Source organism: Saccopteryx bilineata, chromosome 2 (assembly GCF_036850765.1).
Source record: "Saccopteryx bilineata isolate mSacBil1 chromosome 2, mSacBil1_pri_phased_curated, whole genome shotgun sequence".
NCBI lineage: Eukaryota > Metazoa > Chordata > Mammalia > Chiroptera > Emballonuridae > Saccopteryx > Saccopteryx bilineata.
The window spans coordinates 204,463,135-204,607,313 of NC_089491.1; the positions used below are offsets into that span (position 1 = coordinate 204,463,135).

The window sequence follows — 144,179 nt, forward strand, 5'->3', positions numbered from 1 at the left end:
TGTTTCTTTACCATCTGTCCAAATCCAATGAGAACCTGCATGTGAATGGCCACGATGGTAGCCCTGGCTACTGGCTTTACAATACCTTATCTTTATAACACTTTAGATTTTTCCTGAAGGTTTTTATATGTTTTTACTCTTTCATTTTTCCTTTTTACTCATTTCCTTTTTCCATTTTTCTGCCCACTTCTATTTCCTGCTAGTGATTTTTCTTTTGTTCAATTATGTCTTTTCCATGTTGTATCAGTTTTTAGGAAGTTTTTTTTTTAATTAAAAGCCAATTAGATTGTTATTCAGCTATCTTTTATACCTTAATAGTCACTTGGTATTTTTATAATTGAAGAAATAAATAAAATTCCTGCTTCTCAATCATACTTAGGTTATGATCCAATACTTTGACAATGTTTCTCCATCATGGTGATCAAGAATTGTTACTGTGGCTTATCTCTTTTTCCATGTTTATCTTAACACTAAAAACACAGAGAGATAAGAATGAGTAGTCCTCACAATACTCAGGTTACCTCTCATTCTTGGGCATGTGTAAGTAATTCCCAATCTCCCTTGCCTGAGGATAGGGTCATGTAGACTACGGCTATGAGAAGAAATGCATGTGTCACTTCCAAGTCTGAAACATCTAAGTGTGATTGTAAGTTCCTCTGGACCTAGCAACCTTGGAAGCCACTGGTTGAGAAGACAGGGTTTAAGAGAGAAGAACCACCAATAGCCCTGGTGTCCTGAATGACTACAGAAGAAGAGTTCTCTTTGTAACTTGTACATTTCACATAAACTAGAAATTAACCTGCATTATGCTAAGTCATTTAGGTTCTGCAGTTAATTTGTTACTACAGTATAACCTCATCTCTCCTCACTAACACAGAAATTAGGTATTTTTTAAAAAAAATATTTTATTTATTGATTTTAGAGAAAAGTGAGAGGATGAGAGATAGAGAGAGAAAGGCAGGAGAGAAGGAGGGGCAGAAAGCATCAACTCGCAGAAGCTTCTGGTATGTGCTTTAACTGGGCAAACCTGGGGTTTGAACCAGCAACCTCAGCATTCCAGGTCGATGCTCTATATACTGCACCACCGCAGGTCGACAGAAATTTGTTTTCTATATGAGAACTCTACTAAAATAAAAGACTTGATATGTACAAGAAAAATGATCGTGGAGGAAACAAAGAAGAAAATGCATTCCATGTAGTAGTAAAACATTGTATCCAATTGTTGCATGTCAGAACATGGAAGACAAAGCTTGTGTCCAGGTAACTGTTAGCTCCTGGGTAAGAGGAAGAACACAGAAGTGCAGCAGTGTATGTAATGGCTGTTGGCTGGGCTTTGCAAGTTATTACAAAAATAAAGATGGATTCTGGCAAGCATTAGCTGGATCAAAGGCAGAAATGAGAGAAAATAAAGCGGACCTAGTAATGTGGATTTCTACCAAAAAAAGCATGTTGTCTCTAGCCCCAAACTGCAAACAAAAGAATTGTACAGAGACATTAAGTTAACAAACATTCAACAAAACCTTCCAGGTGATTACAGTACTTGAGGCGGGGAAAGTTTTCAAAGGGAGGTTTCCCACCTCTTATTGAAAATAAGCTTCAGGTTGCCAACATCAAATTGAAGTAGAAAGGCACCGGCTTGCGAAAGCAAGGAGCTCCTGGAGACTTGAAAGCTAGGTATTTGAGAGTATGGGTGTGGTTACTAGCATGTGGAATTGACTGGAAATGAACAGAGAAGAAGCCTCTTAAGGTTTGAGAGAAATGTACTGCCAAGGAAACCACAAGCCTGAACTGAAGGGCCTTTGACTGAACCAGGCTGAAAATGGCCTTTGTACGCACAGCCCTGTGTGAACGAGGGACCCCAAGAGGCTGTGCAGTCTGAGGAGACTGATTTTCAGATACAGACAAAGAAGGGAATGGGAGAAAAGAACCTGATTAGGGTGGAGACTGAGGACTGAAGCCACACACAGGTACGGAGCCTTCACTGTGTGCGCTCAACAGGACTTGAGAATTTACCTGGGCTGCCAATTCTGTCACATGGGTTTCCTTTCTAAAAGTGAGTGTATTTCAATTTTCCTGGCCCCTTCACATCTTTATGTAGAGTGTGTGTGTGTGTGTGTGTGTGTGTGTGTGTGTGTGTGTTTAGGGGCATGCAATTTGGCTTTTAAATTCACTGGTCTCCAGACCAAGAGAAGCTGCATTTATATGGACTCAGTATAGATACTGGTAGACCCTGCTTGGGCTTGATCTTCACCTAGGCTCACTGGACCTGAGACTGGGCACTAGGTGGGCTTCAGGCTGTCTCCATGTGAGTTGCTGAGTATGTTTTAGGTGTAGGAAAAAGAAAAAGAACTGAATAGTTAGTGAATAGGTGATAAGGATTGCTAGTCTTCACCATGATTAATTCTTTTCCCTAAATCAATTTTTAACAAAGAGTTTCTATTTGGAAAACTCACTTGGGATTTTGTCCAGTAAATATTGGTGTAGACCACTTAAATGAGAAGATGAAAGCTGATCAGACTAAAGACTATTTAATATAGATTCAAGCCAGGAGAAAGCTTGAGTTTCTGTTTAGCAAATTTTGATTTTCTAAACCTGTATTTTATGCCCAAAACTATTATTCTCAAATAATGAAAAGTAAGTAATCTGATTCAAAACATGGCATTTTTAGTATTTTAAATAACCCCCCCAAAATTGATTAATGCTGTATGCATTTTCTTTTTAGTACAAGATATTGATTTTTGTCTATAATTATGGATAAGTAAAAAGTTACATGGAACATGATTTAATTAGGCTAATCTCATTTTTAAAGTTAATTTATTTTTACCTGAAGACACCAGAGTAACTTGTTAAATATTTTTTAAAGAATTCAAACAAACAACAATGTTTACATTAGGAAAATAAAGCGTTCATTTATTAAAAAGGTTCAAAGGCTTATCAAGGTGATCATTCGTAAGTTATATAAATGTCTTACCACTATGTTGTACATCTGAAACTAATATTATATGTCATCTGTAACTGAAAAACAAAAAACTATATTATAAAAAAGGTTCAAAGAATACAAATCTGCAATTAACATCAATATAAATTATGTGCAGGTCTAATGTATAATGATGAGTCAAGAATCTCTATCCACCATATGACTACACCAGAATATTTCTTTTTATGCTTACTTACTGACACAGACTTTAATGAAGAATGTAGTTTCATAGGAAAGGTAACAAAGAATGCTAAAGTTGGACAATATTCACTGAAGGAGAACTTGGGAAACTAAAACAGTTCTACAGGAACAAAGTAAAACAAATTCAACAGATAAAACTGAACTCTAATGTGTTTCTTAAGAAACATACACACATATCATTTTCCTTCATATGCATGGTCATTTCTATGCTGTATATAGATAACTATCAAATTTCCATATTTGCAAATTAAAATTTGCACATAAAATTGCCTGAATAATGAATATTCCCCAAGCTTTTTAGTATAATTTGCTAATGTTGACTCTTGTCGTCTTGTTTGAACTCAGCTCTTTTTTTGAAAGAAGTCTATTTTTCATCTCTTTCTCAAGAAGACTCAGATCTTATATACTACCTAGCCCACAATGTAAGACAGGTGGAAGTAAGTCACTCACTAGAAAATCCACTTAACATGAGTACTGTATTTTATGTCTTAGAACACTGGCAATGGGTCTGACTTTGAAGTCAATGAAGGACTATATGCTACTTAGAGAAAATAAATCTTTATTTTTTCTTCATTGAGCTACACCTCTCTGGTCTTCAAGCTCCATACAATAGTGAATACATTGATACTGCACTTGCAAGGTTGATGTTTCATTTCTAGGAAAAGAGTGTTTATGACAATTGGATAATTTGGTTCTCTTCTGATCAGAGAGGCTTTCTAAAGTGTACTTCAGTGGGAAAAAGAAAATGATCATTTATATTTAAGAGTAGGTTTGTATTGCTACTTTGCAATCTGAATTTACAAGTAGCTTTAAAAACCCAATATTTATGCTAATAATGATTATAGTAACAAATCTAAACAATACCATTTTTAATTCATGAATTACAGTCATTACAAATCATTTGTAGATATTTCCTAGTGAAGCAGAATGTTTCTTTCCTTTTTATGGCATCCCACAAACTATCAATGTAATAATTTTGCTATAAGGATAATTCTTTGTTGAGATGAAGTGAATGACATTCTTTGCTATAATAATAAATAAAGCTTAGTGAGCCACAGTCTTCATGTCACTGAAAACAAAACAAGATTATATTTGAATTTAGGACAAATAGTTCACTTTAAAGGTTTTACCTTAAATCTTGAAGTTAAAACAATAAGGACAACTAGTGAGCGTGTATATATATATATATATATATATATATATATATATATATATATATATATATATAATGTACTACACCTTCCTCTACCTCCTTTAACTTGGTTGGGGGTGAACACACAATATGGTATACAGGGATGTGTTGTAGAATTGAGCACTGAAACCTGTATAATTTTGTTAACTAGTGTCACCCCAGTAAAATTCAACTGAAAAAAAGGAAGCACTGCATGGAGCTAACTTGAGGAAAGTGGCAACCAGTTAAGAATTAAGGCAGTAGATTCCTATTGTAGTAAATTTTCAAATTATTGCGTTTAACCTTTTCTAGATTTATCACTACTGTTTACTTGAGCTGGTTTAGACAGATGTAATTTCTCTGCATCTTAAGTGCTTAATGAAAAATGTCTCTTTATTTTAAAGAGAGAGAAAACTGTGTATTTGAAATAGTTTCACTTTGATAGCTATTTTATCCATGTTCCAAACTCTAATAGAACATGTAAACTAATTAATCTGAATTTTGCAAGCATACATACAAATTGAAACTTTCTCTCTTTCCCTCTCAACCAAATCTTTCTGTTTAACCAAAATAAGCAAAAGCAGAATATTTATTTTTATTTGGGAACACGATCAAAATTAAAGCAAAAGAACCAAATGCCAGCTTTGCCTTGGACTATACACAATTTCTGGGAGAATTAATGAAAAAAAATCTGGTTTAATAGGTTAATTGAGAGGCTCAGAATATGTTCCTTATGAATATTGATGAATTTACAGAAATGAGAAATGCTAAAATTGAAGTTACTTCAAAATGTTTTCTTACCTCAGAACTCTATACTTGAACTTCCTTGGCTCCCCTGCAGTCTGTTCTTTCTGCCCTTTGATAGTGATGGGATCTAACTGCTTGTTCTGCTAGAACGTATTGTAAAATGTATTTTAGATTACTATAGTAACTAAAATTTTAATAGCTTAGATGCTCAAAACCAAGTGCAGGACTATGGCACATCTTTAAGAGAGTTTTCATAGAAATAACTAAAGAATTATTAAATAATAAGTGGGAAGAAACATTAGCGGCATTTCAATTAACTTAAGGAAGAGAAGTTTTTGTTGCCAAAGGTCATTGAAGGGCATGAAGAGATTTAAGGTAAACATTAAAGACAATTTTGTAATTATGAAATGTATTATGAGCAAAAAGTGTTCTTTCTCTTTTGTGGTAAGGATAGTAGTAGAGGCGGTGGTGTTAGGGCAATAACATCTATTGAGCACTTACTATGTATGAAGCATTATGCTGAGCACTTTACAGTAATTCTTGTTTAATCCAGTCCTTGCTGTAATTCTGTAGTATGTTTTATCCTCATGTTACAGATGAAGAAACTGAATCTTAGTGAAGTTCACTTTTCCCAGGTTCCACTGCTAGAAGGATATGGAGTTGAAACTAGAGCAGTCAAATCAGAAAATGTTACTTAAATTCTCTGGGTCTTAGATTTTTTCCTGCAGAATAAAAATAAGATGTATCTCTTATGATGTTGGTAGTAAAAAAATAAGCATGCACATCTAGAAGCACTAACATGTACTTAATGAATATTATTTATCCTTCTTAATCAACTATGAACATATGGCTAAAAGTCTGTCATTTCTAACACTGCACTTAAATTATAAGCATATCCTGTTACTGAACTATGAGCTCTGGAAAGAGTTGTCTGGAACCAAGTTAATAGTCCTTCAGTGTCCCCTTCTCTTGCCCTTAGTATATACACAACCCAGTACATAAGAAACATGCATTGGATGTTGTTGCCTCAGTGAAAAAAGAGTGGGAGACTGGGTATGGATGTACAGCCATCTAGTGTAGGTTGGAAAGCAGTTGGACATTTTTCAGATTTTTATATTTGCTTGCTATTTAATTCAGAAATTTCACTTCTAAAAATGTGTCTTAAGGAAATAATGAGGTTTGTGTATGAAAATGTATTTTCTTTTTTTTTAATAATTTTATTTTTTTAATGGGGCGACATCCATAAATCAGGATACATATATTCAAAGATCAACAAGTCCAGGTTATCTTGTCTTTCAATTATGTTACATACCCATCACCCAAGGTCAGATTGTCCTCTGTCACCTTCTATCTAGTTTTCTTTGTGCCCCTCCCCCTCCCCCTTTCCCTCTACCTTTCCGCCCTCCCCCCATAACCACCACACTCTTATCAATGTCTCTTAGTTTCACTTTTATGTCCCACCTACTTATGGAATAATGCAGTTCCTGCTTTTTTCTGATTTACTTATTTCGCTTCCTATAATGTTATCAAGATCGCACCATTTTGCTGTAAATGATTCAATGTCATCATTTCTTATGGCTGAGTAGTATTCCATAGTGTATATGTGCCACATCTTCTTTATCCAGTCATCTATTGATGGGCTTTTTTATTGTTTCCATGTCCTGGCCACTGTGAACAATGCTGCCATGAACATGGGGCTGCATGTGTCTTTACGTATCAATCTTTCTGAGTTTTGGGGGTATATATCCAGTAGAGGGACTGCTGGGTCATAAGGTAGTTCTGTTTTCAGTTTTTTGAGGAACCACCATACTTTCTTCCATAATGGTTGTACTACTTTACATTCCCACCAACAGTGTATGAGGGTTCCTTTTTCTCCACAGCCTCTCCAAAATTTGCTATTACCTGTCTTGATAAGAATGCTAATCTAACAGGTGTGAGGCGGTATCTCATTACAGTTTTGATTTGCATTTCTCTAATAACTAAAGAAGATGAGCATCTTTTCATATATCTGTTGGCCATTTGTATTTCTTCCTGGGAGAAGTGTTTGTTCATGTCCTCTTCCCATTTTTTTATTGGATTGTTTGTTTGTTTGTTGTTGAGTTTTATGAGTTCTTTGTATATTTTGGATATTAGGCCTTATCTGAGCTGTTGTTTGAAAATATCATTTCCCATTTAGTTGGCTGTCTGTTTATTTTGTTATCAGTTTCTCTTGCTGAGCAAAAACTTCTTACTCTAATGTAGTCCCATTCATTAATTTTTGTCTTCACTTCTCTTGCCATTGGAGTCACATTCATAAAATGCTCCTTAAAACCCAGGTCCATGAGTTTAGTACCTATGTCTTCTTCTATGTACTTTATTGTCTCAGATCTTATGTTTAGATTTTGATCCATTTTGAGTTAATTTTAGTACAGGGGACAAACTGTATTCCAGTTTCATTCTTTTGCATGTGGCTTTCCAGTTTTCCCAGCACCATTTATTGAAGAGGCTTTCTTTTCTCCATTGTATGTTCTTGGCCCCTTTATAAAAATTATTTGACTATATATATGTGGTTTTATTTCTGAACTTTCTATTCTTTTCCATTGGTCTGAGTGTCTACTTTTCTGCCAATACCATGCTGTTTTGATTGTCGTGGCCCTATAATAGAGTTTGAAGTCAGGTATTGTAATGCCCCCAGCTTCATTCTTTTTCTTTAGGATTGCTTTGACTATTCGGGGTTTTTTATAGTTCCATATAAATCTGGTGATTTTTTGCTCTATTTCTTTAAAAAATGTCATTGGAATTTTGATGGGAATTGCATTAAATTTGTATATTGCTTTGGGTAATATGGCCATCTTGATTATATTTATTCTTCCTAACCAAGAACAAGGAATATTCTTCCATCTCATATCTTTCTCGATTTCTCTTAACAATGGTTTATAGTTTTTATTATATAAGTCCTTTACATTCTTTGTTATGTTTATTCCTAAGTATTTTATTTTTTTTGTTGCAATCGTGAAGGGGATTATTCTTTTGAGTTCGTTCTCAGTTGTTTCATTGTTGGCATATAGAAAGGCTATTGACTTCTGTATGTTAATTTTGTATCCTGCGACCTTACTGTATTGGCTTATTTTTTCTAGTAGTCTTTTTGTGGATTCTTTGGGGTTTTTGATGTATAGGATCATATCATCTGCAAAAAGTGATACCTTTACTTCTTCTTTTTCGATATGGATGCATTTTATTTCTTTGTCTTGTCTGATTGCTCTGGCTAGAACCTCTAGTACCACATTAAATAAGAGTGGAGAGAGTGGACAACTCTGACTTGTTCCTGATTTAAGGAGAAAAGCCATCAGTTTACTGCCATTTAATATGATGTTAGCTGATGGTTTATCATATATGGCCTTTATCATGTTGAGATATTTTCCTTCTATATCCATTTTGTTGAGAGTCTTAAACATAAAATTGTGTTGTATTTTATTGAAAGCCTTTTCTGCGTCTATTGATAAGATTATGTGGTTTTTGTTCTTTGTTGTGTTGATATGGTGTATTACGTTAACCGTTTTATGTATGTTGAACCATCCTTGAGATTTTGGGATGAATCCCACTTGATCATGATGTATTATTTTTTTAATATGTTGTTGTATTTGATTTGCTAGTATTTTGTTTAGTATTTTAGCATCTGTATTCATTAGAAATATTGGTCTGTAGTTTTCTTTTTTTGTGCCATTCTTGCCTGGTTTTGGTATGACGGTTATGTTGGCCTCATAAAATGTGTTTGGAAGTATTGCTTCTTCAATTTTTTGGAAGACTTTCAGTAGCATAGGAACCAAGTCTTCTTTGAATGTTTGATAAAATTCGCTGTTATAGCCGTGAGGGCCTGGACTTTTATTTTTGGGGAGGTTTTTAATGGTTTTTTCTATTTCTTCTCTACTAATAGGTCTGTTTAGGCTTTCTGCTTCTTCTTGACTCAGTCTAGGAAGGTTGTATTGTTCTAGGAATTTACCCATTTCTTCTAGATTGTTGAATTTAGTAGCATAAAGTTTTTCATAGTATTCTACAATATTTCTTTGTATATCTATGGTGTCCGTGGTGATTTCTCCTCTTTCATTTTGGATTTTGTTTATATGAGTTCTTTCTCTTTTTTCCTTGGTAAGTCTTGCCAAAGGTTGGTCAATTTTGTTGATCTTTTCAAAGAACCAGCTCTTTGTTCTATTAATTTTTTCTATAGATTTACTGTTCTCTATTTCATTTATTTTTGCTCTGATTTTTATTATTTTCTTTCTTTGGTTGGTTTTGGGTTTTCTTTGTTCTTCTTTTTCTAGTTCCTTAAGGTGTGAAGTTAAGTGGTTCACTTGGGCTCTCTCTTGTTTGTTCATATATGCCTGAAGTGATATGAACTTCCCTCTTATCACTGCTTTTGCTGCATCCCATAGATTCTGATATGTCATATTGTCATTTTCATTAGTCTGTATATATCTTTTGATCTCTGCACTTATTTCTTCTTTGACCCATTCATTTTTTAAAAGTATGTTGTTTAGTTTCCACATTTTTGTGGGATTTTTTTTCCTCCTTTTTGCTGTTGAATTCTAGTTTCAAGGCTTTATGATCAGAAAATATGCTTGGTACAGCTTTGATTTTTCTGAATTTGCTGATGTTGTTTTTGTGGCCCAACATATGGTCAATTCTTGAGAATGATCCATGTACACTGGAGAAAAATGTATACTCAGTCACTTTGGGATGAAATGTCCTGTAGATGTCTATCATATCCAGGTGCTCTAGTGTTTTGTTTAAGGCCACTATATCTTTGTTGATTCTCTGTTTGGATGATCAATCTAGAGCCATCAGCGGTGTATTGAGGTCTCCAAGTATGATTGTATTTTTGTCAGTTTTTGTTTTAAGGTCAATAAGTAGCTGTCTTATATATTTTGGTGCTCCTTTCTTTGGTGCATATATATTAAGAATTGTTATGTCTTCTTGATTCAGCGTCCCCTTAGCCATTATGAAATGGCCATTTTTGTCTCTGAGTATTTTGCTGTCTTGTAGTCAACATTATCAGATATGAGTATTGCTACGCCTGCTTTTTTTGGGATGTTATTTGCTTGGAGTATTGTTTTCCAGTCTTTCACTTTGAATTTATTTTTATCCTTGTTACTTAGATGAGTTTCCTGTAGGCAGCATACCATTGGATTTTGTTTTTTAATCCATTCTGCTACTCTGTGTCTTTTTATTGGTGAGTTTAATCCATTTACATTTAGTGTAATTATTGACACTTGTGAGTTCCCTATTGCCATTTTATATCTTGCTTTCTGTTAGTTTTGTGTTTTGTTTGATCCTTCTCTTTCATTTTGCTACCTATTTTTTTATTTGGTTGTATTCCATACATCTTTCCTCTGTTGCTATCTTTTTATCTCATGTGCTTCTGTGATGGTTTTTTCAATGGTGGTTACCTTTAAGTAATGAAAAGGGTTCCTACCCTGTTTATTGTAACGCACTATTTTGTGAGTACTTTTGCACTCCATCGTCCTTTGCTACTGTTAATCTCTATCCTCTCCCCCCTTTCTTTTTGTTGTTGTCACAGTTTAAATTTGGTTTTATTGTGTTCTTCTTGGAGCTCTTACTTGTGGCTTTATTTTTTTTTTCTTTGTATCTGATTGGAGAACCCCCTTTAGTAATTCCTGGAGTGGGGGTTTTCTGACGATAAATTCCCTCATCTTTTCTGTATCTGTGAATGTTTTTATTTCTCCTTCATATTTGAAGGATAGCTTTGATGGGTATAGTATTCGTGGCTGAAAGTTCCTCCCTTTCAGGACTTTAAATATTGGGGTCCACTCTCTTCTAGCTTGTAGAGTTTCTGCTGAGAAATCTGATGATAACCTAATGGGCCTTCCTTTATATGTTGTATTCTTCTTTTCCCTGGCTGCTTGAGAATTTTTTCTTTGCCATTGGTTTGTGTCAATTCATTATTATGTGCCTTGGAGTAGGTTTGTTGAGGTTAAGAAAAGTCAGAGTTCTATTTGCTTCATGAATTTGAGGCTTTAGTTCTTTCCACAGGCTTGGGAAGTTCTCATCTTTTATTTGTTTGAGTATGTTCTCCATTCCATTTTCTCTCTCTTCTCCCTCTGATATACCTATTATTCTTATGTTATTCTTTCTGATGGAGTCAGATCATTCTTGTAGGGCTATCTCATTTTTTTAAATTTTTGAGTCTCTTTCTTCTTCTCTCTGTTGTGCCTCAAGTTGCTTGTCTTCTATTTCACTAATTCTCTCGTCTATCTGGCCTGTTCTATTAGCTAAGCTTGTTACCTCGTTTTTCAGCTCGTGAATTGAGTTTTTCATCTCTGTTTGATTTGTTTTTATAGTTTCAATTTCCTTGGACATATATTCTTTGTGTTCATTGAGTTGTTTTCTGAGCCCCCTAAATTGCCTTTTTGTGTTTTCTTGTATATCTCTGAGTATTTTTAGGATTTCTATCTTGAATTCTCTGTCATTTAGCTCCAAGGTTTTTAATATATTAATTTTTTTCCATAGATTTTTCCTCATCTAGCTGTGTTACCTCTCTTTCTTTTGTATCCATGATATTCGATTTTCTCTTCCTTAATGGCATCTGAGGGTGGTTTGTGATAGTATTAATGAGATTTAATAAAGAATAAAAAGTTAAAAAAATAAAAAATCGAAAAAAGTTATTTTTTTAAATTAGTAATGAAATAAAGAAAAATACAATAATATAAAAATTTAAAAATTTTTTTTTTTAAAAAGGAAATTATTCCCCCCCTCCTTTTTTTCTCTCCTCTCCTCTCCCCTCTTTCTTGAGAAAATTTTATGGTGAACTGTGAATTATAATGTATTTAATAGAACAAACAATGCCTGTAATGGAGGGCTTGAATTGGGGAAAAGTAATAAAGGGGCAACAAAAAAAAAAAATAATTAATTAATTTAAAAAAATAAAAAAGTGTGCTATGGACCCACAAAAAGCAAATAATAAAAAAATTTGCATCAAGAATAAAATGATTTGCATTTAGGTTTTGGTTGACTATGAGTTTGATGAGAGGAATAAGAGGGAAACAGGAAAATGGGGGGACAAATTAAAAAATTACTATTGTATTTAGGGGAACAAGAGCTTGATAAAATGGAGAGCCAGGGATGGGAGCACTGCTAGTGAGTTAAAAAGGTGAAGTAAAACCCCCCCAAAATTCCACAAACATAAGTTTGAGTCCCAGATAAGATAATTTGTTCGTTATTTAGGTTTGAATGAGAGGAGACATAAAGGAGAAAGGAAGAAACTAATATAGAGGGAGAAAAGAAAGAGAGAGAGAGAAAAAAAAGAGGGAACCACTAAAAGAAGAAAAAAGAAAAAAGAGGAGAGAGAGAGAGAGAGAGTTAAGGGTATTGGAGTGCAACCCTCATAGAGAGAAAGAAAGAGGAAAGAAAAGATAATGGGAAATGTAACACTTATGTGTAGTGTAGTTCATGGAGAGGAGAGAGCAAGACCAGTAGAGAGTTAAACGACCAAATTGAAGGAGGAAAAAAAAAATCAAGGATGAAGATAAGAGAAACAAACGAACAAATATAATAAAATGGGATAGGTTATAAAGTCTGTGGATTATTCTTGATTTTGAGAGGTTATCTTCTTGCTTTTTCTTTTCTCTCCCTCTTCCTGATCGGTGACTCTGTACCCCGGGTTCTACCCCTTTGGCATGCTCAGATAGAGGTTTGCAGTTGATAAGTCTTTATGGCAATGTCATGTATTGTGCTTTAATCACGTTGGCAGTCGAGGCTCATTAGCATTTATAGGCTCCGACAGTGAGAGAGTCCGTGTTCCTGGAGCCTCTCTCCTAGTCTTTCCTTCCTCAATTAGTAGCCTGATAATCCAGCTATGGGGTTGCTGCTGCCTCTGCCTGGATAGGAAGAGGCTCAAAGAGCTGGCCACTCCCCACTCTATTCCCACTCAGCACAGGGCTCTGGGTAAGGCTCAGTCAGTCAGAGCTGCTAGCATAATCAGGCGGGGTTTCCGCCCACTCAAAGACCTCTGGCTCTGCCACTCTGTCCGGTAACACGGGCGGGCACCCACTCCCGGGGCGTTTGGAGGAAACTCTCCTTCACTATCTGCGCGCGCAGACCAGGATGTCAGACCGAAAGTCTCGCCCTCTGAGTGAAACCCCCCGCCTGCACTGAAAAGTTTCAGTGTTGGAATTGGCTCTGGTTTCTTCCCCGTGTGCGGCTTTTTTAAGGCACTGGGGCGGCCTGAGATTCCACTTTAGGCCCACACAAAGGCCTCTGACTGACTCTGCCTCTCTGTGGGGATAACACGGGCAGGCACTGCCGAGGCACTCGGAGGAATCTCTCGCTCACTATCTGCATGCGCAGACCAGGATATCAGACCAGCAAGGATATCAGAGGGCCTCACCCTCTGCGTGAAACCCCCACCCATACGAAAAAGTTCCAGCGTTGGAATTAGTTCCTGCTCCCTCCCGGTGTGCAGTTCTCCCAGGGCGCTGGGGTGGCCCGGAGGCTTTCGGCCCACACAAAGGCCTCTGACTCTGCCTCTCTGTGGTACAACATGGGCGCACACCCCTGGGGCTTTGGAAGGAATCTCTCACCCACTATCTGCGCACGCCGACCAGGAGATCGGGTAAAATGGCTGCCCCGCTTGTCTTTTCTTTGTATGGGTTTGGTGCGAGTGTTAGCTGTATTGCCCGGGTTGTCACAGGAACAGCATTTCCTCGGCTTGGATCTCCATGCCACAGCCTGGTTCGGCTGTTTGTGCCGTGGCCTGGATCTATTCACCCCCTTTGCCTGCCTTAGTTTCTATATTCTCAGTTTCCAGTGAAAGCCGCCCTGTTTAGGTTAGTGAGGAAGGCAGAGCATTTCTTACTCCCTATTTCCTTCGGGGTTTGGTTATATATTTAGCTAATTTTTCGCTCGATCATAACTTTGGGTGTATTGCAAAACATCTGGAGGCTCCAAGGATAGGTTTTTCTGTTTCTGCTTGAAGATCTTGTTGAGTTTTGGGGGAGATTTATTGGTATTGCTTCCCACCCCGCCATTACTCTCTGAAGATGTATTTTCATCTGTCAATATCACAACATTGTCTTTAATAGGGAAAATAGGAAACACCATAATTGCCAAGTAAAATAACTAAAAATTGAAATTCTGAAACTGGAATATATTAGAATAGTGTATAGTCGTGGAAAGTAATGTAAAAATGCACTTATTAATGATGAAAGAGTTCCTTGATATATTTGTTAATAGGTATAAAAAGCTGACTACACAACTTTATGACCCTCGTTCTTTAACAGACCTACACATGCATGTGCACACACATATATGACGAAATTGTATACACCAAAAAATTAACAGTGCTTATAGTTGGTAATGATCACAGGTTATCATTTTCCCCCATACTTTTCTTTATTCCTGTAAATAATTTTTTGTGAAAAGCATATATTTTTTATATTTCAGAAAATGGATTATTTTAAGAAATAAATAGCATCATCCATAATTAGATTTTAATATAGGACCTCAGCAGCAAACAGTATTTTAGGTTTTTAAACTCTTGAACAAACCACTTTTTTAAGTCATTCAGTGTTATAGAATAATTAAAACTAGCATAGTTTAAGCCAGGGGTCCCCATACTTTTTATACAGGGGCAGTTCACTGTCCCTCAGACCACTGGAGGGCCAGACTATAAAAAAACTATGAATAAATCCTTATGCACACTGCACATATCTTATTTTAAAGTAAAAAAACAAAATGGGAACAAATACAATATTTAAAATAAAGAACAAGTAAATTTAAATCAACAAACTGACCAGTGTTTCAATGGGAACTATGCTCCTCTCACTGACCACCAATGAAAGAGGTACCCTTTCCGGAAGTGCAGCGGGGCCGGATAAATGGCCTCAGGGGGCCACATGTGACCCGCAAGCCATAGTTTGGGGACCCCTGGTTTAAGCTAATGGCCTCTTATTTTTTTCTTTTGTAAATAAACTTAGACTTACTATTTTCTCAGTCTGCTTCTTTTCCACTCTTTGCTTACATGAGGTCAGAGACACAGAACTTTGAATTACTGAGATAGGGTATTTGTTTGTATGGTTAAAACTTCTATGTCAGATAAAATGACAGAACTCCAAGGCACTTAATACTGATATGTTAAAGCTATGAGTACACATTGATATTAAATAGACAAATGTATTTCTATTTTAGAGACATATTATGGTTCTAATTAATGGTTCTAAGCAGGCTGGCTGTCACCCATTATAGGAATGAATTGTTGTTGTTTTTGTATTTTTCTTGAGAAGCAGGAGTGGGAGTGGGGGGGGTGCAAAGAGACAGACTCCTGTATGCACTTGACCAGGATCCACCCAACAAGCCCACTAGGGGGCGATGCTCTGCCCATCTGGGGCATTGTTCCATTGCAACTGGAGCCATTCTAGCACCTGAGGCAGAGTCCATGGAGCCATCCTCAGCGCCGGGGCCAACTTGCTCCAGTGGAGCCTTGGCTGTGGGAGGGGAAGAGAGAGAGAAAGGAAAGGAGAGGGGGAAGGGTGGAGAAGCAGGTGGTCCCTTCTCCTGTGTGCCCTGACCAGGAATCAAACCCAGGACTTCCACATGCCAGGCAGAAGCTCTACCACTGAACTAACTAGCCAGGTCCAGAATGAGTTGTTTTATAAAAAGTAAAATGAACTTTCATGTTTCATATGTGGGGAGAGTGAAATCTTGACAACTGTTTCTTTTCAAAGTGGACAGAATGAGAAACAGAAAGACAGAACCAAGAAGAAGGGCAGTAAATATGGAAAAGTATGAAGGTGATATCTGAGTAAATGTGATTCCGGAGATCAAAAGTGACAGCAGAATATGAAATTTTAGGAAAGCTGTCACTTAGGGTAGCTACAGAACAATTTTTAAGCATTCATTTGTATGCTTAACATGCATGTTAAGTGATCATGACTGTGTCTCCAGTAGCAAAGGTTTGTGCAGAATTGGGCACAATTGTCCTGTCCCTTGTCCTTACAGAAAATTTGTTTCCTGGCTTATTGTTGCTTCTTATGATTTTTGAAGTTGAGCATTCAATTCCAAAATGAAGTAAAGCAACAAGAACACAGAGTAACTGGGACTATGGGTTAGAAGATTTTTGCAACAGTTTTGTTTTTTGTCTACATGATTCTATTTTCTGGTCAAAGACTAATTTCAATTTTCATAAAATATGGGTTTTTTCCCCCAAGGAACTTTCTATATGAAGAATAAAAAGCTTAGATTTGGTCATTAGACCAGTAATATTCAATACTGGAGACCAACATGTTTCTTTTATTATGTGAAATAAATGGGGCTTAGCCTACAGTCGGGTCTGTGATTATTCAGCTCCTCCAAAAGTAGCTCCTGACTTTGATTTTGTAAAACACATTAATATTAATTCTGTTACTTTGAACATTTGCTTTTTGTATAACAGAATCCATATGCTTGGTTCAGGACAGCATATGTTGTTTATTATGCAGGTTTATCTGTTTCTGATGATACAGCAAATAAATCAAATCTAAATTAAGCCAACACTACTCCTCCCTTGTGTCATGATATTTGGGGATGAGGTTGTTAGCTCAGGGGTCATGAGGAATAAAATAATTTTGCTTTTTGAACATGAAACGATATATTTTGATTTTTTGTTGGATATTCTCATTGCTCACTGATCAGTAACTTTCAGTATTTCCAGTATAAGTTTTACTTTTTATGAAGTTATTTTGCTTACCTTTGAAACCTTTCTACTGTTGTATATGAGCTTACAAGCAATTTGGAATTTTAAAAAAATTAAATTGGCTTAGTGAGACTAAAGTGTTTTTGTTTATTTGTTTTTTTACTTGTTTGTTTTTAAAATCTGGAATAGCTGATACAACATCAATAAAATACATGTTTAAAAGCTTTTGTGAAACTTTTTTTCTTTTTGTTTTTAGTGGAATAAAATACTGGTTAAAAAACATTCAAATAAATGTTGGGGCATTTCTTCTGTGAAAATGGTTTATTAACTCCAGAACTGAAAAAATACGGGGAACCATCATTGTCAGTGTTTCTTAAATTGTCTTCATAACCAAACAACTAATTTTTATATAGAGCTCTTCTGAAGTAAAAATTTCTGTGACAATTTCTTACGTTTCCAGATTTTTTAATCAACATGGAAATACTTACTGAGTTCATAAATATAATATACTGTTCCTTGGAGATCATAGGACTGATTTCAAGACTCCCAAACTTTCATCTGAAAGACAGACATATTAGCAAAACAAACTTGTCAATCAGACCAAGTTATTTAAAGCTTAGTTCAAATAGTACCTTCTCTAAACAGCTTTCTTTTATTATTTTGTTGAGGTTCATTTGTTTGCCATTTCTTTTCTGAGCTGAAAATTCTCTTCCCTGTTTGATTATCTTTAAGTTTTGGTTACAAGAAACATATTCATTCACTTACCAGAAAGTAAAATGGAGATTCTTATAGCAATCTGCAAATGCAACAGACTGAGGAATAGACCAGGTATGTTGGCTCCTTCTTCAACTTGCACTGAGGCTCATTGGTTTCTCATGGTGTTTCTGTTACTCTGTAGACTGGCATGGCCTGGGTGACCAGATGCTCAACTTCTCTTCCTGCCTATTCTGATGGGTTTGTTGAGTCTAATTCCTAATATAAGACTGATCACTTTACTGTCTATGTCAATTCCACTCCAGGAGTTGCAGCAAGCTTATGGTATGATTTACCCCAGTGGTCCTGGAACTTTGATTCATTGCTGACATTTGGTTAAGCATCTCTAATTAGGAGAGCATGATCTTAATGAATATTTGGCTATTCTGTGAATGCCTAATATTGGGAGATGTATATTTTGTTTCTATTTATACATACTAAAATGTAGTGTCCAGAATATCTGATTTACTATAAACATTGCCAGAAAGCTGAAAAAGAAGTATAATAATTAGTCAAAATGGATTAACACTGGGGCTTAAATGATAGCTACTATTCTTAGAAATAGAAATAAAAATATTCCTGCCTGAGTAATTAACAAGATAATATCTTGGAAGCCTTTACATTATTAAAACATGGCAAATTAGTTCAATGAATTCTGTTAAGGCTTCACCATGTCTGACCTCTCTGTACTTGACAGACAGTGTTGCCTACTATTTTCTTCTTTCCCCTCTTTCTTTGCTTTCTAAAGGTAACTCTGACCTGTGTCTCTTTTTACCTATTTCTTTTCAGAACCCTCCATTGGATTCTCTTTTCTGCCCACCTTCCAAATACAGTCGTCCCTTGCCATTTCGCGGTTCACTTTTCGTGGTCTTACTGTATCACAGATTTTTAAATTGCATATATCTAATTTTGTATCACAGATTTTTTGCTATATTGTGGGATTTTGCACTATATAGGTTTTTTTTATATATTTATTATTTTAATTATTTTTGTGGTAGAATAAGCAAAATAATTGTGGGTAAGGTTAATAACAGTGTGGGAAAGGTTTATAAGAGTATGGGGGCCCTGGCAAGTTGGCTCAGTGGTAGAGCGTCGGCCTGGTGTGCAGGAGTCCCGGGTTTGATTCCTGGCCAGGGTACACAGGAGAGGTGCCCATTTGCTTCTCCACCCCTCCCCCTCTCCTTCCTCTCTGTCTCTCTCTCCCCCTCCCGCAGTGAGGCTCCATTGGAGCAAAGATGGCCCAGGCGCTGGGGATGGCTCTGTGGCCTCTGCCTCAGGTGCTAGAATGGCTCTGGATGCAACAGAGTGACGCCCCAGAGGGGCAAAGCATCACCCCCTGGTGGGCATGCCGGGTGGATCCCGGTCGGGCGCATGAGGGAGTCTGTCTGACTGTCTCCCCATTTCCAGCTTCGGAAAAAAAAAAGAGTATGGGAAGGGTTTATAAAGCCTTAAAATCTATATAAATAATAAAATAAATATAAGGTTGCTAATTCATGGATTTTCGCCTATCGCGGAGGGTTCTGGAACCTATCCCCTGTGATAGATAAGGGACCACTGTATTTGTGTCATTCAGGCTGTTGTTCTTGGACATGTCTTTGATTACACAGCCATTCTAACCAACATATCATATTTCCCCATGTATAAGAAGCACCCTTTTTTGAAACATTTAGGGTCTAAAAACTGGGTGCATCTTATACAGTTGTTGTCAAGTTATTTAAGAAGTGTGGCATTTCAAATGCCATAGATAGAACTGAGGATGAGGCAATATATGAAGACAGTGATTCATCATCAGACACAGTTGAGGACAAACTAATGGACAGGAGTTTTGACAGTGATAGGGAGTTGTATGAATTCTATGATGAATAAAACTTGAGTTCAATAACTTTATGTTATACATTTTTCAAATTTCAGGCCCCAAAATTAAGGTGCATTTTATACACGGGAGAGTCTTATACATGAGGAAATATAATATTACTTATGGAATCTTTGATCAGCTATAATCATGAAATCTGAGTTTCCATCACTAACTTTTGTACTAAGTTCTAATTTATAGAACATTTCCATCTGGCTATTTACAGCAATATACAATCCAGCTTTGACAGTTAGAACTCTTATCTCCATCCTTACTCCAGGGACCATCGTATTTGTCCATGTATAAGATGCTCCCATGTATAAGATTCACCTTAATTTTGAGACCAGAAGTTTGAAAAAAAATGTATTACATAAAGTTATTGAACTCAAGTTTTATTCATCGTAAAATTCATACAACTCCTCATCACTGTCACAACTCCCATCCATTAGCTTGTCCTCATCTGTGTCTGATCACAAATCACTGTCTTCAACAAAGAGCACAAAAACAAGCACAAAAAGATGGGAAATGCAAAGAAAAAGATCTACAATCACTGTATAAGATGCACTCAGGTTTTAGACCCCAAATTTTTAAAAAAAGGGGTGTGTCTTATACATGGGGAATACGGTACTTCTGAATTTTGTATTATGACAGTGAACATTCCAACCAGCCAGTGGTTTCTCAGTGCCTACAGAATCATAGCCATATTTATCTCATGTGGGGTCAAAGATTTCTGGCAGTCAGGTCCCTCTGCCCACCTTTGTTCTTGTCATTTTCTTTCACACATTTCTTCCTGCATCTATGCCTGATATAAACACATAAAATAAGAAGATATAATTTGTACAGAGAATTAAATGCAATACAATCTTTCACTATTTCAATGAAGATTGCAAATTAAAATTTTTACTTTAAAAATGTGTTATAGGCCCTGGCCGGTGGGCTCGGTGGTAGAGCATCGGCCTGGTGTGCAGAAGTCCTGGGTTCGATTCCCGGCCAGGGCACACAGGAGAAGCGCCCATCTGCTTCTCCACCCCTCCCCCTCTCCTTCCTCTCTGTCTCTCTCTTCCCCTCACGCAGCCGAAGCTCCATTAGAGCAAAGATGGCCTGGGCGCTGGGGATGGCTCCTTGGCCTCTGCCCCAGGTGCTAGAGTGGCTCTGGTCACAACAGAGCGATGCCCCGGAGGGGCAGAGCATCGCCCCCTGGTGGGCATGCCAGGTGGATCCCGGTCGGGCGGGCGCATGCGGGAGTCTGTCTGACTGTCTCTCCCTGTTTCTAGCTTCAGAAAAATACAAAAAAAAATGTATTATATATCACCTATGTTGAAATTTTGACTTGTGATATAAAACAGAAATATTTTCATCAATTATATTTTCTCTTATCTGCTCCTCCCCCTTCAAACATCTCAAATTTTGTTAATATGCTCTGAGATTTGAGCTCCGGTTCATTTAACTAAAATTACCTTATTCACATTAAATTTTATAATATAAAGTATGTGATTTTAATGTCATTGTCTATTATAATAATTTTTACATGATTATTCTAAAAAGTGAATTCAATACTTGGTTGCCTCTGCAAATTTATTTATTTATTTATTTATTTATTTATTTATTTATTTATTGTATAATGAGGTAGAAGTAAGATATAAGAATATGTCTTATCTAATGAGATTTACCTTGGACAACTAGACAGTACAGGGAACAGAGTGAAGGGGCAGGCACAGGGCAGGAAACATGATTGACTTCCAATCTTCTGTAATTCAGAGTTCTCCGACTAGGACATCTGAAAGATCCTCTGAGCCTGGAGAGTTATACTGTCCTTTTCATTAAAGAGAGGTTACTATCTTGCTATAAAATTGCAGATATCCTAGGAAATTTTTCCCACTGCAAGTCACCTGTGGGATAACCACTAATTTCTTTAGCTTTTGAAGATCAAATTACCTAAAGGTAAGTTTGAGTGGCATGCTGTAGACATAGTTGTAAGGAATCCATTTTCTTTTCAACTTTTTCCCAGGGACCCCACCACTTGTTACTACTGAATTGTTAAGTTTTTCTCAATATACATATCAAACAAGTTGATTTGATTTAATGTACAGAGACTTTTGCTTTAAATGCTAAACCAGCAATTCCATATAACAAGTGGTCATATTTTTTCAATCAACTTCTAAAATCATTAGATTTATATTTTGATTCATTCTTAGATTTCTTCAGGTAGTTTTTCCCCCATAGAAAAAAAGAAATGAAGATATATAGTTTCTAACTGTCTGTATGTTCCCATTTTTCTGTTGCTTTATTAAGTAAATGTCAACTGAGCTGAGAATAGAATTCTGGAATCAAACATTCTCTGTCAATTATTTCTATCTCTTACTCCATCTCTGGCATCTAATATTGTACATGAGGAAGTCTGGCACCAACTTAACTGTTGTCCTTAGTGAGTGTCTTCTGGTTTTGCCAAGTTTCCAGGGAAGAATATGGGTGAATGTAGATATCTGGTGAGTGATGCTGATGAGTAGAAGCTTGTAGAATCCTTAATTTTCCTTAAAATGTAATATTTTACCTGACTGTCTAGATTTTGTGTTTTGTCAATTATACCCACCACTCAATGAATGCTTTTAATCTGAAGGTTCATATTTTCTCTGTTGTCAAGACTTCATTTATTATATATTTGACTATTTTTTTAGTTCCATTTATGTTCTTTTTTTTCAAAAGCGTAAATATAGATTTCACCACCATTATATGTCTTGGATATTTATATCTTCTCACAGGGCATTTTTGCTTCTTCATTTTTGTTCCCCTCTTGTGAAGGATTTTTTTTCCTATGGATTAGGTTTCTGCAATAATGATTCTGCACTTTCATTCTTTTATGGCCATTTTCAGTTCTGATACAGTTTTCTTTCCTTCATTAAATTATTTTCTTAATTTTCTTTTTAAGTGAAGCTTAATTATAATATAGTTCTCAAATCTTATGTGTAGAGCTAGATGAATTTTCATAAATGTGCAAACCAGGAGAACCAACAAATATTGGTTAAAGGTAACCAATATTTCCATTTCCATCATGATTGATGAGTTTTGCCTATTTTGAACTTCACATCAAAGGGATCATACAGCCTGACCAGGCAGTGGCACAGTGGACAAAGCATCACCTGGGACGCTGAGGACCCAGGTTTAAAACCCTGAGGTCACCGACTTGAGTGTGGGTTCACCAACTTGAGCAAGGGGTCGCTGGCTTGAGTGTGGGGTCATAAACATGACCTCATGGTAACTGGCTTGAGCCCAAAGTTTACTGGCTTGAGCAAGGGGTCATTGGCTAGGTAGGAGACTCCCCAGTCAAAGCACATATGAGAAAGCAATCAATGAACAACTAATGTGCTGCAACTATGAGTTGATGCTTCTCATCTCTCTCCCTTCTTTTCGGTCTATCCCTCTCTCTCGCTTAAAAAAATAGAGATATTATACAATATGTACTCTTTTGTGTCAGGATTCTTTTGCTTAAAAGTATATATGTGAGATTTCTGAATTTAGAAATAGTTTGTTTATTCTCAATGAATTTCTAATAGGTTTACATTAATGGACGTATCTATTAGCAATGAACATTTGTGTTGTTTAAAGTTGAGAGAGCCATTAATAATAAAGCTATGCACATGTGATGTGTTGCTTCACATATGTATGCCTTTCTAGAGATGAAATTACTGGGTCATAGGTTATATGAATATATAGCTTTCATAGACAACAGGTTTTTCAAAGTGATTATATCATTTTATATCCCCATCAGCAATGTGTAAAATGTCTTTATCTCAAATATTTTACTGGTGTTCCTATTTTTTTTTGGTGTCTTTTTTGACCCAGTTTGTTTTATTTTAATTGCTACCTTATAATTGTTAAAATGAGAGAAATGAGAAAGGAGAAATAGATGATAAGAAATAAAGTATGTACATTATTTCATTTCCAATCTCTATAGGCAGGAAGGTATTTGGGGGTTATCACTTACCTAGTAGGAAACTCTTTCTAATTCTCTCTCTGCTAGTCTGTGATTATTTCTTGCATATATAATCCCTCCTGAAAATGCATTATTTCTGTAAATCATTTTAGAATATGTTTCCTATTCTGAGATGTTAGAGAAGAATTAACCAAACTGTTCCTGGCAAAGAGAATGAAGGGCACATACTCTTGGATACTGTCTTTTATTTTTTACACTTGCTCTCATGTTGAAATCTATAAATGGTATAGGCAAAATTATTGTTCTGCATTTAAAGTCAGTGTCTTTTATGAATACAATATTATCTAATTCTGTAGATTCATGAAATAATAAGTATAATGATACCATAGTATTTGTATCTTTTTATACGTAATTTCTATTTTTTTTTGTATTTTTCTGAAGTGAGTAGTGGGGAGGCAGAGAGATAGACTCCCACATGTGCCCAACTGGAATCCACCCAGCATACCCACTAGGGGGCAGTGCTCTACCCATCTGGAGTGTGCTCCATTGCAACTGGAGCCATTCCATCGCCTGAAGGTGGAGGACATGGAGCCATCCTCAGCGCCCGGCTAACCTTGCTTCACATATATTGGGTTGGGGAATAAGTTCGTAGCGTTTTTACCGAAGACTTTTACTTAAACAAAAAACAATAATTATATCTATAAGTTAATCAATTATATATTCGCCGTTGCTGTTTACAACCTCTTCCCACCTCTCGACCAATTTGTTGATGCCGTTCTGCCAAAAATTGCCTGGTCTGGTGTCAAAGAAGTTGTTGAGCCAGTTTTTAAGGACCTCTTTGTTATCGAAGGTAACACCCTTCATATGGTTTGACAGGGAGCGGAAAAGATGGTAATCAGTAGGTGCAAGGTCAGGAGAATACGGGGGATGCTTAAGGACCTCCCATTCGAGCTCTTGGAGTGCAGCTTTGATGACTTGTACAACATAGGGCCTGGCGTTGTCGTGAAGGAGTATGGTTTGACCATGTCGATCAGGTCTTTTCAGTCGAATAGCCTCATTCACGCAGTGTAGCTGGGCAATGTAGAGCTCCTTGTTGACCGTGGCATTCTTTTCAAGCATTTCCCAGTTCTTCATCAAATTCAGAAGGCCTTCCATTGCGGCACATGTCATCAACGTCAAAGTTGCCATTTTTGAACTTTGCAAACCATTTCCGTGCTGTAGACTCACCTATGACACCTTCTCCATACACGTTGCAAATGTTCCGGGCTGCTTCAGCAGCTTTTTTACCTCGATGAAAAGCAAAGAAGAGCAGGTGTTGAAAATATTGATTTTTGCTTCCTGGGTATTCCATTTCTAAGCCTCAAAACTAATTAAAAATTAAATAACTCAAAAATACAATTAACACAGTTTTGTAGAGCAGAAAGAGTTTTATCGAATGAATACTTACCCTTTGCCAAACAGCAAACAAATCATTGTAAAATAAAAGAAAATATAAAAATGCTACGAACTTATTCCCCAACCCAATATATGCCTTTCTAGAGATGAAATTACTGGGTCATAGGTTATATTTCATAGACAACAGGTTTTTCAAAGTGATTATATCATTTTATATCCCCATCAGCAATGTGTAAAATGTCTTCATCTCAAATATTTTACTAGTGTTTCTATTTTTTTGGTGTCTAAGCTGCGAGAGGGAAAGAGAGAGAGAAAGGCGAGGGGAGGGGTGGAGAAGCAGATGGGTGTCTCTCTTATGTGCTCTGGCTGGGAACCGAACCCAGGACTTCCACGTAATTTCTAATTCTATATGAACATTTAGGAATAACGGTTGACGAAATATCATTAAAATGAGCCAAACCTTTCTCTTATCTTTGTGCCTATTATTGTTTTTGCTGTAGCCTTTGCTTTTCATTCTGGATAACTTTTCAAAAAGTATCAATCAATCAACCTTTTTTGGAAAAATAATAGACTTTATATCTTCCTTAATTTATGGTGTCTTATTAATTACTTTTTTTCAGAAGGTGACATTATTTTTACATGGCATAGTTTAAGATTACTAAAGAGTTTTCCTTTTTAGAAGTTTCAGAGAGCTTTATATTAGGGTTGTGTTAATTTCCATAACACAGTTATTGAGTAAATAGTGGAAACAGCCCTTTACCAGGAAACAGTCACCATTACAAGCTTGTTTCTGAGCTACCATACCTCACCCACAGCCTAAAAGGGCTTAGCTCCAGTGACCTCATTGCCCTGTCCCATAGCAGTCTATTTGAGGATGAACACGATGCCAATATGACTCTTCCTTTTGCAGGAAAATTGGAATAAGATAGAGATGAAGTCCAGAAAGTGTAGGAGATAGGACTAGAATTATGTATATTTTTTTCTCAAGGTAGCCATGATGTGATTCTTTCATGAGTGGAGATGCTGGTTTGTAGAAAGAAAATGAAAACAAATGCAGACAAGGATCTGGAGGTGAGAAATTATATGGCCTCAGAGTTGCTGTCTAATAAATTACCCTATTTTTCTAAGTTTTTATATTTCCAGAAATTGCATTTCTATATTTTCTGTAATTGTTCTTGTATTCTCTGCAGTTGTATTCCCTGTATTTTTATAATAAATATTTTGAAAATTTAATTTAAATAGGAATTTTTTCTCTTTCCACACTAAATGGATTTCGACAAAGACAACCATAATCTAGAAATAAGAAATTATGTTTTCCAACAAACAAACAAACAATCCAATAAAAAAATGGGAAGAGGATATGAATAGACACTTCTCCCAGGAAGAAATACAAATGGCCAACAGATATATGAAAAGATGCTCATCTTCTTTAGCTATTAGAGAAATGCAAATCAAAACGGCAATGAGATACCACCTCACACCTGTTCGATTAGCTGTTATTAGCAAGTCAGGTAATAGCAAATGTTGGAGAGGCTGTGGAGAAAAAGGAACCCTCATACACTGTTGGTGGGAATGTAAAGTAGTACAACCATTATGGAAGAAAGTATGGTGGTTCCTCAAAAAACTGAAAATAGAACTACCTTATGACCCAGCAATCCCTCTACTGGGTATATATCCCCAAAACTCAGAAACATTGATACGTAAAGACACATGCAGCCCCATGTTTATTGCAGCATTGTTCACAGTGGCCAGGACATGGAAACAACCAAAAAGCCCATCAATAGATGACTGGATAAAGAAGATGTGGCACATATACACTATGGAATACTACTCAGCCATAAGAAATGATGACATCGGAACATTTACAGCAAAATGGTGGGATCTTGATAACATGATACGAAGCGAAATAAGTAAATCAGAAAAAAACAGGAACTGTATTATTCCATACGTAGGTGGGACATAATAGTGAAACTAAGAGACATTGATAAGAGTGTGGTGGTTACGGGGGGGAGGGGGGAATGGGAGAGGGATGGGGGGTGGGAGGGGCACAAAGAAAACAAGATAGAAGGTGACAGAGGACAATCTGACTTTGGGTGGTGGGTATGCAACATAATTGAACGACAAGATAACCTGGACTTGTTATCTTTGAATATATGTATCCTGATTTATTGATGTCACCCCATTAAAAAAAGAAAATTATAAAAAAAAAAAAATTAAAAAAAAAAAATTAAATGCCTTTATTGTTTAAAAAAAAAAAAAAAAAAAAAAAAAAAAAAAGAAATTATGTTTTCAGTCCCAGCTCTGTCATAAATTTGCTGGGATATTACTGTGGAGAATTAAGTTTTTCTTCCTTCTTCTCCCATAGTATTATTGATAACCCTGTTACATTACTTACTCCATAGACTGCAATTATATATTTGAATATCTGTCTCTCTCACAAGAGGAAATAATTTTGCTCTTCATGGTGACTTCAGCACCCACTATGTCACTGGCACATATGTGTTAAACATATTCTGGTTAGTCAATAAAAATTCTGGTTGGTCCATGAACTAATCACTATGTGGAGTGGGTGCATTCTTGTCTATTTAGAAATAGTATTTTCAGCATTTTGTATATTCTTTCCTTGTTTCTCTCGCACATGTTTACATATATTATCACTAGAGGTAGTTGAAATACATGCTTATGAGCAATGGGTATATGAAGTAGAGAAAAAAAATGCAAAAGCCTTCATGTACTTACACCCAGTGTCTATAATTATCAACATATGGCTCATCTGACCTTATTTACTCTTCTTAATCCTTCACTATGCTGGATTACTTAAAATAAGCAAATCTTAAACATATCAGTTTGTCTGTAAATATTGTAGTATGCAACGCTTAGATGTAAAAATTTGGTGCTTCCTTTTAAAAAGCCAAAGTGTTTTATAATAATTTACATATTAGGAAATAAAATTTTAATACTTTCTAGATTTAAGCTAGTATACTTAGCCATTTCCAAATAGAAAAACTAAAATTTGATCAATTTTAGAGAAATGACAATGGTTTGTAGCAAAAAAGCAATTATAATCAAAGTGTATCAAATATCTTTTTATTATCATTTTAGTCACTTTAAGTTTCTAGTCTCTTTTTTTGTTTTTCATATTTCGCTAAGATCAGTGATGATGTGCCACTTTTTTTCATTGCTATAAACTGCATTCTAGTGATATTTGACAATGCTCCGAAAGTTAAGTGGAACTTTAAACAATATAGCAAAACTAATCCCAACATCATAATACAATTTAATGTTTCATTGGGCATAGTCCTTAAGTATTACCCTAGAACAGGGGTCCCAAACTTTTTACACAGGAGGCCAGTTCACTGTCCTTCAGACCGTTGGAGGGCCGGACTATTAAAAAACAAACAAACCATGAACAAATCCCTATGCACACTGCACATATCTTATTTTAAAGTAAAAAAACAAAACGGGAACAAATACAACATTTAAAATAAAGAACAAATAAATTTAAATCAACAAACTGACCAGTATTTCAATGGGAACAATGGGCATGCTTTTGGCTGAGATGGTCAATGTGCTCCTCTCACTGACCACCAATGAAAGAGGTGCCCCTTCTGGAAGTGTGACAGGGGCCAAATAAATGGCCTCGGGGGGCCGTAGTTTGGGGACCCCTGCCCTAGAAAGTCTTTCTCTGGCTGTTTTTAATTATTTTTATTCCACATGTCATATTCAGTAGCAGGGAGGAGACTGTTGCTAATGGTTTTTTCTTGGAAATTAATCTGTCAACCTGGTGAAAATATAAGTGCAAACAGATGAACAGGAATCCTTCAATTTAACATCCTAAGCATATTAATTTACTAGCAAGCACATAATAAGATTAAGTAATCAAGAATTTCCATTAAGAATGAGGAAATGTGGCATGTAGAGTAGGGATTTAACAGCACATCAATGTGATGTATTCACAAAATGTTTTAAAAATTAATTTTGATATTAGGTAGTGGTGATGAATACTAATGCTGTGTCTTGGAGCTGGGGATGGACGTAGACAGGCAATGTCCAGGCTTTAATGTAACATTTTATGGTCTAGCATTCTCTATCGAGCCTGTGATTTTGACATTGAAATGGAAGATCTTTCCCTGTGAGATGGGTATAAAATAAGCTTTCTATTTCTCTAAGGGTAGTCACTGAAAAGATTTTCAGAAAGGGCTTTACGCCTTTGGAGGTAGATGAACATATCCAGGACCAAGAGTATTTTTTATTAATGAGAGTTAGAGGAAATCTTCCTCCATTGTGCAAGCACAGTTTTTAATTACCTGTACAAGATTGTAATAAAATCCAAGGTAAAGAGTATAGCAGTGCAGCAATCTTAGAATGTGTAACTTCAGGCCCTGGCCAGTTGGCTCAGTGGTAGAGCGTCGGCCTGGCGTGCAGGAGTCCCAGGTTTGATTCCCGGCCAAGCATAAGTGCCCAACTGCTTCTCCACCCCTCCCCCGTTCCTTCCTCTCTGTCTCTCTCTTCCCCTCCCGCAGCCAAGGCTCCATTGGAGCAAAGGTGGCCCTGGCACTGAGGATGGCTCTGTGGCCTCTGCCTCAGGTGCTAGAATGGCTCTGGTTGCAACAGAGTGACGCCCCAGATGGGCAGAGCATCGCCCCCTGGTGGGCATGCCGGGTGGATCCCGGTCAGGTGCATGCAGGAGTCTGTCTGACTGCCTCCCCGTTTCCAACTTCAGAAAAATACAAAAAAAAAAAAAAAAAAAAAAGAATGTGTAACTTCAGACAGGTTGGTTGCATCTCTGCCATTGGTTGTTAAAGAGCTGCTCTCTCTAGCATTGAATCTGCCCTATATCGTTTTTCACTTTGATTTGTCACCCAGTAATTTTTTCACTATCTTTTTAAATTCATCCCTCTTTTCTCTCTTATGCAACTTTTACATTGCAGCATTGGCTTAAAAGCTATCATAAATGACTTGTAATTTTTCTGTATTTTTATTTTTTATAATTTGAATAGCTTGTGGGTGTGAACTCAAAGTCAAGTTGAAACTTACAGCACTAGAGTTCAGCACAGGTTAGCTTAATTTAGCTGTGTGACATATGAATGGATCTCCAGTGCAAGTGAGGTCATATTTCTATCTTTCAATCTCAATCTGTAGCAGTAATCTCAATCGGTGGCTATTTTTTTCTACATCCCTCAAAAGTACATATTCTTTGGATTATTGGAGCTTCCACTGTAAAGGAATGGAAAATGAGATGGAAAATTTTTGCTGAAATGGTAAAGAAGCAGATCTTAAATGTTGAAGGAAAGATATCACTATAATTTACCATCCTTAGATATCAAAAGTGGATATTTATTTTAACAGATTAAAATATAAAGTGTCTTAATATATAATATGAATTAGGCAAATATTATTTTGTCCTCCTTTAGCTAAAACAGTAATTCTACTTCTGTAATCTAAGGAAAAAGAGATGAGGGGGAAAATTGAAGTGCAAAATAATTCATTGCAGTATTTTTATGATAGCCAAAATTGAAAACTACCCAAATGTTATATTACAAGTGAACAGCTAGAGAACAGTTAAATATATTCAATATGCTGTTAGTTACTTGTTTTAAGTGACAGCAAAAATTATGTAAGCCTCATGAAAAATGGTAAATATACATAAAAAATAAGACCTATGGAAAACAAAATAAATATTAAAAATTTTAACTCTTGTGTTTACAGTGTGTTGGTGATAAAATTACACATAGTCTCCTCCTTCCATTTTCTCTCATTTTTCATTTTTCTGTTACGCAAATGCAAACCTTGGAAAAGGTTAAACAACTTAATGTAAATTAGTGCCACGTTGTGAGCTTAATTTATGTGACCAAGAACAGCAGCCTACCATCAGAAGAGAAACATATTTATTGATATATGATAGAGCAAATATAATAAATGTTAACAAGAGAGTCTAAGTAGGGAGAATACACTTATTCATTGTAGAATTGTTTCAACTTTTTAATGATACAATGTTGGGGGTAAAACAACAAAACTATGCTCTGAGTGCTGAGAAATTAATGTACAGGCAAACTTTCAGAGCATTATTTCCTTGAAAGTTGAAGTCTGTCAGTATAAGCTGCATTGTTATTCATTTGTGTTTTTTCTCTTATAATCTATGTATGCAAATAGTAAAATATTAGGGGTTATGTAAGTTGCTGTGTAACATAATTGTTTTGTTTTTGTGATTTCAGTTCAGTAGGTTACTTAATAATAGTTTATTATATTTTTAAGTATTGTTTGTAATATTTGTCTTTAAAATTTTATTCACATGAGATTGAATATTTGAAGAATTTATTTTAAAAAGATTTTTCAATTAGCAATAATAGTGCTTCAAATAAACCACACTGGCTACAATACTGCCACTGTGCAACATTTGAAGAGTTTATTTATAGATAAGTAAAAGTATATCTTTCACAAACATTACTATAAATGTATGTATTCACATTTATTAAGTATGATACATATATATAGTATAATATTCACATGTGTTACATACAGATATATAATTAAATATTATTAAGAAGATGGTACCTACCTGTTCTGTCTTGAATGAGGCTAGAATGAGTAGAAATGGCATGAATATATAACATAAAGAACTACATCATACCTTTGCATCTAATTTAGGAATAATATATAATATATTCTAGTGAATTAATATAGACTTGTGTGTATGTGTGTGCATGTGTGTGTGTGAAAATTGAATACAGAAATATAAAAATTATAGTCAGATTTTATATATATATAACACAATCCAGAAATGATTGGCTTAAGAAATTCTATTTTAAAATGCATATGCACTAAGCACATTTAAATAAAAAAACATTTTTATGAGCTCATAAACTGTAAAATGATAGAGGTAGTATATATTCATTATTCTGGGTAAAGGGAAGATAAAAATATATATCATTGTTGATACACATTTTATTTTAAAAATTTTAAATTATGTTTTTTTTTAAAAAATTATGAATTTGCTGGTCCTTATCAGGCAGACAGAAGTAGTATGCAGAGACCCTTAAAAGAGTCTTTTTAAATTGGCATTGTTCTTTGGTCTATATTTGGTGCTAGCCTTTAGATAAATTCTTTGAAGCTATAAATTTATTCAGATTTTGTTTTACTTGGTACAGTAATAAGGAAAGAAACCAATGATATAAATTTATATTTCATTTTCCTAAATCTCTATCTATCTAGAGACTTCCTTTTGGCTTTTTGCTTATACGGACATTAACTATCATTATGATAAAATCCCTTATGAAAAATATTTTAAAACAGAGCCAATTATATAAATATTTTAAATGATGAAAATTTAATACTAATCTATCTTATGCAAAAACATTTATATTAGTTGGCATTACATTTATCTATGAGTAACAGAAAATTTAATCTCAAATAATCATAGCTTAAACAAGACAGTAATGATGTAGCCACTAGTACTATAGGTGAAAATCTTCCTCAGGCACTTCGTTGAGTATTTGGTTTTACATTCATCAGTCCAAGTATAGGCCAATAAAGTAGTGACCTACTGTAGAGGCTAGTGGGAAAGCAGTGGCCCCAGAGAGACAAAATATATTTGGTTTGACGGAAAAGAAAGACCGGAGAGTTGGCCTGCAGTTTGATCTGCTGACCCTTCCTGTTAGTGACTGGTGGTCTGCTCCTTCCACCACAGCTGCTGTTTAAGTGTACCTCCATTCCTATACCCAACCCATAACTGATAGATTCTGTCTGGTAATCTCACCTCAAATGTTGCTCACTCTCTTGATGGGGGTGTTGGATGTTAATTGTCATTCTTGAACCTGGATTATTTCCCAAATCAGATTTTACATATTTGGTGAGTATTAATTTTCCATTGAGAATTTAAGATGTCACCTGTGGTAGGCACAATAATGGACTACCAAATGTTTACATCTAAAATCCCAGAAGCTGGGAATATGTTATATTACACAGCAAAGAAGAAATTTGGATGAAATTAAGGTGGAATTGCAGATAGAATTAAGTATGCAAACAAGCACATGCTGAGGTTATTGTGGGTTATCTGGTTGGACCAATGTAATCACAAAAATGAAAGAAAGAGGTAGAGGTTTCAGAATCTAATAGAAATGTGATTAGAGAATAATGGTCAGAGAGATGCATCACTACTGGTTGAAGATGGAAGAAGAGGCCACCAGCCAGGGAATGTGAGTGGCCTCTAGAAGCTAGAAAAGGCAAAGAAACAGATTCTCCCCAAAAGCTTCCAGAAGAAACTCCTTGATTTTAGCTTATTGAGACTCATTTTGACCTTTTGAGCTTCAGAACTGTTAAATGATAAATCTGAGTTGTTTTAAGCCACTACATTTGTGGTCATTTGTTACACCAGCAAGAGGAAACTAATCACTACCCCTTTCCTTGCACACGTGTGCGCGCACGCACACACACAACACACACATACACATATTTAAGAAAAGACTTCAGAGAGTTGAAGCTAAAATACTGAACGAGACATTTAAAGGTACAAAGGTCCCATTGGTTGAGGCAGGGATCATAATATTTACACAATTTTTACTTCACTGTTTTTGACATCAAAAGCAAAATGAGAGACATCTTTGGTTTCACAGTTTTATGTTCTGATGACAGCATACACCTGAAGATGTAACATTTTTCTCTGAATTTAGTATTAGAGCATAGATTTATTGACTTGACACTGAGAAGCACTGAGGACCATTCTTTTAAACACAGTTTAAGAAAAACTACAAAAAGAATTTCTTCTTTGAGCCCTAAGAGAAAAAAATCTCTATTGGGACTCCTGAAGGCATCTCAGAGAGGCTTCAAGATGTGCATTTCACAAATGTTTATTTTGCAAGTCTCACTTAATATCAAAAACCTCCTGGAGAGAGGAACTGAAAGAAAAATTATTTGGTTTGATAAAAAACCAATGCTATGATTCCAAGAAGGGTAAAGCAGGTCCTTTGGAGAAGTCTTTTGGACATGATCAATGAGCATGAACACCTCCTGCTCTTGGAAAATCCCAGTGAGGAAGAAAAGTATGTGTTCCCTTCCCCCAATAAATAGCCAAAGTCAGAACATTTTTGATCCCTTCAGGCAATGTAGCCTAAATAACTGTTACCAGGAATGGGGATTTTCCCCACAACTGTGGCTTCTCTCTTATGTGCCAAGAATGGGAATCTAAAGTCCTAACAAATGAAACAAAACTAAAATTGTATCTGTAAAATGTATAAATTGTATTTATATATAATACTACCTTTGTTATCAACTTCAACCAGAGTCCTAAAAAAGAAATGTTTACTAACACAATGATGGCTTTCCATTAGACACTTTAGATGGGTGTTATATCAACAATTTCTTACTAAGATAAGCAGTTAAACAAAAAATAAATCATTAAAGAGTTAACATTACTCTAAAAATTCAGATGAAAATAATTTTTAGCCAAATTCTACTTTGTTGACTCAGGTGAGGATTATACATTTTCCCTAGTATTGGCAGGAGGTTGGCTCTTAATGCAAAAGCCAGACTTGCATCAGTTTACTGGCCTACATCTGCTATAGACAGATTCAAATAACACACCAGATAATTTCTTATTTTTATACTAAAGAGGAGTTTTAAACTTTCTTAGCATTTTTTTCATAGTTCTCCATCACTATACTACATTTATCTTCAAAGTTCTTTTTAATATAAATAAATTTTTATTAATTTTAATGGGGTGACATCAATAAATCAGGGTACATATATTCAAAGAAAACATGTCCAGGTTATATTGTCATTCAATTATGTTGCATACCCATCATCCAAAGTCAGATTGTCCTCCGTCACCTTCTATCTAGTTTTCTTTGTGCCCCTCCCCCTCCTCCTCTCCCTTCTCCTCCCCCACTTCATAACCACCACACTCTTGTCCATGTCTCTTAGTCTCATTTTTATGTCCCTCCAATGTATGGAATCATGCAGTTCTTGGTTTTTTCTGATTTACTTATTTCACTCAGTATAATGTTATCAAGATCCCACCATTTTGTTGTAAATGATCCGATGTCATCATTTCTTATGGCTGAGTAGTATTCCATAGTGTATATGTGCCACATCTTCTTTATCCAGTCTTCTATTTTTTTTTAAGCAAACTATTGGCCAATACAGCAAGAATCCATTAAAGAGTAGTAGTGTCCTTAACATGTTCACCAATTCCAAGTTGGGACCAACACCATTCCAAATCCCTGCAAATGCAACCCAACCCCAGTTCAGTCCATTAGGAGCTGTCACAAGGAGCAGGAAAAGTCCACATCCAGGAAAAGTCTGCATGGCACTGGAATTGTTGACACAATTCTATACTTTGCAGCTCATGTCCAAGTCCCAATGACCGCTGTTTCTAGCTGGTAATGATTCAGGTAAACTGGAAAAGCCATCTGCAGCATGTGTGGAGATGGAGCTTCTGTTCTCCTCTGCCTGGAGAGATGAGACCAGGTTGCTTTTCCCTGAAGTCTGCGGTCTGCGACTGTGGCATGGTAAAGAGAACCTTGGATACACTAAGCTGGGTGGCAGAGGTAAATTCATAATAGAAGTTGGCAAAAGGGGGAAAGAGAGCTCTAAATTAGGAGTAGGTCCCAGCCTGAAATATGAGTGGGGCATTGAGGTAGGAGGAATAAAGGAAACACTATATATTAAACAAAGCAGCAGAAAATAGTACTAGCAACACCCACAACAGAGATCTTCGAGGGAAGAATAAAAAACCTAACTATTCAGGCAAGACATAGTTAAGTGGCCCTTGTGCAAGTGAGATCAGTTTACCTGCTTCTTGGAAGAAATACCCTTGGCTCATCCACAATGTCATAGATGGGGCCGACGGCCCTGGGCACCTTCAGTCTTCAGTGGCAAACCCCAGCATTCTGGGCAAGGTTAGGTCATAGCTGGCTGGAGCAGGGCTGGAAGAGACTGAACCCTCCCTTAGAGGAGCTAGGGGGAAGCCTACCTTCTAGTGTCCCTTTTCCTCACAGCAAAGGCATGTAAGCTTGGAAGGCTTTAGCTCAGTGACCTTCCTATTCAATATTGAAGCAGGACCCAGATGGAATCCTGTGAGACCCCTTTGGGGCGTTGGAGCCCTTAAGGGCATATATCTTCAAAATTTTGAATCATATAAATAGAAATTGTATTCTACAAGCTATTTAAATTAGGATACTAATAATTAATTATTAAGGAAAGACATATATCAAGTATTTATTTTGGTCTAGACACCAAGGAAGAGATTTTAGCATGTTATTTTATTTAATCATCTCAACAACATTCTTAAAATAGTGTTGATTTTCTGTTTTATAGATAAATAAATTCATGGAATGGAGAAGCCAAGATTCCAACTTCTGCTTCCTTCCCATTATATTACTTTACTATTTATTTTATTTCCCCCTTAGAATTACTCTTTATTAATTAGGCTAGGGAGAACTACAAGCAGGGAAGTACTTCAATCTCTGTAACTCCATAGTGGAGGGAGATGCTAAAAACTTCAACACTTCTTAAATATTAACAGAAGTGTCTATGTGACCTTAACCATCTGGAAGAATGTGAAAAAAAAAAAGAAAAAGAAAACAAGTGAATAAGCTAAATGTTTCCAAATTTCTGTACATTTAGCATCATCTAGTTAAATTAAGTATAGTGGTACCTTGAGATACAAATTTAATTCGTCTGTAACTGAGCTCGTAAGTCAGTCAACTTGTATATCGAACTGCTGATACTGGACCCTTGTGCCAATGTGCCAGCTAGCTGCAGTTTCCCAAATCATTACTCGTATCTCAGAATTTCCCTCGGATCTTGAACAAAAATACAGACTGAGTCGCAGCTTGTAACTTAAAAAATTTGTATGTTGATCTGTTCATATTTCAAGCTGCCACTGAGTGTCATTTACCTTTTTAAAAAACATTTTACTTGGTTATATTTATTAATAAAAATGTAACAAAGGATAAAAAGAATCCCCTTCTTTTCCTTAACCCCTTTATCAAAAAGTAGCCACTTCTTTTTTTCTTAAGTGAGAAGAAGGGAGGCAAAAAGACAAACTCCTACATGTGCCCTGACAGGGATCCACCTGGAAAGCCCACTAGGGGGTGATGCTCTGCCCATCTGGTGCCCTTGCTCCTTTGCAACTGGAGCCACTTTAGCACCTCAGGGGAAGGCCATGGAGCCATATTCAGCACCTGGGGTCAACTTGCTCCAGTGGAGCCATGGCTACGGGAGGGGAGGAAGAGAGTGAGAGAGAGAGACAGAGAAAGAGAGAGAGATTTAAGTGAGAGGGGTATGGGTTACAAAGCAGACGGTGCTTCTTCTGTGTGCCCTGACTGTGAATTGAACCTGGGACTTCCACATGCTGGGCTGACGGTCTCCTACTGAGGCAACCGGCCAGGGCTAAAAAGCAGCCACTCTTAACACATTAGTGGGTGTCTTCCAAGATTTTTCAAAATTGTGTTCTAAATTTAGCATGCACCACACTAGTGGACTTACATGATTGTTCTATGATCTGTTTTTGATATTTTTCTTTACAGATAACCACCTAATTTCCTTTAGATATTTGAATGGTGCTCTTTGTTTGCCATGTGTCATTTAAACAGAGCTCAAGATGGTGTGCTCTTGTAAACATTGTGAAATAACCCTTAATGTACTCACGATCTTGATTTGTTTCACTGAGACATTAAGAAGAATAAGTAAAAAAGTGTATATAATTTATTTTGTGTTTCATGTGCATATTCACTTGTGAATTGCAGTGTTTAAGGATGGCGTTACATTAAATGTTTATTTTTGGCAAGTTTTTATTGGCTAGTATTAAGATTACATAAGTTAGAATTGTGTTTTGTTACACATAATAAATTTTGATTTTAAAATGTTAAGGTATTTTTTTCTCATCTTAAAAAAGTTACATATGGCCCAGCTATGGAACACCAGTGAGGACTATAAGCTTGGAAGTGGGTGAAAGGAATAACCTTTTTCTAAGCTCAAAAGGACCTAGCCCAGTTCTCAGGAAAAGATCAAAGCAGGATACTTTTGTGGGTTAAAATGAGGATATCTAATTTATAAGGACATAGAGGGCATGCAGAATCTGCCTCAATCTATACTAAGGCTGGGTTCAACCCAACTTTATTTCTTAAGAATAAAAAAATAAGTTAATGGCAGAAACTGTTTCTGGATTGACAGTTTTCTATTTATTTATCTTCTGACTCATACTGCTCAGATGAGCTTGTTGCCTCTCTCTATTTAGAGTTCATATACAATGCTGGGTCCACCCTTCACCTACTTTTGGAAGTTTCTTTAACTTCTCTTTGTATTGAGTTCCCTGACTGACATCTGATAGTTTTCTCTTTCTATCTCTTTCATTTAATGAAGCTTATCTTCCATTATTGTTTTTTATTTCTATAAGAATGTAGCATACAAGGTGAGGCAAAAGTACGTTTACAGTTGTGAATATGTGAAACAGTTTATTCCTGTATTATTCTTATTAATTATTGCATTATTTTTTATACAAACAACTGTAAACCTACCTCTGCCCTACCCTGTTCATGCAGTGGACTGCTGAAATCTTAAGTGTATATTGTGATAAGATTTTATACATGGACTCTATCACCCAGATTCAGACATAAAATATTTTCTAATCCCAGAAGGTTCTCTTGTGTCTCTTTGTAGATATCCTTTTCCCAAAGGGCAAATACCATTCTGACCTATATTACCATTGATGTGCTTTTTTAAAAGTTATTTTTATTTTTATTATTTATCTATTTCAGAGAGGAGAGACAGAGAGAGAGAGGGAGAGAAAGAAAGGAGGGGAGGAGCAGGAAGCATCAACTCTCTTATGTGTCATGACCAGGCAAGACCAGGGTTTCAAACCGGTGACCTCAGCATTCCAAGTCGAGGCTTAATCTAGTGTGCCACCACAGGTCAAGCAGTTGTGCTTTTACTTAAACTTCAAATGACTGGAACCATATTGTAGGGCTGGTGGTTGTGGCCATGCAGATTCGCATTGAATTCAAGCATGTAGTAAAGGAACTATGGAGCCAGAAAGTGTTGAGGAGTTCCAATTTATTTTATGTTCACAAGGAAAGGCGAACCAAAAGAAGAAAGAAAAAAACAATGGAAAACCTGCTTTTGCAATGGAAGGCAAGGGATCAGGAACAAATTGTACCTTGCCATGGGGGAGAGGGTGATCTGATTTCATTGCCCTGAGAGGAAGTACTTCTCTCCTTACAGCAGTGCTGTCAAGTGCTCATGCATTACTGCACAAAGGGTTTGGAGCCTGTAAATCAGCGAACAAGCCTAACACAGCTGTTTCCCCACACATACATTACATATATTTTTGTGACTGACTACTCTGACCAACATTTTATCTATGTTGTTGAGCATGGCAGTAGTTCTTTCTTTACATTGCTGTTGAGTGTAATAAAAAAAAATATTGATTCATTCAAAGAAAGACAAAAGCAGTGTTGAATAGTCAATTATATTGGAGAGCATCTCTTCTACACACAAATCATTTAGTAACCTAGATCAACTGAGCTTTTATCACCTGTAATACATAATGCTTAAGGTCACCCTGGAGGTAATCTATATTTCCAACAGCTCAAAAGACAAAGGAATATGGACTAAAACTATATGAAAGGTTGTATGGACCTTCCAGGCCCAGAGTAAATGCCAATCAGTTCCATTCATGTTCCATCACCATCACTTTGCATACTCAAGCAGTCATGGGAAATACAGACTCTGGCTTGGCTGCCACTAATCAGTGATAAATCTACACTATGGAAGAATACAATACTTTTTTATTGTATAGCTATTTATCAGTTCTACATTGCATTTTTATTTTATTTTGCTAAATCAGGTTGCATAAATAAGATGAGGAAGCTAGCATTTTGAGAACAAACCTGATTAGGAAAGAAAAGAGTCTGGGAAGAGACCCAGTATCTAGAATGTATACATGGATTTAGAGCTCCCCTCAGAGTAGGGAGACCTGATCCACAAGTTGTCAACTCTGCATTTAACTTCTTCAGTCTCTTGCTGTAGTGAGGAGAGAAATTTGACCACAAATATGGAATAGCAGAGGAGATGTAGATATTTAACTTATTTGTCAACATAATCTAACCATGCTTTTCATTCTACACCTCTGTATCCTTATATCCCAAAATATCAGAAGCTTTCGAGTCTTTAAACTTTCTTGGAACAGCTTTTGACTTTATCTACTAGGGACTTAGGATCCAGTTTTCTTAGGTCTAGTAGGTCAGTCACCAATTATTCACCTTTCAAAATTTTATTCTACTTTTCAAAAGGTAGATTTTTTTTTGTTTTCACCTTTTAAAATTTTGTTTTCTTTCTTTGTTTTCTCTGCTACCCTATCAAGTAAACAAAAGAATACTTTATCTGTAGTGTAGTAAGATTTTGAGATCAAATTTGCCATTTTAACTAAAGTCCATGGGTATAATATTTTGAAAATAACAAATGTACTTTTATCCCTGTAAATTTTATCTGCCATGTTTTCACAATAACTATTCAGCCATTTGACCAGAGTGAAAGAAAGATGTGTGGGTGCCACCTCATGAAGAAAGAGAATGTGAGGTAAAAGAAAATCTCTATTATATAATAATAAAAACTACTCATCCTTTTGACCTAGATGAGTGTGGGTAGAAGACAATGGAAGTAGAAGCAAGTGATAGGATGTATATATTTGCCCTTGCCCCCCTATTCTGGACTGAAGTCCAAGGGGAGATGTTCATTAAATATATCTCTAGATAAATTTGGTGATACCATTTAGGGTATGGGAAAGGAGACTCTTCCCACAGCCACAGAAATTAACTACACATGAATTGAGACAATATAATCTCTTTCAAATGCTCAGATTTATGTTCAGATTCATGTCAGAATAATATAGAAGTTAGCAATCCCTGAGTGAGGTCCCAAAAAAATGAAGGTCTGGAAGTAATTACCACTTAATATGACCACATAATTTACAGAGGATGTAGACATTTTCACATGACCTGGTGCGTATATGTAGTGAGGTGGAGAAGGTTGGTTTTCCAACAGAAGCCTGAATCTGGAGTGAAGTTACACAGTTATAAGGATATTATGAACAGAGAAAAAGTAATAAGACTTTGAAAGTCAATGCAATGCTCTAGCAAGCTCAGTAGGATTAGCTTTCCTACCTCAGTGAATGCTATGCAGGGTTCCAGAGACCAAATATACTAGAGACCATCAAGGACAAAGTTGCCCATTCCTCAAAATCATAAGACTCTAAGTCCATCTCATTGCTATCATTATGGAGGAGAAGGCGACTAAACTTAAAACATTCATTTATTCAAAAGATGACAATTATTGGTATCCTATTGCTACAAATTTAGTGGTATAAAACAACAGAATACATTATCTTGCAGTTCTTAAGGTTGAAAGTCTAAAATGGGTCTAAAATGGGTATCACCATGCTGAAATCAAGCTATGGGCAGAGCTATGTCCTTTCTGGAGATTCTAAGGGAAAACCCTTTTCCTTCTTCAGCTTGCAGGGATCCCCAAACTTTTTACACAGGGGTCCCCAAACTTTTTACACAGTTCAGTGTCCCTCAGACCGTTGGAGGGCCACCACATAGAGTGCTCCTCTCACTGACCACCAATGAAAGAGGTGCCCCTTCGGGAAGTGCTGCAGGGGCCGGATAATTGGCCTCAGGGGGCCGCATGTGGTCCATGGGCCATAGTTTGGGGATGCCTGTGAGGCTGCCTCTCTCCCTTACTCCCTCTCCCTCCACCTTAACAATTAGCAACATTGTGTCTTTCTGACCATTCTTCAGTAGTCACATCTCTCTCTAACTTCCTTCTGCTTCCCTCTCCCCATTTTTAGTACCCTTGTGACTACTTTGAATTTGTACAGATAATCTAGTATAATTACCTTATTTTAAGGTCAGCTGATTAGCACCCTTAACTCTATCAGCAAATGTAATTTCTCACAGGTTTGGAAAATTAGGACATGGACAATTTTCTTGAGGGCTGTTCCCTCTACCAGAGGTGGAATACTTCAAATGAGGCTATTGAAACTATAAAAGGGTGAATTAAATTAATTGATAAATTTAATTTTCTTCACTAACCCCTACTACCCAATATGATGTGGGCATATGAAAAAAATTAAATCACTTTGAAAGATTTTATTTATTTATTTTACAGAGAGAAAATGGGGTGGGGAGTGGGAGAAAGGGAGCGAGAAGGATCAACTCCTAGTTGCTTCTCTTTAGTTATTCATTGCTTGTATGAGCCTTGACTCAGCAGGCCCAGGGTTTCAAACTGCCAACCTCAGCATTCCAGGTCCACAATCTGTCCATTGCACCACCACAGGCCAGACCACCATTAAATCACTTTTAAATGGAGAAGCCATGTTTTCTTTGCACATCTCTTCTGTGCAAGTAATTTTATTTTTATTTCAATGCATGCAGATTATGTAATACAGTATAATAACATTTTAATTAATCATAGATTTAATAACCACTGCTTAATATAATTCTGGATTTATCTCATGGCTCAATTAGGTATATTTTTCTGATTCATCCTGGATGTTAACAATTTTTTTTTTGTAGTTTTCTGATGTTAGAATCAGGGTAGCAGATGGACAGACACCCACATGCACCCAAAGGGGATCCATCTGACATGCCCACTGGGGGTTTATGCTCTGCCCATCTGGAGCATTGCTCCATTCCAACAAGAGCCACTCTAGCTCCTGAGGTGGAGGCCGTGGAGCCATCCTCAGCACCTGGGCCAACTTTGCTCCAATGGAGCCTTGGCTGCGGGAAGGAAAGAGACAGAGAAGAAGGATAAGGGGAGGGGTGGAGAAGCAGATGGGCACTTCTCCTGTGTGCTCTGGCCGGAAATTGAACCCGGAACTTCCACACACTGGACCAATGCTCTACCGCTGAGCCAACCAGTCAAGACCAACAAAATTTTTTTTAATTATTACCCAAAGACAATGAGATAATTTTAGATGTTTGGGGGCAACTTCTCAAATGAAAGGTTTTCATTTTTCTTTCCCAGTTTTCTGCTGTTTCTTGTATATAAAAAAACAAATTACAGAGCATCGTGTTAACCATTGCAGAAACCTATGGCTTTTTTTTAATAATGGAATATTTTTCTTTAGGTGATCTGCTTAATTTTTTTTTTCTTTGTGTATTTAGGTGTCATGGTTTTCATGGTTTTTTCTTTTTCTTTTCTTTTTTTTGTTTTTTTGTTTTGTGACAGAGAAAGACAGAGAGAGGGACAGATAGGGACAGATAGACAGGAAGAAAGAGAGATGAGAAGCATCAATTCTTCATTGTGGCACCTTAGTTGTTCATTGATTGCTTTCTCATGTGTCTTGACTGGTGGGCTACAGCAGACCAAGTGACCCCTAGCTCAAGCCAGTGACCAGGAGCTCAAGCTGATGAGCCCATGCTCAAAACAGATGAGCCCGCACTCAAGCTGGCGACCTCAGGGTTTTGAACCTGGGTCCTCCATGTCCCAGTATGATGCTCTATCCACTGCACCACCACCTGGTCAGGCTCTTTTTTTCTTTACATGAAGTACATCTTTAATAAATAATTAAAATTAAAATAACTAGGAACTTTGCAACAGAAATAAGTTTTTGAAACTGAGAGGATGCACTGTGAACCTATTTGAGGTTAATACAATTGAGATCAATCATACTATCATCCCGAAATATACTGTTCTTTGGAAATAGATCAATGCATTGGATGATCCAGAAGTGTCATCTTTTTTTATCCTCTTAAGTGAGGGTGGAGAATAGTGATACAGACTCTCACATGTGCTTCAACCGGGATCCAGCTGACAACCCCAGGCTGGGGCTAATGATCTGACAATCTGTGACTGGTGCTCACAACTGAGTTATTTTTAGTGCCTGAGGTAGAGGCTCCAGGAAGCCAACCTCAGCGTTGGGGCTGACGTGCTCAAATCAATCTAGCCATGGCTGCAGGAGAGGAAGAGAGAGAGAGAAGGGAGAAGAAAAGGGGAGGAGAAGCAGATGATCATTTCTCCCGTGTGCCTTGACCGGGAATCGACCTCCAGACTTCCACAACCTGGGTCAATGCTCTACCACTGAGCCAATTAGCCAAGGCCCAAAATTTTGTATATTTTATATTCTGTAATGATGACCATTTTTAAAAAGTTTAAGAGTTGCTTATTTGGAATCTGAAACATACTCACTGACATTAAAAGCAGTGGGTTTGTGAGTTCAAAAGCAGCCAGATATTTAGAGCTATTCTGATGATTAACTTGTTTGTCACCTGTATGCTTGTCATTGTGTAAATGGAAACATAGATAGTGGTTTCTAAACTTTGGTTACACTAGGAATATTTTCCATACTTAAAATGGCTTAAGATGTTTTTTAAAGACTGAGTCACATTAGGAGACTGACAAGTTGCTTTCTAACTTATTATTTTTCATTTCTTTCCAAGTTGGCTCCACATATAGAATGCATTATTTACAAAGTTAATATGATTGGCTGTTCATTTACGTCTTTACAACCAATTTGTGTTGACTTGACTCTTTTTGTGAGATCATCACAATTATAAGTCTAAAGTTATGCTTTTGATCTTTATAAAGAAGTTTGCTGACTTCCATTCAGGGAACACAGGTGGCACTCGCATTCTCCATAGTTATCTTATATAGATGTGTGTGTTTGATAACTGACAGGAGGAGACTGTAAATTCCTTACCTCTAGTAAACCTCAACCAATTAAGTATACCTTGACAGCAAATCAGAAGTATATTTGTAATAAAGGATGGCAGCATCCTGGGTGGAAATACACTATTTACTAATTTTCTTTGGATGTCATGTCTAAAATTAATGGTTTCAATTTCTATGATTTAACTTTGACCTAAGCTCTCTAATAAAATGATTCTAAATAAGATTTTATTGCCAAATTATTTTGGCTTGAGTAGTATATTAAAATCTCACAATTGTATTTTGTATTTGAGATGTGAGAATCGTACAGCCTAACATATTACATATTACTAACATATTACAAAAATACAGTGTTTCTTTCAAATAGAGCTAATAACTTAAATTATGACAAATGTTATAATAAAAAAGTAGGAAACCTAACTTGCTTGATTTAATAAGTTGTAGTATTTAAGAATGGCCACTTTTATTTTAAGTGTTTGTTGTTTACAAATTCTTATTTTTTAAGTATATTCATCAAAATCTTTTGTAAAAAGGGATATTTCCACATATAGTCTTTGTGTTAGTGAGATCTAAATGTATGTGATATTATGAGAGCTCGTCCTCTGTTATGATTTTTACTTGGCAAATTGGACAACTAGCAATTAAGTATTATCTCTTTGAATATCTTAACCTTTTTATGTGTAAATGTCTAGGTTGAAAAGTCACACATTTTTACAAAATAAAAGGACAACATGATTGTGTATATATGTATGTGTATGTGTGTGAGAGAAAGAGAGAGAAATTCATTCTACCTATCTTAATTTAATTACCACTAACCTTTTCATAATTTTCTTGAAGATTTAGTAAAATTAACTTTTGCTAGGAAAACCATCAATAAGGTGAGACAAGTAGATTATTGGGGTTTTGGGCAATCACCTTCAGAAGAAACATCCTACATTATATATCAAGTAACTAATTTACATCTTAGATTTTAGGTGTTTGGATTTCAATGTGTCTAATAGTTCAGAAGTATAAATATAATATTTGTGTTTTTGATAATTAAGACTTATGATCTCTTACTGGTCTAGTTAGGTATTTGCCTCATCTATTCCTCTTACCAAAACTTCATTTTTGGAAAGTATAGATATTAGAGCTGTGCTATTTATTTTTTAAAATTTTTATAAAATTTAAAATCAATTTAAATATATTTTATCATATAATTTTGCAAATATTAAAAAGAGGACTGGAAAATATAAATTGATAAAAATAACATATTGGGATTCTTTCTCTCTCATGTGGCTGAAACGTTTGTTATATGTGTATATCTGTACAAATAAAGATAAGTTACTATTTCTCCTAATCTGCTTATTGTAATGATGTATCCCATTCCCAATTAAAGAATCATGAGCTAAATATCAAAATACATCATTAAATACAGGTAAACATTGGTGAAATTCCACCTTAGGAAATAATGCTTAAAGCTTAGCATTCTGATGGAACAAAAAATGTATAAATTATAAAACAAAGAGAAAATACAGAGTTCCTAAGCACATCCCATTTTGTTGATATTCTAGGAAGCTATAAAACAAAATGAAGTTTTATTTATTCAAAAGCTCAAGCCAAAAATCACCATTTCAAAAAGCTTAATTCTTTACAAGGTGCTGAATGGCTATGAATATCACAAATTGGTTTATTAACTAGGTTCATTATACTTACACATTTTTTGGTAGGTTATCTATCCATATCTTTTATTATGCAATGAGGTAACCCCCAAATGAAGTCACAAGCACCTTCTCTTCCTGGTCATCATACGCTGCCATTCTGCCCCTAGAAATTAATACACTTTGTATACTGGATCCTGCCTTTTCATCTCCTGCTGCAGAATCAGCGGTCAGAACAGCTATTCTGTTCATGAATATGTAAATATAAAATGCATAAAATAAAAATTAGCAGGTGGTTTTAATGCAGACCATACCCAACTCAGTTTAACTGATACATGGAAAGCAAAGATTTATTTTTCAAGCATTTTGAATAGTGTTGTAAGGACTCATAATGAGGTAGCATGGAATACATAAATGAGACATATGCAGATGTGCACGTTGGACTCAATAAATCAGCATCTGTGTATGGCTGTGGGAATGTGTGCTGACTTACTTACTACTTCCCTCTAATGCCTATGACAAGGGGAAATGCCTCAGGTCCTCAGTAACCTTTTATTTGCTTACTAGGTTGCACTCCCATATCTCCACCCAATAAAGACTAAAGCAACGTTTAAATTAGATGGAAACACATATATACACATCCATATACATCCAACACACACATATATACACACACGCTTTTTTCTTCTGAAGGAGAGAAATGATGATTATATTCATTGAGGTATTCCGGAGGAGTCATTTAGGTTTGGGAAGGAAATAATTGGGAGATTTTATTATTGAAATAAGCAAGCATGTTCATGCATATTTTTACAACATGCATGCCTGTGCACCACTGCAAACAGTGCTGTTGCAGTTTGTGTGCAGTAATTATGTTGATGTAATTACAGTGAAATAAAGGCAGCCTCACTGATAATTTCACAGTGCATATGAAAGACATACCTGCCTTCCAGTGTACAATAAATGAACTTGAACTGCTGTCAGGGGCTAGGAGGACAGTGTGGCCAATGCACCTATTGTGTCCCTGCTGCAGAAAGGAGCCCGCGGATTGGCCACTGGCTGCAGCACATAGCTCTGCCTGGTTATAAAGGACTTGTCTAAGGGAGAGCCTGTAGGTACTCCATTGTCTGGTAAAGTTCATATGACGGCATTCTTTTTTTTTTTTTTTTTTCAAGGGTGGTGGAGGGAAAGCGGGAAGGAGCGGGCATAAACTCAACTGTAAAAGCTACACAGATTTTTTTTTTCTTTCTCTCTCTGCCTTTCCATAGATCGTTTCTGTTTCATGCCCTGTCTCATTTCGCATAGCTAAAAAAGAATGCTAATTAAGATCCCTTGTCTTAACCAGAAAATAATGACTTGGATATAATTAGAAATCTAGTGAGAGTTTAAAATTCTGGTAAGGGGACCAACAACATCAGTTATGGTGCTTAGGAGGGAAATGAAGAATTATTTTCTGTAATCAAGGGCGAGGGGGGTCCCCCCTATCTTTTTTAACCAATGGTGTTTTGCTGCAGATGAGAGGATACTGTATTTCAAAAACTATTTCGGCTATCAAATTGAAAGGACACAAATCAGTAGCAATAGAAGCCTTCTTAATCCTCCTTAGGATGCAATTCAGATGAAAGAACTGCTTTTTTTTTTCTTTCTTTTTTTTTCTTTTTGTATGTGTGTGTTATAGATGGATCTGAGAATGCTGTCTGGGCTTGGTGCCAAGCGCTGATATTTCACAGCAGCGACCGCCTCACAGACGAGCTGTGGGAAGCAGGAGGGAGACTCTCTCTTAGGGTGCCACTACTATGGAGACACAGCTGAGCTGAACAAGATTTGCTTCAAACGACAAGAGAGACAGAAAGTATCTGGTTCAACCGCTGCCCACGCAGGCAGGCACCAGAAGAGCTAGCAGCCAATCCGGCCATGCTCGAAGCCAGCTCTGCAGCTCAGCCAATCAGTGACATCACTGGTGAGAAACTCATTTACATCATGCAGTAATGAACTTTGTTTAAGATAGTTCCCCTCTCTTTCCTGTGACCCCCCTCCCCATATTAGGTTTTCCATTAATTATTCTGCTGGCATAATTTAAATGACTATGCAAAAATGTGGCTACATGCTCTCTGATAGCTTTTACCCCTACCCTTTCTCCACCCCCATTGGTGTCTGTTGTCACTGAAAGTGATTCTGGGTATTTGTTTTGAACTTGCAAAATTATTTTCTCTTTCTTAGAAAAAATTAAACCTTAGATTATTTTATCTGACCCCACTCCCCCTTTAAGAATAGCGTGCTTTCTGCAAGTTGGGATTCAAAATTAATTTTACCAGGTAATAGAGAATGAGGGAGAGCATTGCTATGAAACTTGCAGTTTTTCTAAGCAATCTGTATTTTAGAGCTTTCTTTAATGTTTGCAGATTTTATGCTGCAGTGGCCATTTTACATACAGTGTGTTATCCAAGAACCTCTCGTGCATCTGTTACATGGAGGAAAGTTCACTTATTATATTTTTTCCTCACTGCTCTCAGCCAACGTGTCATTTTATTAATGACTAGAACTGAGGTCATTTCTGAACAAATCTCTCTCTTCCCATCTCAGCAAAATGCATCTGATTTGCATCCATTTACTAGAAAAAAATTGAATATAAAAACCAGCTTGAAAAGAAGTTAAGGGACCAGTTTATATATAATTTCAGAATATATCACAGCAGTTTATTTTTCAGAATGTGTAATATTTAACATCTGCCTTCGTATTTCTGTAGAAATGGCTGATCTCCATTCCCAGTGAAATACCTTTTAGCAAATGTAGTGGTTTGTTATATAACCAGAATAGACCTAATGAAATAATCCTATTTACAAATGAGTTCATTTATCAGCAGCAAAGCCTTGGAAACATGATTTTGTCCTGTCCATTTGCATTTAGTGTGTCAGAGAGAAACACAGTTGTTCTGTAGATAATGAAAAGAGTCTGGAACATGTGGCATGTGGAGATTTTCAGGCTGCTTTAGAGAATCCCAAATAGCGGAACCGGGTCACACTTAAATGAGATATCTCTTAAGCCATACCTTTATTGGCATTGAAGGGATACAGTTTTCTAGGAGAGAAGGTGAGATTTTATTGTCTTATTTTTTAGAGAGAGAATATGTTGAATATAATTATTCAAGGATGTGAAAACATAAAAACATTGACAAGGGTTTCATAACAGTGCACGATTCGTTTAAGAAGCTTAAAGAGTGTAATGATAGGCAGAGACATTTTTAAAAGCATATGCAGGATTTAGCCGCTAAACCAGGGCCCTTTTAATTCATGAGGCATTCCATCATCCCAACATCAGTATGCAGGGGGCGACTGTCCTGAATCAGTCATGAGCTCCCCTGCTGGAGATCCTGTAATTTGAATCATGTGTAATAATATATTATCCTACTGGGTGCCTTTTTTCAGTAGGAAAATGGTTTATACATTCTGCTATAAGAGAACTTTTGGCTCCTAGCCAACTCACAGCCATTACTCAGGCTGGCAATTTCAATGGTCTTCCTTAAGAAATAACATCTGCATGACCCCCTGAGCCAAAAATCTGCAACCTCCTCCACATTCTGAGTTATGATTTCTTGGAATTGAGAACACTTGACAAAACTAAAGTAGAAAAATGGAAGGCTTAGAGCAATGGATCCCAGTTTTATTGAGCATGCCCCATGACAGAGGTGCAAGCTCCCATTCCTTAGAAAGGATGAAGAATGGTGAGAAAGGGAGCTTCAAATAGACCTAGAGGTGTTTGTCTGGTTTTTAGACACAAGCTGAAATGTAAAAGGTTTTAGGAAGTCAATGGCTGCCTGTGTGTTTTTCTCCAGACATCCTCACAAGTTTCTGCAAAGGGTGTGGCAACATGGAGAAATAACAGAATGATGGCTGGCTACGCTTGTGAAAGCAGAACTTATCTTACCTTGGAGAGGAAGTAATGTGATAGAGCGGGAACTATCTGACCCAGGAATCTCAAGTGCAAGGAATGACTCTTATTCTTTCTCTTGTTTTGACTTTGATCAAATCCCATAATTTCTGTTTTTTCTTATCTGTGAAAATTATCAATAAATACACTGTCAGCCCAAGAGATAGGCTCCCTGTGTAGCTCCTCCTCGCTTAAACATCTGAAATGTTTTTTTCTTTTTCCTCAAGAATCAGGCTCTGTGTTTCCTCTTCCATGAAATTTTTTCAAATCATCGTAGCTAGAATCTCTCACTTGGTCATTCTCTCTGTTTATCCATGATTCCCTGTGTGGCAGTCACTGTTAATGTAGAGCCACCCACATGTGTGGATATCTTTGCACTAGACTGAAAGCCCCTTGGGGACAAAGACCAGGTTGAATTTACCCTCTACCTCCAGTTCTACGAATAATAGGTTATGCTTCTAATGTATAAATCAGTATTCTAATTGATGAATTATAAATACATTGTAGGAGAGTTTTACAAATTTCAGGAATTACTAATGCTGTTGTTAACTATTATCACTCCACGGGGTACCAGTTAATGTCAGTTTTACCTCATTATTCTTATGCCCTTCATTTCATTGGTCCTTCGTTATAAAGCTCTCAGAATAAGTGGTTGCTGCATCAATTTTCTGAGATAAACAGTTTTACTTATCCAATATGAAATTAAGCCAATTTAGCTTGGTGTTTTAAAACTTAAAAATAAATGAAATTGATGTAGATTAATTGTAAAACCACCAGGATGAGTAAATTATAGTATCAAGCTCTGTTGTTAATGATATGGAAGAATTAATTACTTGAGAGAGTTAAGCAATTAATGTTGAATCCTGAAATGTTCTGAAAAGCATAATAAATCAAGGAATATGGAGCCCCAAGTCTTATTCTTAGTGTTATAATTGAGATATGTATTTTCAATCTGTAAACTAGTACAGTGATCTTTTAAGAATATATATCTAAATGTTTTTGGTAGCGTCTGAAAACATAATGCCAAAATATGGTTGAGGTATGCTACTCATCTATTTATACTTTTTGACTACTGTACTACTACTAAGTATAGATTAATTTCTTTGCAAACGATGTTCTTGTTACTATATTTATGAGTTTATTTATAAAGTAACAAAAGAATAGATAAAAGCAATCTAAAGTTCGCATATTCTAGCCTTTTTTCTATTTAACACTTAAAACGTGCTCAGTATCAAGAGCAATATCAAAACATGTAGGAGCTTAATGCATATTTTTATGGCATTGATGACATGTCTTATCATTAGTATACACGGTCCTTGCCCTATAATTGATTGCTGACAGATGTAGAGGAACAGCAGGATGTAGCTTGATGCTTGTATTCATTGAGATAAGTTATACAATATGCCATGTACTCTTCAGGTATTCTTTCACTTAAATGAATTTAACTCATTTCATATCATTTAAATCAATCATTTGGTATTATTATCCTCTTTTTACAGATGAGAATATTGAGTTTCAGAAAGGATTTTCAAAATCACATGACTGAAAAGCAGCAAAACTGGGCTTCAAACCAAGATTCTGACTTGAGAGGCCATATTCTTTCTTAATAGCTGTGCCCAGACTGAAAAAGCAGTGCATGCAAATTTGCTGTTTTGCTGTTAAGAACACAATGTTTTCTCACACATTAGTTTATTTGGAGCATCTTTTTAGATAAGCACATATATTTTTACCTTCGTGTGCTTCAAATCAGTTTGAATGCTATTAACCTAGCTACAACATTGAGATTAATATTTGGCTTATATTTTTGTATTCATAAAACAATTCAGATCACTTAAAGTAATGCATACAAAATCCATTTCAAAACAGGAAAATGGTAGCTGAATGTAAGGTCATGATATTATTAAAATGCCTTTATATTTTTAAATTACTAAAAATGATTATTAGACTAGATGTTTTCATTTCCTCTTTCCTCTACATATATCAATGATTAAATATGTTACCTATTTTATGAGAAAATTAATGCTTACTGATTTGGCAATTGTCATTTAAGAGTCTCACTAGATCTTGAATGTAAAGACATTTAAGTTACCTTGGCTTTCTGAGTCCTGGTGACACATGTCCTGTCTACAACCCACTGCAATCTATGAGATGCTAAAAGACAAGGATCTTCTAGCTACTGAATGTACTAACACATCTGATGCCTATTGATAGATTTCTCAGCTTTTATCAGAACTAAGGGCCATTGTTGAGCAGATAAAATATATTATGCTCTGTTAAAGATGACGCTGCCCATGTGGAAACCCATCGCCCGGGTGATTGCTTAGGATGTACGTGATTATGTTAATATGTGTTGGGGGAGGGTTTTCACGCTAAAAGGTTTTAAAAGGAAAAGAGATCACGTTGTTCTGGGGAAGAGTGATTACATGCTAGGAGAATCCCATGCAGGAGGAGAGCAGAGTAAGGCCACATGGAGGAGAGGAGAAGCAGCCAAGATAGCGGAGTGCTAAAGGAGAAGCCAGTTTGTGTAGAATTTGTGCAGAGAGAAGGAGATGGGGAACAGAGGTGAATAAGGCTGGTGAGGTAGAAAGCTTTGATTCTAGGAAACTCAGACAAGTCAGTGGCTTTGGGAGCCCTGAATGGAAAGGGAAGTGTTTTCCCTCTGTGTGTGTTTCTTGCCCGCCAGATGCAAGCTAGGATTAAAGATGATAACCCACCAGTTCTTGGTTCTGTTGTTTCATTACCAACTGTTCGAATCCAATGCGAACCTGCATGGGCCAGGCGGCTGTGATGGTGGCCATGGCAACTGGCTTTACAGCCATAGTCAAATTTTTTAATTTAACAGAATCAGTTTATTTCTGTATACATCATTGTCCAGTTTCTTCCTCTGTTTTCTCATTATTTTTTTCTCAAGTATGTCATGCACTTAATAATATGCCAGAAACTGAGCAGACAATAAACCTAGCCTCTTTAACCCTAGTTCAACATTGTCATTGATGTTTGTTATGGATATACTACAGATCATTCTATAGTAGCATGTAAGGTGTTTAGTCTTATTGCAGACTTTATGATCTCATCTCCTTAAAAAACCTAGAAAAGCAATAGTTTTAAGCCCTCTGATTCCCGTCTGAGTTTACTCCACTTTCTTTGTGATTCTTCTATAGTCCAGACACCTAGAATTCATGAGAATACTCCTTGCAAGGGCTAATGAGTGCAGGAGGCAGCAGGACTATATCTGTGCTCTGAAGACACTAGTCCCATTGATGTGATCTAAAAGCCTCATTAGCAGTTTTTAGGGGCACATTGTGATTTTGTCTGTGCCCTACATTATACTCTTCTACACTCAGAACTTAATCAGCATTTTTATTTTTCTCTCAAGATTCCTTTACTTTCATGTTACTGACAATTTTTTTATTTACAAGTAAGAATGAAGGTCAACACTACAATATCTCCCATTGCTTTCTGAAACAGCTGAAAAAATCAAATCACTGGTAAAGTACTTAAGGTGTTTATTTTCAGAATGTTTATTTTTACACAATGAAAATCAGACCTAATAGCAAAGAAAACTATGTCAATTATTACTTAATAATCAGTTAACTGTCCAGGGCAATATAGAAGTGGTTAGGAACATGGAATCTCTGGCTAAATACCTGCTTCTGAATCTAGTCTCCATTACCTACTGGACATATAATCTTGGATACGTTCTGTGATTTCGCTGTACCTGTTTTCTCATCTGTATAATAGTACTGCATTATAACATTGTGAGGGTTCTTGCAATGATAGATAAATTCATCATCTCTGTTGTTAAAAATGCAGAATGTAATTGAGAAATGTGAATGAGTAAGTAGTTGGAGAGTGTAGTTGGAGTGTGTGTGTGTTTAAATAAAGATTAATATGTACAGATATTTCAGTGCTATAACAGATGTGTTCATGCTTGTGTAAGTACTTTTCTTTATTGATTTTACTCTTCCTCTTCTATAACTTTTTTTATATGTACTAGTTATCAAAGTATTGTTATAATTATCAATTTTATCTCATAAAATATTGGTTTTATTTTTAAACTTATATACTGTACAATCTTTTATAATGACTGTAATTTTATAATTATAAGCAATTAATAATATTTATTAATTGATTTCCATTTTTCCTTTCTACTGATTGGATGTGTCAGCAGAAACAATGTCCTGAGACATGCAAAGATGCATGAAACCATAGATTTTGCTTTTTTTCTGAACTGTGTAGTAGAGCTATATTTCAGAGCAGGATTTCTTAGAATGACCTAATCAGTGGCATTTAGTACAGAAACTTAACACACTCCAAGTGTTATTCTAATGCTCATGAATCAGATAATTGACACATATAGGTCTTTTCTATAGCACTATTATATTCAGAAAAAAAAAATTGATAGATTCTAGTCAGAAGACCTGGGTAAGAACTCTGTGTACCTTCTCTAAGCCTCACTTTTCTTATTATTAAATAGGGGTAGTTATAAAATCAATAAAAGCATTATGATTTCAATAAAATGCAGCCTCTGAGTCAACCTTTGGTATATATATTCTATAGAATAAAAAATAAGATTGCTTTTGTTTACATTTTGAATCAAGCTCCCCCATTAATTTGACTGGTTTGAGAGAATTTTGAATGCCAGTTAAAATGATCATATTGTTATTATTTCCTGGGAATGACTAAGACTAAAGATAATTGTATTTTAAAAAGAGGGGCAACAACCTCCTCCTCCCTCTTTGAACCCACCATATTTGAGTAGAGAAGAGAATCAGAAAGAGTTTTCAATGATTTAGGCAGTGGAAAGTTCAAAGTTAAAGACATGCATATTTTTTAAGTACAGCTATTATAAGGCATTTATTTAGGGTAAATAATAATATGTTATACACAGCATCACATTTTAACTGCTATGTGCCAATTTTATAATGCTTTATAATTTTATCTCAACTATTAAGTCTTATTATTTCCTTCAAGCTCTATGTTTTTATTTCCTGGAGCCCATAAATGAGAGTGGTGATTAATTGAACTTTGTCATGATATCGTGAGGTATAGTTATTGGTTAAACTCTGTATATAAGAAAACCAAAGAAGTTACATAGCCTGTTTGGGATATTTTATAGTAATTTTGTCTTTTCATAAATTTGTGCTCCTCCTTTTCTTTTTAAATAGCTTTGAGTTTAACATCCTATAAACATCACCAAAAATAGTCTTGAATGTCAATGTCGTGCATTAGAATGTATACAATATATACTATAGCTTTTCAGGTCTTAAAAGCTATTTCTTTTGTAATGTATTTAAACTTTACCATTACTTTATAGCTCTAATCTCAGAATTTTTAGAATTTTATTAAACTTAATTATTTTTTACCCTTGTTACTTTATCATTAATTTTTTAAACTTGACTAGTTGGGATTTTACCAATGTAGAAACATATCCTTTTATTAGATATAGACTATAGCATGTACTCTTAAAGCAACCATATGCTCTGTTTCCTCAAGGATACTTTTAGTTAATGCCCGATATACTGGGGTTATTATAAAGGATACTCACTTTCATTTTCTAAATGGGTCACTAAGAAAAATTAAAGTAGGCATCCTCAATAATTAGAAATTTTGTGGCCACTCTATAATATAAAGTCAATTTCTGACTTTTGTTGCTAAAATTATTTTTTCAAAAGATAGATACTCTGATCTATTGTCTTCAAAAAGTTTTTTTGAACTTTGCAGCTTATACAGTTTTGGTTTCAAAAGTATTGTTGTAAAAAAGCTAGTTAATTTTTTGACATGTGTTGGGCACTCAGTGAATAATTGCTGAATTAACCTCTCTCAATTGAACATCAGAATTTATTACTACTCTGGTCTTCTATGAAAGCAGGAAGGAGTCCAAGATATTAATTCTTTTGACAAATATTGGTTAAGCACTATGTATATACCAATCTGCTTTAAGCACTGAAAGACACAGCAGTAAAGAAAATAATCCCATGCTTTTGTTCCAGATGACCTTTTTAAGATAATAATATATATTTATTAAGTTATATTGATGAGATTTTGCTGTCTTATACAAATTGCTTTCACAAAAGGACGACTTCATTTAAAACATTACCTGTTCTTAGTAAGACTGCTCAATGATGCATGCTAACTTTATACCATTAATTTGTACTGGGTATATTATTTTTTCTCTCATTAACAGGTTACCCAACATCTTAAGCCCTCCTGGAATTGACAGTGGCCATTGCCCCTGATTTTTATGTTACATTTAATATAAAAGAATCACAAAAAATTAAATTCTTAGTAGTCTTGATATCTTCTGTGTTCTAGCGACAGCTTAATGTACATAAAAAACTTCTTTCTTAGTCTTTGAAAACTTATTTTTTCATATTTAAGGGACAGGTTATTGTACTTTTTTGTTTTGTTTTGTTTTTGTTTTTTTGTGACAGAGACAGAGAGAGGTACAGATAGAAACAGACAGACAGAAAGGGAGAGAGATGAGAGGCATTAATTCTTCATTGCGGCACCTTAGTTGTTCATTGAGGCACCTTAGTTGTTCATTGATTGCTTTCTCATATGTGCCTTGCCAGGGGTGGGGGACTCCAGCAGACTGAGTGACTCCTTGCTCAAGCTAGCAACCTTGGGACCTTGGGCTCAAGCTGGTAAACCTTGCTTAAACCAGATGATCCCGTGCTCAAGCTGGCGACCTCAGGGTTTTGAACCTGGGTCTTCTGCATCCTAGTCTGACACTCTACCCACTGTGCCACCAGCTGGTCAGGCCTGTTATTGTACCTTTTAAAATGCATTCTGTACCTTTTGAAATAATTTCTCTTTAACAAAGAAACTTCTCTGTTATTTGGTTCTTAATAAAACCAATGAATATTTGAAAATTTTATTGACTTATGTTATAGATATAAAAGAAATAATCATGAATGTATATACCAAAGCATAGTTATTCAAAATGAGAACAATAGTTTCATAAAATCAGAACCATTTACCATTTGAAATAGACTTAAGATTACTACTACTACTTTAATTTCCTTATTTTTCAAATGTGCACAGTAAGTATGGGAAAGAAATGGTATTTGACTTGCCCAGTTCACAAAATAGTTTGTGGCAGCCTCAGAAATAAAAGCAATATTTTTAAAATTTTTTTATATGATAAAAATATATTTGCCTGGGGACAGTTCTAAAAAGCTGAGCAAAAATGTTTGTGATACTTATCTTTGAAGGATGTTATTCGGGAGGGGGGAACTTAACTTTTTAAAATTTAGTTTGTTATAATTTCTAATTTTTTCTTTGATGATTTTATACTGCATATGAAATCTAAACATAATAAAGCTACTGTCACTTAATTTGCACATAAGTATAATAAAATGTATGTAATATCCAAAAAAAAAAAAAGCATTCTGATTTTATTTTATTTATTTTTAAAGGATATTACTACTGTCTTTTTAATTTTTTTTATTTATTCACTTTAGAGAGTGAGAAAGAGAGAGAGAAAGAGGAAGGGGGGAGCAGGAAGCATCAACTCCCATTAGTGCCTTGACCAGACAAGCCCAGGGTTTCCAGGTAGACCCTATCCACTGCACCACCACAGGTCAGGCACTAAAAAGCATTATGATTTTATTTATTTATTTATTTATTTATTTATTTATTTATTTATTTATTTTGTATTTTTCTGAAGTTGGAAATGGGGAGGCAGACAGACTCCTGCATGCGCCCGACTGGGATCCACCTGGCATGCCCATCAGGGGGAGATGCTCTGCCCATCTGGGGCTTTGCTCTGCCACAATCAGAGCCATTCTAGTGCCTGAGGCAGAGGCCACAGAGCCATCCTCAGCGCCTGGGCAAACTTTGCTCCAATTGAGCCTTGGCTGCGGGAGGGGAAGAGAGAGACAGAGAGGAAGGAGAGGAGGAGGGGTGGAGAAGCAGATGGGTGCTTCTCCTGTGTGCCTGGCCGGGAATCGAACCCGGGACTCCCACACGCCAGGCTGATGCTCTACCACTGAGCCAACCGGCCAGGGCCAAAAGCATTCTGATTTTAAATGTAATACTTTAACTTTAAAAAATATAAAGAAGATACAGAAAAAAATTAAAATGTCTAATTAACTTAATCTGTATGTTAACATAATTATAAAACTTTTCACATATATATGTAACTTTTAAATAATATTGAATTTAAACTCTATAAAAATTTTATATTTTGCTTTTGACACTAAAAGAAATAATATGTGATAATTTATGAGGGATCTACACATTTGGTTTAGAAGAAAGAAGAAGTAGTTTATAAAATATAGAAAAACCCTGGATTTTTAAATTAAAAATTTACTATTCTAATGAGATAAATATAGAATAAATGTGAAAGTAAATGTGAACACTTCAATTTCATTTAATAAAAATAATTATTTCATGGCTAATTTAAGTGTCCGTTCTATTGCTAGTTGTGACCCTAGCCATTTGTGTGATATTAGAAAATTAATGTCTATTGATATGTTCATTTATACAATAGACATAAAACAAAATAAGGTCTTTAAACATTTTTAAAATTTTAGTTTTAAAAGTGGAATGCTGTTCTCAAATAAAATCAGGTCAGAAGCCCAATATATAGGGCAGATAAAACTGTAACTGATCTGGTTGGATTAGAGGTGAGACCTCAGAGTTCACCCTCTCATCTCTCCTGCCCTTCAGATGATGCCCCTGGTACCTTGGTGACATCCTCAGAGCACAAAAAGACTGAAGTCACTGGAATAGATAATCACTTAGAATATCTATAATTTTAAATTAGACATTTCGTTTCTTCTTTTGTTTTTGTCAGCATCTAAAAATTTAATTTAAAGCCCCACTAGATGGCAGTAGATCAAATCTTTGTTCAAATAGTTTCAATAGACATTCTTCAGTCCAACAGTTAAGCGCATATTAGGATTTCTCAGAAAACTTTATGAAAATTTTTATTTTCTCATACTTTACAATTGAAAGTTATTTTTTAGCTTCTCAATTTATTCTCACTTGGTGTTCTGTTTTAAAGATATTATGGAATTATTGTTTAATTCAAAAATCTTTATGATGCTTAGTAAAATATCACTTGCTGTAGACATGGAAATTTTTTTAATTGAATAATATTTAAATAAATAAATTTATACAAGCATCTAAATGTATTAAAAATACATTTTTTTTTTATTTTCCACCTTTACTAGAAGACTAGAAGCCTAATCTTGAAAAGGTAATGGTGACTTGGTTACTCATCTTTCCTTTCCCTTATCAATTAAACCGCACCCTTCTTCCAAACCACTGAAATTCTAAAGATAATGCTAGTCTGCATTGTGTTGTATGTTAACCTTACAAGGAGATGGTTTCATATTATACTGGTGATGGGAGCACATAATAAGGATAGCTGGGCAGTGAGGTAGTTCAGGAAGCTGTGCCCACATTTCCAAGGTTAAGTGAACAAGAGCTTCATGGATTCAGCAGATTTTCCAGAACCAACAATTTCAGTTAACCTTTTGCCAACACCAAGGCCCCAGAAGTTGCCCCCTTGTCCGACTTGTTGGCATTGCTTATTTATACTCTCCAAGAGAGAAGAGCCAGTGGAGTCAACTTGTAATCTTCATGGGCAACTCTGATTGCTACTTTAAACTGCTTGGATCTTATTGAAGGCAGTTTATACATAGAAAGGTCAATGTAAAAGATCAAAGTTTTTCCTGTTTCCAGACGAAATTAATAATAGCTCCCCATTTTGCCCTCAGAATTTTCCCCTTAGGATGATAAATGACATGATTACCTGAATATAGTTATCCTTGCCTTAAGCATTAATTCTTGCTCTTCAGGCCAGGGTCATGAATTAACTAATTGAAAAAGAACTGCCTTAGGCTACTTTCTTAGGACTGCCAATTATGTAGTTCACAGCATAAAAGAAAAGAGAATTTAAAAGAGAAGAGTAACTTTAAATTCAGGTTTCTACCTCATTAGTTAAATTTTGTCTACTAGGTGCACTCTTTTTTTAATGCTTTTATATAATGAAAAATAGGATTTTTACTAATAAGAATATTGTAGAAGTATTTGTAAAGCCAGTGGCCATGGCCAGTGCCACTATCAAAGCAGCCCGGCACATGCAGGTTCGCATTGGATTCGGACAGTCGGTAAAGAAACAATGGAGCCAAAAACTGGTGGGCCATAGTCTTTAATCCTAGCTTGCACCCGGCGGGCAAGTAAAAACATATACTGGGCTCCAAAACCCACTCACATTCAGTGCTCACAAAGCCACTGACTTATCCGAGTTTCCTAGAATCAAAGGTTTCTAGCTCACCAGCCTTATTCTCTTCAGTTCCCCATCTCCTTCCTTATCCCAGATACAAACTCTGCACAAACTGGCATCTCACTCAGCACTCCTCCATCTTGGCTGCTTCTCCTGGCCACATGGCCTCTTTCTGCTCTCTGCTCTGCTCTCTCTGCTCTGCTCTCTCTGCTCTCTCATGCTAATCATCCCAGGAACCAAGAGTGAGCTCCCGTTCTGCCCATATTTTATACTGTAGCTTCACAACCTTTAATCCAATATAAAAAATAGGGAAGTCTCTAATACAGTCACTTCTGAGGCATGATGGGATTGTACCACCCCACATCAAAAAGGGTAGGAAAAGGCTTAATCCCAAAACCAAGCCCCAGGCTACAACGATCCTGCCTGCCCACAGAGACACACATTAATATCACCTGGGCAACGGCCTCCACATGGGCAGCGGCACCATCTTTAACAAAGTGAGCATAATACATTTTATCTGCCCAACAGTATTTAAGTGGGTTGCTTGTATTGTGTTATAAATACCAGAGAAAATACTAAAATTAGAGCTCCGAAGATGGTTAGTTCACAACCTCTTATGCATAAGTGCTGGACTGAATTTTAAATTATCATTCATAATAATAATTCACATCACCACTAAATGTATGGGAATTAGTTATAATTCCATCTATGTCATTACCCAAAATTCTCTTAAATAATTATATCTTTAGAGTTTAAAGTACTCTTTCCTCATATTAGTCCTCTATCATTTTAACTTAATACAATTAACATAGAGAACTATAGCTTGCAAAATCTTTAATTTTTTTTTTTTTGCCTTCAGAACAACAGATTTATAATAAACAAAACTTTTTTTTCTTTAATAATGCCAGGGCCTGACCTGTGGTGGTGCAGTGGATAAAACATTGACCTGGAACACTGAGATTGCCAGTTCAAAACCCTGGGCTTACCTGGTCAAGGCACATATGGGTGTTGATGCTTCCTGCTCTTACCACCTTCTCTCTCTCTCTCTCTCTCTCTCTCTCTCTTTTTCTCCCCCCCTCCACCTAAAGTGATTAACTAAAAAAAAATTTAAAAAGAGAGAGAGAATGGCAGGTAACAATTTTATTCAGAAATAAAAAGAGTGTTGCCTGACCAGGTGGTGGCGCAGTGGCGCAGTGGATAGCACGTTAAACTGGGATGCGGAGGACCCAGGTTCAAGACCCCGAGGTCACCAGCTTTAGCGCGGGCTCATCTGGTTTGAGCAGAGCTTACCAGCTTGAGCCCAAGGTCACTATCTCGAGCTAGGGGTCACTTGGTCTGCTGAAGCCCCCCCCCCCCCAATCAGGGCACATATGAGAAATCAATAGATGAACAACTAAGGAACCGCAGTGAAGAATTAATGTTTCTCATCTCTCTCCCTTCCTGTCTGTCTGTCCTTGTCTGTCCCTCTCTGTCTCTACCTCACAAAAAAAGAAATAAAAAAGGTTTTGCAAATCTATTTGTATATGAAAATGAAATTTTACAAATTTATCAATTTCAGAATGCAAAACAGTAATGAAAAGTCTAAATTGATTCAAGTTCACTACCTTAAAATAATGCTGTATTTTTTCCTTTTTATTTTTTTTACTAGCATAAACAACAGTGCTTAATTTAGCTGAAAGCAACATTAATCCATTATTTAAAGTAGAAAATCTATATTTGAAAGTTATATTCCATATACACTAAATTAGAAATCCCATGGCTGAGAGTATAATGAATAAATATTAAGTGACTGAAATGTTTCACCAGAATAGACTGAGAGGTACTGTTTTTCAAAATATAAAAGTTGTTTGTTTGTTTTTTTTCCGTGGAGGTTTGCGATGAGGTTTTTGCCTGTCTCCTTGTGGAATATCCAAAAGACAGATTAAATTATAACTTGAGGCATTTTATTTAGAATAATTTTATGAATTCTTGCTTCCCTTCTATCAGTGAAAGCTCCTAAAGACATTTGTGCTAAGCTTTTCTCTACAAATCACATATTTTACTTACAGCATTTTGGACCTCATCATGCTGAATTGAAGGGCAGCTCACCTTTTGACCTCACTGCAGTTACTGTATTACTTTGTGTAAATAAAGAATAGAAATAGCCACTTCTTTGGCTGAAAACTTCCTATGGCTTTCTGAATGATATACTTCTTTTTACCGAACCCCATTTCACTTTCCTCCTCTTGAGTACAAAGAAAGAGTAAATTTCTCAGCCCTTAAAAGCTATGTGGCATTATAAGACTAGTCTTGGTCAATGGATGTGATCTGAAGGCATCAGAGAGAGTCACTTCCTTGAAGAGACTTGAGGAGCCAGGGTGCTCATTGTGGTGCTTCCTGTCATAGTGGGGATGTAGACCATGTGTTGAGTTGGTGGAGCCCCAACGTGGAAACAGACTGGACTCCCAATGCTGACTGAAGAGGTGCTAAAAGTGATATAGAGTGAAGGGAAATATTCTGAGTACTAAGTAAAGAAGTACTTTTATGTCTTACATCACTGAAATTTCAGGCTTCATTTGCTATCAGACTATAACTTGGCTCTTTTTGACTAACCTAAGGAATATATAAAGTTTTATTTTTTAATTTAATTTTATTTTTCTGATGTATTAATCCTTGCTATGACTGAGATTCTTTCAAGCAAGTGTGGAATGAGACAGGTGATTACATCAAAGTACAAAAGATATATAATTAGGCTATCAAACAAATAGTATTTAGTTTGAACAAAATGTAGAAAAAATTATTCAGAATCTCTAGGATTATTTTAGCCACCAAATATAATCTGTAAGAAGAATTTATAAGAAGAGAAGGAAAACTCTGTGATATTTTAGTTTGTTGTTTAAAATGTCAATTTCTAATTTTATAATTCTCAGTTTTTCCTTGCAAAGTAATAGCATTGTAGAACTAGACAGATACTTAAGATTCTATGGCACATAAAATCTTTAAGCATGAATAAGTGATCACTTTACAGATATGGTAACTATATAACTATTTATATATCCTGTTCACTTGGGGCAGTCTCAGTTTTTGCCTGTTTTCTAGTAATTCACAATAGAATCCCTTTCATAATTTTGTTAAGCAGTGTCCCTCAATAAATTCAGAAACAAGGAAATATGTATTTAAAAATTGTGCTGAATTGGATGACACATTATATCGCATAATGGGAGGGAGAGATTGATCAGGATAGTTTGGAAAACATGTAACTGATACAACTGTGTTTCTTTCTCAGTTCTATGGAACATATCACTGCATATAAATGATATTAGGTGAAAATGTAGATGCCAGCCCACAAAAGAATTTTAAGTCCATAACTGAGAAAAAGCATAATGATTAGTAGATATAAAATAAAAATTTAAAGATTTTGTATATTGATTCAGACCCATACACTGGGGAACAAAATTTTTGTTGCATCCACAAAACACTTGTTCTTACCTAATTTGAGTGTGCTGATCACAAATCTGACATTAGTTTTTCACTGTAAGCTACAGGGTTTTTTTTTGGAATTCTAGATTTTAGGTTTTCATCTTATTGTAAAATTTTCAACATTTAGTTTAACAAAATGATGTAGAATGTCTTCCTGGGCATCATCTTTGTGAAAATATAATAATTTATATAATGCAGTAAATACACTAATACACTAAAAGATATGATTGCATCAGAATTTGTCAATTTCAAAATAGAACATATGAAACACTTATTTTAATCATAAAATTTGCGCAAAACTTATTTAAATTCTATTCAGGCAAAAATTTGCATTTGTAGCTCTTGTGTTTGTGTACTTGTTGAGGACAATCTCATTTGATGCTTCAGCAGTAGTCTGCTCATCACTAACAGCTCCAAGATTTTCAGTAAACTTATCAAGGTGACTGTTCTGGAAGTCAATCTTAACGCTCATGTTACATCCAATATCAAGAAAAGCCAACAGCATCCTGTGAACCAGAAGTTCATAATTTTCTGCTTTTTTGTTGCCAAGGAAGTTCTTTGTAACTGTCACAAAAGAGTGCCATGCTGTTTTCTCCTCCTTATTCATCTTCCTGGCAAATTCTTCATCACGTATGATGGTTCGAATTTGAGGTCCATTGAATACACCTGCTTTTATCTTTGTGAAAGACAAGGCAGGAAAAGCAGAAATAATATGTTGAAAGCATTCATTTTCCCTATTAAAGCCTGAACAAACTGCTTCATTAAGCAAAGTTTGATGTGCAGTGGGGGAAAAATGATCCTGTCTTGATTAACTACAGGTTCATTCAAAATATTTTGCATCCCTACTTTCAGAACTTCACGTTTTGGCCTCTCCTTCTGTGTCCAGTGTTTCTCCCGAGCTCAGCTGTCCCACAAACACAGAAAGCAAGGATACTTCAAGAAACCTCTCTGTTGTCCTAGCAGGACATTTACCATTTTAAGATCCACAGAAATGATCCAGTTATGCTCCTCAGACTTCAGAAAGTTGAGGACAATTTTTATGTCATTATAATCTTCTCACAGATGAGTTGAATAAACAATTAGAACTGATGCATAAACATTACTGTTGTGTAGGAGAACACATTTCAGACTCCATTTAGAGCTGTCAAGAAATAGTCGCCATTCTGTTCTACTGTAAGTGGTAATGCCTAGCAGGCTGAGAAGACTACTGATATCATGACAGTAAACAAAGTGTCTTCGGAAAAAAAGTCTACAAAATTTGTTCACACTTCCTGAAATGGGATACTTTAGCTGACTGGTGAAGTACATTCACCGCGGGCCTTCAGCAGACTAAGTAATAAGTTATAAGCCTGGAGGCTAATAACTCAGCTGCTTTCTTTGATAGGCCCAAATCTTTTACTAAGTTATTCAATTTGGGTTGGCTAAGCTGCTGAGGGGTTAATGACTGCTTGGCATCAGAAGAAGACCCTTCAGATTCTACAACCATTTCCTCATGCATCTTATCAAAATACACTTGATCACTGTGTTCACTTTCTTTGTCCTTAGAAGAAATAAAACCATTGAAAACTGGAACTAGGAGTATCTCAAAGTGTGGGATAGGTCGTATTGCTGAAGGAATATTAGGATATGTGATCATATGCCATTTTTTCTTACCGATGCCCTTTGTATGGATCAGACAGAAATAACAGTCACTGCTGTGGTCCTTAGGTTCACGCCAAACCATGGGAATACCAAAAGGCATTCCTTTGCATTTTCCTTTTGTCCAGTCATGAAGCATTTCCTCACAATTATGACACACAATATGAGGAGCCCAATTCTTGTCTTGACAGCCAAGGGGAACTTGAAAATGGGCAATATATGCATATGTTACAAATGATGAAATATTGTGCCTTTGACGTTGAAGTGTGTAACAGCCACATATATAACAGAAGGTGTCAGGACTATTCTTACATTTATGCCTACTTGAAGAAGCCATGATTCAATCTTAAAACAAAATAAGAAGGTGTTTTAATCAGATAATAATTTTTACATTTAAAAACAACTACGATTATGTAAAAGTGATATTTGTAAAACATCAATTGCTTTGTGGTTATGTTCAATCCAAGAATCGTTGTCCTTTAACTCCAATTTAAAAACCAATGCATGCCATTAACTGTAACAAAAAAAATTAAATTTGCATAAAAACTAGGGCATGCACCAAAAAATGGATTTTAGATTTGGAATCAGCGATGCAGAAATATATAGAAACAGTTCTAAAACCTCATGCAACAGAAAATGAGAAAAAAATTTGTTCCCCAGTGTAACATCATGTATATAAAACATTATATCAAATTAAAAAATGTGGTCTCATTTTTACTAACTAACTTGCCACGGAATTTTAGAACATAGCTATTTTTTCATTTGGATATAAACAGTGGGTTTTAAATGCAACTTTCTTAATGAGAAGTATTGTTTTATTTTTATTATAGAAATATTTAGAGATACCAAAAATAATTAATAGTATATATATTGAAACACCATGTACCTATTACCCCTAGTCCAAACAACCATCCACCAATGGCCAGTTCTACATATATCCCAAACTAGTTTTTCTTTCTATATTGTTTTGAAGTAAATCCAGATATATATCATTGTATCCTTATACATTTCAGTATTTATCTCCAAATGACAAGTACTTTTTAATAGATGTGGTATTATTTGGTTTTCATATAATAGTATATGTTTAACAAACACTTGTCAAAATAGGTTTAAGTAGAAGTTTAATGGGTAGGCCACCTTAGATGGATACTATTTCTCAGACTAACAGTTGTCTTCCCATTTTACCTTTATCAGAATAAATTACCTTTAAACATTCTAAAAGTAAATTCTAAATTTCCCTTTAGACAATTTAGAAGTATATGCACATACTCCAGTCCAGAGATCAAGGACCTGCAAAGATGTGTTCTGCAGCTGTCTCCCTTTGAAGTTCTGCTCTGACACTTCAGATAACAGTATAACCCAGGTGTCCAGGGAACTCAGTGGGCTGCTCTTCACAGAAGAATGAATATCTTCGGTTGACAGGTTAACTTCAAGAAATGTAATCCTAATGAATGGAACTTCTGTAGCAAATGCTAGAAGGACTAAAAAATGCATTTTATTGGCCTGTTTATTGAGACTAGGGAGTAGCAGCATGTTATAAATAAATCACATTTTCTTTGTGCTAAAATCATTCTTGTATAATATTTTAATATACTTAGCCAGATTTGCAGAATAGGAAAATTATTCCTTTTCTGTTTCAGACCTCAGCATATAATTAAATTGTATCTCTTATTTAAAAGGAGAAAGCAAAACCAAGTTTTTTGTCTTTATCAAGCATGTAATTGAAAAAAGAAAAAGTTAATTTATTAAGTATAGCACTTATTTGGTACAGATTATGTTTTCATGAAATTAGAGAAATTTGGCAGGTTGCATAGTTGTTTATATATTATACCAATTTCATTTAATTCATATATATGTTTTTGTTTTTTATGTAAATAATACAAAATGATTAAGGTAGAACAGTATTGTTTATTGGGAGCATTGGAAATAGGGTTATTTTAATTGTTTTATGAGCATTCTTTGTTTGCTTCTTGTTCAATAGCATGTAGGTGGCATTTAATTTACACATACAATTTAGATTCTGATATAGATGTAAACAGCATGTTAAATGAAATTGTTCTGTTTCTACCATTTAGTGGTCCTATAACCAAGGCCAAGCCTTGGTTTCCTAATTATGTAATGATTGTAGTAACATATAACCTATAAAGGATTAAATAGGATAATCTATATAGACATTTAAAAATCAGTTCTAATTTGGCCATATATACAATGAAATATTAAAATTTTAAGTGTTCTTTGGTTTCTTTGCCATAGGAGTCAAGTAACTCTAGGATATCATTTTCACTAATGTCCAATTGTAGTAGACTATCAGTCCTAAATCGTTCCATTCATAGTACAAGTTCTATGTAAGTTGGATGTTTGTAACTTGGGGATTTACTATATAACACAAATGTCCCTCGAAGTTCTTGGCTTTAAATCATTCAGTGATCATGCAGTTAATTACTTGTAAGAAATATGTGTTAAATAAAATGTTTTTATGCAGGAATACACATAAAACAAGGATATGTATTGGTTGGTTGACAAAAACTAGACCAGAGGCTTGCAGGAACATAATCTTCTATTTCTGCTAGAAGCAAAGGTTTTTTGTTCACTGATTGAGTGGTTAGCATGACTTTTTATTAAGTAAATACCACAAATAATGAGAAACTAGTGTTTCTATGTATGTTATGGACCGAATTGTGTACCCTCAAAATTCCTATGTTGATACTCTAGTCGACACTACCTCAAAATGTGACTGCAGAGATAAGAAAAAATTAAGTGAAAAATTTAAAAAATGTTTGTATTCTCTAGTAATTCATCTCAGCTTGGACTTTGTGAGACATGGTTGAAATTGGAGTGCATTTTGAAGGCAGAGCTGAGATGAATTGCTAGAGAATCAAATATGGCTTGTGAGAAAGACAGAAAATATTTCCCTATTTTGTTTTTTATTAGTCACACATTGTATCATTTTTTAAGAAAGAAAAAACACAAAACCTTATGATGTGAGGGGGGAAAAAAAGAGCATCCTAGTTACATTACTGAAACTTTTCCAGGGCAATCAGTAAAAGCATGATATTGAGAAGAAAATATTATTATAGTGCTATTTAGGATAATACAAAAAGGGAAATACAAGGTCCAATGTTTTAAAATTTTGAATAGGAAAACTTAATTTTGAAGATTTTAAGTAGTTAAAAGGAAGGGTGATTTCTTATTTCTTTATTAATAGTGTTTTCCATGGTTCCTTATTAAGAAGAAATTAAACTTACCTGCCCAAACTATAATTAAATTCAGGGATAAGTGAGTAAAGAATGGGTTATAAGATGTGCTGGTATGTTTACTGTATCCATGACTAAAGTTACCTTAAAGCAAATTGGTTATTGGCTATGTTTGTTTTTGTTTTTTTTTTCTTTTTTTTTTCTGAAGCTGGAAACGGGGAGAGACAGTCAGACTCCCACATGCGCCCGACCGGGATCTACCCGGCACGCCCACCAGGGGCAACGCTCTTCCCACCAGGGGGCGATGCTCTGCCCCTCCGGGGCATGCTCTGCCGCGACCAGAGCCACTCCAGCGCCTGGGGCAGAGGCCAAGGAGCCATCCCCAGCGCCCGGGCCATCTTTGCTCCAATGGAGCCTTGGCTGCGGGAGGGGAAGAGAGAGACAGAGAGGAAGGAGGGGGAGGGGATGGAGAAGCAAATGGGCGCTTCTCCTATGTGCCCTGGCCGGGAATCGAACCCGGGTCCCCCGCACGCCAGGCCGACGCTCTGGCTATGTTTGTTTTAAGTAACAAAACTTTTCAAAGTAAATATGCCAAGACTTTCTTTGCGTTATGGATTAAAGTTTATTGTTGTTCTAAGGTTTTAAAAAAATCAATAGTAGTTACATCACTTAGAAAATGGATTTAAAAAATATCCTTATCCATTTTAGTTTTTCTATTAAAGTATTTAATTTTATTATTTGTACTTGCATTTTTAATTAATCTTAATTTTTATTAGATAGTATGTTGGGATAAAATTCAAGAGAAAGACTGTCATCTATTCATTCAATTCACACTTTTTGTTCTTTAATACAATCTACATATTTTATTTTAACAAGGGACCAAATGAAGTCTTAACTTTGCTTTTGTTCTCATCATCAATTATCATTGTGACATTTTTTATAACAAGAGGATTATGTGGCTACAATATAAAATACTTTTTATAATAATTGACAATTTCTAATTCTAAAGCTGTACTCTGTTATGTTTATATATGTTTTTATTTGTTTTATCATATATAGCTTATTTTATAGTTGGGGGAAATATTATTCAAATTAACTAAGTCCCTGACCCCAGTTACCTTGGCTAATTAAGTGGAAAAAACATTTTTCCTAACAGATTGTTCTTTCTCCATTAACTTGAACATGAATTATCAATTGCCCATTAGAGCTCAGTTGTCAAAATTAAAGTTAAGAAATTCTGATGAAAGCAAAAAAGAAGCCAGAGAGTTTACTTTAATTCCAGTCCACTTCTGAACTAGTACCAGGAATGGGTAAAAGAAAAGAAACTAGGTATTCTTTTTAAAAGAAATGAGGATATTCTTCATATCACTATGCATTATTTTCTAAAGAAACTAAGGTATCCTTTTGCATCACTATGCATTACTCTTTGAGAAGAAAAATTTATCAGCCATTTGGACTTAGCCTTCCAGCAGCAATCATTGGGACCAAAACTTTTACCAAGTTGAAGAATATTAAGAGAATGTACAATTGAAGTCAGCAGTTAAAAGGATGCCTGCTTGTCCGTTCAAAAAGAACTTGTAAGATAATGAGGAAAACTATCACAATAGAATCACTAGTTCTTATAATCTGTGAAATGGAAAAGGGAGAAGAAGAGGGAAAACATTGGCAGTTATTTCTGTTCTGGGAGATTTAAGACAAGTCATGAATAGACAGAAAATTAGCAAGGAAAAGCAGCCTTATATGACACATTAAATCAGATGAATTTAATTGATATCTTCAATGCATTTCAGCCCAAAGTTTCAGAATATGCATTCTTTTCAAGTGCACATAGAACTATCTAGGATAGACCACATGTTAGGACAATAAACCAGTCTCAATAAATTTAAGAAGACTGAAAACATAGCAAGCTTCTTCTTTTCAATAATGATATGCTGGCCCTGGCCGGTTGGCTCAGCGGTAGAGCGTCGGCCTAGCGTGCGGAGGACCCGGGTTCGATTCCCGGACAGGGCACATAGGAGAAGCGCCCATTTGCTTCTCCACCCCTCTGCCGCGCCTTCCTCTCTCTCTCTCTCTTCCCCTCCCGCAGCCAAGGCTCCATTGGAGCAAAGATGGCCCGGGCGCTGGGGATGGCTCTGTGGCCTCTGCCCCAGGCGCTAGAGTGGCTCTGGTCGCAACATGGCGACACCCAGGAGGGTTGCAACATGGCGACGCCCAGGATGGGCAGAGAATCGCCCCCTGGTGGGCAGAGCATCGCCCCCTGGTGGGCGTGCCGGGTGGATCCCGGTCGGGCACATGCGGGAGTCTGTCTGACTGTCTCTCCCTGTTTCCAGCTTCAGAAAAAAAAAAAAATGATATGCAACTAGAAATCAATCACAAGAAGAAAACAAAAAAAACAATGAAATGGAGGCTAAGTAACATTTTACTAACAATGAATGGGTTTACAATGACATCAAAGAAGAAATCTAAAGACTTCCTGAAACAAATGAAAATGAGAACACAACAACTCAAAATCTATGTGACACAGCAAAAACTACCACAGAGGGAAATTCATAGCAATACAGTCCTAGTTTAAGAAACAATGACAATCTCAAAATATCTAACTTCACATTTAACAGAACTTGAAAAAGAATATTAAACAAAGCCTAAAGTGAGCAGAAGGAACTGACACAAAAGAAATTAAGAAAATATCATCATAAAATATTACTAACAACTATGTGCCAACAAATTGGATAATCTGGACAAAATGGATAAATTCCTAAAACATACAATCTTCCAAAAATGAATCAGGAAGAGTCAGAAAATATGAATAGACATATTACAACTAGTGAAATCGAAGAAATAATAATAATTAAAAAAAACTGCCAACAAACAAAAGTCCTGAACCAGATGGTGTCACAGGACAATTTTACCAAACATTCAAAAAAGAACTAACATGACATATCTCTCTCAAACTATTCCCAAAAAAATAAGAATAGTGAAGCTATAGACTCCATAATAACAGCTTGCTTTCTAACTTTTACCACGTGATTATCATGGCATACAAAGAGTCCCCAGCTTTTAAATTGGCAGTATTTGCTAAATAAAAGCTTCACTTTAGAATAATTGGCCAGGGATGTATCAGTTTTGCTGTGAGTAAACTATCAGCAACTAGGTATCATTTCTTGAATGTCAATTTTTCAGGAAAATAAATCTTAGATTTTTTTCCCTAGAGATATAAGTGAGGTAGTCACTGTTCTCAAAGCCCAATAAAGGGTGAGTTTGGTCATACTGGGGTAGGGGAAGTGTCTCACCATTTAGCATGCAGAATTTTATTTAATCTCTGTTTCAGATAGCATCCAGATCTTCTACTGCTGTGGTGTCTCTGAGTCTAGTTCAGCTACAATGCAGAGAAATCCTCCATTTTTTTCAGGAGGAATTATTGCATGGAAGTGGAAGGGACATCTAGGAATCTAATTGCTTCTCCTAGACTTTCAACCAGTTCCAGATTTTTATCTCACATGTTAACCATATTCAAGGTTTGTAGTGTATCATATTTTGAACGTTTTTTTAGAATATGGTGCATAGTGATTTACTTTGGCTTTCAAATACTTTTAGATGTTTAAATTTCAGGTTTCTCCTATATGTTGCCTTTCATCACTTACCCACTTTTTTTTCCAGATTTCTCCTTTTTCTTTTACAATTTCCTATCTGCTACTTTCTTCCTTCCAGTGTTTTATTCTTCTGGGCAATCTTCCCCCATTTTTTAACCTTCTTTATAGAGACCATAATGGAATTTTTAAACAGAAGGGGGTAATAAACATGCATGTTTGTTAGTCCAGGTTTAAATAGGAACCCTGCAATATTTCACAACTAAGTTGTGAAGGCTAAGAAGGCTAAAGAGTCATATGATTGGGAACTGACATGTATTGTGTATTTAATATGTGTCAGGACCTTATATCCTTTTAAAATCTGAATAATTTATGCTAATGTTGGAATTATATATATGAGACAACAGAAGTTACAATAAATAGATTATATCCTGAGGTCTCAGCACTTAATAAGTAGCAATGTTGGCTTTTAAAAGATTCTGATTTTGTCATACTCCTTGATATTATATAGTGCAGTAGTTAGACTCTCTTTATCAAGGTGCTCTGCTTCAGTTTGAATCATAGATATGCAACTCATTAGCTTAATTACTGTCACTTAATTATTCTGCCTCTCATTTTCCTTGTGTAGTTTCTCATAGTTGATGAAATGATTGAATTCGTTAATGTATGTAACAGGTTTTGAAAAGTACCTGACATATAGTAAGTTATAGCAGATTTTATTATTTTACTTTCCTATCTCAAGGCAGAACAAAACATCACTTCTTTTTATGAATGGTCTTAAATCTAGGATGTGTGACATTGAAAATCTGATATCTATTTGTACTTTTGTTTTCATGTTGTCTTTCTAGACATTTCTATGACCAAGGAATGACAGGGAAGAACTGTTAAGTGAGCTAGTGAAAGAGAAACAAACTGACGCTGGCCAGTTGGCTCAGTGGTAGAATGTCGGCCCAGGGTGCCACTGTCCTGGGTTCAATTCCTGGTCAGAGCACACTGGAGAAGCAACCATCTGCTTCTCCACCCCTCCCCCACCCTGTCTCTCTCTATCTCCCTCTATTTATTTCCTCCTGAAGCCATGGCTTGATTGGCTTGAGTGAGTTGGCCTTGGGGTGCTGAGGATGGCTCACATAGCCTCCACCTCAGGTGTTAAAACTAGGTTGGTTGCCAAGCAGCTGTCCAGATGGACAGAGCATCTGCAGTAGGGGGCTTGGTGGGTGGATCTCAGTTGAGATGCATGCAGAAGTCTCTTTCTCTGTCTTCCCTCCTTTCACTTAAAAAAGAAAAAGAAAAGAAAGAAACATGCTGATCTATTTTACTTTTAAGAATGAGATTGACCATATAACTTCTGAAGATGGCTCTCATGATTTTTTTAAAAAGCTTCTAAATTAATATCAGTAGTTTCTATCTATATTCATTCTATGCATTCCTATTTCAAAACCCTTCTATTTTTTATATCCTCTAAGTTTAACTTAATATCCCTAAAAGATATTCTTTCCAAAACTAATTTGTTTTATTAACCTAGTCTTCAAAATGTTGGTGTACTGTATGCAAGAAATAGTTGCAGAAACTTTCAAATTATCCTGAAACAACCTCCTTGCATGCTTGGCTTTTATATTTCAAAATAAATTCAAACCACTCCAAGCCTGAGTGCCATCAGCCTTTGGCAAAACTTAGCTTCTTGGTTCTATGTGAAAATGAACCATTTTTTAAACACTCTGACAACCAGTATATAAATCTTTTTGTTTACACAGGTGACCTCTTAAATATTCTTTTTCACACTTTGTGTTATGGACAGATAAAAATATTAAAAGCATTGAATATGAAAACTTTCTAATCAATAAAACTGGAAGGGGAGAGAGACTACAGATTTATGCTCTGTGCATGTGTTTTAAAGTTAAGGAGAAGACATGAGAAAATATTTTACAGGCTCTGCTGAAACCAAAGTACTTGAGCACAATTTATTGTTTGCCAAATTCTAAATACAGCTGGGTTCTCCCACAGCTTTTAAATTAGGAACAGGTTTCTGTGCTAATTCTATAATGTGAAGGGAGCCTTACAGTATTTCCTTCCTAAAAGTAGGGGCCACTTCTCATATTGACAACCTCTTAAACAAATCTATTTTGTTACAATTCAAATAATATCTGAATTACAAATCTCCAGTATTTTTCAATAAAATTTATTGATTAGTTTAGCTTGATTAATAGATTTTAATTAATAATTAAATAATAAATAAAATTTATAATCAAGCTTATTGGGTATATTGTGTTTGAAAAATATACAGGTAGAATTTATATAAAGAATTAAAAATATGGAAATGTGCATATAAAAAGTATAATTCTATTGATACATTCTGTTGAGATTGGTAGGTATATATTTTAGAATTTATATCTATATAGTTTGTCATTAAATTTACAATTTAATGTAATGGAAATATAATTATTTAAAATGTATCTATTTTGAATGCTTACATGTGCTTACTGTAAGGCCGGGGTCCCCAAACTACGTATGGCCCACGGGCCACATGCGGCCCCCTGAGGCCATTTATCCGGCCCCCACTGCACTTCCGGATGGGGTACCTCTTTCATTGGTGGTCAGTGAGAGGAGCATAGTTCCCATTGAAATACTGGTCAGTTTGTTGATTTAAATTTACTTGTTCTTTATTTTAAATATTGTATTTGTTCCCATTTTGTTTTTTTACTTTAAAATAAGATATGTGCAGTGTGCATAGGGATTTGTTCATAGTTTTTTTATAGTCCGGCCCTCCAGTGGTCTGAGGGACAGTGAACTGGTCCCCTGTGTAAAAAGTTTGGGAACCCCTGCTGTAAGGTTCAGTATTTTAATTCTTTTTTTTAAGTGAGATGAAGGAAGGCAGGGAGGCAGAGAGACAGACTCCCCCATGCCCGCTAAATAGAAGCCACTTGCAAGCCCACTAGAGGGTGATGTTTTGCCCATCTGTGGCCAATGCTCCGTTGCTCTAAACAGAGCCATTTTAGCACTTGAGGTAAGGCCACCTCAGTGCCCAGGGCCAAATTGCTCAAACCATTTGAGCCATAGCTGCAGTAGGGAAAGAGAGAGAGAGAAAGTGAGAGAAAAGAGGGAGGGGTTAAGAAGCAGCCCTGGCCGGTTGGCTCAGCGGTAGAGCGTCGGCCTAGCGTGCGGAGGACCCGGGTTCGATTCCCGGCCAGGGCACACAGGAGAAGCGCCCATTTGCTTCTCCACCCCTCCGCCGCGCTTTCCTCTCTGTCTCTCTCTTCCCCTCCCGCAGCCAAGGCTCCATTGGAGCAAAGATGGCCCGGGCGCTGGGGATGGCTCTGTGGCCTCTGCCTCAGGCGCTAGAGTGGCTCTGGTCGCAATATGGCGATGCCCAGGATGGGCAGAGCATCGCCCCCTGGTGGGCAGAGCGTCGCCCCATGGTGGGCGTGCCGGGTGGATCCCGGTCGGGAGCATGCGGGAGTCTGTCTGACTGTCTCTCCCTGTTTCCAACTTCAGAAAAATGAAAAAAAAAAAAAAAGAAGAAGCAGATGGTCACTTCTCCTGTGTGCCATGACTGGGAATCAAATCCGGGACTTCCGCACACAGGACCATCACTATTTTATTCTTAATAAGAATTAATAAGGGAGTGATGTCAGAGAAATGGTGCTGGGAGAGGTGCTTCTGATATCTCCCCTTGAAATTTCAACAAATTCAACAACTAAAGACAGAGAAAAAAATCTCAGGAGCACCTGAAATATACACACATCAGACAAAGATATGATTGAGTGAAAAGGTAGCTATATAATCCACTCTGAAGGAAATAAGACAGAGAACAGGATATTTTGCTTTCCTCACTGATCTGAGGAGGGGTGCTTTCATCTGAAGCCAAGTGAAGTGAGGGTCTGAGGCAAAGGGAAGGAGCTGAGTTAGGGTGGACCCTCAAGCAGAAGAGAGAATATACCAGCTCTGCCTGGGATCGTGGACAAAGGGCATGCATGGGCAGCAGGCTTTGACAAAAGTTACCGGTATGGTGTGCCTGTGAGAGCTGGCACCAGAAGCTTTGTGTGCTCCTGGTTCTGTGATCACAGGTGGCGTGTGAATAGCTCCACCTAGTCCCACTGGCATGGACATGAGCACATAGGCTGGAAGGCTTAGCCCAAGTTTATCAGCGATAGACATCTGCATGGGATGTTGCCAGCATCTTTGAGCATTCCCAACTCCACGACCATCAGCACAGGATGTGCTCAATAGCTGAGATCCCTGGGCCTCGGACTTCCCAGGCGGGGCACCTCCACAAGACCAATACAGGCTTCAAAGCACATTCCTGGCTCTGACCGAGATCACAGGCACTGTGCACCTAAGTGGGCGGGTATAGACCTCCGTTTACACTGTTGAAGTCATGGAGCCTGGGCACACACATGGCTTGCTGCAGGCTACCAAACAGTGCATGAGGGAGAAGCCTGTGGAGATTAGACTGTGGAGCACTGAGGCATACTAGACATGCCCCGGGGGCCCTTAGAAAGGTGCTTGATTTACAATCAGCTCCCAGCCCACGGCACGCTGAGAGGTGCTAGACCTGTCTACTGGCTTTTAGAAAGACAGTAGACCTGCATTTGGCTCCCAGCTCATCCTGCTCTTGCTGGCAGCTGTGGTCAGCACAACTTTACCCAGAACTGTGCTTTGAGCAGTACTGGAGAAAAGACCTGGCTGCTCTTAGCAGTAGCTGGGGCAATTTCACAGATAAGGTCCCAGGCTGCTGGCTCACATGGGAGAGACATAGAGAGAGGCACCTAGAAAACTGAGACTCCCATTGTCAGAGCCTCCAAGCCGTAACAAGCCCTGCCTGCCAATAGGACTGAGGCTCAGCCTACACCATTGCCACAGTGACACAACAGCAAATTTCTGCCCAAGAGCCCACAGGGGCAAAACCACTTGCCACACACACACACACACACACACACACACACACACACACACACAAAGCTACCTCTCAAAACCAGGAAAAAAAGTACATTTTTATTAACTTTTTCTTTTTTTCCATTTTGGTCATTGTATCTTCTTTCCTTCTGAACTTCATTATCCATAGTTGTTACATTTTTCATTCTTGTTTTTTATGAGGCTTTTATTTAAAAAATGTTTACTTTTTATTTATTTTTATTTTTTTCTCTCAATTGATCATCATTTATCAACAAATTATTATATTTTGGGTTCATATTTTTCTTTGTGGCATTTAGTGTGGTTTTGACTTTATTTTTTTATCTCTTTTGTCATTTTTCCTCAGTTCCTGCTCCTTGTTCTCTGTAGTTTTTGTGCCACTTATCATTATAGATTTTTCATTTTTTGACTGTATCTTTTCAATTTATTTAATTTTTTAAATTATCTCTTACTAGTGTTTTAATAATACTCTCAAATGCCATTAAGGAAAAAGAAATCAAATATTATGGATACAAAAGACAGAGATATAGCTCATAGATGATGAAAATTTCTAGGAAAAGATTTCAATTGCTTGGAAACCTTAGAGTTAAAGGACAGAGAATTAAAAACTGAAGTCCTAAAAATACTCAGAAAAATACAAGAAAGCATGGAAAAGCAATTTAGAGAGTTAAAAAATAATAATTTAATGAACAAAAAGAATACTTCACCAAAGAAATTGAAACTGTAAAAAGGAACCAAACAGAGATAAAAACCTCAATACATGATCTGAAAAATGAGGTATTAGCTTAGCTAATAGATAGGTCCAATAGAGGTGAGAATTAATTACATAAAAGGCAACTAAAGATACTATAAAGAGAAAAAGAGAGAGAGAGACTCAAGAATTAAAACAAACGAGAAAGCCCTACAGGAATTGTCTGACTCCATCAGAAAGAGCAACATGAGAACAATAGAAATATCAGAAGGAGAACAGAGAGAAAATGGAATGGAGAATATATTCAAACAAATAATTGATGAGAGCTTCCCAAGACTTTGGAAAGAGTTAGAGCCTCGAATCCAAGAAGCAAACAAAACACAGAGTTACCTTAACCCAAACAGACCTACTCCAAGGCACATTGTAATGAAATTATCAAAAACCAATGGAAAAAAAAATCCTCCAGGCAGCCAAGGAAAAGAAGAATACAACATATAAAGAGAAACCCATTAGGCTATCATCAAATTTCTTAACAGAAACTCTACAAGCCAGAAGAGAGTGGACCCCAATATCAAAAGTACTGAAAGAGAGAAACTTCCAACCAAGAATACTATATCCATCAAAGCTATCCTTCAAATATGAAAGAGAAATAAAAACATTCACTGATATAGAAAAGATGAAGAAATTTATCACCAAAAAACCCCACTTTAGGAAATACTAATGGGGATGATCTGAACAGATAAAAGGAACAAAAAAAATCACAATTAAAATCTCCAACAAGCTAACAATAAAAACTAGATTAATCTAAAAAAGAATTAATCTGTGACAACAAAAACAAAAAAGGAGAAAAGACAAAGATTAACAGTAGCAAAGGAGGGTAGAGTGCAGAAGCACTCATGAGCTAATGTACTACAATGAATATGATATATATCTTTTTTATTACCTAATGGCAACCACCCCTGAAATAAACCACTACAGAAAAACATGTCTTCAAATAAGAAGAAACAAAGTAAAGAAGTATGGAATACAACCAAACAAAAGCAAATGACAGAAAAACAGAAGAGAAGAACCAAACAAGATATCAGAAAGCAATATATAAAATGGCAATAGGAAACCCTCAAGTGGCAATAATTACATTAAATGTAAATGGATTGAACTCACCAATAAAAAAACACAGAGTAGCAGAGTGGATCAAAAAAGAAAATCCAGCTGTATACTGCCTTCAAGATCTAAGCTACAAAAATGAAAACAAATTCAAAGTGAAAGGTTGGAAACAATTCTCCAAGCAAATAATATTCAGAGAAAAGCAGGTGTAGCCATACTCATATCTAACAATGTTGACTACAAGACAGCAAAGGCAATCAGAGACAAAGATAGTCATTTCATAATGATAAAGGCGACATTAATTCAAGAAGACACAACACTTTTTAATACATATGCACCAAACCAAGGAGCACCAAAGTATATAAGACATCTACTAATTGATCTAAAAATAAAAACCGACAAAAATACAATCATACCTGGAGACCGCAATACATCGCTGATGGCTCTAGAGTCTAGATCATTCATCCAAACAGAAAATCAATAAAGAAACATTGGCCTTAAACAAAGCACTAGAACAATTGGATATGATACAAATCTACAGGACATGTTATCCCAAAATGCCAGAGTATACATTTTTTTCCAGGGTACATGGAACATTCTCAAGAATTGACCATATGTTGGGCCACAAAACTAACATCAACAAATTCAGAAAGATTGAAATTATACCAAGTATATTCTCTGACCACAATCTTTGAAACTAGAATTTAACTGCAAAAAATAAGTAAACAAACCCACAAAATGTGGAAATTAAACAACATACTTCTAAAAACTGAGTGGGTAAAAGAAGAAATAAAAGCAGAGATCAAAAGATATATACAGTCAAATGAAAATGAAAATATGACTTATCAGGATTTCTGGGATGCAGCAAAAACAGTAATAAGAGGGAAGTTCATATCACTACAGGCTTATATGAACAAACAAGAGAAAGCCCAAATAAACAACTTAGCATCACATCTTAAGGAACTAGAAAAGGACAAAGGCAACCCAAAACCAGCAGAAGAAAGGAAATAATAAAAATCAGAGCTGAAATAAGTGAAACAGAGAACAGAAAAACTATTAAAAAATCAACAAAACAAGGAGCTGGTTCTTTGAAAAAATCAACAAAATTGACAAATCCTTGGCAAGACTCTTTAAGAAAAAAGGGGCAGGACTTATATAAACAAAATCTAAAATGGAAGAGGAGAAATCACCACAGATATCATAGATATACAAAGAATTATTATAGGATACAGTGAAAAACTATATGCTACCAAATTTAACAATCTAGAAGTAATGGATAAATTTCTAGAACAATACAATCTTTCTAGACTGAGTCACGAGAAGTAGATAGCCTAAACAAACCCAAAGCAGGGAGGAAATAGAAATAACTATCAAAAGACTCCCAAAAAATAAGTCCAGGGCCAGATGGCTATACTAGTGAATTCTATCAAACATTCAAAGATTTGTTTCTTGTTTTACTCAAAGCCTTTCAAAAAATTGAAGAAGAAACAATACTGCCAAACACATTTTATACAGCCAACATAACCCCTATACCAAAATCTGGCAAGGACAACACAAAAAAAGAAAACTACAGACCAATATCTCTAACAAATACAGTTGCTAAAATCCTAAACAAAATACTAGCAAACCAAATACAATAACACATTAAAAAATAATTTATCATGATCCAGTGAGATTAATCCTGGGATCACAGGATGGTTCAACATATGTAAAACAGTTAACATAGTACACCATATCAACAAAACAAAGAACAAAACCATGTGATCTTATCCCTAGATGCAGAAAGGGTATTTAATAAAATACATCATTTTTATGTTTAAAACACTCAACAAAATGGGTATAGAAGAAAAATATTTTAACAAAATAAGGCCATTTATGACAAACCATCAACCAACATCATATTAAATGGCAAAAAAAAGGAAAACTTTTCCTCTAAAACCAGGAACAAGACAGGGTTGTCCACTCTCTCCACTCTTATTCACTGTAGTGCTGGAAGTTCTAGCCAGAGCAATCAGACAATAGAAAGAAATAAAAGGCATTTATATTGGAAAAGAAGAAGTAAAGGTTTTATTTTTGGAGATGATATGTTGTACATCAAAAACCCAAAAGACTCCACAAAAAGACTATTAAAAATAATAAACCAATACAGTAAGGTCTCAGGATACAAGATTAATATACAGAAGTTTATTGCCTTCTTATATGCCAATAATTAAACTTCAGAAAATGAACTAAAAAAAATAATCCCTTTTATGATTGTAACAAAAAAATAAAATACCTCGGAATAAACATAACAAAGAATGTAAAGGACCTAAATAATAAAAACTACAAAGCATTGTTAGGGAAATTGATAAAGATACAAAGAAATGGAAATATTTCTTGTTCTTGGATAGGAAGAATAAATATAGTCAAAATGACCATATTATCCAAAGCAATCTACAAATTTAATGCAATTCCCATCAAAATTCCAATGTCATTATTTAAAGAAATGGAACAAAAAATTTATCAGGTTTATATGAAACTATAAAAAACCCAAATACCCAAAGTAGTCCTAAGGAAAAAGAACAAAGCTGGGGGAATTACAATATGTGACTTCAAATTATACTTTAGAGCCACGATAATCAAAACAGCATGGTATTGGTAAAAAAAAAAGACACTCAGAGCAATGGAACAGAATAGAAAGCCCAGAAATAAAACCACATATATATATGGTCAAATAATCTTTGGTAAAGAAATAAAAGACACACAATAGAGAAAGAAAGCCTCTTCAATAAATGGTGCTGGGAAAACTGGAGAGCCACGTGCAAAAGAATGAAACTCAACTACAGTTTGTCTCCTTGTACCAAAATTAATTCAAAATGGATCAAAGATCTAAATATAAGATCTGAAACAATCAATTATATAGAAGAATACATAGGTACTAAACTCATTGAACTTGGCCATAAAAATATTTCATTAATTTGACTCCAAAGGCAAAGGAAGTGAAGACAAAGATAAATAAATGGGACTACATCAAACTAAGAAATTTTTGCACAGCAAGAGAAACTGACAACAAAACAAATGGCCAACTAAATGGGAGATGATATTTTTAAACAACATCTCAGATAAGGGCCTACTATCTAAAATATACAAAGAACTCACAAAACTCAACAACAAACAATCAAACAATCCAATAAAAAATGGGAAGAGGACATGAACAGACACTTCTCCTAGGAAGAAATACAAATGGCCAATAGATATATGAAAAAATGCTCATCTTCACTAGCTATTAGAGAAATGCTAATCAAAACTACAATAAGATACCACCTCACACCTGTTAGATTAGCTATTATCAACAAGACAAGTCACAAAAAGTGTTGGAGAGGCTGTGGAGAAAAAGGAACCCTCATCCACTGTTTGTGGGAATGTAAATAGTACAACCACTATGGAGGAAAGTATGGTGGTTCATCAAAAAATTAAAACTATAACTACCATATGACCTAGCAATCCCCCAAAACTCAAAATCATTGGTATGTAAAGACCAATAGAAGGAACATGCATCCCCAAGTTCATCACAGCATTGTTCACGGTCGCCAGGACATGGAAACAACCAAAAAGCCCTTCAATAGAAGATTGGATAAAGAAGATGTGATACATATATATAATGGAATACTACTCAGACATAAGAAATGATGACATAGGATCATTTATGACAACATGGATGTAACTTGATAACATTATTCTGAGTGAAATAAGTAAATCAGAAAAAACTAAAAACTGTATGATTCCATACATAGGTGGGACACAAAATTGAGACTCACAGACATGGACAAGAGTGCAGTGGTTACCAGGGGGAGAGGAAGGGAGAAGACAGAGCAGTTGGGGGAGGGGAGAAGCATAAAGAAAACCAAATAATAGGTGATGGAGAACAATTTGACTTTGGGTGATGGGTATACAACACAATCAAAAGTCAAAATGATCTGGAGATGTTTTCTCTGAATCTATGTACTCTAATTGATCAATGTCACCCCATTAAAATTAATTGTCTAAATAAAATAAAAAAGAACTAATACTAATATTTTAAAAGAACTCATTGCAAATTTAAAAAATTTTAAGAGTAAATATTTTAGACTGCCATATAATGAATATTAAATATTGGGGAAAGCAATTCAGCATCTAGTTTTTAAATACATGCAGATTTTCATATAAAATTATTTTAAAATTAGCATTCATTGAATAGATTTTAGCCTGCATTTATAAAGTGCCTTTATTATAATAAACACTTTGATAGCAATCTATACCATATCTCATCATCATAATTATTCTAACTTTCTAAGCTTTGAAAGTAACATAATTTTTTGTTCTTAGTATTATTAAAAATTGAAGTATTCACTGAATTTTAGCAACGTAGTTAAAAAAGTGTTTTAGAAAATTAAGAATAATTGAAATACAGGCATTCACCAGGGAGACTATAAAGAACATTTTCATTGTGAAACAAAAAAGAGTCCTCAATATTAGCTTAGCATTAAAGATTGTACCTTAAGATGGTTTTTTTCCCATTATTATGCAGAACTAGCTGTACCCAGCCATGCGTTGCTCTGGCTCAGTCTGGTTAAATGGAAAAGAAAGAAAAGAGAAAGCATACGTTTCTAATATGCTTAATTTCACAATGCTTGTGGGTATACAATATTTTTTGTTCTATTTTCTGTCTAGATAGAGAGACTGTCTGGTTTGCCAACTCTAGAACACGCAACATATAATTGTCCATGTGAGAAGTAATCCATGTCTAGATCTAAACTGCACAATTCTAAAGATTGGCCCTGAGCTTTGTTGATGGTGATTGCAAACGCCAATAGAATTGGGAACTGCAATCTCTTAAATGGAAACAGCAGATCTGTTGGAATAATAGGAATATGAGGAATGAGGACATCTTCACCTTTGAAAGGTTCTTTCAAGATTGTTGCTTCTACGACATTGCTCATTAATTTTTTTACTGCAAGCCGCATGCCATTGCAAAGCTTTGGCTGGTTGATATTTTGCAACATGATAATTGGCACACCGATTTTCAATTGCAGTATGTGCGGTAGCATCCCTGGCAGATCAAGTGAATTCAAAAATTCTGTTGGATAATTAACTGCTTCATCTGCTTCCACAACTGTGTTGACGGACTTGTGACTGTCTCGCTTTGAATGTTAGACTGAATAATATTGTAGACGTATTTGTTCTTGGCCACAAGAATAGCTCATTCACTCAGCCAATCATGAATCTTATAATTGGTTTGAATATTGGGAAATACTTTTTCAACCAATTCTTCTTTTGACGTCACTAAATTGCAGAAGTTATGAGGCAATGAAATTCGTCCTGAGGTCAGATCAACTGGCACCTTTCCGTTTCCAATTTCCAGCAATTGACATGAGACTATCTCAGCTGATCAATCATTTTGCAGCTGAACGTGCATATTTGTAGTTAATTTTAATGTCTTTATGTGTCACCACAAAGTGGAGTATTTCAGGTAAGCATTTATTTCATCTGCTGGTATCGATTGAGGAATTACAGGTAATGTTTGCCTGAAATCTCCTGCAAGCAATATTAATGCATTCCCAAATGGTCTGATGTTTTCACACAAATCTGCAGTGATCTATCAAGAGCCTCTAGTGATGTTTTTGTTCACCATTGTGCATTCATCCCAAACAATAAGTTTTCATTTCTGCAATACTTTTCCCATGCCAGATGCTTTGGAAATGTTGCACATGGGAGTTTCAATGAATTGCATGTTCAATGGCAATTTCAAAGCGGAATGAGCAGTTCTTCCACCTGGTAGCAATGTCACAGCTATTCTGGATGATGCAAGAGCTAAGGCTATGTCATTTTGGGATCAAATTGCTGCCAGAATCAATCTAATTAGGAACATTCTAGCAGTTCCTCTTGGCACATCTAAGAAGAAGATTTCTCCAACCCCATTATTGACAGTTTGATTATTTGGTCATAAGTGCCTTTTTGCTCAAGCATTAGCTAAGGAATATTCGATTGCATATACAACAATAGATCACCCATGTTGTATGTAAGCAATTCTATATCGAATGAAGCAGCAGTAGATTGATTCAGTGATGGCATTCCCAATTGATTGAGAACTTTGTTTGCAATTTCTAAGCACAAATCTTCAATCATTATCAACGCTTTGTAGTAGATTTCTGCAGTGAAATCCATGTTCATATTTGAATTTTTCTTGTGTATTCGACAAAGAATATCTTCAGCCATGTGTAATTTATATTTCTCCCATAACATTAAAATGGAATCTTAAAATATTTAGTATAGCATGTGTTGCTTTTACATCCAATAGATGGCACTGTTGTTCAAAAAAAGCATGTTTTTACCTGTCACAGATGTGGCATCTATATATAGTAGGTATATAAAAACATAAAAACATGCATGTATTCAAATGCAACGTTGTGTCAAATTTTTCAGAGCAATTGGTGAAGAACTTTCAGAGATTTAAGATTTTGAACAAACATTTACATTTTTATTTCTATAGATAGCTAATTAAAGGACCCATGTATGTATCAGTCTGTACTTGAGATCTTCATTCTTTACCTGAGCCAACAACATACTGTCTTCTCAATACTACTATATTTATTTTATGACAAGTTTTAGCATCAGTTGAACAAGCCCTCTTGTGTTTCATTCTCATACAAGAATGTTTAGCTATTCATGGCCTTTTAAACTTCTATTTACATTTTGGAACCAACTGTATAGTTGAGAATACTATTGTGATGCTGGTTGGTCATATATTGAACCTATTGGCATATTTCAGGAATATTCCAAGTTTGGTTGCCTATCACCCCAATAAAGCAAGTACTGTAGATTAATTTACATGTACACACACACACACACAACACATACAATATTGCGTTGCTTAATCCGTGACTATAATTTGTATCTCTATTTGTATAAGTAATCTTTACTTTCAATAGTGTTATGATTTTTTCCATAAGATTATTACATATTTGTTCTTAGATTTATTCCTTATTAACTGATGAATATATTTTATCCAATGGTAAATTATACTTTACAAAACTATTTTTGAGGGCTTGTATTTAAAAGCACAATATTTTGATAGGCTGATATTGTAGAGAATGACCTTGCTAAAGTTATCTATTGCAATGGTTTATAGATTATTTCCATTTTTGTGTAAAAAATTCTATCATCTATAATAGAGCATTAATGCCTGGAATAGACCTAATTTGGTCATGATATATTTTGTATAATGTACATTGCAGGCTTTGGTTTGTGGTTGTATTTTTAATTTTTGTATCTCTGTTCATCAATAAGAGTCATGTGTATTTTAGTTTTGCATTTTCTTTTTTTAGGTTTACATCAAGTATGCTAAGCTCACAAAATTAGATGTAGAAAATAAACTTTTTGTCTAATTTCTAGTGAAATTTATATTATATTGAAAATATTTATTTCTTAAATATTTGTTAGAACTCACTAATATAAAAAAATGTTCAGAACTATTCTCTGAGCTATTGCTGCCATGCATTTTAACATTTTAATTCTATATGATGATTTATACATATATATACATATGTATATATATGTATATAATGTTTATTGACTATTGAAAAAAATACACAGTAAAGCACACATACCTTGTGACTGTACAAATCACTGAATTGTCACACAATGAACATACTCATGTAACCATCACTTTATGTAAGAACAAAACAAAACAAATGGGGAAACAAACATACCCTAGAAGCCCGCCTTGGGTCCTCATCAGTCATTCCCTCTGCATCTACTCCATAACCACTATTCCATCTAACTTATAACATCTAGTTAATTTTCTCTGTTTCTCAAGTTTTTCTTTTCTTGGCTTATTTCATTTAATATTATTTTTGTGAAATTTATCTATGTTCTTGTGAGTAATAACAGTTCATTAATTTTCACAGCTGCCAGATATTGTAGTATATGTCAGTTGCATTATTCACACATTTTAGCTTATGTTTATTTTAAATAATGTTATGATAAGCATCCTTATGGAAGCCTCTTGTATCACATATGCACATTGTTTTTGGAGTTATTTACCTAGGAATAAAAATGGAAATGTTCTTCATGTGACCTTCCTCTTTGTTAGATAATGCCCACTACAGTGTGTCTGTAAAGTCATGGTGCACTTTTGACCGGTCACAGGAAAGCAACAAAGGATGATAGAAATGTGAAATCTGCACCAAATAAAAGGAAAACCCTCCCAGTTTCTGTAGGATGGTGTGGCAGCATGTTTGTTTAGCATTTAGATAAGCAGTCGAAGGAAATCAGCAGTTTGGTGGAGAAACCCCATTCTGGTAGGCCATCAGTCAGTGACGAGTCTGTAAAGGCTATACGGGATAGTGACCTAAGGAGCCCTAAAAAATCTGTGCGTGAGCCCACATTGAACTGCACTGAATAGTATAAAACTGAGAGTTTTCCTTTTATTTGGTGCAGATTTCACATTTCTATCATCTTTTGTTGCTTTCCTGTGACCGGTCAAAAGTGCACCATGACTTTACGGACACACTGTATCTTTCTATGAGACTTCCTGTTGCGTCACGCCCTGCCCAATATTGGTATATTGGTGGGTATACTATGTCATTGTGTTTTAATTAGGAGTTTTTCCATTATTAGTGAAGTTGAATATTTTTTGATATGCTCACTAGCTATTTGTAGAGCATGAAAAATGCCTATTCAAGTCTCCTCCCCTATTACAAAATTAGATTGCCTGAATTTTCTTCATAAATTTGTATTTATTTATTATATATTCCATATATGAGTCCTTTTTAGTCATACCAGTTTGTAACTCATATAAATCCCTCCTGTAGACTGGCTTTTTCACTTTCATAATGCTGTCTTGTAACACATATAACTTCTTACTTTTATTATAATCAAGTTAACCAATTTTTAATTAATATTTAGTGCCTTTTCCCCAGTGTTTGAGAAGCTTTTTCTTACTCTATGGTCTTGTTTATATCCTACCATATTATTATTTTAGAATATTCTTTCTTTAATTTCCATATATAATTAGACTGAAATTGATCACTAGGGAAAAATTTTTTTCAAATTTTCTGTTGCATGAGGTTTTAGAACTGTTTCTATATATTTCCGCATTGCTAATTCCAAATCTGAAATTCATTTTTTGGTGCATGCTCTAGTTTTTATGCAATTTTAATTTTTTTTGTTACACTTAATAGCATACATTGGTTTTTAAGTTGGAGTTAAAGGGCAATGACTCTTGGATTGAACATAACCACAAAGCAATTGATGTTTTACAAACATCACTTTTACATAATTGTAGTTGTTTTTAAATGTAAAAAAATATTATCTGATAAAAACACCCTCTATTTTGTTTTAAGATTAAATCATGGCTTCTTCAAGTAGGCATAAATGTAAGAATAGTCCTGACACCTTCTGTTATATATGTGGCTGTTACACACTTCAGCGTCAAAGGTGCAATATTTCACCATTTGTGACACGTGCATATATTGCCTATTTTCAAGTTCCCCTTGGCAATCAAGACAAGAATTGGGCTCCTCATATTGTGTGTCATAATTGTGAGAAAATGCTTCATGACTGGACAAAAGGAAAACTCAAAGGAATACCTTTTGGTATTCTCATGGTTTGGTGTGAACCTAAGGACCACAGCAGTGACTGTTATTTCTGTCTGATCCATACAAAGAGCATCGGCAAGAAAAAATGGCATATGATAACATATCCTAATATTCCTTCAGCAATACGACCTATCCCACACTCTGAGACACTCTTGGTTCCAGTTTTCAATGGTTTTATTTCTTCAAAGGATAAAGAAAGTGAACACAGTGATCAAGTATATTTTGATAAGATGCATGAGGAAATGGTTGTAGAATCTGAAGGGTCTTCTTCTGATGCTAAGCAGTCATTAAACTTCAGCAGTTTAGCCAACCCAAATTGAATGACTTATTAAGAGATTTGGGCCTATCAAAGAAAGCAGCTGAGTTATTAGCCTCCAGGCTTCAAGAAAAGAATGTACTTCACTGGTCAGCTAAAATATCCCATTTCAGGAAGTGTGAACAAATTTTTGTGGACCTTTTTTCTGAAGACAAAAACTTTGTTTACTGTCATGATATCAGTAGTCTTCTCAGCCAGCTAGGCATTACCACTGACAGTCCAACAGAATGGCGCTATTTCTTGACAGCTCTAAACAGAGTCTGAAATGTGTTTTCCTACACAATGGTAATGTTTATGCAGCGGTTCCAATTGTTTATTCAACTCATCTGCAAGAAGATTATAATGACATAAAAATTATCCTTGACTTTCTGAAGTCTGAGGAGCATAACTGGATCATTTCTGTGGATCTTAAAATGGTAAATGTCCTGCTAGGACAACAGAGAGGTTTCTTGAAGTATCCTTGCTTTCTGTGTTTGTGGGACAACTGAACTCAGGAGAAACACTGGACACAGAAGAAGTAGCCGAAACATAAAGCTCTGGAAGTAGGGATGCAAAATATTACGACTCTGTAGTTAATTGATACAGGATCATTTTTCCCCCACTTCACATCAAACTTTGCTTAATAAAGCAGTTTGTTCAGGCTTTGAATAGAAAAAATGAATGCTTTCAACATATTATTTCTGCTTTTCCTGCCTTGTCTTTCGAGAAGATAAAAGCAGGTGTATTCGATGGACCTCAAATTCAAACCATCATACGTGACGAAGAATTTGCCAGGAAGATGAATAAGGAGGAGAAAACAGCATGGCACTCTTTTGTGACAGTTACAAAGAACTTCCTTGGCAACAAAAAAGCAGAAAATTATGAACTTCTGGTTCACAGGATGCTGTTGGCTTTTCTCGATATTGGATGTAACATGAGCGTTAAGATTGACTTCCTGAAAAGTCACCTTGATAAGTTGACTGAAAATCTTGGAGCTGTTAGTGATGAGCAGACTACTGCTGAAGCATCAAATGAGATTGTCCTCAACAAGTACACAAACACAAGAGCTACAAATGCAAATTTTTGCCTGAATAGAATTTAAATAAGTTTTGTGCAAATTTTATGATTAAAATAAGTGTTTTCATATGTTCTATTTTGAAATTGACAAATTCTGATGCAATCATATCTTTTAGTGTATTAGTGTATTTACTGCATTATATAAATTATTATATTTTCACAAAGATGATGCCCAGGAAGACATTCTACATCATTTTATTAAACTAAATGTTGAAAATTTACAATAAGATGAAAACCTAAAATCTTGAATTGCAAAAAAACACTGTAGCTTACAGAGAAAAACTAATGTCAGATTTGAGATCAGCACACTCGAATTAGGTAAGAACAGGTGTTTTTGTGGATGCAACAAAAATTTTATTCCCCAGTGATTGTATATGGTATGTAGTAGGAATATTTTTATCTATATATTTTTATAAACTACATAGATCACCTTTATTGTTGTCTTACAGAGTGTTTAATTAAATTTATCCACATTTTTAAAATCTTTTTTTTGCATCTTCTCTGAGCTTTCATTTGAGTTTAGTTTCCTTATAACTGATGTATATCATTCAGAATTTTATCTAGTATAGATATTTTGGTTGTCAAGTCTCCTAGTTTTTATTTGAAATAGACTTTTCACCTTCATTCTTATAAGATATTTTCCATTAGATATAAAAACATCAGTTGAAACTTCTTTTATTTCAACATTTTGAAGAAACTATTCTGATTTTTGGCTTCTAGTTGAGAATCAGCCTGGCCAGGTGCTGGTGCAGTGGATAGAGTGTCAGACTGGAGTGCAGAAAACCCAGATTTGAAACCTGGAGGTCACTGGCTTAAGAACAGGATCACCAGCTTGAGCACGGGCTCACTGGTTTGCGCGTGGGATCACAGGTATGACTCCATGCTCTCTGGCTTGAGCCCAAAGGTCGTTGGCCTGAAGCTTAAGGTCACTGGCTTTCATCTCTTTCCCTTCCTGTCTATCTGCCCCTCTCCCTCTCTCTGTCACACACACACTCACACTCATACACACACATATCAACCATTAATCTTTGAAAAGTAAAGATTATCTTTTTTCTTTTAGGTCTTCTTTGTCAGTGTTTTTCTAAGTTTCACTCTGATGTGTCAGCTTTTATATGCTGTTTGAGTTTCATTATATTTTTAAATTTGTGGACTGATTTTTTTTTTTTAATTCTGAAAATTCTGTCTTTCAAATATTGCGTATGCCTGATTCTCTTTCTCTCATTTTGAGAGTCCCATTAAATATATGTTAACTTTTCTTATTGTATCCTTAAGAATCTAATTTCTCCTGTAATTTAATCTTTTTGTATCTCTGTTTATTTATTTATTTTTTTAATTAAGTGAGAGGTGTGTAGGCAGAAAGACAAACTCTTGCATGTGCCTGACTGGGATACACTTAGCAAGCCCACCAGGGGCGATGCTCTGCCCATCTGGAGCTTGCTTTATTGCTTGGCAACTGAGCTATTTTAGCACTGGAGGAGAGGCCATGGAGCCATGCTCAGTGTCTGGCACCAACTTGCTGGAACTATCTGAGCCGTGGCTGTGAGAAGAGAAGAGAGAAAGAGAGAGAAAAAGAAAAAAAAGGAGGAGCGGTGGAAAAGCAGATACTTACTTCTCCTGTGTGCCCTGATCAGGAATCATACTACCATTGCCAGGCACACACTCTACCGCTGAACCAGGGCCTATGCTTCGTTCTAAGTGGTTTCTTCTTATCCATCTCCAGTTCACAGTTTCTTAATTGGGATTAATTTGTATTTGTCCATGAAATATCCTATTTTGGCTATTATAATTTTCAGTTCTACACATTCTATTTGGTTCTTTCTCAAATATGTTAATTCACTTGAAAATATTCTATTGTGCTTGACCGGTGGTGGCACAGTGAGCATCAACCTGGGCCCCATGGTCCCAGAGTCCCAGATTCAAAACCTCTAGGTTGCCGGCTTGAGCACAGGCTTACCAGCTTGAGCATGGGAGAACAGACATGACCATATGGCCGCTGGCCTGAACCCAAACGTTGCTGGCTTGAAGTCCAAGCTCACTGGCTTGAGCCCAAGGTTGCTGGCTTGAACAAGCAGTACTGGCTCAACTGGAGCCCCCAGTCAAGGTACATATGAGAAGCAATCAATGAACAACTAAAAGTGATACAACTAAGAGTTGATGCTTCTCATCTCTCTCCCTGTCTATCTGTCTCTCTGTCTCTCTCTTTCTCTCTTTAAAAAAAAAGAAAAAGAAAAGGAAAGAAAGAAAGTATTCTGTTGCATATTTCTTGCTTGGTTTTTATCTTCTTAAAATTTTGAGCATGGTTATTTTACAATTATAGTATGATAATTTCAAAATGTAAAGTTTCTATGAGTCTGTTTCTGTTGGGTTTTGTAAATAGTGTCTCTCTTTTGGGTACCTAGTTATCATTGTGCACTAAACATTGCATGTGGAAAAACATTGTAGAAAGTTTTAAAGCCAGAATAATACTACCTTCTTATATAGAGAATTTTCATTTGGTTTTGCTACCAAAATCTCTAAAGGTGCTAGAAATCCTAGATTTCCTTAATCCAATTTTAGTGCTTATATTTTCTGGGATTTGGGTTATATACAGCTAAGTTGTAGGTATGTGCAATGGCTGGTTTATTTCTGATTCAGCTGTACTTCTAGGGAGCAGTCCTTTAGGGTTGTAATCTGATATAGAGAGTAATTCTAACCTCAATATAGGAACCCCCATTTATCTGCAAAGAATATATTGCAAGACCCCAAGTGAATGCTTGAAATCATGCATGTACTTTACCATACATATATGTTTTTTCTTATGCATACATACCTTTTAACTTGCTTCTCTTTAGCTCATCTGAATTGCCAGCACCACTACTCGTGTACTTTTGGATCATTATCTAATAAAATAATGGTGACTTGAATACAAGCACTGTGATACTGTGACAAGACATCTTATCACTGAGATGGCTACCTAATGACTAATGGATGGGTAGTATATACAGTGTGGATGCTAGATAAAGGGATGATTCACATCTTAGGTAGGATGCAGTGGGATGGAGTGAGATTTCTTCACACTGCTCAGAAAGGTGCACAATTTAAAATTTTTACATGGTTTATTTCTGTAATTTTTCATTTAATGATTTTGGACCATGATTGACTGCAGGTAACTAAAACCTCAGAAAGCAAAACCTTAGATAAGGGGAGACTAGTATATGGGACAAACTTTTGGGTCTTTGAACTCCTGGTTTAGTATTTTGATCCCTGCAAGCTTGCTAAACTGCAGCTTCAAATCTCAGTTCTTTATTTTTCCATTGAGTAAGTAGCCCCAGTAGAAAAGTAGCCTTTAGTTCTGGATTTGGTTTTATGAGTTCCCATCCTCTCCCGGACCTCAGCTCAGTAATTTTTCATGAATTTATAGGTTGGTATATTAAAAGAGATTTTAAAGAAATATTTTATTTAGCTATTTGTAGTTGTTGTTAGCAGCAGGACAGGACTAGCATAATTAGTCCATCTTCAACAGAGGCAGAGCTTTGTGATATTCTCTGGTTTCAGTGAAATTCTACCTGAACAGAAGTGGACATTAGAGCAAAGAGGATAGAGCATATTAGCAGTTTCCTTAGTCCTCACACACAATAGGGGATAGGCCTAGTCCCACTAATCATAATGAACTCAGAAAAGACATTAATTTATAAAATCTATTCACTTAAGATTGAACGAAACTGTTGAATGAATCAGTATTCTGCACACATATAAAAGAGATACTTTTATGTTATTGTTCCTAGCAAAATATATAGAAGGTTTTGTTGTTGTTGTTGTTTCTCTTGTTTAATGCTTACCATAAAGATAGGAAACTTTAATGAGGAAATTCATTTGGGTTTGTCAATTATATTTTCAGAGAGACTGTTTAACAATTGTAAATATATGTCTGACATTAGAAATGTAAAAGTAACTGGTAAAATTGTGATTTGCCTCAAGGTACACACGGTATTAATTAGCTAAAGCAATAGTCTAATTTGCCAAAACTAAATTATTAAATACTAGCTTACTAATATAAGAAAATCATCAGATATACAGAGTTGGGCAAAAGTAGGTTTACAGTTATTCATATGGAAAATAATGCAATAATAAATAATAATACAATAATAAACTGTATTTTACATATTTACAGCTGTAAACTACTTTTGCTTTACTTTATATTAAGTTTTTTAAATTGTCAGCAGTTTAGAACCACTAAAAAAAGTAATTACATAGTATATCCTCAGTTAACTATAAAGTTCAATTAAACAAAATTAGATTTTTGTGATAAACTTGAATATATATCTCAATTATACTTCTTTGGTATTTCTTCTTTGTAAAAAATATAAGCTATCGAACTGTCTGAAAGTAAATTTTTATTTTTTTTCCTTGGAACAGTCTTGTTCTATTTTATACCCATTTGTTTTTTTAACACACCTAATTTTAAAAGCAGCTTGGCAGGATCCAAGGTTCATAGAGTGAAAAATGATCCTTGAACCTATTCACTATTATAATACGAAGTCTTTTAAATCAGTTTTTTATATGACATTTGTATTTTATTCAGCAAATGACCATACTCTTTACTCTTTTGCTTGTTAAAACATTGAATATATATTCAGTTAAGACATGCTTTCTTCAGTGGAATAATATTCTATAGTATTTAATATGTAATAAGATGTATCAAAATACTTGTACTCATATATCAAAGCTGCACTTACATTTTCTCTGTCAATATAGCTTCAAATGCAAAGAGGAGTACTCATTCATGGAATGATTTGTGCAGTTTACACACTCATGATTTGGGGAGATTTCCTGAAATTTCTGTTTAATGAGTGGCCTACATATAGCACGTGAGATCAGTTTAATATCTAAGGTTAATTCTTTATCATCAATTACTTTATGTGAATTGTTTCATCATTTTCTGCCTTTCTTAAGTAATAAGGTTGTATCCATAATTTAACCATTCACAAAACTCCTGGGAGACTATTTCATGTTTACTTCACATGGCATGGCACCATTTTAAATTTGATTTTGTTGTGCTCTAACCAAATATTTGAGAACTGTAACTCAAGGTAAAACCTGCTAGCAGTGAGGTCTTCATATAGCCCAAGGGTTAGTTTGGTTTTGACTAGTTTTATTAGACTTCATTTGGTTTCAGTTAAACCTCAAAACAGGCCAGTGATTTTCATGAAAAATGTGGGTTTTTTGAGTTAGAAAATAATTTTTTGTGTGGAAAAAGTATAATGTTCTCTTCACTGGAAGAAATATATACTCAAAGACAATTTTAGATTCCATAATCAGGATGCATAGAGTGAGATACTTGCATATTGAACTATTATCTGTTATATTTTTAAATACTGGTTCTCATATACTTTGATGACAAAATGCCTCCAAATCAGCAATATATGCTTAATTATATAATTGTAAGAATCTTTTATATTTAACTGCATATTTGAAAAGCAATCTGATTTAAAAACAAGTGACTATTCTAGTGAGTTCAGGAAGTATTTTTATTTATGTGCTTTCTAAATGGCTTTATTTCAATATTACATGTTTTGTAATATTGATTATGTCCAAATGAGAGTATTTAATTAAGCAGTGCTTTATTACCCAAAAATAGACCCTGGCCACTTGGCTCAGTGGTAGAGTGTCGGCCTGGCATACAGGAGTCCCAGGTTTGATTCCCAGCCAGAGAACACAGGAGAAGTGCCCATCTGCTTCTCCATCCCTCCCTCTCTCCTTCCTCTCTGTCTCTCTCTTCCCTTTCCGCAGCCAAGGCTCCATTGGAGCAAAGTTGACCTGGGCACTGAGGATGGCTCTGTGGCCTCTGCCTCAGGTGCTAGAATGGCTCTGATTGCAACAGAGCAACACCCCAGATGGGTAGAGCATCGCCCGCTGGTGGGCATGCTGGGTAGATCCCAGTTGGGTGCATGCGGGAGTCTGACTGCCTCCCCATTTCCAACTTCAGAAAAATTAAAAAAAAATCTGCTAGTGTTATATCTCTTGATATTAGTTCAATATAATACATATTATTCATTAGTGAGAGAGAAGATGGCAGCGGAGTAGGCGGATGCACAGACGCCCAGCTCTCAACACCAAACTGGAATACAAATCAATTTAGAAAAAATCAGCATGAAAAACCAACACTGAACTGTAAGAACAGCTCTCAAAAACCAAGGAGCAAAGAGGAAGCCACAATAATCCTGGTAAGGAGTGCCTGAATCTCCTCTGCTTACAGGAACGGAAGGAGGGGGGTGAGGCTGAGAGCCCAGAGAGGATTTCACAGAGGAAAAAGAGCAGAAACTACTGCTCACAACCACTTACCTGGTGACCAGGGAGAAAGGTGGGTTGAAAAGACCAGCTTATCTCCCAAGTGGAAAAGACAGGGAGAGGGACAGACTGTGAGGGGCTAAGGTATGCAAGAAACGAAATAAAAACGCTGACTCATTCGTGCTGGAGGCAGCCATAGCTGGGGGAGGGACTGAACCTTTCACAAAACAGAGCTGAAGTGCTTCCAGATCAGAGATCTCCGGACATCTATCCAGCTCCAATCAGCACAACAAGACACAGCTGAAAACAAGAAATGGGGAGGAGGGGCAGTAACTCAGGTCTCCATGGAGATCTGAGATACACCTCCCCCTACTGAAGCTGAGAAAAACCCCGGCCCCTAGTAAGATTAGTTGGTGGAAGAGACCTCCAGCGTCTCAGGTTACACCCACAGCATTCCTGGATACAGTTTCAAGGAAGCCCCCTGCTGAGATCAGTTAACAAGACTATCACCTGTTAAGAAAACAAACAAATCAAGACTTCAAAGCTGCCCAAATCCGAAAGTGGATTACAAATAATAGCTGATACCAACCCACGAAGACCTAAAAATAACACAACCGAAAACTGGAGGCAGACAACACCAAGCCTAGACTCAATCAACTCTACAAATAAAAAAAAAAAAAGATGATGAGAAGACAAAGGAGTGCAATCCAAATGAAACCACAAGAGACACTTTCGAGAGATGAACTGAGTGATATGGAAATAATCAAACTTCCAGATGCGGAGTTCAAAATAATGATTGTAAGGATGCTTAGGGATCTTAGAACAACAATAGAGGGGCAGTTTGAAAACGTAAATAAAGAAATAGCAAGTATAAAAAACAATCAGTTGGAGATGACAAATACAATATCAGAAATAAATACCACAATGGAAGGAATTAAAAACAGGATAGATAGAGCAGAGGATCGAATCAGCGAGTTAGAAGACAACTGGAATGAAGGCATGAAAGCAGAGAAGAAAAGAGAAAAAAGACTCAAAAAGTCAGAGGAAACTCTTAGAGAGCTCTGTGACAACATGAAGAGAAATAACATCTGCATCATAGGGGTCCCTGAAGAAGAAGAAAAAGAACTAGGGATAGAGACTTTGTTCAATCATATCATAGCTGAAAACTTCCCTAAATTAATGCAAGAGAAAGTCTCACAAATCCAAGAAGCACAGAGGACTCCATTAAAAAGAAACCCAAAGAAACCTACACCAAGACACATCATAATTAAAATACCAAAGCTAAGTGATAAAGAGAAAATATTAAAAGCTGCAAGAGAAAAAAAAGTTATCACCTACAAAGGAGCCCCCATAAGGATGACATCTGACTTCTCAACAGAAACACTTGAGGCCAGAAGGGAATGGCAAGAAATATTCAAAGTAATGCAGAACAAGAACCTACAACCAAGACTACTTTATCCAGCAAGGCTATCGTTTAAAATTGAAGGAGAAATAAAAAGCTTCCCAGACAAAAAACAACTCAAGGAATTCATTACAACCAAACCAAAGCTGCAGGAAATATTAAGGGGCCTGGTGTAAACAGATAAAGTGGGAAAAGAATACAGAAAAAAAAAAAAAAAAGGAATACACCTTTAAAGAAGAAAATGGCAATAAACAACTACATATCAATAATAACCTTAAATGTAAATGGATTAAATGATCCAATAAAAAGACATAGGGTAGCTGCATGGATAAGAAAACAGGACCCATGCATATGTTGTCTACAAGAGACACACCTTAGAACAAAAGATACACACAGATTGAAGGTAAAAGGATGGAAAAAAACATTTCATGCAAACGGAAATGAAAAAAAAGCTGGGGTAGCAATACTTATATCAGACAAATTGGACTTTAAAACAAAGGATATAGTAAGAGATAAAGAAGGCCACTACATAATGATAAAAAGAGTAATCCAACTGGAAGATATAACTATTATAAATATCTATGCACCTAATATAGGAGCACCCAAATATATAAAACAGACTTTGATGGATTTAAAGGGCGAGATCAACAGCAATACTATAATAGTAGGGGATTTCAATACCCTACTAACATCACTAGATAGATCCTCAAGAAAGAAAATTAACAAAGAAACAGCAGACTTATTGGAAACACTAGATCAACTCGATTTAATAGATATCTTCAGAACCTTTCACCCTAAAGCAGCAGAATATACATTCTTTTCAAGTGCTCATGGTACATTCTCTAGGATAGACCACATGTTAGGGCACAAAAGTGCTCTCAACAAATTTAAGAAGACTGAAATCATATCAAGCACTTTCTCCGATCACAACGGCATGAAACTAGAAATGAATCACAGCAGAAAAGCTCAAAAATTCTCAAACACATGGAAACTAAATAGCAGGGTGTTAAATAATGAATGGATTAAGAATGCGATCAAAGAAGAAATAAAGAAATTCCTAGAAATGAATGACAATGAGCATACAACAACTCAAAATTTATGGGACACAGCGAAAGCAGTGCTGAGAGGGAAGTTCATAGCACTACAGGCACACTTTCAGAAGCTAGAAAAAGCTCAAATAAACAACTTAACCCTGCATCTAAAAGAATTAGAAAAAGAACAGCAAGTAAAGCCCAAATGTAGTAGAAGGAAGGAAATAATAAAGATCAGAGCAGAAATAAATGACATAGAGGCTAAAGAAACAATACAGAGGATCAATGAAACTAGGAGCTGGTTCTTTGAAAAGGTAAACAAGATTGATGAACCTTTAAGTAGACTCACCAAAAAAAAGAGAGAGAGGACTCAAATAAATAAAATTAGAAATGAGAGAGGAGAAATAACAACTGACACAACAGAAATACAAAATATTGTAAGAAAATACTATGAAGAACTGTATGCCAAAAAACTAGACAACCTAGATGAAATGGACAAATTCCTTGAAACATACAATCTTCCAAAAATCAATCTGGAAGAATCAGAAAACTTAAACAGACCGATTGCACCAAAGGAGATCGAAACAGTTATCAAAAAACTCCCAACAAAGAAAAGTCCGGGGCCCGATGGCTTCACAACGGAATTCTACCAAATATTCAAAGAAGAACTAACTCCTATCCTTCTCAAACTATTTCAAAAAATTCAAGAGGAAGGAAGACTTCCAAACTCCTTTTATGAGGCAAGCATAATTCTGATTCCAAAACCAGGCAAAGACAACGCAAAGAAAGAAAATTATAGGCCAATATCTCTGATGAATATAGATGCTAAAATCCTCAACAAAATATTAGCAAACCGGATCCAACAATATATGGAAAAAATCATACACCATGATCAAGTGGGATTTATTCTGGGGAGGCAAGGCTGGTACAATATTCATAAATCAATCAATGTGATTCATCACATAAACAAAAAGAAGGAGAAAAACCATATGATAATTTCAATAGATGCAGAAAAAGCATTTGATAAAATTCAGCACCCATTCATGATCAAAACTCTCAGCAAAGTGGGAATACAGGGTACATACCTCAACATGATAAAAGCCATCTATGAGAAACCCACAGCCAACATCATACTCAATGGGAAAAAATTAAAAGCAATACCCTTAAGATCAGGAACAAGGCCGGGGTGCCCCCTTTCACCACTCTTATTTAACATAATCCTGGAAGTCCTAGCCACAGCAATCAGACAAGAAGAAAAAATAAAAGGCATTCAAGTTGGAAAAGAAGAAGTAAAACTATCATTATTTGCAGATGATATGATATTGTATATAGAAAACCCTAAAGTCTCAGTCAAAAAACTACTGGACCTGATAAATAAATTCAGCAAAGTGGCAGGATATAAAATCAATACTCAGAAATCAGAAGCATTTTTATACACCAACAATGAACAGTCAGAAAGAGAAATTAAGGAAACAATCCCCTTCACAATTACAACCAAAAAAATAAAGTACCTAGGAGTAAACTTAACCAAGGAGACTAAAGACTTGTACTCGGAAAATTACAAAACATTGATAAAAGAAATCAAGGAAGATACAAACAAGTGGAAGCATATACCGTGCTCATGGTTAGGAAGAATAAACATCATTAAAATGTCTATATTACCCAAAGCAATTTATAAATTCAATGCAATACCAATTAAAATACCAATGACATACTTCAAAGATATAGAACACATATTCCAAAAATTTATATGGAACCAAAAAAGGACACGAATAGCCTCAGCAATCTTAAAAAAGAAGAATAAAGTGGGAGGTATCACACTTCCTGATATCAAGTTATACTACAAGGCCATTGTACTCAAAACAGCCTGGTACTGGCATAAGAACAGGCATATAGATCAATGGAACAGAACAGAGAACCCAGAAATAAACCCACAGTTCTATGGACAACTGATATTTGACAAAGGAGGTAAGGAAATACAATAGAGTAAAGACAGCCTCTTTAACAAATGGTGTTGGGAAAATTGGACAGCTACCTGCAAAAAAATGAAACTAGATCACCAGCTTACACCACTCACAAAAATAAACTCAAAATGGATAAAAGACTTGAATGTAGGCCGTGAAACCATAAGCATCTTAGAAGAAAACATAGGCAGTAAGCTCTCCGACATCTCTCGGAGCAATATATTTGCTGATTTATCTCCACGGGGAAGTGAAATAAAAGACAGGATAAACAAATGGGACTATATCAAACTAAAAAGCTTTTACACAGCTAAAGACAACAAGAACAGAATAAAAAGACAAACTACACAATGGGAGAACATATTTGACAATACGTCTGATAAGGGGTTAATAACCAAAATTTATAAAGAACTTGTAAAACTCAACACCAGGAGGACAAACAACCCAATCCAAAAATGGGCAAAAAAGATGAATAGACACTTCTCCAAAGAGGACATACAGATGGCCAATAGGCATATGAAAAAATGCTCAACATCACTAATCATTAGAGAAATACAAATTAAAACTACAATGAGATATCACCTTACACCAGTCAGAATGGCGCTTATCAACAAAACAACACAGAATAAGTGCTGGCAAGGATGTGGAGAAAAGGGAACCCTCCTGCACTGCTGGTGGGAATGCAGACTGGTGCAGACACTGTGGAAAACAGTATGGAGATTCCTCAAAAAACTGAAAATCGAACTACCTTTTGACCCAGCTATCCCACTTTTAGGAATATACCCCAAGGACACCATAGAACGGCTCGAAAAGGAGAAATGCACCCGCATGTTTGTGGCAGCATTGTTCACAATAGCGAAGATCTGGAAACAACCCAAGTGTCCGTCAGAGGACGAGTGGATTAAAAAACTTTGGTACATATATACTATGGAATACTACTCATCCATAAGAAATGATGACATTGGATCATTTACAATAACATGGATGGACCTTGATAACATTATATGGAGTGAAATAAGTAAATCAGAAAAAAAACTGAGATGAATCCATACATAGAAGGGACATAAAAATGAGACTCAGAGACATGAACAAGAATGTGATGGCAACAGGGGCGGGGGTTGGGGGAGGGGGGATGGGGTGAAGAAGGAGAGAGGGGTTGGGGGAGGGGAGGGGCACAAAGAAAACCAGATAGAAGGTGACAGAAGACAATTTAACTTTGCGGGAGGGGTATACAGCACAATCAAATGTCAAAATAATCTAGAGATATTTTCTCTCAACATATGTACACTGATTTATCAATGTCACTGCATTAAATTTAATTAAAAAAAAGTGTGCTTAGTGCTAGAAAATGTAATTATTTTTAATTCATTATTCCCTTGCCTTAGATAGATAATATTGATTTTTCTCCAGAAGCATCATCAAATATGCCATCTGTTTAAGATTATGCCAAAAATATTGCAGTTATAAACATAGGACACGTGTGTTAAAATTAGACATAAGTTGAGAACATTATCAAAATGCCCTTTTACATTCTCAGCATCAAATGAAGAAATTAATAAATATATTAATACCATTTCTAAATTGGCAAAGAAATGTGTTTTTAAAATGCAGGAGAACTTAACACTTAGTATCCTGAATCCAACAGCAGCTCAGGATTACCTCTTAAATGTGTCTTCCAATTCTGTGATACTAACATAACAAATATTTCATATTTATGAGTTTTTTTATTGAACTCTTGAAGTGCTGCATTCCAGGATTTAAAATATCAACAGTCTTCTCAAATATTTTTGGGAGTTGTTTATTAATACCTTGCATGTTGACGTAAGTTAGAATTAATGACATCTGGCATACATGTGAATAAAGTCTTTACATATTTCATTATATTAAAATAAATAAAATGGGGAAGAAAAAGCATTGACTTCATATTCAGCCTGCCCAGACTTCGTTTTAGGTTCCGCCATGAGTCTGCACTGTTTCTTTGGGTGCTTCTCTTTACTGGGCTTTTCTTCCTCAAATGGAAAAACTAGAAACTCATAATGGTTCTTCCCACCTTAAATATTCTATTCACATGGTCATTTTGGCTAGCCTAGAATTATACATGTTTTATATTTAAAATTTGATATCATGTCAATTTTGTAATTTTTGTCCTGGTGACTTTTAAATTTATCTTGAAGGAAATAAAACTAATTATACTGGTAGCCATGTTTATTCAATAATTTACTACTACTTCTAAATGAATAGATATCGTTTTCTCTATAGACCAACAACTATTTATTAGTTCATTAAAGTGTATTGAGTACCTCTTATTTTATTTTCCAAATACTGGTCAAGCCCTCAGGGCCCTAGGCATAGGAAATTTATAAATGAATACAACATGTGGTTTGTCATTAAGTTCTGCCTTGTTAAATAAAAAAGCAAGTAAGCAAATAAAATGTGGTGTTCCAGAATATTTTTCAATCAAAATTTTATTATCAAGAAATCCTAATTTTATTGGAATTAATCTCAGATTAGTAAACATAAGTGTGGTACTTCTTTTCATTCATAAAAAAGGAAACAATTTATTCAGAAAATGAATATTTATTATAGATTTTACCAAGTCCATCAGAAGAGAGACTGATATAACAGCTCTTTCACATATAGAGAAACAAAGTTGAACCTGGAAAGCTCATGTTATATTGAATTTTCTTGTCTTGAAGGAAAAAGAGAGAAAATTAGCAACATTTTTACTAGAGTGTGAAAAGTGCATCTTATAAATTTCTAGCATGCTTCTTCAGGAATCTCAATGATCATCATGATTAAAAAAATGCACCAGTATCCATGGAAAATGGGATGGCTTGATAGCATTCAGCATGCATATCCACTTGATCACAAACTCTCCTGATTATATTAACAAAAGAAAGTGAAACCTGGATTTTCAAAAGGCAGAAAGATCCTGCCAAAATACTTGTAGAGTAAAATGAAAAGCAACTGCATTTTATCTTCCTGTCTTCCTTTATTCTTGGGTGTAATTATATTTTTTTAAAATATTAAAGGTTTGGCCAAATTATGGGATCAACTCAGGATTCCATAATTCAGATTTTAGATAACCATGATTTTTTAAAATGTTCAGTAGACTGATTTTTTTTTCTGACACCAACCATGGAAGCCAAACCAAGAACACTTTAACAGAAGCAGACAGCTACCAAAACACAGTGGTATTTATACTTACATTCTGACTTTAAATAAAGAATCTCAAAATTCAAACATCTTCACCTTTTTCAAATAACTCTGAGGAATCGTCATACTTTGTAATTCAACATATTTATCTATCCAGTTCACATGAGGGGATTCTCATCCCTAAAGACTCTCACTTGGAGAGGATCAATATCAAATAGGTATAGTCTGGTTTTTGACTTTGATAATATCTTTTCAAACTAGAATAACACTGCAACAGCTTTGCGAAGAGAACTTCTAGAATAATATGAGATGGTGAAATATAGGGTTGTTTTTGTTAATCTTGTGAGAAAGCTAATTAAGGGCATATGTATGTATGTATGTATGTATTAGTAGAAGATACTTAATTTTTTCCTTTAAGACATCACAATACAATGCAAGCTATTATAACAAGAAATAACTGTCTTTTGCAAGTTTTGAGACATTAGCCTGGTAACCTCACATATTATCTGGAGGAAACATTGACCTAAAAGGCCTAAAGGCTAAAAGACCTGAGTTGTCATAGTTAATCTGGCATGTGCTCCTTATATTATCCTGGTTCTACTCACTCACCTCTTGTGGAAGAGATCATATATAAACATCCAGTGTGCTCACCAATATGTTCTAGCATCCCCTGTGATGAGACTGGAATCATATGACAAACATGGGATATTAATCCAGGGGTTGTTTGTTGCTTTCATTCTGTGTGAGTTAAGTGAAACAGGGTAAGATTTCATTGGTTTTTGTCATCTGCAAATCAGTAAGCTAAGTATTTCAGATGACAAAGTTTCAAGATGGAAGCAAGGAGAGCTCTGAGTTCTATAAAGTGGAGGAAAACTATTTGCTTATTATGACATAAGCAAGATGTAAATTTTGTTGTGTTAAGTCATTCAAAAGTGGGGCTGTTTGTTGCCATAGGATGGCCTGTCCAATTCTTTTTAGTATCTTTCTGGGAGTCATTGTAAACTAAGGGATTTAAAGATTTTAGATTCTGTCCCAGCTTGAATTCCTAAAATTCTCTTGGCGCACATGGCCTTTATTTTATAAGAGAAAAAACTGAGAAGTTCGAAGAAAATTGACTAAGGTCAGAAATAGGTTTGGGGATATATTGCAAAATGTACTTTTCTGAGACCCTGTAGATTCATACTCCCCAGTTGTATTTCCCTAAAACCCAAGAGATTAATTATGGGACCATTCAAATTCACTATTAAGAAGATGCCAAATTGACTCTGTTCCTGTCTAAGAGTACATATTGTTCTCTTAGACTTGATGAAATTCTATGATGCAATGAATGATACAGCATTCAAGATCCTGACTTCCAAACCAGGGACCTATTTATTAGAGTATATGTATCTGGCAGACTACACATACTATTATGTCTATTTTCTTTCTATTTTTTAATCAGTGAGAGGAGGGGAGGCAGAGACAGACTCCTGCATGCACCCTGACTTGGTTCCACTGGGCAAGCCCACTAGGGGATGATGCTCTGCCCATCTGAAGCATTGCTTCATTGCTCAACAACTGAGCTCTTCTTAGCATCTGAGGTTAGGTCATGGAGCCATCCTCAGCGCCCAGGGACAACTCAAGTCAATCCAGCCATGGCTGCAGAAGAGGGGAGGGAGAGAGAGAAAGAGAAAGAAATGAGAGGGGAAGAAGCAAAGGATACTTCTTCAGTGTACCTGTGTACCCTGACTGGGAATTGAACCCAGGACATCCACATACCAGGCTGATGCTCTTCCACTGAGCCAACAGGCCAGGGCTATCCTGTCTATTTTCAATTGGCAGAAAGAAAATATACCACTTCCCTCTTTAGCTTTCTTTTTTTAAATGAAAAGAGGGAAGATAGTGAGACAGCCTTCCACATGTGCTCCAAGTAGGATCCATTCAACACCCATCTGGGACCGATGTTCAAATCAACCAAGCTATTTTTAGTACGTGAGGGAACTATGCTCAAACCAATGGACCCTGGTCCTCAGTACCCTGTTCCATGCTAAAACCACTCCAGCCACTGGCTATGGGAGAGGAAGAGGAAGAAAAGGGGGAGAGGGAAAGGGAGAGAAACAAATGGTTGCTTCTCTTGTGTGCCCTGACCAGGAATCGAATCTGGGAACCCATACATTGGCTGATGCTCTATCCACTGAGTCAACAGGCCAGGACCTAGTTTTAAGACCATTACAGAAAATGTTATGGTATACCAAAAAGCTGGGGTTTTTTGTTGTTGTTATTGTTTGTATTTTTCGAAGTTAGAAGCAGGAGGCAGTCAGACTGACTCCCGCATGCAGCCAACTGAGATCCACCCAGCATGCCCACCAGGGGGCAATGCTTTACCCATCTGGGACATTGCTCCATTGCAGCTGGAGCCATTCTAGAAACTGAGACAGAGACCCTGGAGCAGTCCTCAATACCTGGGCCTACTTTTGCTCCAGTGGAGCCATGGCTATGGTAGGGGAAGAAAGAGATAGAGAGGAAAGAGAGGGGAAAGAGTGGAGAAGCAGATGGGCACTTCTCCTGTGTGCCCTGACCGGGAATCGAACCTGGGACTTCCACACACTGGGCCAACACTCTACTGCTGAGCCAACCGGCCAGTCCCCAAAGCTGTTTTTATATCACTTTAATTTAGATATTTAAAGCATTTATGCCTGACCAGGCAGTGACACAGTGGACAGAGCATCAGATTGGGATGCGGAGGACCCAGTTTCGAAACCCCAAGGTTGTCAGCTTGCGTATGGGCTCATCTGGTTTGAGAAAGGCTCACCAGATTGAGCCTAAGGTCACTGGATTGAGCAAGGAGTCACCTGGTCTTCTGTAGCCCCCCCAGTCAAGGCACATATGAGAAAGCAATCAATGAGAAACTAAGGTGCTGCAACAAAGAATTGATGCTTCTCATCTCTTTCTCCCTTACAGTCTGTCTGTCCCTATCTGTACCTGTCTCTCTGTCTCTGTCATAAATAAATAAATAAATAAATAAATAAATACAAACAAAAAGCATTTATAATTATTTAGTAGTTTCTTGTCTTCGGTAGCCAGAGCAGACATTACTCAAGTCACAAAGATCAAACATTGAAACAAAAAATGTAATGCACATATAGAAATATTAATAAGGATTAAGTGAGTAAATGTTTATAGAGTATAACATAACTTGGCAAACAATTAATAATGCATATATGTTTGCTAAGTGAAATAAATAAATAACTATGATGACGATGGATCATAGACTCTAGTAGTTAAAGTCTAGGTTGTCTTCTCATCTAATATTTCTTTTGTAAAACCCAAGGTAAGTGTGGCCCAGTTTCCATTTGACCATTTTTGATGCTAGGAAATATGATTGTTTATTGTACGGTAATATATTTTTACTTAGAACCCACCATTATTCCAATTATAGATAAGAAAATAAACTTAGGTTAAGATGTTCACCTAATTTTACACAGCAAGTAAGGCCTGCTAATTTCTGCCAAGGAAATTTAGTCTTCTAATATTATTGTCCCTATGATTAGTAGAAGTATCAATACCACGTGGTTGGAGTGTAGTACCCCACAAGTTCCAGTCCTTTTTTCACTGAGTGGAAATCATTTCAGCCAAGACTGGACTAATACAATCCCACTTCCACTAAGCTGCATGTTTTTATTCACCACTAGTTCAACTATTTAATAATTCATGCTAAAATTTTGTCATGGGATCATATATGTATTTTCTTTCCTTTTTTTAATTGTTATTGATTTTAATTTATTGTGTTTACATAGATTCAAGTGTCCCACTGAATATACCATGTGTCTGTAAAGTCATGGTGCACTTTTGACCGGTCACAGGAAAGCAACAAAAGACGATAGAAATGTGAAATCTGCACCAAATAAAAAGAAAACTCTCCCAGTTTTATACCTATTCAGTGCAGTTGGATGTGGGCTCCATTTGTTGCCCTACACACATCCAAACGATAGTGAAGTTCTTGCCACACACGGGTAAGGACATCTGGTGTAACAGAGTGAATAATGTCTGTGATTCTCTGTTTTAAGTGATTAATGTCATTGATACATTCAATGTACACAATGTTGCTTCACATAACCCCAAAAGTGAAAGTCTAAGGGTGTCAGATCCTGGGTTCATGGTGGCCATGGCTTGACAGAACCCCTGCCTATCCACTGCTGGGAGAATGTTCTATCCAGAAACTCATGAACAATGGTGATGTAGTGTGGAGGAGAATTGTCCTGTTGAAAGATGACACTTTCTGGAAATTGTGGCACTGCATACAATTCCAACATGTCAAGATAGGACTTTGCCATCACAGACTGGTCCATGAAAAAAAAATGGGCCTTTCACCTTATCATGCATCAGGCCACACCACATGTTCACTTTAGGAGTGTTACGTTCATACTCATCGTAGGCATGAGGATGTTCAGCAGCCCATATTCGGACGTTATGGTGATGAACATGTCCACAGATATGGAAGGTCACCTCATCACTAAACACAATCTTATGCAGAAATCTTGCATCATTGTCGATCTCATGAAGCATATCTGTAGGAAATGTGCATCATGTGAGTCTATCCACCGGTTCGATAGCGTGCAACAGCCGCAATTTGTACTCCGTAAAACAGAGACGTTTCTTTAACACCTTATGAACTGTAGTCTTGCTTAGGTGTAATTGTTGAGCACATGCATGCATGCACAGATTTTTTAGGGCTCCTTAGGTAGCTATCCCGTATAGCTTCTACAGACTCGTCACTGACTGATGGCCTACCAGAACGTGGTTTCTCCACCAAACTGCCGGTTTCCTTCAACTGCTTATCTCACCGAATAATGTTATTCCTATATGGTGGTGCTTCATTATAAATGCACCAATATTCACGTTGCACTTTGGTCACAGATTCAAATTTAGCGAGTCACAGAACACACTGAACTTTCCTCTGCACCGTCTACATCTCGACTGGCATGGCCGTGGGCTGCTCTGCTGCATACCCAGTGTTACATCATCATCTGCGCATGCGCACATGCTACCACATCATTCTACAGAAACTGGGAGGGTTTTCCTTTTATTTGGTGCAGATTTCACATTTCTATCATCTTTTTTTTCTCTCAAAAAGAGGTTTTAATGTCTTTCTAACCAATAAATAATAATGGAAATATAATTAAAACAAAACATTTTTGAAAGATGTATTTGAGCTATAATTTCCTCTTTTAGTGGTAAAACTACTTACATTTCTGTTTCTTAAATTTTTCTTTGTTTTTTTTTCTTAATTTTGAGTATATAAGTACATGTAGAAATAAAAGTACAGCAGTATACACTAAAGGAGAATATTAAAGGGCACAAAATGAGCTCTCAAGTTCCCTTGGCCTCCTACAACCACCAAACTATATTAATATCTGTGAGAGTGGGAGAATTTTCTTTTATTTTTTTAAATAATTTTATTTTATTAATGGGGTGACATCAATAAATCAGGATACATATATTCAAATATAACATGTCCAGGTTATCTTGTCATTCAATTATGTTGCATACCCATCACCCAAAGTCAGATTGTCCTCCGTCACCTTCTACCTAGTTTTCTTTGTGCTCCTCCCCCTCCCCCTATCCCTCTCCCTCTCCCCCTCCCCCCATAACCACCACACTCTTATCAATGTCTCTTAGTCTCACTTTTATGTCCCACCTATGTATGGAATAATGCAGTTCCTCGTTTTTTCTGATTTACTTACTTCACTTCATATAATGTTATCAAGATCGCATCATTTTGCTGTAAATGATCCAATGTCATCATTTCTTATGGCTGAGTAGTATTCCAAAGTGTATATGTGCTACATCTTCTTTATCCAGAAATCTATTGATGGGCTTTTTGGTTGTTTCCATGTCCTGGCCACTGTGAACAATGCTACAATGAACATGGGGTTGCATGTGTCTTTACGTATCAATGTTTCTGAGTTTTTGGAGTATATACCCAGTAGATGGATTGCTGGGTCATAAGGTAGTTCTATTTTCAGTTTTTTGAGGAACCACCATACTTTCTTCCATAATGGTTGTACTACTTTACATTCCCACCAACAGTGTATGAGGGTTCCTTTTTCTCCACAGCCTCTCCAACATTTGCTATTACATGTCTTGTTTATAACAGGTGTGAGGTGGTATCTCATTGCAGTTTTGATTTGCATTTCTCTAATAACTAAAGAAGATGAGCATCTTTTCATATCTCTGTTGGCCATTTGTATTTCTTCCTGGGAGAAGTGTCTGTTCATATCCTCTTCCCATTTTTTTTATTGGATTGTTTGTTTGTTTGTTTGTTTGTTGTTGAGTTTTATGATTCTTTGTATATTTTGGATATTAGGCCCTTATCTGAGCTGTTGTTTGAAAATATCATTTCCCATTTAGTTGGCTTTCTGTTTATTTTGTTATCACTTTCTCTTGCTGAGCAAAAACTTCTTAGTCTGATGTAGTCCCATTCATTAATTTTTGCCTTCAGTTCTCCTGCCTTTGGAGTGAAATTCATAAAATGCTCTTCAAAACCCAGGTCCATGAGTTTAGTATCTATGTCTTCTTCTATGTACTTTATTGTTTCAGGTCTTACGTTTAGATCTTTGATTCATTTTGAGTTAATTTTAGTACAGGGGAACAAGCTGTAGTCCGCTTTCATTCTTTGGCATGTGGCTTTCCAGTTTTCCCAGCACCATTTATTGAAAAGGCTTTCTTTTCTCCATTGTGTGTTGTTGGCCCCTTTATCAAAAATTATTTGACTATATATATGTGGTTTTATTTCTGGAATTTCTATTCTGTTCCATTGGTCTGAGTGTCTATTTTTCTGCCAATGCCATGCTGTTTTGGTTGTCGTGGCCCTATAATATTGTTTGAAGTCAGGTATTGTGATGCCCCCAGCTTCATTCTTTTTCTTTAGGATTCCTTTGTCTATTCAGAGTTTTTTATAGTACCATATAAATCTGATGATTTTTTTGCTCCATTTCTTTAAAAAATGTCATTGGAATTTTGATGGGAATTGCATTAAATTTGTATATTGCTTTGGGTAATATGGCTATCTTGATTATATTTATTCTTCCTAACCAAGAACAAGGAATATTCTTCCATCTCATTATATCTTTTTCGATTTCCCTTAACAATGGTTTATAGTTTTCAATATATAAGTCATTTACATTCTTTGTTATGTTTATTCCTAAGTATTTTATTTTTTTGTTGCAATTGTGAAGGGGATTATTCTTTGAGTTCATTCTGAAATGTTTCACTGTTGGCATATAGAGAGGCTATTGACTTCTGTATGTTAATTTTGTATCCTGTGACCTTACTGTATTGGCTTATTGTTTCTAGTAGTCTTTTTGTAGATTCTTTGGGGTTTTCGATGTATAGGACCATATCATCTGCAAAAAGTGATACCTTTACTTCTTCTTTTCCAATATGGATGCCTTTTATTTCTTTGTCTTGTCTGATTGCTCTGGCCAGAACCTCTAGTACCACATTAAATAAGAGTGGAGAGAGTGGACAACCCTGTCTTGTTCCTGATTTAAGGGGGAAAGCCTTCAGTTTAGTGCCATTGAATATGATATTAGCTGATGGTTTATCATATATGGCCTTTATCATGTTGAGATATTTTCCTTCTATACCCATTTTGTTGAGAGTCTTAAACATAAAATAGTGTTGTATTTTATCGAAAGCCTTTTCTGCGTCTATTGATAAGATCATGTGGTTTTTGTTCTTTGTTTTGTTGATGTGATGTATTACATTAACCGTTTTACATATGTTGAACTATCCTTGAGATTCTAGGATGAGTCCCACTTGATCATGATGTATTATTTTTTTAATATGTTGTTGTATTCGATTTGCTAGTATTTTGTTTAGTATTTTAGCATCTGTATTCATTAGAGATATTGGTCTGTAGTTTTCTTTTTTTGTGCCATCCTTGCCTGGTTTTGGTATGAGGGTTATATTGTCCTTATAAAATGTGTTTGGAAGTATCGCTTCTTCTTCAATTTTTTGGAAGACTTTCAGTAGAATAGGAACCAAATCTTCTTTGAATGTTTGATAAAATTCACTGGTATAGCCGTCTGGGCCTGGACTTTTATTTTGGGGGTGGTTTTTTTTTTTTGTTGTTGTTGTTGTTTAATTTTTATTTATTTATTTATTTATTTATTTTTACAGAGACAGAGAGAGTCAGAGGGAGGGATAGACAGGGACAAACAGACAAGAATGGAGAGAGATGAGAAGCATCAATCATTAGTTTTTCATTGCGTATTGCAACACCTTAGTTGTTCATTGATTGCTCTCTCATATGTGCCTTGACCGCGGGCCTTCAGCAGACCTAGTAACCCCTTGCTAGAGCCAGCAATCTTGGGTTCAAGCTGGTGGGCTTTTCCTCAAACCAGATGAGCCCGTGCTCAAGCTGGCGACCTCGGGGTCTCGAACCCGGGTCCTCTGCATCCCAGTCCGACGCTTTATCCACTACGCCACCGCCTGGTCAGGCTTGGGGGAGGTTTTTAATGTTTTTTTTATTTCTTCTCTACTAATAGGTCTGTTTAAGCTTTCTGCTTCTTCTTTACTCAGTCTAGAAATGTTGTATTTTTTTAGGAATTTATCCATTTCTTCTAGGTTGTTGAATTTAGTGGCATAAAGTTTTTCATAGTATTCTACAATAATTCTTTGTATATCTACGGTGTCCGTGGTGATTTCTCCTCTTTCATTTTGGATTTTGTTTATATGAGTTCTTTCTCTTTTTTCCTTGGTAAGGCTTGCCAAGGGTTTGTCAATTTTGTTGATCTTTTCAAAGAATAAGCTCCTTGTTCTATTAATTTTTTTTCTATAGTTTTTCTGTTCTCTATTTCATTTCTTTCTGCTCTCATTTTTATTATCTCCATTCTTCAGCTGGTTTTGGGTTATCTTTGTTCTTCTTTTTCTAGTTCCTTAAGGTGTGAATTAAGTGGTTCACTTGGGCTCCCTCTTGTTTGTTTATATATGCCTGAAGTGATATGAACTTCCCTCTTATCACTGCTTTTGCTGCATCCCGGAGATTCTGATACGTCATATTGTCATTTTCATTTGTCTGTATATATCTTTGATCTCTTCACTTATTTCTTCTTTGACCCATTCATTTTTTAAAAGTATGTTGTTTAGTTTCCACATTTTTGTGGGATTTTTTTCCTCTTTTTTGCAGTTGAATTCTAGTTTCAAGGCTTTATGATCAGAAAATATGCTTGGTACAACTTCGATTTTTCTGAATTTGCTGATGTTGTTTTTATGGTACAACATATGGTCAATTCTTGAGAATGATCCATGTACACTGGAGAAAAATGTATACTCAGTCACTTTGAGATGAAATGTCCTGTAGATGTCTATCATATCCAGGTGCTCTAGTGTTTTTTTTAAGGCCACTATACTTGTTGATTCTCTGTTTGGATGACCGATCTAGAGCCATCAGCGGTGTATTGAGGTCTCCAAGTATGATTGTATTTTTGTCAGTTTTCGTTTTATGGCCAATAAGTAGCTGTCTTATATATTTTGGTGCTCTTTGGTTTGGTGCATATATATTAAGAATTGTTATGTCTTCTTGATTCAATGTCCCCTTAGCCATTATGAAATGACCATTTTTGTCTCTGAGTACTTTTGCTGTCTTGTAGTCAGCATTATCAGATATGAGTATTGCTACGTCTGCTTTTTTTGGATCTTATTTGCTTGGAGTATTGTTTTCCAGCCTTTCACTTAGAGTTTGTTTTTATCCTTGTTACTTAGATGAGTTTCCTGTAGGCAGCATACAGTTGGATTTGCTTTCTTAATCCATTCTGCTACTCTGTGTCTTTTTATTGGTGAGTTTAATCTGTTTACATTTAGTGTAATTATTGACACTTGTGAGTTCCCTATTGCCATTTTATAGATTGCTTTCTATTAGGTTTGTGTCTTGTTTGATCCTTCTCTTTCATTTTTCTATCTTTTGTTTTTATTTGGTTGTATTCCATACATCTTTCCTCTGTTGCTGTGTTTTTTAAATCATGTGCTTCTGTGGTGGTTTTTTCAATGGTGGTTACCTTTAAGAAATGAAAAGGTTCCTACCCTGTTCATTGTAGCGCACTATTTTGTGAGTACTTTTGCACTCCATCGTCCTTTGCTACTCTTAATCTACATCGTCTCCCCTCCCCTTTCCTTTTTGTTGTTGTCACAGTTTAAATTTGGTTTTATTGTGTTCTTCTTGGAGCTTTTACTTGTGGCTTTGTTTTTTTTTGTTTTTTTCTTTGTATCTGATTGGAGAATCCCCTTTAGTAATTCCTGGAGTGGGGGTTTTCTGATGATACATTCCCTCATCTTTTCTGTATCTGTGAATGTTTTTATTTCTCCTTCATATTTGAAGGATAGCTTTGATGGGTATAGTATTTGTGGCTGAAAGTTCTCTCTTTCAGGACTTTAAATATTGGGGTCCACTCTCTTCTAGCTTGTAGAGTTTCTGTTGAGAAATCGGGTGATAATCTAATGGGCCTTCCTTTATATGTTGTATTCTTCTTTTCTCTGGCTGCCTTGAGAATTTTTTCTTTGCCGTTGGTTTGTGCCAATTTCATTATGATGTGCCTTGGAGTAGGTTTGTTGGGGTTAAGAAAACTCGGAGTTCTGTTTGCTTCTTGAATTTGATGCTTTAGTTCTTTCACAGGCTTGGGAAGTTCTCATCTATTATTTATTTGAGTATGTTCTCCATTCCATTTTCTCTCTCTTCTTTCTCTGATATACCTATTATTCTTATGTTATTCTTTTTGATAAAGTCAGATAATTCTTGTAGGGCTATCTCATTTTTTTTAATTTTTAGTCTCTTTCATCTTCTCTCTGTTATGCCTCAACTTGCTTGTCTTCTATTTCACTAATCCTCTCTTCTATCTAGCCTGTTCTATTAGCTAAGCTTATTACCTCGTTTTTCAGCTCGTGAATTGAGTTTTTCATCTCTGTTTGATTTGTTTTTATAGTTTCAATTTTCTTGGAAATATATTCTTTGTGTTCATTGAGTTGTTTTCTGAGCTCCCTAAATTGCCTTTCTGTGTTTTCTTGTATATCTTGGAGGGTTTTTAGGTTTTCTATTTTACTTTTTTAGATTTTTTATTTATTTATTCATTTTTATTAGAGAGAGAGGGGAGAGAGAGAGAGGGAGAGATAGAGAGAGAACAGGGGAAGGAGCAGGAAGCATCAACTCCCATATGTGCCTTGACCAGGCAAGCCCAGGGTTTTGAACCGGCGACCTCAGCATTCCAGGTCGACACTTTATCCACTGCGCCACCACAGGTCAGGCCTAGGTTTTCTATTTTAAATTCTCTGTCGTTTAACTCCAAGGTTTCCAATATATGAAATTTTTTCTCCATAGATTTTTCCTCATCTCTCTGTGTTACCTCTCTTTATTTTGTATCCATGATATTCGATTTTATCTTTTTTAATGGCATCTGAGGGTCGTTTTGTTGATAATATTAATGAGATTTAATAAAGAATAAAACATTAAAAAATATAAATCCAAAAGAGTTGTTTTTTTTTCAAAAAATAATAATTAAATAAAGAAAAATAAAATAAAATATAAATTAAAAAAAGGAAATTATTCCCCCCCTCTTTTTTTCCTCTCCTCTCCTCTCCCCTCTTTTTTGAAAAAATCTTGTGGTGAACTCTGAATTATATTGTACTAAATAGAACAAACAATGCTTGTAATGGAGAGCCTGAATTGGGGAGAAGTAATAAAAGGGGCAAAAAACAGAAAAAAGGGGGTATGGATCCACAAAAAGCAAATAAGAAAAAAATTTGGGTGAAGAATAAAATGATTAGCTTTTAGGTGTTGGTTGACTAAGAGTGTTGATGAGAGGAATAAGAGGGAAACAAGAAAATGGGGGGACAAATTAAAAAATTACTATTGTATTTAGTGGAGCAAGAACTAGATTAAATGGAGAGCCAGGGATGGGAGCACTGCTAGTGAGTTAAAAAGGTGAAGTAAAAACCCCTCAAAATGCCACAAACATAAGTTTGAGTCCCAGATAAGATAATTTTTTCGTTATTGAGGTTTGAATGAGAGGAGACGTAGAGGAGAAAGGAAGAAACTAATATAGAGGGAGAAAAGAAAGAGAGAGAGAAAAAAAGAGGGAACCACTAAAAGAAGACAAAAGATAAAAGAGGAGAGAGAGAGAGAGAGAGAGAGAGAGAGAGTTAAGAGTTTTGGAGTGCAACTCTCATAGAGAGAAAGGAAGAGGAAAGAAAAGATAATGGGAGATGTAACACTTATGGTTAGTGTAGTTCAAGGATAGGAAAGAGTAAGACCCACAGAGAGTTAAACGACCAAATTGGAGGAGGAAAAAAAAAATCAAGAATGAAGATAAGAGAAACAAATGAATAAATATAATAAAATGGTATAGGTTATAAAGTCTGCGGATTATTCTTGATTTTGAGAGGTTATCTTCTTGCTTTTTCTTTTCTCTCCCTCTTCCTGATCGGTGACTCTGTACTCCAGGTTCTGCTCCTTTGGCACACTCAAGTAGAGGTTTGTTGTTGATAAGTCTCTATGGCGATGTCATATATTGTGCTTCAGTCTCGTTGGCAGTCGAGGCTCATTAGCATTTATAGACTCCAACAGTGAGAGAGTCCGTGTTCCTGGAGCCTCTCTCCTCGTCTTTCCTTCCTCAATTAGTAGCCTGATAATCCAGCTATGGGGTTGCTGCTGCCTCTGCCTGGATAGTAAGAGGCTCAAAGAGCTGGCAACTCCCCACTCTATTTCCACTCAGCACAGGGTTCTGGGTAAGGCTCAGTCAGTCAGAGCTGCTAGCATAATCAGGCGGGGCTTCTGCCCACTCAAAGACCTCTGGCTCTGCCACTCTGTCTGGTAACACGGGTGGACACCCACTCCTGGGGCACTTGGAGGAAACTCTTGCTCACTATCTGTGCACAGACCTGGATATCAGGCCAGGAGTCTCACACTCCGAGTGAAACCCCCACCCGCATGGAAAAGTTCCAGCGTTGGAATTGGCTCTCGCTCCCTCCCCATGCGCGGCTTTTTTAGGGTGCTGGGGTGGCCTGGAGATTCCGCCCTTGGCCCACACAAAGGCCCCTGACTCTTCCTCTCTGTGGGTAACACGAGTGCCCACTGCTGAGGCACTCCCAGGAATCTCTCGCCCACTATCTGCACGCGCCAACCAGGAGATCAGGGAAAATGGCTGCCCCATTTTTCTTTCTTTTTCTGGGTTTGGCATGAGTATTAGCTTTTATTGCCTGGGTTGCCACAGGCACAGTTTTTCCTCGGCTTGGATCTCCGTGCCACAGCCTGGTTCGGTCGTTTGTGCCACAGCCTGCATCTATTCACCCCCTTTGCCCACCTCAGTTTCTATATTCTCAGTTCCCAGTGAAAGCAGCCCTATTTAGGTTAGTGAGGAAGGTGGAGCATTTCTTACTCCCTATTTCCTTCGGGGCTTGATTATATATTTAGCCAATTTTTCGCTCGACCATACCTTCAGGTGTATTTCAAAACATCTGGAGGCTCCAAGGATAGGTTTTTCTGTTTCTGGTTGAAGATCTTGTTAAGTTTTGGGGGAGATTTATCAGTATCACTTCCTACCGCACCATTAGTCTGACATCATCTCCACATTTCTATCATCTTTTTTTGCTTTCCTGTGACCAGTCAAAAGTACACCATGACTTTATAGATACACTGTATATCCCCCCACACCCATGTTTCCCTCGACAACCCCCTTACCCCCTCCCCCCAACAATTTTCCCCCTTTCTTCCAGGATTTGATGTCCTGCTTTCTATGACACTGTGTTATGTATTTATAATTTCATTAATCTCTTCCCCTTCTCTGATCCTCTCCTCTCCTCCCCTTTCCCTCTGGTCCCTATGATCCTGCCTCTGCCTCTATTCCATTCTTCTGTTCACATTGTTCATTAGATTTCTCAAATGAGTGAGATTATATGATATTTTTTCTTTCTCTGCCTGGCTTATTTCACTTAACATAATAGTTTTCAGGTCCATCTATGTTGTCGCAAAAGGTAAGATGTCCTTTTTTTTCACAACCACAGTGTATTTGATTGTATATATGTACCACTGCTTTTTAATCCACTCTTCACTGACGGATACTTGAGCTGTTTCAAGATCTTGGCTATTGTAAACAATGCTGCCATAAACATGGGGGTGCATTTCTTCTTTTGGATCAGGGACTTGGTATTCTTAGGATATATTCCTATAAGTAGTATGGCTGGGTCAAAATGCAGTTCGATTTTTAATTGTTTTGAGGAATCTTCATACTGTTTTCCACAGTGGCTGCACAAGTCTGCATTCCCACCAGCAGTGCAGGAGGGTTCCCTTTTCTCCACATCATCCTCAGCACTTATTATGTGTTGTTTTGTTAATGAGCACCATTCTGATGGGTGTGAGGTGGTATCTCATTGTGGTTTTAGTTTACATTTCTCTAAAGATTAGTGATGTTTAACATTTTTTTACATGCCTGTTGGCCATCTGTATGTACTCTTTGAAGAAGTGTCTGTTCATTTATTTTGCCATTTTTTGATTGGATTGTTTACCTTCCTGGTGTTGAGTTTTACAAGTTCTTTATAAGTTTTGGTTATTAACTTCTTATTAGACGTATTGTCAAATATGTTCTCCCATGGTGTGGTTTGTCTTTTTACTCTGTTCTTACTGTCTTTAGCTGTGCAGAAGCTTTTTAGTTTGAAATAGTCCCATTTGTTCTTCCTGTCCTCTATTTCACTTGCTTGTGCAGATAAGTCAGCAAATATATTGCTGCGAAAGATGTTGGAGAGCTCACTGCCTATGTTTTCTTCCAAGATGATTATGGTTTTACAACTTACATTTAAGTCTTTTATCCATTTTGAGTTTATTTTTGTGAATGGTGTAAGTTGGTGGTCTAGTTTTATTTTTTTCAAATACCTGTCCATTTTTCCCAACACAATTTGTTAAAGATACTGTCTTTACTCCATTTTATGCTCTTATCTCCTTTGTCAAATATCAATTCTCCATAAAGTTGTGGTTTTATTTCTGGGTTCTCTGTTCTAGTCTATTGATCTATATGCCAGGACCAAATTGTTTTGAGTACAATGGCTTTGTAGTATAACTTGATATCAGGAGGTGTGATACCACCCACTTTATTCTTTTTTTCAAGATTGCTGAGGCTATTTGTGTTCTTTTTTGGTTCCATATAAATTTTTGGAATATTTTTTTCTATATTTTTGAAGTATGCCATTGGTATTTTAATAGGAATTGCTTGAATTTATAAATTGCTTTGGTTAATAATGACATTTTAATGATGTTTATTATTTCTATTCCTGAACATGGTATATACCTCCACTTGTTTGTATCTTTCTTGATTTATTTTATCAATGTTTTATACTTTTCCTAGAATAAATCTTTAACCTCCTTGGTTAAAGATTTAACCTCCTAGGTTAAATTTACTCCTAGGTACTTTATTTTTTTGTTGTTGTTGTTGCAATAGTGAAGGGGATTGTTTTCTTAATTTCTCTTTCAGACATTTCATTGTTGGTGTATAAAAATGCCTCTGATTTCTGAATATTAATTTTATATCCTGCTACCTTGCTGAATTTATTTATCAGGTCCAGTAGTTTTTTGACTGAGACGTTAGGGTTTCTATGTACAGTATCATATCATCAGCAAATAATGATAGTTTTACATCTTCTTTTCCAATTTGAATGCCTTTTATTTCTTCCCACAGCCAACATCATAATCAATGAGCAAAAATTAAAAGCAATCCCCTTACGATCAGGAACAAGGGAACAAGGCAGGGGTCCCTCTTTTCACCACTCTGATTCAACATAGTACTGGAAGTCCTAACCACAGCAATCAGAAAAGAAGAAATAAAAAGCATCCATATATGTGTTTTCTATCAACTTTTTAAAGTTTTTTTTTCCCCTAATAGCTAAGGTATTTGTCTCTATAATCATCTTAGGAGCAAGGTAAGGCACATACTGAATGTTTATATAGATGCTAAAAGAAGGCAGGTAAAAGTGAGTTTCTTGTAGAATAGTAATTTAGATTTTAATAGATACATATGCAAAAAACTTCTATCGCTTCTGTATCTTACCTCTGGAAGACTTTGGTGTTCTGTATTAGGAAAGCACCTTATAAATTCAGTCACTGTGTAGTCTGTAATTTGCTCACACAATTATGTTACTTAAGTTCTTCTTACCATTTACTAAAAATATTATGATTCTGCCTCTCTCTGTTTCATTGATGAGTCTTAATTTCAGTTTTTCCACATTGCTTCTATTAAGTATAGTTTTTGTTTGTTTTTTTTTTATGCTGATTAAGATGTAACTTACCACCATTGTATTCTAGGTATAATCCCATCTATAGTTTCAGAGATAAACATTAAATTGTATATTTGTCTTATGTTAAAGATTAAAGGCAATGGTTTTTTTCCAAATAACCATTTTCCATGCATTGCTATTAGCAAACAAGGCCATGTCACTTTACCTATTTTAAAATAAACCACTTAATTTCTTTCTTTCTAAAAACTGAATAATCTCTTCTCATAGGTATATTTTTCCAATCCTAACCTGATTATAATTTAAACCTGAATCTTTCTAGTTCTTTATCTCTTTAGAGATAATTTAGTCAGATAATTATGTGGGAAAATGGAAGTGTGTTGTCTTCCGGTTTGAAGTCTAACTTTACTACTTGATATCCATGTATAACTAAACAACATATTTAATTTCCCTGAACCTCATTTTCCTTTTGAGTAACAGAAGCATAATATGTAATATAAGATATGGATCAAGACTCTGAATCTGTGTTGTCTAATTTAAAGGTTGTCTCTGCTATATACTAACTGTGTCACCTTTGAAAAATTTACCTAACCCTTGGTGTCTCAGTTTTCACAGTAGAAATGGGAAATAATATATTCTACCCCATATGATGATTGTGAGGAATATACACACACACAAACACACACACACAAACAAACTTACTTTATTTTTCAGATTAAATGGAGATTCAAAATAAACTTTGATGTATTGGCATTCTGCAAGTGATGGTGGTTATGACTGTTATTTGTGTGTAAATCATTGTGCTTGACTGTAGTTCAGGAATCTGTTTACTTCCTCCTGTAAAGGGTCAGATAGTAAATATTTTAGGTTTTGTGAGATATCTACTGAACCCTGCCATTTGATAGCAAACATAGCTATAGATAACATTCAAATAAATAGACATGGCTTTGTTCTAATAAACCTGCATTTTCTGCAAATGGGTTTTAGGTTGGCTTTGGTTCAATAATCGTACTTTGCTGAATCCCAGTTTTTATAATGGTTAACATGCCCATTGGGTGCTGTCAGGCAAGTTGATTTTCTTCCCAAATTACACATACTCAATCTCGATTGCTCTACACTTGGGCTTTGTTTTCCTTCAGTGGTCTGAAATACTTCTATTTTCAGTTGTTTGACAAACAAGCTTTCCTATCCTGTGCCAAAGAAGAACTCATTTTCATAGTGTTCACTTAGACTTATCAGATGGTATTAATAATGACTTTTTAGAATCAAATTTGCTCAAAATAAAGAGTTTCTCTGTTTTCTTATCATAATCCCTATTGAGTTTGTCATCTTATAATTCTGTTTTTTAAAAAGTATTTGAATTCTGGTTTTTCTCTAGAGCCTTCAGTCCTTTTTTGTAATGCCCAGCCTTTCATATGCCTAGTTTGTGTCCTATGAACTTTGGTCAATGTGCTGGGTCTTAATTTATTGTTCTTATTGGAACCTTCATATTGACATTACTTATTGCTGTCAAGATATTAACTTTGACCTGCATCTGTACCATACTTTCTAGGTATGAACCTTCAGTCTTCTTCAAAGTACAGAATGTAAAATGTCAATTTTTGAAACTGGGGACAAATTTGCATTTCAAAATGAACAACATCTCAAGTTGGACATACATTGTTGTGGTAGACATGTTAACCTTTCTTCAAATACTGAAAATATATTTGATCAAGAGGCTCAGCCACTGTGCCTTAAAATCTATAACTGCTTTTAATCAGACTTTCCACCTGCTGCTTGTACCAATGACTGAGTGCAGAAGGAAATCTAATGTGGGCCATTTTGTGGGAGATCTGTGTCTCATCTAGTAAGCAATTATAGCTCAATGACCCCTTTCAAATCTTGGCAAACTCTTTAGAACTGCACTGTTGTTTAAAATACTTCCAACAACAAAACAATACTTCCAATTACATTTCTGTTCTTTCCTCTCGCCCTCTTCCTGGGTTGGACTTATATCATATAACACTGACTTCTCCCACCTCTCCTGTCTTCCTTACCAGTCCCCTCATAGGCATTGCTCCTACATATATCACCTAAACCGATCATTTTGACCTAGATCCTAAAGCGCCAGGGATCAATGTCTTAGTCTTGTAGGCAAGATAGCATCTGTGAGTGGATCTCCTTCCTCTTCCTCTTCTCCTTTTCCATCTAGACCTCAAACCCAAAATAATCTACATAACTTTTGCCTACTGTGTTATAGATGGCAGAGAAAAAACAGCAGTTCCTATATAACAATAACATTAAGGAGAGTACATCTCAGCTTCAAACATTTCATGGATATATGAACTAGAAAATTAGGGACAGGCAGTCACCTAAGGCTAAAGAAATCCTAATGTTGAAAATTCTATATTTGAGCAATTGCAGACCAAATGGGTGTATTTCTAATAACCATGTAATTTTGTACTTTGCTTTTTAATTTACCTTGTATCACTTATAACCTATGAAAATTGTTTCCCTCAAGTGATTCCATAAAAATTAAATTCCCTGTTAGTTTAGCTTTTTTAAAAATTGTCATCTGGTGTTAAGCCATTTAATGTTTAAATGCACAAGAAATTTATTTTGGTGAAGATTGTGAGTAGTGAGACCTCAACAGAGTATTTTAATTTTGCTAAATCATCTGAATTTATTAAATAATCACTTCTGTTTTTTATCATATCATTTTAATTAAGTACACATTCCTATAAATGCCTAAAGCAAAACTATTTTAATTCAATGACCTATGACTTCAATCTTGTGCCAGGACCACACTTTTCTCGCATAGATCTACCCACCATTATATCTTTGAAATTACCTTCCTTGTGCTTTTGACCTTTCCTTGTATTGATATAGATACAATGTGTTTTGATCAAAGACCACTGTTATACTTACACATGAAGTCTAATCATCTCATGAATTAAATGACAATGTTAGCCCAATTGTTCTACCCACTGCTTCATCATTAATTTCTCCTCCCTGTTTGAATCATGTCCAAGTGCATAGAGGTATTCTGAAATTTACATAATCTTTTAAAAATAAATAACTCTTTACCTCACATGGCCATCTAGTTACTTTTTTTTTTTTGTCTCTTTTAAGATGACAACCCAAGTGTTATCCATACTCTCTGCCTCTGATTCCTTCCTCACATTCTCCCTTAAATCCATTCCAAGAAGAATTTTTCCCCCAATATTCTACTGGTCTGAGTCACATGTGACCTCCACACTGATAAACACAATGGTCAATTCTCATCCTACTTATACAGAAAATCACTTCCTCATTTTTGAATCCTTTCTTCACTTGATTTCTGAAAGTTAACTATCTCTTGGTTTTCTTCCACCCCACCAACCTATACTTCAAAATTTTATTATCTCTTACAAAATTTTGGACTTGGATTTTAGGCTAGGATGGTTTTTGTGCTTCACATGAATAGAGTCATTTGAGGCTATTGAGCTGGTGGCTGATCTGATCTTAAAGTTTTCAAAGTGATTTCACTCGTATTTATGATACCTTGGTAAGAATAGCTGAAAGGCTGAGCTCCACAAGGTTCTTCTTGCTATTCATTTCTACAAATGGTCTTTCCAACAGGATAAACAGATTTTATTCTTGGAGGCTCAGAATCCAAGAGATAAGGCAGAATTTGCCGTCTTTTCCATCCTAAAACTGGAACTGGCAAAATGTCACTTCTGCTATGTACTTTATTAGTCAAAGCAGATACAAATTTAACAGGAGAGTAAATAGACCTATCACTCATTAGGAAGAGTATCAAATAATTTATTGACATTTTTAACCTTTCACATTCTTCAACCCTTGACCAGTTAATAATGCTGGGGTATCATAGAGCTCAATCCTTAAGGATACTGCTCACAAAAATTAGGGATATTTCAAAATGAATATGAAGCAATAAAATATCCCCTAATTTTTGTGAGCAGAACAGTTTCTCTTCAATCTGCCTAATTCTTTTTATGAACTCGTTCGATTTCTTGGCTTTAAATATAGCTTTAAATATCACTTGTTATTTTATGACTTTCAAATAACGCATTTTCATATTGGACTCCAGAATTGAAGACCCTTAAATATATAATATCACATTATATATACACAATACTTTCTCAACTTTTGCACTTAGGTCTCTAGTAGACACCTCAAATTTACAGTGGACAATTAAGCTCCCAATTTTCATCCTCAAACCTACTTATTCTACAGTTTTCCTATTCCTTTCAGTTCCTCAGTCCAAAATTTTTGGCCTCAGTCTTAACAGTTCTTCTCATACATTCTACATCCAATTCAATAAAAATGCTTTTGAGACTACACTCCACATGCATCCAGATTCTGGCTATTTTGCACAGCTGTCACCAACACCACTGAGTATATGCTATCGCCTAAAATATCAGAGCAGATACAAGAGCATATTATATCTTTTAAAGTGTACAATATAACTGGCAGAATGGAACTTTACACATGTAACTCTGCTTTATGTCATGCTCTGGTTAAATATTCCAATAGCTTCCCATTTTAGAGTACAATGGTTTACAGTAGCCTCTAAGGTCCCACAGTCTTGTGCTGACTATACCTGACCTGATCCCACTCACTTCTCACTCACTATTGAAGCTACACAAACATTCTTTGCTCATCCTTAAACAGGGCAAGAAAATCCCCACATCAAAACCTGGAAGGCTTTCTCCTCCTTCACTTTATTCAGTTCTCTGCTCAGATGGCAACTCATCAGTGAAGTCATCCTAACCTCCTTAGCAACACAACAGAAACACATCCCACTCCAGGAATCCCAAATTCCTTGCCATTTTGGTTTTTTTTCATTGTTCTTATCTCCATTCATTGTCACTTTGCTTATTTTAATGACTTGTCCTTCTCAGAATATGAGCTTCATAAAGAAAAAAAATTGTTAGGATTAGGGATCAGTTTAGCATTATAATTCCCAGTGAGTTTAGAAAAAAAATCAACATTGTTTTATATTCTAATATGTAATTGCTCAATTATTTGTTTTTAAGGAAATATTATGATATGTTAATTATTTAACCAAAAATAATTAAAGTTAGAATATTTATTTTTTTAGGTTACTAATCAGGAAGTATTTCAGCACAGTATTTAAGAACTCAGTATCATAATGTTATATTAAAATGCCACCTTGGCCACTATGTGACTTGGGGCAAATGTCCTCACCTCTCTCGAGAAGCATTAGTTCATCTGTGTATTAAATGGAAAAAAGAATAATACGTATTTCCTATGGATGTAATGAGTGAAGTATTACAAACAGAGTACTAACCCACCGTCTATAACACAATAGGCACTACAAAAATGTAGTAATATAAAATATCATGTGATGTCATTTTTGTAATGTTAAATATCACAATTTGGGAGGGAACAAAACATTTCAACATTTAACCTTTTATACATAACTCAGATATTTTACAATTCAAGAGATGATAAACTATAAATAAGCTAAAATTTAAACCAGATTATGAATCACTTGCCTGCACGATTATCCTGTATGTTGTGTTTATTATCTAAATGGGTCTTACTGACTTAACAGAGAGACTACCAATATTGTATATTGTGTATTTATGCCATTTTGGTAAACTTTTTTTATGTGTGTGTGATAGAGAGAAAGAGAGAGACAGAGAGCAAGAGAAACAGACAGACAGAAAGGGAGAGAGATAAGAAGCTTCAGCTCATAATTCCTGCACCTTAGTTGTTTGTTGATTGTTTTGTCAGATGTGCCTTGACTGGGGGTCTCTAGCTGAGCCAGTGACCCCATGCTCAAGCCAGTGACCTTGAACTCAATCCAGTGACCATAGGATCATGTCTATGATCCTGCGCTCAAGCCAGCAACCTCAGGGTTTCAAACCTGGGTCCTCTGTGTCCCAGGCCAGTGCTCTATCCACTGTGCCACCACCTGGTCAGGCATGAAACTTCTTTAGAGGAATATTTGGAATTCTCAATGAGAAAAGTCATCTGATTATTTTAGTATTGTATACTATGCTGAGATAAATGCTATTCTGTGATCTATAAATATATAAGGAATATTGGCCAAGTTTTAGAATATTTTATTGTTTATTTCTTAAAAATTAGGTATTGTTACCCAATTTTTCTAATTATATATTATTTGTATAGTATGAAGGCTTACTTTTGTTTTACAAATAATTTTAAATGTAAAAAAGTCATGTCTAAGTGGAACAAAAAATCACATACCCATTTTACAGTGTATTTTAAATTGTTCTACAAGGAATGTCAAAACATTGCAATAAGTATGATGTCTAAAATTTCATAAGGAATATGATATAAATAATAGCTTTTATTAGTCACTGGAGCCAGAATACCATCTGGCTATAAGAAAAAAATAAAATTGTTATATATCTTTAAGTTAAATGAATGTTTTAAAGAAATATTCCCTCACTGCTATTAGAACAGCTTTGGATTTCAGAAATATTGTTTCACATTTAGATGCTCTAATATTTTCTGTTTACATTTGTTCTTTTAAAGCAGACAAAATAAAGTATATTGCACCCTTCTCTCAGCAAAGTGGTCACCCTCTAAAATCTTCTCGTTTGTCAGGCTAACAGCAATGACAATAACACTCCTGAACATCATGGTAAATCATGTTACTCTGTTGTGGTCTTTCTTGGGTTCTGGGTGAAACTGTGGAATCTGACAAGCTGTATTTTATTTTCAGTCTTCAACTACAGAAGGTAGAGTGTGGTTACGCCTGAAAGAGTATGTGGCACTTAGTGGGTAAATCAAATAAACCTGGATTTCAAACCTGCTGCACCTACTGCTAGCTGTATAACTCTGGGAAATTTGCTGAGTATTCATGACCTTAGCTTTTTCTTGTGCATAAAATGGAGATAATTCCCACCTCCTAGAATTATAGTAAAGAGTAAGTAAAAATGTAGCTCCCAACTGCATAACAATGGACTGGAGCCCTATAAGCTCTCAAAAAACTGCACAGTGTTGCTTTCATTATTATTTTTGCTTCAATATTGTTTTTTCTTGTCTAGATACTGGCTATAGAAAATAAACCAAAATAAATTTGCCCATAAATTGAATAAATACTTCATTTATAAATGTCTTGTGAATGCCCCACTGTGTCTAGTTAATTCTTCAATGGTAATTATTCAGCAATGATTATGTGTGTCATTAGAGCTTAGAATCTTTTAATGTTAATAATAGTAAAAATTTAAGATTTGAAAACTTTTATACAAAGGTATTGGGTCACACATTTTAAGAAGTATGTCATCAAGATGGTGACAAAGATTTTTCCCAACTTCATTCTTACAAGACCAACTAGCAACTATCCATAAACATGATATTATTATGGAAGTCTCAAAACTGAGGGTGATGAAATACTGCTCTAAATAACTGAGACCAAGAAAAATCACATAAGAAGTGTAAGAGGAGCTCTTCTACTTTGATTGTATTACACCATCCCCAGGCCAGCACAATGCCCATCAGAGAGGGCTTTCCTGGGCCTACAGAAAAAAGTGAGCACAGGGGGGCCATCCAGCTTTCCCAGTATGGTAGAATGCTTCCTGGGATGCTTAGATCTTAATTCACAAAGGAGTCTGGAGGAACTTGTTTAGTACAATCAATGGGGATCATATCACACTAGATAAAGGAGGCAGGATTTTCAGAAACCAGTGCTCAGATCTTGGTAGACTGTGTTTTTGTTTGCAGTGGTTCCTGAACAGAAGTTCCAACCTGCAGCTCTTTCCATCTGCAGAGCCAGAATGTGGCCTCATTTAACCAAGTATTTCAGTTGGCAATTTTGCCTGATTTGGATCTCCAATCAGTAGGCTCTACTGGCCATGGAACATATCCTTCAGACCACACAGGCAGGGAACACAATTCACAATGACTTGTGGGATGCAGCAAAAGCAGTTTTTAAGACCACGTTTATAGTTATAAATGCATACATGAAATAAAAAGAAAGATCAGGCCTTGATCAGTTAGAGTGTCATCCCAGAATAACAAGGTTGCAGATTTGATCCCCAGTCAGGGTGCACATGGGGAGCAACCAATGAATGCTTCCCTTCCCTCTCCCCCCCATCTCCCTTTCTCTATCTGTTTTTTAAAAAATTAATCAATCAATTAAAAAAATTAAGCCCTGTCCAGATAGCTCAGTTCATTAGAGCATCATCCCGAAGGGCCGAGGTTGCCCTAGTCAGGGCACATGGAGGAACAGCTCTATGTTCCTGTCTGTTTCTCCATACCTCTCTGTAAAGATGAAAAATAAAAAATTTAAGAGAAAAAAAAGATTTAAAGTAAATAACCTAATATTACATCTCAAGGAACCAAAAAAAAAAAACACACACACACACACACACAAAACAAAATAAGCTTAAAATTTGCAAAAGAAAAGAAATAATGAAGATAAGAACAGATAAATGACATAGAAAATAAGAAAATTACATAAGAGGTTAATAAAACTAAGGGATGTTTCTTTGAAAAAATAAACAAAATTGACAAATCTTTAGCTAACTAATAAAGAAAAAAGAGGACTGAAGTAAAATTATAAATGAAAGAGGAGACATTCTAACACATACCACAGACATACAAAGGATCATAAGAGACTATTAAGAAAAATTATATTCCTACAAATTGGACAACCTAGAAGAATGGGTAAATTTCTAGAAAATAATCTAAAACTTACCAAGACTGAATCATGAAGAAATAGAAACCCTGAACAAGCCAATAATGAGTAAGGAAACTGAATCAGTAATCAGAAACATCCCAAGAAAGAAAGTCCCAGACCACATGGTTTCACTGATGAATTTTCCCAAAAATATTTTATGAAGACAGCATTTCCCTTATACCAAAGCCAGAAATGCACACTATAAGAAAGCAACAGGCCAATAACCCTGATGCAGTGGTAGGATTCAAATAATTTAACAACCAGTTTTCTGCCCTAATGACCGTTTTAAGTATAAAAGAACAATATACTGAAATGTAGTTTATTATTTCATGCATTTAATAGTTAAATAAGAACAATAAAAGAGGTACACAAGACTAGATTACAAGAAAGAATTTTAAAATATTAATGAAAGAATATTAAATAATAACTATCAAAAAATAATAAAACTGTTATTTAAGATATTTTCATATTACTTCTTGATTGACATCTCACTTGCAACTTTTTTCACCTATGGATGGAATGAACATTATTACTATGGTGCTTAGAATAAACTGTTGCACAGATGAACATTAAAAAAGAGTAAGGAATGTAAATTTGTGATTTCCATCTTGGGTGGCTGCCCAGGTCACCATCTTTCTAAAAGGTCCGCTTTAGAGAGAACCCTGATTATAAGTGCCATTTTAACAACTGGTTTTCAAAACTCAACAAAGAATTAGGTATTGGTTCTGCTGAACCAGTGTGAACTGGCTGAATTCCACCACTGGCCCAATGAATATAGATGAAAATATTTTCAACAAAATATTAACAAACTAAATTCCACAGTACATTAAAAGAATCCTATACCATGATCAAGTAGAACTTATTCCAGAGATATAGAAATGATTTAACATCTTCATTAACAAAATGGAAGATAAAAATTATATGATAATTTCAATAGGTGCAAAGAGAGCATTTGACAAAATTCAACATCCTTTCATAATAAAAACTGATAACAAGTTAGATGTAGATAGAATGTATCTCAACCTAATAAAGGCCATATATGGCAAGCCCTCAGCTAACAGCATACTCAATGGTGAAAGATTGAAAGCTTTTCCTCTATGATTAAGAACAAGACAAATATTCCTACTTCTATTCAACATAATACAGGAAGTTCTAGTTATAGCAATCAGGCAAGAAAAATAAATAGGTATTGAAATCAGAAAGGAAGACATAAAACTGTCTGTTTGCCAATGTCATAAGCTTATATATGTGAAATCCTAAAGACTCTACCAAAAACTATTAGAACTATCTGAAAGATAATATCAAGAAAACAAACCCATCTATAAAAGCATCAAAACAATATACTACTTAGAACAAATTCAATCAAGGAAAGAAAGATCTGTTACTATAAGATATTAATGAATGAAATGGAAGAAAAAAACACAAATACCTGGAAAGTCATTCCACATTCATGGAAAGGATATTGTTAAAATGCCCATACTGTCCAAATCAATCTATAGATTCAATCCAATCCCTTTCAACATTTCAATGGCATTTTTTACTGAAATAGAAAAAAATCACTCAGATTTGTATGGCATCATAAAAGATTCTGAATAACCAAAGAAACCTTGAAAAAGAAAAACAAAGGTGGAGGCACATGCTTTCTGACTTCAAAATATATAATATACTATAAAGCTATAGCAATGAAAACAATATGGCACTGGTATAAAAATGACAGAGACCAATAGAAAATATTTGAAAGCCCAGAATAAACTTATACATATGCAGTTATTTTAAGTCAAAAGGGAATAAAGACTTAAATGTAAGACCTAAAACATAGCAGAAAATCTTCTTGACATTGGTCTTGGTAATGATTTTTTGTATATGATACCAATAACACAAGCAACAATAGCAAAAATAAATAAGTAGGAGTACATCAAACTAAAAACTTCTATGCTGCAAACTGAAAAAGCAATCTATGGAATGGGAGAAAATAATTACAAATCATGTATCTGGTAAGAAGTTAATATTCAAAATATATAAAGAGCTTATACAACTCAATAATAAACAAATAATCCAATTACAAAATTGGCAAAAAACCTGAATAGACATTTTTTCAAAGAAGATATAAAAATGACCCAATGTCTCCATAAATGCCTTAGACAGGGCCAAGTATTTTTTTATATATATAATTTTTTTTGTTTTTGAAGTGAGAAGCAGGGAGGCAGAGGGACAGACTCCTGCATATGCCCTACCAAGATCCACCTGGCATGCCCACCAGGGGGCGATGCTCTGCCCATCTGGGGCAGTGTTCCATTGCAACCAGAGCCATTCTAGTGCCTGAGGCAGAAGCCATGGAGCCATCCTCAGCACCCGGCCAACTTTGCTCCAATGGAGCCTTGGCTGTGAGAAGGGAAGAGAGAGACAGAGAGAAAGGAGAGAGGGAGGGGAGGAGAAGCAGATAGGCACTTCTCCTGTGTGCCCTGGCTGGGAATCGAACCTGGGACTTCCACATGCTGGGCTGATGCTTTATGGCTGAGCCATCTGGCCAGGGCCTATATAAAAATTTTATTCATTAATTTTGTACATATACAAAGAAGAACCTCGACTTGTTGTTACACTTACCTATGCACTTACTGCATGTGCATTGACCAGGGGTCAAACCCAGAACCTTGGCACATTGGGATGATGCTTCAACCAACTGAGCTACCTAGCCAAGAAAATCTTACAATACATACCATAATACATATTTTTTAAAGATTGTATTTATTGATTTTAGAGAGAGGGGAGAGAGAGAGAGAAAGGTGGGGGAGTAGCTGGAAGCATCAGCATGTAGTTGTTTCCCACATGGGCCTTGACTGGGAAAGCTTGGGGATTTGAACCAGCAACATCAGTGTTCTAGGTTAACACTTTATCCACTGCACCACCACAGGTCAGTCAAAGACGAGGCCAAGTTCAAAGGAACTTTTGGTGTTGTCCAAATTTCTCTGTGAATGTTTTAGACAAAAAATCCGCAAGGGTCTAGAAATACAAAGTAAATATAAAAACTCAAGGTTTTGAAGAATGCTATTGTTTTTTTTCTGTGATGACAAGAAACAGTACTACCTGAGCAAGAATGAACTGTCAATTCTCAAAATCATAATCAGAATTTATAAATTAGTTTAACTGGCTTATTCTCTAGGGAAACAAATATTTATATACTAACTTCTGAAGTTAAATATAAGTTTTGTATTGGTTCTCTTAAAGTTTATATTATTTATACATAATTTTGATATTGGTACCTAGATTTTTCTTATCTTGATTTAACATAAAAAATGGAATGATTTTTTTTAAATATTTTAATTTGGACATCAAAAATTTAAAGCACCCATACAAAATATCCTTTTAATGAAAAGTACAGTTATTTTTTTACCAAAAATGTATATCCTAGGCAAGTTTCAAAATAAAACTTTAGAAAAATCACAATATGCCACCTCAAATGCACAATTGGGAGGATATGATAGATACTTGGAGGATTAATGCTAAGACTTAATATTAATATCCGTGAATCACATTTTAGGGGATGTTCAGGCAAAAATGTTGGAAAACATTTCTGTATTTTTTTAAGTTCTTGTAATTACTTAGTCCAAGTAGGGAAGAAGGCCTAAGTTTGAATTCATAGCCCATTGTTACAATACACTGTTAGCCTAATCCTTTATTTTCTGTTCATTAAAGACTTATCTTTATTTACTGATTCATTTACTAGTAATTCGCTGGGTATTTTAAAGTAAGTTGTTAAAAATTTCTTTTTTTATGGCATTAAGGCACCATTCATTTTGTGAACTTTATAAAACCAACCTCTGCCAATTTTGCTCTTTGAGAAGAGCTCTAAAGATGTGTTCCCACAGTAATTACTTATTCTAGAAATGTTCATTAAAGAATGAAGTAAGAGGCAAGTGTTTGAAACAACTGTACCCCATGAAAGCCAGCTTTCCTGAGCACCTTGTCAGCATCTACAGAACTTAGGTATATTTTGTTAAATCACTGGAAAATGTTTTACAAAATTTGTACTTTTGTGGGCTAGGATCTATAGTTGTACTGAAGATAGAGGGTATTATTGTTAAATATGTATATTTAAATGAAAGAGATTCAGCAAAAGGTTTGGGAGAAGTTGGGATGCTTTTGAAAGTGGGTTCAGCTGTCCATCATATATTTACTGTGAATAGTACGGATCTGTCTGATGTCTCTACAGCCACTAGGATGTGAAGAAAAGGAGGGTAATAAATCTCAGTAAACCCAGCCAAATCTAAATGGGAAAAAGCATAATAAAATAGATGCCTTTTGGAATTGTATATTTCTTTTAGAATTGATTTGTTATTGAGGGAGAGTAGTAAGTGTCTCAGTGTTGTATTTGTGTTACCAGAACCTGAGTGCTGGAATGTATTTAGGTGCTGCATAGTTATCCTAGAATTATAGTAAACCCTTCCACTGAGATTTGAGTACCAAAGAAGAAAGAATATTCAGAGCAAGCAAGCAGAGAGAAATTTTGTACATCAATCTGTCAGTGACAGATCTGAATTAATAATGCCTTACATAAATAAATTTTTATTTATTTCTATTACATTAGAAAACACAACAGATTGAGGAAGATAATCAGAAAACATAGAACTGGGGGTCCCTGCTTCATACACTCATAGGAGCTAAAGTACATAGAAAGCAATAATTTATAAAGAGCCCTTTTTTGAATGCTAATAACATCGGCAAGTTAGTTTTCTGAGTGCCTGGAAACAGGTTTCTGTTTTATGGCTTCTAGACTTGAGTTCTTTTGTCCACACTGTTTATTTTTCCTTTTGTTTAACTCTTATCGATCCAGAGTTCAAGTAAAAATGTAGCTTAATTTCATCAAAATAAATGCATTTGAACTCAGAAACATTGATACGTAAAGACACATGCAGCCCCATGTTTATTGCAGCATTGTTCACAGTGGCCAGGACATGGAAACAACCAAAAAGCCCGTCAATAGATGACTGGATAAAGAAGATGTGGCACATATACACTATGGAATACTACTCAGCCATAAGAAATGATGACATCGGAACATTTACAGCAAAATGGTGGGATCTTGATAACATGATACGAAGCGAAATAAGTAAATCAGAAAAAACCAGGAACTGCATTATTCCATACGTAGGTGGGACATAAAAGTGAAACTGAGAGACATTGATAAGGGTGTGGTGGTTACGGGGGGGAGGGGGGAATGGGAGAGGGAAAGGGGGAGGGGGAGGGGCACAGAGAGAACAAGATAGAGGGTGACGGAGGACAATCTGACTTTGGGTGACGGGTATGCAACATGATTGAATGACAAGATACCCTGGACTTGTTATCTTTGAATATATGTATCCTGATTTATTGATGTCACCCCATTAAAAAAATAAAATTATTAAAAAATAAATAAATAAATGCATTTGATGCATTGCCACTTCAATGAGTGCTTCTACTCTAACATTTCAAGGTCCTGCCTGAAACATGGACTGATAATACTGAGGATCCTACAGAGAAATACTGCATGGAGTAGTGGGGTTTCTCTGGATTCAAGAAGGGTGCAGAATCTTGTACTATAGTGTATAAAAATACTTACTCAAGATTCCAGCTGCTGGCATTTGAATGACATGGAGGGATTACAAAAATCTTAATGCTTCTGTTTTGTCAGTTGTAAAACAGAATGGTAATAATAATTCTACCTCAACTATTTTTTGCTTGTTTTCTTAAATGTGATTAAATGAGATTTCCTATGAACAACTCTAAGATCATTGCCTGACACATAATAAATAGTAATTAAATATTAGGTATTATTATATACCAATCACTAGAGCACAGTTTTTTTAAAGTACTGTATTTTTACCTTAATTATAAAATAATTTATATATCTGCTACAAAAAATTTTAAAAATAAAACAGAATATAAAAATCCAGTATAATACTACTATCAGGATATGTTCACTATTAATATAACTATGATATGCCTTTATTAAAATGGAATCCCATTCTATATAATGGACCTTAACCTGATTTTATTTTCAATGTCAGTTCATGGACATTTTTTTCCATCAATAAATACAGATATACTACTTGATTTTTAGCCTCTGCATTCCAATCCATTGTAGTTCATAATTTAAGCAGCCAGGGACATCTTAAATGCTTTTGGGGGATATAGATGATAAGAAATGCTTTTTTAATCAGTATGTTCTTATTAACTATCTCTGCCTTGGAAAATTATGAGATCCTTAATGCTTGGATTTCGACCACAGCTCTGACCACCTACTATTGTCTGTGACCTTATGTGCAAGTTACACAACCTCACTGTATCTCATCTATTTTTTTTTTCATTTGTAAAATAGTGATAGTAATATTATCTCATGGTATTGTTGAATCAAATCAGTTAGTTAAGACATGTAAAGCTTTGGGACTGCTTTCTGGTATGTAGTTAATACTTGGTAAGTATTAGCATCAGGCCCTGTAAAACCCTGGAGTTCATACCAAGTTATCAAAAAAATTGTGATATATATCTATCTATATCTATATCTATATCTATATCTATATCTATATCTATATATAGAGAGAGTTTGGAATGTTTATATGTGAAAATATATATTGTCCTACACACACCAACCCCCAAACCATGTTGGCCTAAAAAGAGTTTATAAAAGTTATTTCAGAGCACACTGCTCACTGAACAATTTAGAAACTACTTGCTAAAACAGTAAGCCTACAGACATGAAGAAAAATGTTCATGTGAATTTCCCTTATTAGGGAGATTAATTTGTACCTTTGTTATACTATAGTACAAGATTCTAGCATGCAAACCAGTGTTTCTAAAATCCATGGACTCTTGTAATACATCTAATGACCCAGTTAGAGAAACACTTCTACCAATTAACATTATGATAGCTTAGAGCTCACATTATTATAAACACAAATATATAACTTTTGGCAACTCAATATATACAGAAAACTTGATTATAACCTGGTCATTGGGATTTTAAAAATGCAAATATTAACATGACATTCAGACTTGATCAAAATGAAAACACATCCTCTAGGACATATTTATGTAAATAACAGGTTAATACCATTCTAAGGCAAGAGTTATCAAACTGATCCCTGGGACAGTAGATTCGCATCTAGAAATGTTTGGAGAAGCAAATTCTTGGATTCTTGGCACCCTCCACAGACTTACTGAAATAGAAGATGAGGAGTGAGACTCAGTCATCTGTGTTTTAACAGGCTTTTCAGGTAGTTCTGTGCATAAGTTTAAGAACCACAGTTAATGAGGCTAACTACTTTTCCAATCTTAACACACCAATTGAATGCTGCCCTTCATTTACCTTCAGGCACAATTCCCTCATTTGAGTGCAGCTGCTGCTATTTCCACTCCTTTTATAGACTTTGTCTCAAAGCCAGTTGTAACTAAGGGGAAATTCAGTTTCATTATTTAATAGTCAATCTCATTAAGCAATTGCTGAGAGTATCTGTATGAATCTCAGATTTGACCTTGCCCTGCAATACAGATAAAACTTGGAAGGCTTTTCACATATGAAATAATTGGTTTTCAAAAAGATGCAATCACAAAATTGTTTTGAAAGTTTAGCATTTATTAAAGAGCCCTTTATAGACTGCTTTTGGAACTTGGAGGACATTCTTCATCATATTATTTAGCCTCTAAGTTTCCTTACTTGGTCTTTGGTCAGAAAAGTTAACCTGATGACTGCTTTATTTGATTTTCCTACCTCCTGAGTCAAACTTAGAGTTAGCTTTGGAAGGAGACTTGGGGTCAAGTGCTTACCTGAGTGAATCGTTCTTTTGTTTGGGAGAACTCAAAGCCAAAACCTTATGTACCTACCTCATTGTCATAGCTGTCTTGGCTACAAATTTCTCTTCTGCTGTGAAATCCTTTACCAAATGCCCAATCCATACATGGTTCTCAAGTCTCATCTTGTCTCAGAGAAATTATGGTGACTGGGTTGCCTGAGATGAATCACAGGTGAAAAAAAAAAAAGTAAACAAGAAAGCTTAAGTCCCACTTGCTGGTCCTACTTGCTTCTACTGATTCACCTGTCACCAGCATTCTGCTCTGAGTGTTTAACTGCTAATTCATGTAAGCCCATGGAATTTCATCAAAGAAAGTTCAGCCTAGCTCTTGTTACAAAATGTCCAGGATAGTCCTCATTTTTGCAAAAGAAATACTCGTCAGAGGTATAATCTAGGTCTTCCTCTGAATTGTAAAGGGACCTCAGGTAGCAAAGGAAAATTAATGTGATTTATAAGTAGTCATGCTTCTGAAAATTAGATTTACTCAGCTATGTATATGAGGTCTTACTAAATATCATATATTTTTTTTAATATTAATATTTTTTTATTAAATTTAATGCAGTGACATTGATAAATCAGGGTACATATGTTGAGAGAAAATATCTCTAGATTATTTTGACATTTGATTGTGCTGTATACCCCTCCCGCAAAGTTAAATTGTCTTCTGTCACCTTCTATCTGGTTTTCTTTGTGCCCCTCCCCTCCCCTAACCCCTCTCTCCTTCTTCACCCCCTCCCCACTCCCCCAACCCCCCCCCCCCGCCCCTGTTGCCATCACATTCTTGTTCATGTCTCTGAGTCTCATTTTTATGTCCCTTCTATGTATGGATTCATCTCAGTTTTTTTTCTGATTTACTTATTTCACTCCATATAATGTTATCAAGGTCCATCCATGTTATTGTAAATGATCCGATGTCATCATGTCTTATGGCTGAGTAGTATTCCATAGTATATATGTACCAAAGTTTTTTAATCCACTCGTCCTCTGACGGACACTTGGGCTGTTTCCAGATCTTCGCTATTGTGAACAATGCTGCCACAAACATGCAGGTGCATTTCTCCTTTTCGAGCCGTTCTATGGTGTCCTTGGGGTATATTCATAAAAGTGGGATAGCTGGGTCAAAAGGCGGTTCGATTTTCAGTTTTTTGAGGAATCTCCATACTGTTTTCCACAGTGTCTGCACCAGTCTGCATTCCCACCAGCAGTGCAGGAGGGTCCCCTTTTCTCCACATCCTCGCCAGCACTTATTCTGTGTTGTTTTGTTGATAAGCGCCATTCTGACTGGTGTAAGGTGATATCTCATTGTGGTTTTAATTTGCATTTCTCTAATGATTAGTGATGTTGAGCATTTTTTCATATGCCTATTGGCCATCTGTATGTCCTCTTTGGAGAAGTGTCTATTCATCTCTTTTGCCCATTTTTGGATTGGGTTGTTTGTCTTCCTGGTGTTGAGTTTTACAAGTTCTTTATAAATTTTGGTTATTAACCCCTTATCAGACGTATTGTCAAATATGTTCTCCCATTGTGTAGTTTGTCTTTTTATTCTGTTCTTGTTGTCTTTAGCTGTGCAAAAGCTTTTTAGTTTGATATAGTCCTATTTGTTTACCCTGTCTTTTATTTCACTTCCCCGTGGAGATAAATCAGCAAATATATTGCTCCGAGAGATGTCGGAGAGCTTACTGCCTATGTTTTCTTCTAAGATGCTTATGGTTTCACGGCCTACATTCAAGTCTTTTATCCATTTTGAGTTTATTTTTGTGAGTGGTGTAAGCTGGTGATCTAGTTTCATTTTTTTGCAGGTAGCCGTCCAATTTTCCCAACACCATTTGTTAAAGAGGCTGTCTTTACTCTATTGTATTTCCTTACCTCCTTTGTCAAATATCAGTTGTCCATAGAACTGTGGGTTTATTTCTGGGTTCTCTGTTCTGTTCCATTGATCTATATGCCTGTTCTTATGCCAGTACCAGGCTGTTTTGAGTACAATGGCCTTGTAGTATAACTTGATATCAGGAAGTGTGATACCTCCCACTTTATTCTTCTTTTTTAAGATTGCTGAGGCTATTCGTGTCCTTTTTTGGTTCCATATAAATTTTTGGAATATGTGTTCTATATCTTTGAAGTATGTCATTTGTATTTTAATTGGTATTGCATTGAATTTATAAATTGCTTTGGGTAAAATAGACATTTTAATGATGTTTATTCTTCCTAACCATGAGCACGGTATATGCTTCCACTTGTTAGTATCTTCCTTGATTTCTTTTATCAATGTTTTATAATTTTCCGAGTACAAGTCTTTAGTCTCCTTGGTTAAGTTTACTCCTAGGTACTTTATTTTTTTGGTTGTAATTGTGAAGGGGATTGTTTCCTTAATTTCTCTTTCTGACTGTTCATTGTTGGTGTATAAAAATGCTTCTGATTTCTGAGTATTGATTTTATATCCTGCCACTTTGCTGAATTTATTTATCAGGTCCAGTAGTTTTTTGACTGAGACTTTAGGGTTTTCTATATACAATATCATATCATCTGCAAATAATGATAGTTTTACTTCTTCTTTTCCAACTTGAATGCCTTTTATTTCTTCTTCTTGTCTGATTGCTGTGGCTAGGACTTCCAGGACTATGTTAAATAAGAGTGGTGAAAGGGGGCACGCCTGCCTTGTTCCTGATCTTAAGGGTATTGCTTTTAATTTTTTCCCATTGAGTATGATGTTGGCTGTGGGTTTCTCATAGATGGCTTTTATCATGTTGAGGTATGTTCCCTGTATTCCCACTTTGCTGAGAGTTTTGATCATGAATGGGTGCTGAATTTTATCAAGTGCTTTTTCTGCATCTATTGAAATTATCATATGGTTTTTCTCCTTCTTTTTGTTTATGTGATGAATCACATTGATTGATTTATGAATATTGTACCAGCCTTGCCTCCCCAGAATAAATCCCACTTGATCATGGTGTATGATTTTTTCCATATATTGTTGGATCCCGTTTGCTAATATTTTGTTGAGGATTTTAGCATCTATATTCATCAGAGATATTGGCCTATAATTTTCTTTCTTTGTGTGGTCTTTGCCTGGTTTTGGAATCAGAATTATGCTCGCCTCATAAAAGGAGTTTGGAAGTCTTCCTTACTCTTGAATTTTTTGAAATAGTTTGAGAAGGATAGGAGTTAGTTCTTCTTTGAATATTTGGTAGAATTCCGTTGTGAAGCCATCGGGCCCCGGACTTTTCTTTGTTGGGAGTTTTTTGATAACTGTTTCGATCTCCTTTGGTGCAATCGGTCTGTTTAAGTTTTCTGATTCTTCCAGATTGATTTTTGGAAGATTGTATGTTTCAAGGAATTTGTCCATTTCATCTAGGTTGTCTAGTTTTTTGGCATACAGTTCTTCATAGTATTTTCTTACAATATTTTGTATTTCTGTTGTGTCAGTTGTTATTTCTCCTCTCTCATTTCTAATTTTATTTATTTGAGTCCTCTCTCTCTTTTTCTTGGTGAGTCTACTTAAAGGTGCATCAATCTTGTTTACCTTTTCAAAGAAGCAGCTCCTAGTTTCATTGATCCTCTGTATTGTTTCTTTAGCCTCTATGTCATTTATTTCTGCTCTGATCTTTATTATTTCCTTCCTTCTACTACATTTGGGCTTTACTTGCTGTTCTTTTTCTAATTCTTTTAGATGCAGGGTTAAGTTGTTTATTTGAGCTTTTTCTAGCTTCTGAAAGTGTGCCTGTAGTGCTATGAACTTCCCTCTCAGCACTGCTTTCGCTGTGTCCCATAAATTTTGAGTTGTTGTATGCTCATTGTCATTCGTTTCTAGGAATTTCTTTATTTCTTCTTTGATCTCATTCTTAATCCATTCATTATTTAACACCCTGCTATTTAGTTTCCATGTGTTTGAGAATTTTTGAGCTTTTCTGCTGTGATTCATTTCTAGTTTCATGCCGTTATGATCGGAGAAAGTGCTTGATATGATTTCAGTCTTCTTAAATTTGTTGAGAGCACTTTTGTGCCCTAACATGTGGTCTATCCTAGAGAATGTACCATGAGCACTTGAAAAGAATGTATATTCTGCTGCTTTAGGGTGAAAGGTTCTGAAGATATCTATTAAATCGAGTTGATCTAGTGTTTCCAATAAGTCTGCTGTTTCTTTGTTAATTTTCTTTCTTGAGGATCTATCTAGTGATGTTAGTGGGGTATTGAAATCCCCTACTATTATAGTATTGCTGTTGATCTCGCCCTTTAAATCCATCAAAATCTGTTTTATATATTTGGGTGCTCCTATATTAGGTGCATAGATATTTATAATAGTTATATCTTCCAGTTGGATTACTCCTTTTATCATTATGTAGTGGCCTTCTTTATCTCTTACTATATCCTTTGTTTTAAAGTCCAATTTGTCTGATATAAGTATTGCTACCCCAGCTTTTTTTTCATTTCCGTTTGCATGAAACATTTTTTTCCATCCTTTTACCTTCAATCTGTGTGTGTCTTTTGTTCTAAGGTGTGTCTCTTGTAGACAACATATGTATGGGTCCTGCTTTCTTATCCACGCAGCTACCCTATGTCTTTTCATTGGATCATTTAATCCATTTACATTTAAGGTTATTATTGATATGTAGTTGTTTATTGCCATTTTCTTCTTTAAAGGTGTATTCCTTTTTCTTTTTTTTTTTTTCTGAATTCTTTTCCCACTTTATCTGTTTACACCAGGCCCCTTAATATTTCCTGCAGCATTGGTTTGGTTGTAATGAATTCCTTGAGTTGTTTTTTGTCTGGGAAGCTTTTTATTTCTCCTTCAATTTTAAACGATAGCCTTGCTGGATAAAGTAGTCTTGGTTGTAGGTTCTTGTTCTGCATTACTTTGAATATTTCTTGCCATTCCCTTCTGGCCTCAAGTGTTTCTGTTGAGAAGTCAGATGTCATCCTTATGGGGGCTCCTTTGTAGGTGATAACTTTTTTTTCTCTTGCAGCTTTTAATATTTTCTCTTTATCACTTAGCTTTGGTATTTTAATTATGATGTGTCTTGGTGTAGGTTTCTTTGGGTTTCTCTTTAATGGAGTCCTCTGTGCTTCTTGGATTTGTGAGACTTTCTCTTGCATTAATTTAGGGAAGTTTTCAGCTATGATATGATTGAACAAAGTCTCTATCCCTTGTTCTTTTTCTTCTTCTTCAGGAACCCCTATGATGCGGATGTTATTTCTCTTCATGTTGTCACAGAGCTCTCTAAGAGTTTCCTCTGACTTTTTGAGTCTTTTTTCTCTTTTCTTCTCTGCTTTCATGCCTTCATTCCAGTTGTCTTCTAACTCGCTGATTCGATCCTCTGCTCTATCTATCCTGTTTTTAATTCCTTCCATTGTGGTCTTTATTTCTGATATTGTATTTGTCGTCTCCAACCGATTCTTTTTTATACTTGCTATTTCTTTATTTAGGTTTTCAAACTCCCCCTCCATTGTTGTTCTAAGATCCCTAAGCATCCTTACAATCATTATTTTGAACTCCGCATCTGGAAGTTTGATTATTTCCATATCACTCAGTTCATCTCTCGAAAGTGTCTCTTGTGGTTTCATTTGGATTGCACTCCTTTGTTTTCTCATCTTCTTCTTTTTTTTTTTATTTGTAGAGTTGATTGAGTCTAGGCTTGGTGTTGTCTGCCTCCAGTTTTCAGTTGTGTTATTTTTAGGTCTTCGTGGGTTGGTATCAGCTATTATTTGTAATCCACTTTCGGATTTGGGCAGCTTTGAAGTCTTGATTTGTTTGTTTTCTTAACAGGTGATAGTCTTGTTAACTGATCTCAGCAGGGGGCGTCCTTGAAACTGTATCCAGGAATGCTGTGGGTGTAACCTGAGACGCTGAAGGTCTCTTCCTCCAACTAATCTCACTGGGGGCAGGGTTTTTTCTCTCAGCTTCAGTAGGGGGAGGTGTATCTCAGATCTCCATGGAGACCTGAGTTACTGCCCCTCCTCCCCACTTCTTGTTTTCAGCTGTGTCTTGTTGTGCTGATTGGAGCTGGATAGATGTCCGGAGATCTCTGATCCGGAAGCACTTCAGCTCTGTTTTGTGAAAGGTTCAGTCCCTCCCCCAGCTATGGCCGCCTCCAGCACGAATGAGTCAGCTTTTTTATTTTGTTTCTTGCATACCTTAGCCCCTCACAGTCTGTCCCTCTCCCTGTCTTTTCCACTTGGGAGATAAGCTGGTCTTTTCAACCCACCTTGCTCCCTGGTCACCAGGTAAGTGGCTGTGAGCAGTAGTTTCTGCTCTTTTTCCTCTGTGAAATCCTCTCTGGGCTCTCAGCCTCACCCCCCTCCTTCCCTTCCTGTAAGCAGAGGAGATTCAGGCACTCCTTACCAGGATTATTGTGGCTTCCTCTTTGCTCCTTGGTTTTTGAGAGCTGTTCTTGCAGTTCAGTGTTGGTTTTTCATGCTGATTTTTTCTAAATTGATTTGTATTCCAGTTTGGTGTTGAGAGCTGGGCGTCTGTGCATCCGCCTACTCCACTGCCATCTTCTCTCTTCTAAATATCATATTTTATCTTTATTGTATTTTTAAAGGATTTATAAAAATTTAATATTCTAATGTTATTTTATTCAATATTTTTAAGTATCTATATTTTTTGTTCTGATTTTAAGTATATCAGTTACTTTAGGCATATATTAAATATACTTTAGTCTTATTTTCAATAAAACTTTTCAAGTTACTTAAAAGATTTACATAACCTAATACTAATCTGTTCTAGGGCAGTGGGTCCATATTAGAATCACGTGGGAATACTTTTAAAACCTAATAACAAGGCTACCACAGACCAATGAAATATAAATATTTGGTGATAGAACCTAGGTCAGAGTATTTTTTAAAGCTGCCCAGGTAATTCCAATGTGTAACCAAGTTTGAGAATCGCTATTCCAGGGGAAGAAATAATTATGAAATTTCTTTCTCTTTTTTTTTTAACTTAGAATTCATTATAACTTTTATTCTATATGCTTTTTAGGAAGTACCCATTTTGTTAAATTTTGCATTGAAAATTACCAACAAATTTTTGTTTTTATATTTTCTATGAAAGGAGAAAAGGTCAAAATAAAATAAATTCATTGTATGTAAAATTTTGTCTGTATCTTGGTATGTTGAGAAGAAAAATTTATAACCATCTTCAGATTTCTATAGTCCTTCTGGAGTAGAGAAGGCTTCCCATGGGAGAAACTATATTTGGCTATTGGTTTCACCTGGCCTTTCTTTTCACAAAAATGCAAATATCTCTGAAGTGTTTCTAATACACAGATGAGTCATGTCTGAGGCATGATTCTCTACTCAAACTATATTAAAGTATATAAAATATGTGCCCAAATTCTATAAAGGAAACCAGCCAAGTTAGGTGTGATGAAAACAATCTGAGAATGTGCTTTCAGCTGACAGGTTTGTCTCCCTTTTGATTGAATTGTTAATTATTTTTCCTGGGTGAACTGCAAAAGAGAATGCAGATAGTTTGGAAAAACTTTTTTTTTTAAAGTGTTACTTTTTTTAAAATTTTATTTATTCATTTTAGAGAGGAGAGAGAGAGGGAGAGAGAGAGAGAGAGAGAGAGAGAGAGAGAGAAGAGAGAGACAGGAGGGAGGAGCTGGAAGCATCAACTCCCATATGTGCCTTGACCAGGCAAGCCCAGGGTTTCGAACCAGCGACCTCAGCATTTCCAGGTTGATGCTTTATCCACTGCGCCACCACAGGTCAGGCCTGGAAAAACTTTTATCCAGTTATGAAAGGTATTTTGGTGGGCAAATTTCTCCTACATCCTGTGAGGTAAAGAAGAAATGAAATTTTTTTTTTTCCAGTGAGAGAAGGGGAGGTAGAGACAGACTCCTGCATATGCCCTGAACATGATCTATCCAGCAGGCCCACTAGGGGGCTATGCT

The 144,179-nt window shown here is 35.8% G+C and overlaps 1 long non-coding RNA gene and 1 pseudogene across 1 annotated transcript; one reads left to right on the top strand and one right to left on the bottom strand.

Moving 5' to 3' along the window:
- The first annotated feature begins 1,705 nt into the window (after window positions 1–1,705).
- On the top strand, window positions 1,706–66,613 carry LOC136323114 (uncharacterized). The gene is made up of 3 exons (XR_010728917.1): window positions 1,706–1,967; window positions 47,673–47,954; window positions 66,503–66,613. It is a non-coding gene; the product is annotated as an uncharacterized lncRNA (long non-coding RNA).
- LOC136327822 (U4 spliceosomal RNA) lies at window positions 30,976–31,087 on the bottom strand (annotated as a pseudogene).
- Window positions 66,614–144,179: the final 77,566 nt, after the last annotated feature.